Below are 117,117 nucleotides of genomic sequence, written 5' to 3' on the forward strand. Positions count from 1 at the left end.
GAAGGAGTATGTATTTCATTCCATTTTCATAAATATGTAAATAGTATGTGTTTAATCCCACTTTTATAAATATATATTCTTCGGCAGATAAATATATATTCATGTGTATATTTTAATAAAACAAAATCTAAAAGGATATACACCAAGGTGTTAGCAGTGATGATCTCTGAGTAGTGGAATCAATTTTCTTTTCTTTTAGCTTCTCTGTGCATTTTTTCTAAAGGAAACACATATTATATGTTAAATCAAAAACGGAAAATGTTGTAAAGGAAACAGTGGCATTGAGAGAAGATGGTAGTTAAGTTTGGTAGCCATTTAAAGAGGTTTATGGCTGGGTGGAGTGGCTCATGCCTGTAATCCTAGCACTTTTGGGAGGCTGAGGCAGGAGGATCACTTGAGTTCAAGACCACCCTGGTCAACACATCAAGACCCCATCTCGACAAAAAAAAAAAAGAAATTATCTGCACATGGTGGTGCATGCCTGTAGTCACAGCTACTCGGGAGGCTGGGGTGGGAAGATCACTTGAGCTTGGGAGGTCGAGGCTGATGTGAGCCGTGATCACGCCACTGCACTCCAGCCTCAGTGACAGAGCGAAATATTGACTAAAATAATATAAATAAATAAAAATAAAGAGGTTTATGTGTTTCCAGCTGGGGAACTCAAAGTTTTTTCTGAGACTAAAGGCTCCTGTACAGGAACGCTTTAGGCCTAAACGAAGAGAAAAGGTAAAGTTTATATTTTTCCTATGTGACTGGGACTAAAAAACATACATACGTAACTATAACTTTATATTTTTAAAATGATGTCTTTGCAACCTCCTTCTTAAAATGAGGAAGGAATCTTCTCTAGTCTGGTCCAGCTGATTCCTGGCCCTGCCTTTGTTGTTCTTACTGAAACAAAGGCTGCAGAAGAGACTAGAAAAATCAAAGAGAAGCTAAATTGATCTACATATGGAAGAGCATAACGCTAGCAAAAACAGGGGAAATACACAAAATGGGGAAGGAAGTTGACAGAGCTGGAACAGAGAAGGGAAGGGAAAGTAGGGCAGAAGTGGTGCAGCTGGGATTTTAGGGGGGAAAAAGAAGTAGAGAGGAGAGAGAGAGAAAGAGAGAGAGAGAGGGAAGGCATTGAGCAGCTGCTCTGCCTTGTGGCCTTTGGAGCAGGAGAAGAGAAGGGAAGTGGAAGAAGCGGAGACCTCATTCATCAAAAGAAACTGTAGCAGAGTACGCACTTTGTCTCCTCCTCCAGAAAACCTTCAGTGAAGACAGACTGCTCTTGAGGGTTGGGGCTCCGGTTTGTATCTCTGGGGATGGATTAGCTAAGATGAGACTTACAGCTGAAGCAAGAAGGCCCAAATTTAGCTGGATCTGAAATTTTGTTTTTGTGACACTGGAAATCCAGTCAGCTGAAAACTCCCTAGGACTCCACCTCATCTGGGAAGATCAGGAGACAGCCCCACCCTGTCTTTGCTGAGCAGTGGAGGGCAGTCAGATGAGCCATTGGGATGGGCCCTAATCCAGTGTGATTCTACTAAATCTGGGCCTTCTTGCTTCAGCTGAAAATCTCATCTCAACTAATCCATCCCCAGAGACAAAAACCAGCGCCCCAGCCCTCAACAGCAACGTCATTCTTCACTGAAGGTTTTCTGCAGCCCCTTTCCAGGGACTCCCCTATCTCATCGTGAGCCCCGGCCACAGTACTTCCACTTCACTGGCATCCTGGGTGCCGGTCCAGGGTACCCATCTGGATTAGTTTCCTAAGGCTGCTGTAAAAGTGACGCAAGCTGGCTGGCTTTAACAACAGGAATTGGCTGTATCACAATTCTGGAGGCTGGAAGTCTAAGATCAAGATGCTGGAGGGCAGGTCCTTTCTAAGGACCGTGGGAAGGAGCTGTTCCAGGCCCCTGTTCGGGCGTATGGATCCATCTTCATCTCCACATGGCCTTCTCCCTGTATGTCTGTCTCTGTGTCCAAATTTCCCCTTTGTTTGAAACCAGTCACACTGGATTAAGGTCCACCCCAATGACCTCACTTTAACTTGATCACATTTATAGAGACCCTATCTCCAAATGAAGTCACCTCCTGAGGTACTGGGGGTTCGGACTTCCACGTGCCAATCTGGGGTGGAGGAGACACAATTCCACCACCATGCCCACTGACAGCCCCATGGCTGGCGCACACCCTCGGTGCCAGCCCCAGAGTGACTGGCGGTCACTCTGGGGGCCCCTCCCTTTTCTTTCACACGTGCTCACTTTGCAGCTGTCCGGGCCATTCTGCCCTCATCTGAGGAATTTGCAGAAATTCCCCAGAACTCAGGCTTGGTGATTTCACCCTTCCCTGTTTTCAGCCAGCGCAGAGTTTTGTCCTAGGCTTCTGTTTCTCTGATGAATTCAGTAGGGATTGAGGAGGGAGGAGAGACTCATGGGTGGGTTCAAACCCCTTCCTTGAAGCTGATGTTGCTTTAAATATGCTTCCCTGGAGGGCCACACTTGGGCCAGGACGCTGTATATGGTCCTGCAGACAGCTTCCTGCTCCTGCCCCGTCCTGCCCTTGGACAGAATTGGGCCGTGGACTCATTTTCTTAGGGGACTCCTCCAACCCTCATGGGGACACATCTGCTCCTTAAAGCATGGGTTCTCCGCTACAGATTCCAGGGGAAGGGTCTGTAGCTAGAGAGACTGAGGAACGAAAGGTACATTCAGGCCATGCAGAGTCACTTAGCTAAAGGGTGGGGTGGAGATGGACAGCTGGACAAAGGGGCACAGAGAGGTTCGGCCTGAGGAAAGTTGAGAGGAGGGATTGCATTATCACGGAAGGACATGCTGCTTTGATCCAGATGAAGGAGCTCCCACATCTTCTAGTCATCTAGGTGCAGCAAAAGGTTTGCATTAAAACCCGAGTTACTGGAGTGAAATACTGAGGGGAATGTGGTTCATGAGAATAGCAATTTACATTTGAAAAACATTTTAAATCATGTCTTAAAGGATTCATAATTGTAGGGCTTCTTAAAACTAGTGGTTTTCATTCGGAGGCCCCAGGGCGTGCTTGGATTTCCCACACAGGCTCCTGTGGCCTCCTCCAGGGAAAAAGGAGAAAGGGGTGGAGCAGATGCCAGAAGCACCCTGCTGTTTCCTCTCCAGCTCACCCTGGCTTGGAGCAGAGACCTCATCCATCCCTTGTTTGGTACAACAAGCTCCCACATAGGATTTTATTTGGTAAAAGATCTCCATGATTACAAAAAATAAATGCATGCATGCATACAAGCATATATACATTAATTCCACTGGTTTAGCTAATTAGTTTTCCATGAATATATTTTTATAAGATTGTATGCATGGAAAACTCATTTACACAGGTACTCAACTATACAGTACAGATACTCAACATACCCATGATTTCAAGGTCGTAACTGCTGCTTGAAGTTGGACATGTGTATCTATAGTTCATTCCTAATGAGAAAGATCATCTTCAACACAATAAGGAACACACTTTACCCTAAGAGGGGTGTCATCTCCAGAGAGGATGTTCCAGCCATTGAAAACAAGGAGTGTTCTGAAGCAGATCGACCTCTGGCTTGGATGCTCTGGCAGAGTCCCGTGTGTACCAAATTAGCATTTCAAAAGAAAGCCAAGTAAGAGAACCAGCTCCTTCCTGAAAGAGGCCATGAGGGTCTAAATGTTCCACGGATCTGGCTGTCTCTGTGGGAAACCACCTCTTGGAGAAGGAAGATCTGAGCTTGCAGGGCCGTGCGTCTTCCCGAAAGCTCCGTGTTCCTGCTTCAAGGCTATGCTTCCCAAGAAAGCAGATCGCGGGGTTATTTTCCTGACGTTCCACTCCTGGGGGATTTAAATTCTTTTTTTTATTATTATTTTTATTTATTTATTTATTTTTTTTTTTTTTTGAGACGGAGTCTCGCTCTGTCGCCCAGGCTGGAGTGCAGTGGCGCAATCTCAGCTCACTGCAAGCTCCGCCTCCCGGGTTCACGCCATTCTCCTGCCTCAGCCTCTCCGAGTAGCTGGGACTACAGGTGCCCACCACCACGCCCAGCTAATTTTTTTGTATTTTTAGTAGAGATGGGGTTTCACCGTGGTCTCGATCTCCTGACCTCACGATCCGCCTGCCTCGGCCTCCCAAAGTGCTGGGATTACAAGCGTGAGCCACCGCGCCCGGCCGATTTAAATTCTTATATTTTGACATGAGGGCAGTAAGCAGAGTGGCCAGAAGGAGAGTTTTTGGTGGCTGCCTGGCCTCTGGCCTGGTTTGATTCTGTTCCGAATCATTAGTGGAGAACTCCTATATTCAAAGCACGGTGTAAGAGCTGAGAGTACAAAAGTGAGAGGAAAAAAAAGAAAAAAAAAAACATCTTTGCCCTTAAGGGGCTTCGGTGTATTTGCAGGAGAGAGTCTCATGAACAGATGACTGAACGTCATGTGGAAAGCGCTAGCCTGAAAGTGCACTCTAGCACCAAGGGGCACCAAGGTGAGGTAGAGTCCAGTGCAGAAGGTAGGGGCAACCTCTGGAGCAAATTCACCTCCACTTCCTCACAGGACTCTATGGATTATTGGTCTATAAATACCTCTAGCCATCACAAATGCCCTTTTGGAGAAGGATTGAATTTCAGCATTAGAAGCAACCTTCCTAGCCATTAAACCCTTCACAGATCTGATGCTGGAAGCCCCTCTAGGACACACCCACCAAATGGCTTTTTTGAGTTGCTTTTAGGACAGGATACTCACTACCATGTGGGGAGGTGCTTGGACTACCTGGGCACCCATTGAGAGGTGTCTGGCTTTGAGAGCTTGCTGCCAGCTTTGGGGAGTGTGAAGGCTGAGGAATGACGCTCTCTGTGTGTCTGGCTCAGCCAGCAGGCACAGGGCTCCAAGCACGGGGATTCCAGGGCCTCAGGTTGCATCTCAAGTGGTGTAACTGAGCAGTCAGCTGCTGGCAGTCACTCTGAACACACGCTGCTCCTCAGGGCACAGCATGTGCCTCCCAAGGCAGCCAGCCCATTCCAAAGGGTCAGAGTAAAGCACACAGTGCCCTCAATAGTCTGCTCCCTTATTCAGCCTCAGGGCCTATGGTAACCTAAGCCTAGGCAGGGGCTCTGGGCACCGCATCCCTCAGCTCAGCTCAGCCTCTAAGTGCATTGTGCTCTGTTTCCACGTGCTGCTCACCTTGTTTTGGAGAGTTCTAATCTCACTCACATCCTTCTATTTCTCTCATGGCCTACAGGTCCCCTTTTACTATTCCAGGTGCATCAGAAGTTACAGTTCCCGTGAGCACAGGGGCTGTGTCTCTAGTGAGCTTTTCCCAGTAAAGTCATATTATCCATGTCAGTTCCACCTTCAACCCCAACATTCCCTGACTTTGTCTTTCAACTCCCTTGTCCCCTACGGATCCCTCTTTTTCTCAATTTTTAAGACACTTGCAGTCTACACCTTGTTAGCAAGTTCTCCATTATATACTGCTTTGTGCTATTTTCCACTGGTTTCCTCTCTGCCATCCTCCCCCCACCAAGCCCCTAATAAAGAAGAATTTTGTTTCATCCACCTCTGATATTCTTTGAAGCACATGTAGGTTTCAATAAATGTTTGTTGAATGAAGAAATGAATACACAATTTGAGCCCTGCTCCCCCAAATCTTATCATATGCAGGGGGAACAGAGAAACAATAATGAACAATTACAAAGAAGCAGGAGGAGTATGTGCAGGATATGGAGGCAGCCCAGAAGTCAGATGCAGTAGTAAGTACAGGTCCTCAGGAGGCGTTAGATTGCCGGACAAGCAAGACATACACAAGATCCGTTTCTTCCACCTCTGCTTATTATCCATTCCAGACAAACACCAAGCCACCATTCTTTACTTACAACACGCATCTTGGCTTGATACAAAAATAAGAAAAAAATCTTATCATGAAAATCATGGTGACTGCTTCTGTTCAATGCTTTATAGTCTTCAGGGCATTCTGTGAACAAATCACTTGTGTATGCCAATGATGGATGAGGTGCCTTCTGCAGCTCTTTCTAGATCAAATCCCTTGATATGTGGAGAAAAGCAGAGATCTCAAGTGACTTTCCTGAGTCCCCACAGGCAGGTCAACATGGGACTGGAACCAGGATCCAAGGAGCTCCACGTTATCCCACGCTAAATCTCCTCTGTCCAGCTGCCTCTCCCTCCCCAGCCTCTCCTGGAGTTGGAATGAACTTCTCTTTCCACAGTCTGCCTCAAATGATCAGATTATTGGACAGCATCTTTGCTTTCAGGAAAATGCTGTGGTGGCCACAGTGACACCCAACTTACCTAGTGATGACAAATTATATGTGGCATTCCAAGCTGTACCTGGGGGTTTTCAGGGCTATTTGCCCCTAATTATAGGCCCCCTCTAAGACTCCCACAGTTGAAGTCCATTGCAGTAAAACTCTTCCCTGACTGGATTTTTTTTTTTTTGAGACAGAGTCTTGCTCTGCTGCCCAGGCTGGAGTGCAGTGGCACAACTTTGGCTCACTGTAACCTCCACCTCCTGGGTTCAAGTGATTCTCGTGCCTCAGCCTCCCAAGCATCTGGGATTAGAGGTGCACGTCACCATGCCTGGCTAATTTTTGTATTTTTAGTAGAGACGGAGTTTCACCATGCAGGCCAGGCTGGTCTCAAACTCCCGACCTCAAGTGATCCACCCACCTCGGCCTCCCAAACTGCTGGGATTACAGGCGTGAGCCACTGTGCCCAGCCTCTCATTGGATTTTATTAGTAACATAGTGACAGAAGGGTGCAAAGAACCATGTTTCCACCATTAAAGAAATTTGGGAAGGATCTCCTCTTTTAGTGTATTGATTTTAATAGGAACCAATGCCAAGATTATTCCTATGTCAGTAGATGTATAATATTAGTAGTCATGGTGGTGAAGTGGTCTCTTCAGAAAAAAAGAAGCTTGTAGCATTTGCCAGTTCCTGTAGTGTAAATTCTCCCACCATGGCCAATTTTAAGCTACTAATGCAATGTCACCGTACACAGAGTTGGAAAGAGATTTACCTAGTTGGCTCCATGAGCCAAGACAAGTGGCTGCCACAGCCACCACCTTTACTGAGATTTTACTATGAGATAAGCACCCTTTCAGGCTCATTGAATCCTAGCACTTCACTATGATTTATCTATAACAATAGGGAAAATAAAAATAGGTGCTTACAGGTTTTGTGATGATTGATCGAAGTCATACACACTAACTGGTTGAGAGCAGTGCCTGGCAGATAGTGAGCATTCAATAAACAGAAACAACCAGAATTGCCATTATTACTGTATGCATTGAATCTTCTCATCAGCCATGGGAAGCAGATGCCCATCCCACAGCCGACAAGAGCCCCTCCTTGGTAAGCATGTGTGTGGCTACAGCTTGGAACATTGTGCGTGGTCTTCTGGCCTCCTAGGGAGGGCCACATCACAATTCATCTTTTGACCCTGCCCCCCAGTTTCCCAGTCCTCTCTGAGGATGACAAAGTGGAGTGCTCTGGGAAGACAGAAACAACAAAGGGGACCTTTTGCAACAGAGGAGAGCATTTAAAAAGAGAGACACAGAGGACAAGGCAGGAGTGACCTCAAATGGCCAGAGCTAGAGCCCTGGGGCAGCAACACAGGAGGCAGGTGTGGTTTAGCAGCAGTGCCCATTAGGACATCCCACAGGCGAGGCCTCCTACAGTAGTGTCTGCCCCACCTGTCCCACCTCTACAGCAGGTCCTGCGAAACCACCTGTGAGCTGTGGTTGACACTGAACTGCAGGGAGGATGCTAAGGGTGCACTGAGCTGAAAGCAGGTGACTTCCACCTGGACAGTACATGTAGCTCATTCACTCAAAACAGAACCTTCTGGTTCCCCTCACCTGCCCTTCTCCATTGCAGGCACACATTAGCGTGGTCTCTGAGAAAGGAAGGAGAAGACGCCCAGGTGTGTTTGCTGGTATGTGTGTGAGGATGGGGGTGCTCATCTTGGCTTATAAGTACAAAGCTGTGGGCACCTTTCTACCCCGAAGTTTGAGTGATTCTGCAGCGATAGACGCTCAGGGGAGGACAGCAGAGGCATCCAACAGACAACTCCTGTGGCTCACCCAGGTCAGGGGTGGGTACACTTGAGGCTGTCTTGTAGCTGCTTCTCTGAGGAGCTGGGTTCTGGTCCCCAAGCTCTTCACACACTCAAAGATGGTCTCTCCTGAGGCCACAGATGGCATCCTTGCCAAAGTGCCCAGGGCAGGGGTACACAATGGGGGCCTGTTCCCGTGGAAGCCAGGAATATTCCATGAGAAAGAAGCAGAGAAGAAAAAAATGTCTAAATATCTGTTTTTGCTTCCTACACTTCACCCACTCAAAACATTAACTTCATACCAAGCTCCCACTGCATCAGTGTCCAGGGACTTCAGGAGGCCCAGGAAGGAGCAGAGGAAGCCGTGTCTACACCAGCTCTGGCATCATGTCAGCCCCACGGCCTCAGCCCCAGGCTTCACGAGCTTTGCGTTTTCTTAAACGTTTGATGGAATGATGTGCACCAGCTGCAGGCCAATGATGCCGAGGGCCAGCTATTGTGTTTTGCATTTTTTTTCTATTTTGCTTTCTTTTTAAGTGGAAAGCTTATATCTTCAGACTGCTACATTCATTGGTAAATTCCAGTTTTGACCCGCGCCATCGCGTCTGGTACTGACAATCCAAGCCATAGCCCAACTTCAACATGTCAGATTGCAGGAAGAGTTCTAACTTCAGGGGAATTGAAGGAACGAAGATGACTAACTTTTATTTTACTATCTCCTTGTTATGTAATAACATGTAATAAACATGTATGAACCCTATTACAATGGTCCTTGTTATGAAGTTTGACTTTTCAGCAGGGAAATGGGGCTTGTTAAATAATGGGATCATTCATTCAGCTAAGCTTTACTGAGCAACTGCTACATGCCAGGCACTGTTCTAAGCACAAGGGATGCAGCAGTGAACAAAACAGACAAACCGGCTGGCTCATGCCTGTAATCCCAGCACTTTGGGAGGCTGAGGTGGGTGGAGCACCTGAGGTCAGGAGTTCGAAACCAGCCTGACCAACACGGTGAAACCCCGTCTCTACTAAAAAAACACAAAAAGAATTAGCCGGCTGTGGTGGCAGGTGCCAGTAACCCTAGCTACTCGGGAGGCCGAGGCAGGAGAATCACTTGAACCCAGGAGGCAGAGGTTGCAGTGAGCCAAGATTGCACCATTGCTCTCCAGCCTGGGCAACAAGAGCAAAACTCTATCAAAAAAAAGAAAAGAAAAGAAAGAAAAAGACAAACTCCTCTGCCTTCGTGGAGCTTATTTTCTTTCCTTTTTTTTTTTCTTTTTTTTTGAGACGGAGTCTCGCTCTGTTGCCCAGGCTGGAGTGCAGTGGCGCAATCTCGGCTCACTGCAAGCTCTGCCTCCCGGGTTCACCCCATTCTCCTGCCTCAGCCTCTGGAGTAGCTGGGACTACAGGCGCCCGCCACCACGCCCGGCTAATTTGTTGGATTTTTAGTAGAGATGGGGTTTCACCGTGTTAGCCAGGATGGTCTCGATCTTCTGACCTGGTGATCCGCCCACCTCGGCCTCCCAAAGTGCTGGGATTACAGGCGTGAGCCACCGCGCCCAGCCTATGGAGATTATTTTCTAATGAAGAAGAGCAACAATAAGCAATAAGTGGACTCTGTGATGTGCCGCGTGGTGCAGAATCATACGAGGAAAAATAAAGATGGGAGTATGTGAAGGAATCCAGCTCCAAAAAAGTTTCTGCGAAAAAAACTTCACCGGAAAGCAGGTATTTGATCCAAGACTTGTAGGAAGTGAGAGAGGGAACTATGCGCTCAGATGGGGAAGAGAGTTCCAGCCAGAAGGAAGGGAACTGCTAGGATTGAAGTGAGGGTGCCGGGGAGCTGGGGCGGGCGAGTGAGAAGGAGAGGATGGGAGAAGAGGTCCACAGAAGAGGAACGCAGAGGTCCTTGTAGGGGCTTGACAGACTCTGACTTCCACCTCGAATGCCATGTGACATGATCTGACTTAAAGGTTTTAAAATATGCAGAGAAGACTTCCAAAGAGATGCATACCAACCCGTGACAGTGGTTGCCTCTGGGCAGATGGATGGCGGCAGGCAGGCGGGAGGTGTGGGGGAATTCCTTCGCATTCTATTTCGTGGGCTGTTTCATTTGGTTCTCCTCTTCCCCTGCCTGAGTGCATAGTTCCCTCCTTGTTTTCTTGTTTTATAATGCTTTCTCGTTTTTTAAAAGAGCATGCTATGTGCAATGCAAAATAAAGAACTTCCCCTGCAAAGGGATCTTTTTTGTTCCCGGATCGCTTGATCATCTAGGGCTGGTTGGGGTGATGACTCAGATTGGGTTCCCCAAAGGCAGAGCCTGAGATGAGGGTTGGAGGACACCCCAGGTGAGGAGTCTATTTACGAAGCGAACCCAGAAGACACTGGTAGAGGAGTGAGGAAGTGAGACAGAGAAGGCAAAAAGGGCAATACGGGGTGCATTCTTGAGCAGATTGCTATTTGCGTAACTGAGGCACGGTCCTGCTGGGAACTCTGGGAGACTGTGTGGAGCACGCCTCAGAGTTATTTGCTCAACTTAAGGATAAGGAAGCTGGGCTGTTTATCCACCAACTCATATTCGCTGTTACGAGAGAAGCTCTGTGGGAACTTAGCTCCATTTGCCATCCAGGGGATCAGGGCAAAGCTCCCAGGTGGAGTATGTCAGGTGCCTGGGCCAGGACGCCATGGGCAGGTGCTGAAATGGAGGGCATGTGGGCTCTCTGCTGCAGGGTGTGCTTTGCCTTTTTAAAAATACGTACGATGGTTTCACCTCAAGTTCTTTTCACCCTACTGTCCAAAATAGACCCTGCTTTGGCTGGGCACGGTGGCTCAAGCCTGTAATCCTAGCACTTTGGGAGGCTGAGGTGGGCGGATCACGAGGTCAGGAGATCGAGACCATCCTGGTAACATGGTGAAATCCTGTCTCTGTTAAAAATACAAAAAATTAGCTAGGCATGGTGGTGGGTGCCTGTAGTCCCAGCTACTCGGGAGGCTGAGGCAGGAGAACAGTGTGAACCCAGAAGGCAGAGCTTGCAGTGAGCCAAGATCGCACCACTGCACTCCAGCCTGGGTGACAGAGTAAGACTCCATCTCAAAAAAAAAAAAAACACACACACACAAAAACTACACCACCTCCACACTTTCTCCAATGCTGTTTTTCCTAAGTGTAATGTCCCCCTACCCCCAACACACACACATGCATGCACACACACACACACACACTTGCTAGGCTAAATCCTACTTGCCCTTCTGGTATGAAATCAAGCACCACTTTCTTCCAGAGCTACCCTGTGTGATGGCACAGGTGGTGTAATCGTACAGCTCCAGGTGGTGCCATTCACCTGGCAGCCATTGCAGATTTGTGTTTATTAAGACCGTTTTCAGCAGGTGATTGACAATATAAACCCTCATGTACATTCAGAACGGTCTACTATTGTAATGGTGGTATGTAAGAGGCCTCACATCCTCAGATCTGTCCCAGCTCCAACTAACAGGGAAACTTCACCCGCCTGAAGACAGTTGAAGCCCCATATCAGGAACCCCACGGCCCATCTTGGTTCTGACAGGGCAGAATTCTATGGCTGTTTGCCAGGTGCATGTGTCCTGGAGTACAGAGGCTTCACCCTGCCCTCATGGAAGAAGCTGGGAACTCCCAGGCTGAGGATGATCAAAAGCAAGTATTGTGGGACAGGCAGGGGTGATGATGATGACACCTGCATGGGGAGGCCATGCTGTCTGGTTAAAAAAAAAGCTGAGGCCTGAGGGACAGATTAGCCTCTCTGGTTGTGTGAACTTGGGGTGTTCTCTTAACATAAGTCTTCCTGATCTGACAGTGGTTGGGGCATCAAGTAAAGAAGGTGAACACACTGAGAATAAATGCATTCCATACAAATAGAGGGCGTTGTTAGGGTCTGCATATTTGCATACCCCCAAAATTCATGTGCTAAAATCCTAATCCCCAAGGTCATGGTACTAGGAGGTGGGGCTTTTGGGAGGTGATTAGGTCATGAGGGTGGTGCCCTTATGAAAGACATTAGTGCCCTTATAAAATAGGCCCCAGAAGCCCTTTTGCCTCTTCTGCCATGTGAGGACACAGCAAGAAGTTTCCATCTATGAACCAGAAAGCAGGCTCGCTCCAGATACCAAATCTGCTGGCATTTTGATCTTGGACTTCCCAGACTCCAGAACTGTGCCAAGTCTGAGGGTGGGGAGGCAGAAAGTAACACCAGAGATCTGGGACTTGAACTTGCCAAAATCAAATAATCAAATCAAATGAGGAAGCATTGATTACTATGGGGCATTACTCGGCTATTGGAAGGAGTGAGTTAGAGCTCTATCTGTTGACTTTGAGGATATCCATGATGTATTGTTACATGAGAGAATCAAAAGAAACGTACTTTGTAAGATCTCATCTTTGTAAAAACAGTATTTTTTTTAAAAAAAGAGAACATTTACTTAACCATTTCAACTATAAAGCCAGGGTTGTCATGTTACACTATTCCAAAGAACTTCATTTTCATGATGGTCCATGTGAAATTGTGTCTGTATTCCCATCATTCTGAAATTGTGCAGTGCTCAGTATGTGCAACTGTACAAGGAATCCTGTAATAAGACATGCAGAGACCTGGAGGATGTGGGAAAAAAAGAGTGAGGCAGTCATTACCCCTGCTTTGCTTCATAATTTGAAACATGATTTATATTTTGAGATCACTCAAGCACCAGGATCTCTGATCGTCCTGTTTGTGCATTCTAGAAGCCAGGACTCTCCCACCACCATGCACATAGGTTTCTAAAGAACCTACAGGAAAAGAAGCTCAAACATGAGGTGCCCATATATCCCACTGCTTCAATTTCCTCAGGAATGAGCCCCAGAAATCCACTGAGACACTCAAGGAAGCAGCATGGGAAGACATTTTGGCAATGGTTGGAGTGGAGAAAAAGTGGAACCAGCCTGAATACCCATCAGGAGGAGGAATGGATATATGAGCTCTGGCATTTCTCTGCAATCCAAAAAATCGAGGCAATTTTGCATTAACAGGGAGAGATGTTAAGCGGAAAAAGCAAGTTGCAGGATATGTATAATGATCTCATTAAAAATAACTGTGTGTATTATGTGTATATATACATTAAATATATATGTGTATTTGTACTGAAAAAGAAGAGTCTGAAAGGATATATGCCAAGCTATAAACAGTGGTTACTCCTTGGGGTAGATGTCAATGGAGAGAAGTTTCCACCATTTACTTTAGATACGCAACAGAAGCAAGATTTGATAGGTGTTGAAGTCAGAGGAACTGACCTTATGTCAGGGATTCTTAATTTTTTTTTAATAAAATACATAAGAATAAAAACAGAAACCAATTTTGTTGAAACTAAATAATCAAAGTATTTTTAAACACAGATGTGTGCTAAGTATACTTTGGGTTTTCTTTATTAATGCATTAAGTAGCAAGACGTAGCAGCAAGTCCAATGACTACCGTCATTTCAAAGAAGCAATGAGCAGACACAATATTTCAAGATATCTGCAACTGTCATGTGGAATGAAAATTTCTGTGATTTCCAGTGCTGACAAAGTCACAGGTATTGGTAATATTGCACTGAAGGAAATGCTCATATCCAGTGAGAGGTTTAATAAAAACAAAGCTATAATTTTTTTCCCATCCAAGTGCGTGGACTCCTGAATTCTATTTGTGGATGTCTTGGAAGTCCTTGGGAGCCAGGTTAGGAACTCTGAGGATTCTGCATTCTAGAAAGTCAGCATTCATTTCTTGGTCAAATCCTGCTTTTCTTCTGAGAGGTCTCACTTCGGAGTTTATTCGTGCAGATTTATGTTTTGGGGGTGTCCAGAGTTAGTGAAGTAACCCAAATGCTGTTGCCTCTGATGCAGATGTAAAACATTCTATTAGGTGATACGAAATAGGTCTTTTATTGAGACTGGGCCTTTGCTAATTTAGAGAAAGATTTTTCAATAAATAAAGAAATAAAAGCTGCACTTTCTTTTTTATTTTTATTTTTTTAATTTTTATTTATTTATTTTGAAATGGAGTCTCACTCTGTCGCCCAGGTTGGAGTGCAATGGCACAATCTCTGCTCACTGCAACCTCTGCCTCCTGCGGTTCAAGTGATTCTCCTGCCTCAGCCTCCCAAGTAGCTGGGATTACAAGTGCCCACCACCAAGCCCAGCTAATTTTTGTATTTTTACATTTAGTAGAAATGTATAATACATTTAGTATTTTACATTTAGTAGAGACGGGGTTTCACCATGTTGGCCAGGCTGGTCTCGAACTCCTGACCTCAAGTGATCCGCCTGCCTCAGCCTCCCAAAGTGCTGGGATTACAGGTGTAAGCCACTGTGCCCAGCCTAAGGCTGCACTTTCATTATTTTGTTCACTGTTTCTGGTGGTGATGGTGGTGGTCATGGTGATGGTGATGTTGAAGGTAGAGGTGGAGGTGATGGTAATGATGGTGATGGCAGTGATGGTGGTGATGGTCATGGTGGTAGTGCTGGGGTTGCAGGTGGAGATGGAGGTGGTGGTGGTGGTCATGGTGATGGTGGTAATGAAGGTGGAGGTGGAGGTGATGGTCACAGTGATGGTGGTGGTGGAGGTGGTGGTGACGGTGGTGGTAGTGGTATGGTGGTGATGGTCATGGCGGTAGTGATGGGGTTGCAGATGAAGATGATGAAGGTGGTCATGTTGATGGTGGTGGAGATGCTGTGTGTTCTATTTGAAAGCTATGGGTGATTATAAGGCTTAACTTCCCCCATGTTCTGGCAGTGGGACTCTAAAGAGGACCAGACAAAAGCCCCCTGCTCTGCTAAATCATTCTGAAGCTCCAAATGCACTGTATTTCCTGACTGAACAAGTCATGCAGCAGAAAATGTACCGTTGGATGTTGCAGTTTTCTTTTCCACACCAGGAAAACTAAACTACATCTCATGGATGAGGCTGTTGTTCTCAGGGGTAATTTTGTCTATGATCAAGAAAAGAGGGAGCCTGTGGACAGGGCAAAGTAAGGTTCAGGAGGCCCCAATACCTCCAGGATTAAGGAAGAACTAGACCTGGATTCTGAGTTATGCGGATACACTGAGATCCATGTTGAAGGGTGAGCCGGCCCTCACCAGGGAACAGAAATCACATTTAGGTTGTGATTTAGGCCACCACATCCCGCCCGCCATCCACCACCCCATCCAGAGTAGCCACTTATGGTAGCAATTGTAATTTACTCTGTTTAGCTTCTGATATCCCCAGTCCGTCACAGCAGACATGGTTGGCTGTAGCGAACCTAGCAGAGCTGTGCTTTGGGAAGCTGCAGGGGGACGGAATAGCTATGGTGGGGAAGGGCAGAACAGCAGTGGCCTGGGATCCTGCAGCAGCTGCTTCAGAGAGGAGATGGGTGGCCGGAGGGGACCAGTGGCCATTAGGGTGGTTTTGTGGAATACACAAGCATTTCTTAGAGCTTCCCAGAAAGTAGGCATAAACTCCCCTTTGTCCTCAGGCTGGAGCTCCTACTCCTAATATCTGAGTATTAAAGAACATATGCTCCCCCTAAAGTTTGACACAGTCAGGGTCACTTGTCAATTACACTTCAAGAAAACCTAAGTCACTTGAAACAAACATCATTTAATTTTGCAATTTAAAAAAATAATCAATGAAGCTCAAAAGGTAGAGAAGAAGGGAAAGGAAGGAGGGAGGCAACAGAAAGAAAGAAAGTTGAAGAAAGGAAAGGAAGGAAAGAAGAGTAAAAGACAGAGTGAGGAGTACTATGGCTATAACCAAAGAGGTTGGAAGGAGATAGAACGAGGGCAAGGTCACGGTTGAAATGCACCCCACACCTCAGTCTACAGAGAGGCCCCCGGAAAGCTGGCCACGCCAGTAGGGAGCAGGGGCTGTCTGCCACAGTCAAGAAATGCGAGGCAGAGCTAGCCCTTTTGCTCTGGAGAACTAGAAATGTGAGGTGGGGTCTAGCAGGCCAGGAGCCAGATGTTGAAGGCTTAGATCTGGCATCTGCCCCAGGTCTGGAGAGGACATTGATGGAGCCTTGAGGTCTCTTTTGTGGCTGCCCAGCTCAGCCCTCTAGGATAGAGAGGCAGTCAGGGAATAAGAGTCCTGGAACAAACAGTGTACACATGTTTGACACTTCCTCTGTGCTGTCACTATATAGGGCTACAGAGAGAGATGCCCTAACCTAAAGCCTGTCTGAACCAGGGGTCGCTCCATGGCGCTACAGAAACAGACATGGATGTAGAGGCTGAATATAACCCGAAAGCAGCTTTGCAAACTTTTAAAAACTTACCCAGCCACTCACATTCAACTTGGCCAAAAATTCGCCATGACCTCACTCCTTTTTATGAGCAGCTGTCCTGATACTAATCCTGCCTCTTTCCATAATCCCTCTTTCATGAAACTGAGAGAACACGTCATGAGCCTAAAGCAAATACACTCACAGAGCCCTGCACTTCGTAACTCACATCACTACTGCAATGCGATCATGCGCTTGTCTAACGCTCCACTGCCAGAACGTAAGCCTGATTGCGTCTCCTGTGTCCACGGCTGGGGCCCTGGCACCAAGCCTGGCACGGGCAGCACTGGGTGCATATTTGTTGGACGCCTGTTGGCATGCTGCAAACGTGGGAACAAGGAACAAGCTGGGTCTGGGAAATTACATCCCTTCTGATGAAGGCTAAAGAAAAGGAAATCTACTTGGAATTCCATCAGATAGGTATGGATTGGTCATTTAAAAGAATAGAATCACTGTATGTTCAGTTTTTTGAACTTGTGCCTCCTGTTTCTTCTCTCTCTCTAATATCCCATAAGAACTTACTGAAGAGTTCACTCAAATCATACTCTTGGGTCTAGACGGAACCTTCATAACCTTCATAGCAGAGCTGCCTACTCAGTGCTTCAAACTTTACAAAAGCCAAGTGGTTTTTCCAGCCTCTGGACATGATGAAAGAAACCACCTCTTCCCAGTGCATTTTAGATTGGGTGCTAAGACTTGTTCTCACAAATCACTTGCTCAATAAATACTTGAGCACCAACTCTGTGCCAGGCCGTTGCAGGGCTCTGGAAATATAACGGCAAACACAGCTGACCTCGCCCAGGTCTCATGGGACCTTCAGCCTCACCATCCTACCTCTGCTGGTCCAGGGACACACGGTAAATTGGCCACATGAAGAGGGGTCTCCAATGGGGCTGCTTCACTAGAGGAGCCATGGCTGAACCTGGGGTCAGCAGCCACTGGACAAACACATCTGCTCTACTTGAGGACACCAGCAGGGTTGTCACGGGTAACACTAATGAAGAGGAGATCTGAATTTAGGTGAAGCAGCCTGCACTTGGAGTTGAAAGGCCCAAGTTGCAATCTCGAAGGGGCTCTCCTCCTTCCATAATTCTAATCAACTAGGGAGCATGGGCCTAAGCCTATGGGAGCTTAGACAAGCTCCAAAATGCAAAAATGTGAGCAGAGAGCTTGGCATACTGAGGGCCACCTTTCTTCCTTCCAGAAGTTAGAACTTCTGGGACTAACTTTGCTCTCCATAAAAACCCTCCCCATTGGCAGACGCACAGAAACAACCCCAAGGGTCAGGTTTTTAACTTGCCTGATATCCTGTGGCTTCTCACATCCCTTTGTCTACCAAAAATAATGGAATGCTCTGGGTGGCTGACCAATTGAATCTAGAAAGGAAGTGAATTGATACCATGAGCTTTGCTGGGACCCCAGCAATAGAAGCTTCCTAGAAACGCCATAGATGTGGTTGGAATTTCCATTGGCCCTGGAATATAGGGCCTGGGAGAAAAGACAAGGTCTCGGCACCAAGTGCAAGGTCCTTTCCATGCCATCTGCTGCCCTGAGCAGTGTGCTAGCAAGAGTGGGTACCTGTATATTCTGGCCTGCCCCATAAAGAAATCAGATCATTGTCAGGCTCAAGGCAGAGAATATGGGGTGGCTTCAAGCCCCACCTAACGTGAGGCATTCCTTCATCTTCATCTGGCCCTGCCCAGCATGCCCCCATGTTCCCATACACATGCTCAGAGCTGGGGACAGGCCCAGCCTAGCCATGCCTTACAGATCTAGGACACTGTTGTGGGGTTTGCAAGCACCACAGTAGCTGGCTGAAGCCTTGGGTTCATGGTGAGAGACAGAGGGAAGGGGATGTGGGGATGTGTAGTGAAAGAAGAAGACGGAGGTTTTCCTGATTGCTCGACAAATATAAGCCCAGCCCTTCAGCCCAGGCTCTGACATCAGATCACAGTAAACCTCAGGTCCCTGTTTACTCCCCTTCCCTGGCTCTGCCTCCCCTGGTTTCTCAATCTGTCTACTCTTATCTGGCACTGATAATGTGTGGACTCTGAAAATGTGCCCTTTGGTCTAAAAGTGTGGGGATTCCAAAAAGCCTCCAAGAATTAATAACTCAATCAAGGCTGAAAAGAGCCACATCGTCCAGATGTATACATTTGCTTGGACCGAGCTCGCAAAGCACTGTAACAATCTTTACACAACCGCTGTCCACATGGAGTGAGGCTGCAGGGCCAGCATTCCTACTCCTAGATTCTCGTCTTCCTGGCTGCATCATCAGTCCCTGGTTGGGATTCCAGCACCGAGAGCTGCGCTGCTCCATGTGACTCCTCCACTGCCTCTGAAGACCCCCTTTAGGACCCAAGGATCAAAATCCCTACCCCAGGGTGCCCGTCTTATTCTCTCTGTCCTATTTAAAAAAAAAAAAAAAAAAGACTAAGGGGCTGGTCATACTGCTCTGGTCTCATTCCAAAGTGGCTCTTAGACTTGCTGTTGATAAAGTCGACAACTGCTCTTTGTTTAGGTCTCACCCGACCTCCTATTCCAGTTAGAGGGTTCCTGGGCCACCCCCAAATATCTGGCTTGCCCACATCTGCACTATGCCTTTGTTTATGCAGTTACCTCCTTGAAGACTTTCCTGCAGCCTCTTTTTTTTTTTTTTTTTTTTTGACACAGTTTCGGTCTTGTTGCCCAGGCTCTAGAGTGCAATGGTGCTATCTTGGCTCACTGCAACCTCCACCTCCCGGGTTCAAGTGATTCTCCTGCCTCAGCCTGCTGAGTAGCTGGGATTACAGGCACCCAACACCATGCCTGGCTAATTTTTTCTGCATTTTAGTAGTGTTTCACATGGTGTTTCACCATGTCGGCCAGGCTGATCTCGAATTCCTCACCTCAGTTGATTCACCCACCTCGGCCTCCCAAAATGCTGGGATTACAGGTGTGAGCCACCGTGCCCAGCCTCCTGCAGCCTCTTATCTGTCACACAGACTAATCTCCTTTAAGACATGCTCCCAGCCCACGACTAAAAAGGCTGCAGAATGTGGAACTATTTGATGTCCTAATAGCCCCTGCCAACATGGAAATGACCAGCAGCCTCAGTCATGTTGCTGAGGTTAAACTTCAACTGTTTAAACGCCAACCGTGGAATTTGCAAATGGGTAAATACAATACTCTGTACAGGGAGCCAAAGAATCTGCTCGAAGCAGCTGCTCAATATGTGTCAGACGGGGCCTTAGTTACAGAGCAACACAGACAGACTAACAAAATATATATTCTGATGTTTCATGAACCTACTATGTCAGAGAGACTAATCGAAACAGCTCTCCTGCCAAGCAGACAATTCCATATGGAGAGGAGATAAATAGAAAGAGGCTGCGGGCTGTGGAACATTAGAGAAAGCCAGGTCCCTCTGAGAGATGTAAGTTAAATATGTTTAGCGTAACCTGAGATACCCTGGGCCTCTCCAGCTTGGACAGACCGATGAGGTTACATTAGGAATAACCTGCATTCCACTCCATGCCCTGGCTGCTCGTGATGAACTTCAGGCCTTAGCAAGGGCTCCATGTCTATTTCTGGGAGTGCCAAGGATGTATCTTGGTTTCTCATGAACAAAGCTGGGCCTGCCAAGCACCCATTGGGTCTACCAGACCTGGCTGTTTCTTGTCCATACCCAGAGCGGTGCGACCTGCTTGTTGATGCATTGTGAAGTCAAGATCTTGCCCCACATTTTATGTGTACCCCAGGGCCTTCCAGGATTTTTAGTGAAAGAGCTGTTTGAGAGTTTGAATCATTGATCACCACCCACATGGCACTCAGGAAGAGCTGAACCAAGGGACAAATCTGAGCATCAGACATGGCAGGTCATCCTCCTCCCCCAGGATCAGCCTCCTCCCCCAGTGACCAAGGCTTCATTACTGGATCCAGCTGCTTCTTCTCTGGCGGAATTCATATAGTCATGGCTGGTTAAGTCTCAGTGTCAGCCAGACCTGCGAGTCCCAGCTCAGGCTTAAGCAGAGTTCCCCATTCAAAGGAATTAGACTCTTTTTCTTTGTTAAATTGCCTTAAGAGGTAATGCTTCTGGACCACAGTCATGGAACACAGACAATTTCTACCACAACATCAGATGTTAATGATATCCTAGGCTCATGCTTGTGTTGTTATAATAGGCTGAGAATTAAATTAATTTAAACAATGATATCTATAGAAAAATTATTTTGCCAGGTGTGGTGGCTCATGCCTGTAAATCCCAACACTTTGAGAGACCAAGGCAGGCAGATCACCTGAGGTCAGGAGTTCAAGACCAGCCTGACCAACATGGGGAAACCCCATCTCTACTAAAAATACGAAAACTAGCCGGGTGTGGTGGTGGGTGCCTGTAATCCCAGCTACTCAGGAGGCTGAAGCAGAAGAATTCTTGAACCTGGGCAGTGGAGGTTGCAATGAGCAGAGGCTGTGTCATTGCCCTCCTGCCTGGGCGACAGAGCAAGACTGTGTCTCAAAAAAAAAAAAAAAAAAAAAAAAAAAACACACATACACAGAAAAATCATTTTAATTTATAGAGTGCATACTTTTGTAAAAACTATTAAATGCTTAGAAATTAAAAAAAAACAACTGTGCAACCTTCAGTAATTTACCATACCACTCTGCCCTTGAAGGTATTAAAAGAAATAACCCCAAATTCCAATGATCTCTAGCACTCAGTGAATCTCTGTAATCCATACCCTCCCAAATACAACCTAGAAAAAAATGCCCATAAAAGAACAAAAGAGATAAAAAATTATTGCAGGAATTTATTGCCTGCCTCCATGTCTATAAACCTTCCATGGACACAAAATACAATCCTTCAAATTCCTTGGAAACCACCTATATTTGTGCAAGAATTCATTCTGGCCAACAGTTGGGAACCAAGAGCAGGTCTAGAGCTCTTAATTTAGGCAGCTGTCCCAACACAAAAGCACAGGAGCCAGAGGTGAGTTTTCCAAAGCTGCACCTGTGTCTGCAAACGTTTACACAAGACCCTTAAATGGAGAACACGCCTTGTAAGGCAAATTCAACTTTTCCAAATGACACTTCTATAAGTTACTACATCTCATCCTCTACATCTCTGTGAGGGATGATGGATTAGTATTAACTGTCTTGCAAATACACATACAGAAACTCAGGTAAGGTCAGCCTTACTCAGTAGATAAATCCCAAACATGAAACCAGCTGGGTCAGCCTGTCATAACTGGATCATTCTTGCATGTAAAGACAAAGGTTGTCTGCTTGGAGATGGAGAAGAGTTCAGCATAGCTCGCTTTGGGGCCAGCTCAGAGCATGGGTGAACCAATTCTAGCTGTCCTCTGACAAATAACAGCTGGAGTCCTGCCAGGAGCTCCTCCCCCCAAGCACTTGGCTCCACAAGGCAAACCTCAGAGAAGTACAGGGGAAAAGAGCTCTCCATTTCTCAGCAGGGGACACCCTGGTCCCCATTGCCACTTTGTTTGCCCTCCAAGGGAAAAACCTCTCAATACCAGGTCCAGGAGCAGCTGGATGGGATCACTCAGAACCCAGCCGAGAGCTAATTCCCTCTTGGCTTCAAAATCCATCCTATGCTTGGAGATGCTGGGGCTGGGATTCTACAAACCACATTCTGGCTTTGTGCCCTGATAGGCTCAGCCCGCAGGGGGCGCTAGAAGGAATCTGCAAGGCTAAAGGAGGAAGTAGGAAGTGGCTCCTTGCTCACTTCCTGTTTGCTTCCTGTTCACTTTCTATCAGCTTCCTGTCCACTTTCTATCAGCTTCCTGTCCCTGCCAGACAGGTGGCTAACCCTAGCAGTGCTTTTTCTTCACCTGGGCAGTGGCAACTCCTCCCAGAAACATTTCAATGCAGTTTTTGGTTTTTCCAACACTCACAAAAGCAGCCTTATGGGGGTCCCCTCAGAGACACCAACAAAACAGCTCCCCTATTGAGAGGCGGGGGCACCATCCCCACAGGACTCTCCTCGGAGCTCAGAGATACCAGCTGCATTGAGCGGCATCCCCACTCCCCCACCTCAGAAGTCTGAGATTCAGCCCTATGTCCCTTCTTCAAGCAACTACCTTTCAATGAATCCAGCATCTTCCCCTTGTTCCCAAGCCTCAAGTGTGATGCCTGCTTCCTGTGGTGCTACCTCCATGGATACCTTTGTATTCCCTTCCTGCCCTTTACTGTCACCTGGTTAATCATTCTTTATATTATCTCTAATAAAATAGCTGGTGTGATTTCTATCCCCTGCCTGGACCCAGACAAATCACCCACATTTTGGTCCTGAGCATCTGTGGCAGAGACTAGAGCCGGGGACTGCCCAACCCCACCAGAGAGCAGTGTGGGAGGGGACACACTCACCCACCCACCTACAGCTCGCATTCTGATCTGGTTTCTCTCAGCCAAGCTCTGCATGAGCAAGAGCAAGTTCAGATTTAAAGGACACCATCAAATGAGTGGTAAATGGAGCTTAATTGCTGTATGTTCTTGGGGGATGGCTGCAGGGACCCCTGGCTAAACATTTGCATGTTTCTCCTTGTTGGTCAGTAGCAAACTGTAGGGAGCATCCTCATAATAGGCTTTCGGGCAAAGATGATCTTGTTATAGTTTGCAGTTGGACAGTCTCTGGAATCCGTATGTAAGTGTGTGAGTTCTGGGATCATGGTAGGAGCCATGGCCGATATGGAATAAGTACCCCACATTGATAACGTGGATTCTGACAGCGTGTCCCTGAACACAGCTTTGCCAGAAGACTTGGATGACTTCCTCCTTTTCGGCTGAATGACGCTGGAAGGTTTGTTCTGCCTCGATGCCCAGGGTCTTTCCTCGAGGGCATGCATGCATTCCAGTTCTCTAGTTTTGCTTTTCTCAATGAGTCTTTTCACTGTCTGAGAGGTATAGGTGACATAGGCTGGCCAGGGGTCATGTTTTTCAAGCAGCTTCCGGGGAAGTCCAGTGTTTTCTGTGAGTCCTACCAACAAAGAGAAATGCAGGCCATTTAGAGGCAGTCACACGCAATAGCTTGATTCTTCAAACAATGGGAAGGCATCGGAACCAGATTTTGAAGTCCTCCCTATTTTGCACCCCTTGTATTCAGTAGGAATAAAATCCAATTCAAAGTGGGGGAACAGAATGACATCCTAGAAAGTCTATCAATTAACAACAGAATGGTAAGGAGCAAGAGACAGAGTCAAACAGACCTGATTGATTTTAAATATTTGCATAACCTCAAATTGTTTTACCCCTGAACTTCTATTTTTTCACCAATAAAAATGGTTAGTCTAAGGCCTGAGAACTGAAGAAAGTAATGTATTTCAAGGGCTTGGAACAGTACACTTAGTGCTTGAAAGCATGGGTTCTGTACTTGTCTGCTCCAAATTCCTACTCTACCCTCTTCATAGCTGTGAACCTTGAACAAGTTTCTTAACCTTGCTAAACTTCAAGTGCCTAATCTGTAAAATGGTGATTAGAATAAGACAAAGTTCATGGAACTTTCTTGTGGATTAAAGATAACTTATGTAAAGCTTTTAGCACAGTGACTAAAACTTTTGGCTATGTCTCCCAGCCTAAACTCTTTCATTTAATTCTAGTTACACCTTATAAGGTAGGTATTCTCCCATTTAATAGAGGACGAAACTAAGGCTGACTAGCTTGCACGACTAACAAGTGGTGGGTTTGAACTCAAGCTTAACAAGGCTCAAAAAAACCAAAGCTTTTCACTATGGTTGCTGGCCAGAAGTTTGGGTTGTTTGCCGAGGGGGTCAGGTGTTGCTAGAAATTCAACGCATTAGCTTATCAAGCAGCCTGTTCCTTTACAGATCCAAAATCATGGGCATGTCAGTCCTTCCCACCTTTCATTAGCAACGTCACTCTATTTAGCAGAAATGATTCCATTTCTCTCCTGCAGCTGCTACCTTCTTCTGTGTTCTTATGTGATGCATTCTTTCCCTAATTCTGTATTTCTTTGGTCATTTCAACTGGAGTTTTGCAGGGAGGGGAGTTAAAAGAGTCATCTTGCCATATCCAAATTGAATGCAGTTTAAAAAAACAATGCCGTAAATGGGGATAATCAAGTGAAGTGTAGGTCGTATAGTTATTCCCACGCTGCCTCGTGGCTGTCCAGGAGCTGGAGCTTGTCTGGGGACAGATCTGTCAGTAAAGAATGTGCTATAGAAGGATTCCATCTCCCTGTAAAAGTCATGTGTGACATTACCTCTCACTAGAAACTTCCCAGCATGGCCTCCAAGCACAGACTGTTCACCCTTGCCTCCTCCAAGCAAATGTAAAGATCTTGTGGCATAGGGCATTTGCATGAATCTGGCAGAGTCCAAACTCAAATGCCTGGAGTGAAATGAGCAGCAACCCCATTCCGTCTCCTGAACATGCTGTGTTCTCTGCCAGCATAACAAGAGTGGCCGCCTGCACTATTCACAATAGCAAAGACTTGGAACCAACCCAAATGTCCAACAACGATAGACTGGATTAAGAAAATGTGGCACATATACACCATGGAATACTATGCAGCCATAAAAAAGGATGAGTTCATGTCCTTTGTAGGGACATGGATGAAGCTGGAAACCATCATCCTCAGCAAACTATCGCAAGGACAAAAAACCAAACACCGTATGTTCTCACTCATAGGTGGGAATTGAACAATGAGAACACTTGGATACAGGAAGGGGAACGTCACACACTGGGGCCTGTTGTGGGGTGGGGAGAGGGGGGAGGGATAGCATTAGGAGATATACCTAATATAAATGACGAGTTAATGGGTGCAGCACATCAACATGGCACATGTATATGTATGTAACAAACCTGCACGTTGTGCACATGTACCCTAGAACTTAAAGTATAACAAAAATATATATTAAAAAAAAAAAGAGTGGCCGCCCAGTGGCCTCTTCCCACTGCAAATCCTCCAACCCTAGGCGGCCCCAGTGCAGGAGCTTCCACTGGTAACGCTCCCAACCCTACCTTCTTCTTTCTTCATCCTTCTTGCTTCCATCTTATTTTTGATATTTACTGATTTCTTAATATCACAGATCCAGATTCCTATGGGAAAATATACTTGTTAGCCAGAGCCTCCTCAAACTGACCTGACTTTAGGAAAGCGATTAGTAGCCACCCTGGGGGGTCCTAAGTCCTATATGGTCTCTGCATGAGGCTAAGATGACTTCACCCCCTGAGAAGAGGACATGTTTTTTGTGGAGCTGGAGACAGGCCAAGTGAGCCCCGCAAAGTCCTGCAGGCATGGCCTTGCTCAAGAGCTGTAGACTGTCATGACAGTCTCTGGGTGTTCTGCTTTCCAGTCTCCTAGCTTTAAAGGAGAGAGCTGGGTAGGCTTTGGGGGCTGTGTGGAGGCTGGTCCACAGAGGGGAAGTGAAAAAAAAAAAAAGTCCCCATTTCAAAACCTTTCTATCTCATCTACCAGAGTCCGAGAGTGGTCACATTACTACAAGCGTGACATCCAACCTGCACTTCTCAGCCTGGAATCAGGGAGAGAAGGTAGCAGAGATGGGCAGCGGCCAGGAGTCAGCTACCGGGGCCCCAAGCCCAGGCTGAAATGTGGAAGATTTAATGCTCTATGCCACCATGCAGGGGGGAAATCTGATAGAAACCATGGTGTAGCGGTTCTCAAACTTGAGGCTGCATCCACCTGGAGAGCTTGTTAAAGCCCAGATTCCTGGGCCCACCTCCAGAGTTGCTGATTTAGCAACCACTGTTTTAAACCAAAAGGGGGAAAGAAAAAAAACTACTGGAGATTTGTAAGGTTATATTGTTAACTACCTAGAGACAAGAAATGGGTCCAGGAGATCTTTTTGGTTCCTTTCCAGCTCTAAGACACATGTACATGCCTAAGAGTTCATTACATTTCTATATTCGATTTTGCCATCTCTGTGGCCTTTAAGCACTTAAAAGTGCCATGAAGCATTTCCACTCTCACCTGCAAATGCCCATTGAAAGAGAGTCTCAGATGATTCTGAACAGCTCCCAGATGATGCTGGTGCTTTTGGTCTGGAGGCCACACTTTGAGAACCATGGGTCGAAGGCAGTGCTTCTCAAATTTTACCAAGTACTAGAATCACCTGGAGGACTTATGCAACCACAGACACCCAGGTCCCACTTAGAGATTCTGATTCAGTAGGTCTGTTTTGAGGACCTGAGGATTTGCATCTCTAAGTAACTCCTTAATGATACTGATGTTGCTGGTCTGTGGTTCATACTCTGAGCAACCCTGGTTTAGACTGAGTAGGGGGTGTTAAGCCTTTTTTATCAGCTGCCACGTACGTGAGGGCTGACTCATTTCTGCATGGAACACTCCTCCGAGGTAAGCAGTTCCCAGGTTTTTCATTCCCCTTTTTCCCTAATCAAGGAACTATTGTGGAATGCTAGTGAGTGTGTCATTGACAGGGTCAACTTTAAATTCCACTATTTTTATAGAGTAAATTATTCACACATTCTAGCATTTTATCATAACACATCTAAAAAAGGATGGCATCCCGGAGATTCATTCATACTCCCAAAAACAAGGCTCTTTTTGTCAAACCTATTTAGAGACAGATCTTACGGAGTCCCTGCTGTGGGTATCAGTGCCAATCTTCCACAACAGTGCAGTTCTAGAAGAATTCACAATGTCATTATTCTGAGGCTAGCGAAGAAATAATGCTCAAATAGTCATCTAACCCAGAGAAAGTTGCATGTCATCATTTTTTTTAATTGTAAGGTAAAGCATCTTAGTTCTCCTTCTAAGACCTACCATAAGGCCTCAGAATTTAAAGTCACCCATTCCAAGTCCCCCATAACATAGAGCATGACATGCAAGTGGCCACCCAACTTGGGCCTGTCCACCTCTAGTGAAAATAGAACTCTTTACTTTTCTTTCATATTTTAGCATTGTTAGAAATTTCTTGGCTGGGCGCGGTGGCTCATGCCTGTAATCCCAGCACTTTGGGAGACCAAGACAGGCGGATCACCTGAGGTCAGGAGTTCGAGGTCAGCCTGGCTAACATGGTGAAACCCTGTCTCTACTAAATATACAAAATTAGCTGGGCGTGGTGGGGCATGCCTGTAATCCCAGCTACTCAGGAGGCTGAGGCAGAAGAGTCACTTGAACCCAGGAGGCAGAGGTTGCAGTGAGCCAGGATCGTGTCACTGCACTCCAGCCTGGGCAACGGAGTGAGACTCCGTCTCCAAAAAAAAAAAAGAAAGAAATTTCTTCATCTTCTCATCTGTAAAATAGGATGCCAGATGGTGGAAATATGTTTCAGCTGGCAATATTTGGAGGGTTTGGGAGTCATTCCTTTCATCATTGCTTCTAAGTTTCTAGTTGATGAACCCTGAAGCCTCAGGAAAGCCCGGTCTTAGTCAAACATCTGTTTCCAGACTTGTGTGCATCTGTGTGACCCACCATCCTGCTCAGAGCCTCTGGCCAGGACTCACCTGACCCCTACAGCTGTGCCGTGTGGCTGATAGGACAAGTCTACGAATGGTGGGTTTTTCTCATACCTGCTAAAGCAGGGACTAGGAAATGATAAAAAGAACCAAGGGAGGGAGTGTTTGAGACTGCCTCAAAACTCATGGGGAGGACTTGTTTGTTTGAAAATAACAGGAGACAAATAGTTGACATTAAGTCTGAAGAGAAGCTGTGGGCTTTTATAATTTCCTTCAATTCCAGCACAAAGGTTCCATTTTGTGTCCCTGTAAATGAAATGCAAACCAGCAGTCTACAGACAGAAACAGCATTGATGGGAGGGGCAGGAGGCAGAGTGTTGAAGCGGCTTTCTTGTTTTTCCTACAGACACAAAGCCCATGTTCAGACCACTGGGCTTTCAGGGCCAGCTCCCCAGTCCCCCCACTCAATCTCTCATCCCACCATTTTCAGAATCTAGTCTGATAGACTGGGTTTGGCCTAGATCATTCAATTACCTGGAACGTGAAACAATAAACCTTGATCACCTTCCTTAACTTCTTAGGACCTCAGTTGTCACAAAATGAGGATGAGGATGAACTCCTGCCCCAGAGAGACACAGTTCTGTAATTTTTTTCTTTCTTTTTTTTTTTTTTTTAAGAGACAGGGCCTCACTCTTTCCCTCAGGGTGGAGTGTAGTGGCACAATCATAGCTCACTGCAGCTTTGAACTCCTGGGCTCAAGCAGTCCTCCTGTCTTCACCTCCTGGGTAGCTGGGACTACAGACACACACCACCGTACCTGGAAATTTTTTTTTTTTTTTTTTTTTTTTTAGTAGAGACAGGGGTCTCGCTATTTTGCCCAGCCTGATCTCAAGCTCCTGGGCCCAAGCGATCCTCCCACCTCTGCCTCCCAAAGTGCTGGGATTATAGGTGTGAGTCATAACACCTAGCCCACAGTTGTTTTAAAAATGTGTGGAAATCGCTTTCTTTGCCACGTCTGCTGCGAGAATGAAGACCGTTCTCAGCAATCAGACTACTAACATTCTAGAAAATGTCGATATTACTCTGAAAGGATGCACAGTTATCGTGAAGGGCCCCAGAGGGACTTCAATCACATCAGTGTAGAACTCAGTCGTGTTGGAAAGAAAACAAAAAAGGCTCCGGGTTGACAAATGGTGGGGTAACAGAAAGGAACTGCTACCGTTTGGACTATTTTACTCATGTACAGAACATGATCAAGGGTGTCACACTGGGCTTCCATTACAAGTTGGGGTCTGTGTATGCTCACTTCCCCACCAAAGTTGTTATCCAGGAGAATGGGTCTCCTGTTGAAATCCGAAATTTCTTTTGTGAAAAATACATCCGCAGTTCAGATGAGACCAGGTGTCGCTTGTTCAGTATCTCAAACCCAGAAAGATGAAGGAAATGACATTGAGCTTGTTTCAAATTCAGCGGCTTTGATTCAGCAAGCCGTTTAACAGTTAAAAACAAGGCTATCAGGACAGTTTTGGATGGTATCTATGTCTCTGAAAAAGGAACTGTTCAGCAGGCTGATGAATAAGATCTAAGAGATGTCCAGCTCGAGAAACAAGATGCCGGATGATTCCTGAGACCTACTTGTGATATTTAAAAGATGCAATAAAAGACCTATTGATTTGGGAAAAAAAAAAAGTCTGGAAATTAAAATGCTTCTAAACCCAGTGGTCCCCAAACTTGGCAGCACATTAGAATTACTAGGGATCTTGGAAAAATATAAATGTAGGCGCCCACTCCCAACATCATGATTTGACTGGAATGGGATGCAGTACAGGCACTGGAATTAAACGTTTCCCAGACAATTTCTCTGTGCAGCAAAATTTGGGAACTGCTGTTCCAGAACCTAAAACAAAAAAAATTGAAGATTTATAAAATATTATTATTAACTACTTAGAAACAGAAAACGAACCGGGCGCGGTGGCTCACACCTATAATCCCAGCAATTTAGGAGGCCAAGGTGAGGGATCACTTGAGCCCAGAGTTCGAGACCAGCCTGGCCAGCATGATGAAACCCCATCTCTACTAAAAATACAAAAATTAGCCAAGCACGGTGGCAGGTGCCTGTAATCCTAGCTGCTTGGGAGGCTGAGGCAGGAGAATTGCTTGAGCCCAGGAGAAGGAGGTTGCAGTGAGCCGAGATCACCCCATTGCACTTTAGCCTGGCCGGGGGGGGGAGAGAGAGAGAGAGAGAGAGAGAGAGAATGGGTCCAGAAGATCTTTCTTTTCAGTCCTTTTGCTGTCCTAAGACACATGCTTTCACTCAAGAATCCCTGACTATAGTCAGCACTGCATCTCAAGGGCCTTTAAACATTTAAAAGGGCCATGGAGCATTTCCACAACCACCACCTGCCAATACCAAAATTGACTTAGATCAAAGAAGAAGCAGTGGCTTTAAAGTACAGAGCTAAGGAAACCCTGGTCACCATGGGATTTTCATGCAAATCTAATGATCTCACCCTCTCTGGCCACAAGCTGCATCCTTATCTCAGGAAACCACCTTGCAAAAGGATTTTACGGGTTCCAGGCAGGATTGATGGATCAGTGCTCTGGCACAAATCGACCCCACTCAGACTTTTTGCCCCACTAATGCTGTGAAAGTAGTGCCATTTACATGGTCACGATGAGTGGATTATTATCTCAATCTAGTGTTTCCTAAACTGTGTTCCACAGAATGCAAGAGTCTCTCCTCAAAATGTTAATAGGCATTACTTAAAGAAAAAGAAGGGGCTCATGGCAAAAGATGCCCTATAAAGCCATACAAATTATTCAACCCAGGAGTCGCCACATCTTCTAAATCTGCAAGATTTCAGGCCTGTCCTCAGTCAACTAAGAAAAAAAAAAAAGCCATGTTAAAAAAATTCCTTTGGAGCAGGATTTTCAGAGTCTGTTATATGTTAACTTGTTCTGTAATATGAATACTGAATATGCAGCATCCCCTAATCTCATTTGACCAGGGAATCACTCATTCATTCATTCATTTATTGTGTGGGGCATCTCGTGGAACTAGAAACCAGTGACACATTTGTGGTAACTGTGAACCAACGCTCTTCTCTTGCCCTTGTTTTGGAATTGCAAGCCTCAGAGAATGTTATGGAGTAAGAGGATAGAATGACGAACTTGCTCAGGGTATAACAGGGTCTTTGATGAATCACCTTCTCTGAAATCAGCTGCAGAGTCCCCAAAACTGTCCCTATGCAGAAGAACAAGCTCCACTGGAAACAAGACCTGTGTTCCCTCTGTTCAGCCTCTTTCTTCTCTTCTCTGCTCCAATCTGCAAGGCTTCTTTTGTTTGTCTCACCTCCCACTTTTCTCCCTGAGCCATGCATAAGTGTCTTGCCTGGCCCCAGAAGGAGAATCACATTTTCTTAAACAGGAACCTGATGCAAACCCTCATTTCACCTCTGCATTTTATCCTCTTTAACCTTCCATCTCCTCCCTGCCCTCTGCTTTTTTCTTTTTTTTTTCCTTCCCTCCGGCCGCTCCTCATTTATTTTTGGCTAAAGAGGAAGCTGCCACTAAAGCCAGAAGTGTCTTGAAAAGCTTGTCTCTGAGATCTGGAAAGATGCTCCTGAGCAAGGATCCACTTAGCAGAACGTGCGGTTTCCGTGCTGATCTCCACCCGAATGGGCCGACAAGAGACCCACAGAACTGCCCATCTCACAGGACCAGCACATGTGCTGACTCCCTGAACTTCAAACAGAGAAACGCTGGGAAAGACGGAATGCACACCTACGGGTTCTCAGTGGCGCCCCCTTCTGACTCTCTCCACTTCTTTACCCCGCCCCTATCCCATGGAAACTGTCACCATTGCCCCACCTCTACCAAATGGGTTCTGTGGGGTGCACACAAGAAGATGACCGTTTCTTGTGCCTTTAGTGACACAGACGCTGGGGAGCCTTGGGAGTCCTAGAAATGTTAAGGCAAAGGGGAATGGGAGTGGGGAGGGGCGAGTTGGTCTTTCGGGAAAGAAGGCATCTCTCTCCCTCTCCCTATGCAATAATTTGCCGGACACCTTCTCTTCCTCTCTAGCGCCCCGCCCCAGAAATGAACACACGCACACAAAGAAGAGAAACAAGTCCATTAATGCACTATCTTTAAAACGTCACGTTGCACACAGTGGGCCATTTGGTAGTGTTAGCATGTTCTTATACAGACCGTGCCTCTTTCTGCTGGATCAGCTGTCTCTAACCACATCAGGGTGGGGAGGTGGGAGTCTAATCAGAATTGCTCATCTTCTAACACAGACTTGGCATTACTGATTCATCACTTATGATGGGAAGGAGGGGATATGTTGCTTCTTGATAATTCTTCTATACTTTATTTTCTGTAACGATTATATGTGTACGTTGAGGGCATTTTATTTTCCAATGGTGAAAACGCAGTTCAAGTACCTATGGCCATTCAACATATTCATTCATGCACACACGCACACATTCAAAAAACCTATCCTGAGCTCCAAACCTTACTCTTCTAAGAGGGACAGGTCCTGCACTTACCCAGGACCCATTGTGGATTTTCCACATTTGCCTCTTACTTTGGGATTTACCCTTCTCAATGTCAAGGGTCTGCAATCCAGGTTTCCCATGCTGATAAATCCAGACTAATCATTGCTACCTGTGTTACGAGAAACAAAAGCAGAGGCCTCCCAGTACATAGGACAGTACATGTTCCATCAACCACTCTGTAGTCAGGTACTGACTAAGCATCTCATACATCAGGCAGGCACTGAGCTTTGGTTCAAGGAGCTCACAGCCCCATGAGAAAGACAGACCACCAGTTTCCTAATTCAACTTGGGTGGGGAGGAGTGCCAAGAAGGAGGTTCAAGAAGAGAAAATAGTTGTGCTAAATCTCAAAGGGCAAAGGAAATGATGGGCAGTGGGCATGGTTTGAATGCCAGCCTCAGTGTTTCCAAATCCTGAGCAAAGTATTTCCTCGCTCAGGATCCATGTTCTCCTTCCAGCATGCAGATAATATAGGCAGTTTCCAAACAGTGTGTTTTCTGCATGTGAATTAGAATGCTGAATTGGCTGAAGAAACACTTTACAAATTCACTGCGGGAAGAAGCATTAGGCACTGTATACCTATCAGGTACAACCATGAATCTGAATTTTATATTTATCCAAGGAATATTCAATTATAAATATTAAATTCCCACTTTAAGATGACATTGGAAGGCCCATTAAGCATAAAACACATGTGGTCATTATCTATTGATCTATTATCTACAGATCAAGTTCCAAATTTAAAAATAGAATTTCCAGAACTAGCCAAGCAGGCGTAATCAGAAGAGAGCTTTTCAACCTTTTTCTTCCGTGGACATTTTTGGGGTAGGCTTGTACACTGGCAGGCTGGACAAGTAGGAAAGATATGGAGAAACAGGCAGCAAGAAATAGCCCTACAAACTCATATTCGGGAAAGCAAACATGAAAGGCTTTAAGCAATTTGTGCTCAGAGACCCTCTCTCTGCCTGACAGCGCCTAAGCAATGTAACTATTAAAATGTGTGGCCTCACAACGTCTAATCAATCAGAAAAAGGAAGTCCTGCTCCGTTGAAACAATAGGGACATTGTGAACCTGGAGAACACTTCAGGAAAACAGCCAGGCATTTCCCAGGACTGTGCTCAATCAATGGGCCAAGCCACCCATTTTGAAACGCTCAAAGCACTAGGAATCCAGGACAGTGTTTGTTTTGAAGAAGATAACTTGCATTTGAGATTTTACCTAGAAGAAAAGAAAGAAGCTGCCTTCTACATGATTCAGTTATTCCATCGGCCTATTGACAGCTTGTCCTCAGTAGCAGACAGTCCTCCAGTGCATGTCAGAATGTGACAAAATACATGCATCACCCATTGCACCCAACTCTTGAGTAATAAGCAACCCCCAAAATCTTGTCCCAGAAAAGCTCCCCAATCTCAGCTCCCATCACCAAGACTCTCCCCCCACCACACACACACATTCATATGCACGCAAGACTCTCCCCCCACCACACACACACTTATGCATATGCACGCAGACATGTACATACACACGTTTACATGCATGCATAGTCACACACATACACACACACACTCAGCTGTCAACGCCCCATCGCTCCCCACGCTAGCCAAGCTCTCATACTTTTACCCCTTGGCACATTCTGTGCCTTTGCCCTGAATTCTCTTCCCAGTCTCCTCTTTTTTTTTTTTTTTTTTTTTTTTTTTTGAGATGGAGTCTCACTCTGTCGCCCAGACGAGAGTGCAGTGACACCATCTCGGCTCACTGCAAGCTCCGCCTCCCGGGTTCACACCATTCTCCTGCTTCAGCCTCCCGAGTAGCTGGGACTACAGGCGCCTGCCACCATGCCCGGCTAATTTGTTTGTATTTTTAGTAGAGATGGGGTTTCACCGTGTTAGCCAGGGTGGTCTCGATCTCCTGACCTCGTGATCTGCCCGCCTCGGCCTCCCAAAGTGCTGGGATTACAGGCATGAGCCACCGCGCCCAGCCCCAGTCTCCACTTCTAAGGAACTGCACATCCTCCAAATATCCCAGCCCATAGCTTGACCATGCAGAAAACACTTTCCTAACCCTTCCAGGAAGGGAATCACTCATGTGCTCTTGGAGGAAGGTGAAAGTGACTGTATTATAAATAGTGTGTGTCACAATTACATTGAGAAATTGCCAGAAAGCAAAAGGTGTAGGGCTTTACTTCACGCCTTGGGTAAATTGATGACATTGCATTCAAGATCTGAAAAGCTGAGGATAAGAAGCTGAAATGTGAAGACACACACCCTCTCTCCCTTCTGCTGCAGACGCCCCTGGGACTTTCTGCCAAGAGCACTTTGTCAGGTCATCATCAGGGGACGCGCTCTCTCTCCCAGGCCTTTGCAGGCCTCTCAAGGAAAGGTAGTTCCGGAGCCTGGAGGCAGTCACTTTCCTTCCCCACTACTGCCATCCTCAAACCATTTTCCTTCCTTCCTCCTCCTCTGAAGCTTGTGCCCCCAGGCTACACCACCACCTCACCTGCCTGGTTGCTGCCAGCTCCTGAGTGCTGTCCTCTGCCCCTCAGTCCCTGACAACTTGAGCCCCAGGCACACTGTCCTCCTTTGCGCTGCTACCCTGTCATCACCGTGGCTTCTTCATTGTCTCCTGAACAATCCGTGCAAACCTCCAGCCCAGCAGTCCTGGACCTGCTCACTTCCAATCACCAGGTCTTCCTCTCAGTCTCCACCACCCGTGCCTCTGTGATCAGCCCACTGTTCTTATCATCCCCAATAACCACGCTACATCCAAAATCTAAGCTGCAAGCATCTCACTCTTACTCTTCCCTCCTCTATCCCTCCAGCTCACTCCCCAAGCAGTTCCCAGTCCAGCAATTCCTGGATTTCAATCCACTCACCTCACCTTCCCCTCAGTCTCCCCTTCGTGTCCCAGCTTCCTACTTTATCTTGTTGATACCCCACAGCTCCTCGTTTTGGTGCCTTGCAAACAACCTTAACCCCGTATCCCTCTCCCATGTGCCGTGCAAACACATACTTGCATGGCAAAGCCTTAATACCAGTTCAGTCCACCTGTGGGGCTCTTTTGGGTGCTGTCATCTCAGCAACTAAACATGGTGGGAGGGAAACACTGCTGTGTCGATTGGTCCCACGTGGAGTAACAGCTAACATTTCTATGCCATGTGGTGCGACCAGGGCACACGCTAAGCGTATTACCTAGAGTGACTAATTAAATCCTAACAAAACCCATATGCATTAGGTACTATTGTATTAACCCCATTTCACAGGCAAGGAAACTGGAGCCTGTAGGGACATTAAGCAGCCTGTCCAAGGTCACACAACAATTAAGTGACAAAAAACAGGATTTGCCCTCAGGCAGTCTAGCTGCAGAATCCTTTTCTTTATAATTCCACACACTTGCTCCTCTATCTCCAAGTCAATCAACAGAGCTAGTCCAACCAACACTTCCCCCTTCCTACTCTTTTCACTTTTCCACTCCCCAAGCAACTTTTTCTTTTTTTAATATTATATTTGTTTTAGATTCAGAGGTCCGTGTGCCTGTTTGTTACATGGGTATATCGTGTCATGGTGGGCTTGGGCTCCTAGTGAACCCATCACCCAAAATATTGAACATCGTACCCAACAGGTTATTGTTCAACCCTCACCCTCCTCTCATCCTCCTCCCTTTTGGAGTCCACAGTGTCTATTATCTTCACCTTTATGTCCATGTGTACACATTGTTTACCTCCCATTCATAAGTGAGAACATGTGATATTTTATTTTCTGCTTCTGGGTTAGTTTACTTAGAATAATGGCCTCCAGCTCCATCTATATTGTTGCAAAGGACAGTCTTTCATTCTTTTTCATGGCTGCATAGTATTCCGTGGCATATATATGCCACATTTTTCTTATCCAGTCAACCATTGGTGGACATTTAGGTTGATTCCATGACTGCTATTATGAATAGTGCTGGCATAAACATATGAGTGCAGGTGTCTTTTTGACAAAATGATTTACATTCTTTCAGGTAGATTCCCAGTAGTGGAATTGCTGTGTCCAACGGTAGTTCTATGTTTAGTTCTTTAAGAAATTTTCATACTTTTTTCAATAGAAGTTAAATATTTTATATTCCCACCAAGCAATTATTTCAAACCTCCTCTTCACCTCCTTCTCCTTCCATTGTAGGTTGTCTTTGTCTTGCCCTGCTTTGAGAAAAATCCAAGAATCCATCAAGAACTCCCTCATCTCCCACCATCACTTGTACTATGTCTCCACCATATGCTCCCCTGCACTCTGCCTTCCTTCCCGCTACTATGAATGAGGCATCCCTATTCCTGTCAAAGAACACCTCTCCACTTGCAACTCAGGCCTCTCACCCTCCACCTTCCAAAATGCAATGGTCATGGATAGAGTTGAGCACTCACTCTCACATTCTTGAAATGTTCTCCTACCTGGTTTCCATGATGCCACGGGAGTGGAATCCCACCATCACTCAGCAAGCTCCTTCTTAGTCTCCACTGAGGATTTCTGGTCCCCTTCTTTTTTTTTTTAATCTCCACACATCCCCAAAGTGACAGCAATCAGTTTTGTGGCTCTACATCTCATCAATTTGCCAAATCTAACTAGACTGACTTCTTTTCCAAAGTCCAAATATACATATCCAACTGCCAATATACTACATCTTTATTTGTATATCTAATAACCTCTCAAACTTTTCATGGTTCAAACAAACACTTGAACTTACTCCATAAAATATTCGTCTCTGGTCTTTTCCATCTCAGAAAGAGGCATCATCATTCATCGAATTGCCCAGTTCAAACATCTAACATCTCTTGCTTCTTCATTCAATATCTCCAGCCCATTATCCTCCCCAAACCCACCATGATTTAGCTTCTCTACACCACCAGCCTCCTCTAAGACATCAACATCTATTAACTCAACTACTGAACACCTGCTACTGGTCTCCCTGCTTCCACTCTTGTTCCCCTATGATATGATTTGGCTGTGTCCCCACCCAAATCTCATCTTGAATTGTAGCTCCCATAATCCCCACATGTTGTGGGAGGGACCTGGTGGGAGGTAACTGAATCATGGGGGTGGGTTTTTCCCATGCTGTTCTTGTGATAGTGAATAAGTCTTATAAGATCTAATGGTTTTATAAAGGGCAGTTCCGCTGCACATGCTGTCTTGCCTGCTGCCATGTAAGATGTGCTTTGCTTCTCCTTCACCTTCTGCCATGATTGTGGAGACCTCCCCAGCCATGTGGAACTGTGAATCCATTAAACCTCTTTCCTTTATAAATTACCCAGTCTCGGGTATTTCTTCATAGCAGTATGAAAATGGACTAATACACCCTACAACTCCTTTTCCAAAGAGGACCCAGAGTGATTATTTTTAAACATGATCAGATTAAATCATCCCCCTGCCTAACATTCCCATGGCTCCCCCTCCATTTAGAAGCCAATGTCAGTTCCTTATGTTGGCCTGCAAATCCTCTTTGATCTGGCCCCTGCCTCCCTCCAAGCCTTGGCCAGAGTGGCTCCCCACATCACCCACTGTGCCCGGCCACACTGGCCTTGCCTCTCTTCTTTAAAAACATCAAGCTTGTTCCCACCTCCGGGTCCTTCCTCAGCTACTGCCTTTGCCTGGGATGCATGTGTCCCTGATCTTCACATGGGTTGTTCCTGCTTAGAAGTCAGGATTCAGCCTAAATGTCAACTCCTCAGCCTTCCCTGACTACATAACATCACCACCAGTCACTATCACATCTCCTATTTTAATACTCTGCCTAACACTATCCCTGCCTGACATTTCTTATGATTTACTCATTTATTTTCTCTTAACCAACTAGACTATAAGCCACATGACAGCGGTGATCTCATCCATCATATTCATTGCTCTGTCCCCAGGCCCTTGGGTCAAAATCATCAGATAAATGGACGTTACTGCAATTGCTATAAGCAACTTCTCCTGGAATCTCCAGGGATCACTGGAAATGCAAATATCCAGCAGCTGCACACTTGTATGGGACACAAATGAAAAACACAGACTGGCTCACTTGGAGGTAGCCACTACTAGAGAAGGTAAAATGGCAAAAGGTGGGACATTATCCTGAAAAATATGACAAACAAATACGATTAATGGAAAGGCCTGGGTTCAAATCCTAGCACTGCTCTTTACTACTTTTAAGTGGGCAAATCCCTTGCCCTGTCTCTCTCTGAGCCTTAAAGTTTTCCCCCATCCATAAAATGGGAATGACACATGTCCCAGTAGGTTTATTGTGAAGATTGAATGAGACATTGCAGGTGCCTATTAAGGAGTAAGAATTCAAGCACATGGACCCGTGACAGTCCAGGATTCACGCTTTGTTGAAAGAAGAAATGAAACCTTGTCTAACATGAAAAAGTCCATGGGACCTAAATGTACCAAATTCTAACTCAAGCTCTACTCCGCGTTCCCTTCGAAACTCCATTTCTAGTCTCACCTGGTCCAATATGTGCTCTTACCAGGGCCAGGTGTCATCACCACCAGATGCAGCTCCAGGGGTATCTTCTGTATGTTGTTAATGGATGTTAGCTGCTTTTTCAAATGCATGCAGTTGCCTCCCTCATAATGATTATAAATTCACACACATGGTCCCTCCTTTACACGCCCTTCATATATCCTTCCAGGACTGCTCCAGTGACACTTCTTTTGAGAGGCTGGCCCAGGCCTCTCGGTGGAATAGACAGGCCCTCCTCTCTGCTCCCAAGTATCTTATCTGAACCTTATCTATCAGGGCCGTCTATCCCATTGTGTGTTATTTAGTTGGGATGTGTCTCTCTCTCTTTCTCTTTGTCTCTCTCTCTCTCTCTCTTTAAACTTTGTTTTTAAGGCTCAGAAGTGAAATCCTTACATTCCAGGCAACTCTTGGCCCAATGGAAGGATAGATTCTGGTCGAAACCCAAGGCCAGATTTGCTTACCTTGTTCTGATATCTTGCCTTCCTCTCTTCTCCCAGCTGAAAACTCTTTCTTCAAGTCCCTGGTGCAGCTCATTTCACTGGGTTCCTGAGAAACGCAGAATGAGGAAGGCTAACTGGCAACATTTTACTGTAATGTAACTAAGATGAATGATTTGGGGGTGGAGGGAGAATTGACACTTAAATACATAAAAAATTGTTGCCTATAATTAAAAATTAAAATAGCAATTGTCCATTCCCCAGAAGTCACAAAAGAGTCCTCTTGAAATTGGGCAGAAACCTTTAATTATTCATTTCAAATGAGTCTTTCTAGGCACAAAGATACCCCAATAGTATACAATGAAACATAACTATCCACATAGAAAATATGTGTGGGTAACATGCCAGGAAATCCTGAAGTTCTGACAAAAGGAGTTTTTGTTGAGTCAGAAATCCAATTAAACAAAAAGGGTTTTAATGTGTCTTCTTGGCATGGTGGAGGGATGCGTCAAATACTTTTAAAATCCGGGAACAGGCCCTTCATGGAGCGTGTTCTGTGGCATCCTCTCCCCAACAAAGGCCTGGCCTTTAAAAACCACCCTCGTGCAGCATTGCAGGAAAACCCCCCTCTCTTTACTGTTCTAGTGAGGTTCTGCAATATTATTGTGTATGGATTTCAATATCTGAAGATGGCAACTGATAGGAGAATTCACCAAAGTTCCCAAAACAGTAAAACTGTGTATTAAACAATTGTTCTTGGGAAAGTGTAGCATAGAATTCAGAGCACGAGTTCAAGACAGGTCAGTGACTTAGCTGCATGACCAGGAACAAGGAACAGGACAGTTAAAATTCAGAAGCCTCGGTGTTCTCATCTGTAAAACAGAGGCAGTAAGAGAAACCATCCTTGGAGTGCCATGAGGATTTCATGAGATAATTCATATACAGCACTGGGCAGAAGGCACAGGGCACAGGCACATGGTCAGAGCCTATTGGCCGGACTGTTACCATCATTAATATGCAGGATGGCAATATCTGCTGCAATGCCAAAACAATGCAGTCCAATGTTCAGGCTGGAGAAATTAGTACCAAGACACATCTTGCCAAAACTGAGTCACTACGTTGAGGATCAGGGAAGGGACTGAAGTCATAGCAGGTCAGAAGACATGCTCAGGGGACCCCTCAACACAACTGCTGCCACAGTGCTGTCCCTACATCTCACCCATCCCTCCCCAGCCACACTACTTTTCACGTCCCAAGAGTCCTGTTTATACCATCTGCTCACCAAAAGGCACTCTCTAGAGCTCATCACCCAGCCCAGGTGGGTCCCAGGCATCTAGGCCCACTTGCAGCCACATAAGTACACATGTTAACTGAGGGAGGTTTCCAGCCAACAGGCAGCAATACACACAAGTGCACATATATACACAGCCCTGAGCACAACATCCCTATAGTCACTGGCATGAGAAAGTCTACGAGCCACACACACACGCTTGCATGAATGTGTACACACACAGGCACATGCATACGCACACACGCACACCCTGTGTAACTCCCTAAGTCACCAGCCATGTCCGCTCTCCCTCACCCCAGCTTTGACATCCATTGTCCTAGCTGAGTTCTATTTCTCTTCTCAGATGATTGCAGCCCTGGTCTAGAATGACTTAAGGAGCAAAACTGAGCCAAGAAGTCTTGCCAGATTCCTACTGGAAGTAATCTGGAGACTTAGATCTGCAAACAGCATCAAGGTGCTGTAGGGTAGAGCACAGAATTTGGAGGTAGAAGAACTCATATTGAAACCCAGCTTCACCTCGTTATATCTCATCTTGAGCAAGTTCCTTAGTCTTTCTGAACCTCAGTTTCCTCATCCCCAAGGTGGGAAACATCCTGCCCCATGGGATATTATGATGATCCAATTGATGTAAGTAAAAGTATTCCACGATCCATAAGGAGCTTTGCAACTGTTAGCTTTTCTAGTAAACACCAAGAACCCTGAACTATTGATATACATTCTATTCTATGATTTATGACTAGGGGTTCATTCTGGACACAAGAAAATCAGATAACACTGGCATCCAACATGAGGACTAGAGGAACTCTAGAGAGAACAAAAGTGTCACGTTGTTCAGAGAGTGACAGGGACCATAGAGAAAGGGAAAACCAGTGTGGATGCTGTCTTGGGCTCATTTGTTTTCCTTGGAGTGGAGCTGGGATGGGATGGGAGAGTGGGGGGTAAATGTAACTATTAATAGTTTAGAAACTCAGAATTTTTTGCCCCTGAGAAGTCTCTAGATGCTATGCCAACAAAGCTATCTACCTCCCAGGAGGAGTAAGGGTGAACATGGAAATCGTTTTCCTCTGCCCCTCACAACTCATGTCTTAACAGAACTGCAAGGGTGACAGAGCCCATAGGATGAATGGCAATTGGGCCCATAAGGCCTATCCTAGGCAGGCTGTAAGATGGCTCCCAATAATCTCACCTCTTGGTATTCACATCCTTGTGAAGTCCCCTCCCCTGAGTATGAACTGCATCTAATGACTCACTTCTAATAAACAGAATATGGTCTAAGTGATGGAATGTCACTTCTGAGATTGGTCACAAAAAAAGTTGGCTTCCATCTTGAGCACTCCCTTACACTCTCTTTCTCATTCATCTTAAGGGAAGCCAGCTGCCATGTTACAAACTGCCCTATGGAGAGTCCCATGTGGCAAGGAACTAAGGGAGTTTTCCAGCCAAGAGGCAGCAAGAAACTGGTGTTTTTAGTTCAACAGCCTGTGAGGAGCTGAATCTTGCCAATATCCATGTGAGTGAATTTGGAAGTGGATTCTCCTCCTGTTGAGCCTTCAGATGAGACCACATCCTCAGCCAAAATCATGACTGTAGCCTCATGGAGAGACTCTGAGACAGAGGCAGACAGCTAAGGCATACCCTGGTTCCTGGCCCACAGAAACTGTGAGATAACAAATATTTGTTTAAAGCAACTAACTGTTGGAGTGTTTTGTTACCCACCAAGAGATAACCAATACAAAGCCCCTACCAGACCTATCAAGGAAAAATCCCACCCACAAAACTGAGACAGAGAAGGACTTCTACTCTGGCAGCAGTGGGAGAAATTTCACTGCATAATTCCTTCTTCCCCATTCCATCTCCAGGGGACTCCATTTCTACTAAAGTAAGGGAACCTATGTAAAGAATTTAGGCCTATAACATACTACAAAAATGCAGCTGCCCTTCCAACAAAGCAGATTTTGATAAGGTCATTTTAACACAGTGGATATACTAATATGGCCAGAGGGGTACGGGTGGGGTATGGATGGAGGGCAAGATATGGGGGGAAGGCTCAGAGATGGAGTTAGGGTGCTTGCCTTGGACATTACTGGAGAGGTATAGAGAGCTGACATTTTCATGGTTTCTTTTGAAAACTAAGTAAAAATGTTCTTGGCACCAAAATGGCTTTGTGAAAGTAGCCAGATCAAAATGTCAGGTTCTGTCATGGGACTATTTTATTCAACCCTACTACATAAACAGTGTTTGGACTCCACCTAGGCACTGAAGCCAGGAAGATTGCCACTAATCTTCCTTTCCACACATACACACACACACGCACACACACACACGCACAGGGCTCAGGAGTAGGTTTCCAGAATCCGACAGCACGGGGTCCAGAATGGAGTAAGTTTTAAGGCCATCATCCGTCCCATGTCTGACTTGGATTTGGGCTGTTCTGATTCAGAGACTGACAGCTGCCTGCCTAGAGACTGGCGCCCCACCAAAGACTCTGTGGAGCCCTGGTCATCATGGGGTCCTGTGGGAGTTTTCCCTGAATTGCTCACCAACCCAGAAAACAAGAACACAGAACCTATTGTGCATGGTGGACCCAAAGAGTGCCTTTAATTTGGAATCGATCTTGTTTGTTTTCTGAAGCTCTCTGCATTGTTAAAGCCATTGATTTACCAACACTTAATAAAGAGGAGAATGTTTCCTAGACCCCTGCAAGGTTGTGTGGTCAGAGATGGGATTACCCACTGCACAGCACCAAGAGCTCAAACCAGCTGCACTGGGGACGAGCCCTTCCGGTCCAACATCTCAGCCCTCACACTACTTTGCCTCTGTACCTCGGTTTCCTCCTGGGTAAAAATGAGGATTGAGGTCTGCTGCACCCTGTCTCCCTTCCAGCTTGAACCTCCTGCATGTCTCTGAAACGTCTTGGCACAGCAGTCCCCAGGAAATGGAATGCACTGAAGTTTCCTAATGTCCCACCAAATGAATTCCTTATGAGCCCGACTTCTGGGTTTGTACTCACCGAGAAAACACTGCAAGCCCTGACCTTCCAAAAACTCGGCTTGTTCTCATTCCCGGATGCGTTTGCAAAAGAGAAAAGCTAACTTTTGCCCTCTAGGGTGGGAGATGTGAACGGCACGAGTGCAGAGCTCTGTGAATTGAGACCACAACAAACCCCGCCTGGGCATGGAGCCCACAGAGCGGGCGCTAAACAGCCTTTCCAGCCACAGAATGGAAATTCTAGACGCAGAAGGTGCCCAGATGGGTCCTGCTTTCATTCTCTTGCCAACTGCCGTAAACCTGTTTCTGTCCCATTGGAGCTGCAACATGGAGCCAGAAATCTGGAAGAATTTAACACCCAGTCGATTCAGACACAGGAAAACATTGTTCAAAGTAAACACTGGAATCCCTCCCTCATCATCCAGGAATGTGGAGCCAGCAGGGTCTGAGCTCAGCAGCTTCTCAAAAAAGCCCCCGCTGAGCTGCTTTGCTTTTGGGGCCACAGACAGGGAGGGCCAGGAGGGGCTCCACACGCTCCACACGCTGCCAAGACAGGGACGAGGCTAGGAGGTCAGTGCACGGGGCTTCTCGTCTCCCAGGGAAACATGGGCAGTGCTGTCCACAGCCTCCAGCTAAAGAACCCTCTGTTCCCCTACAGGACCCAGCTTGTGTGCAAAGGCCACTGAACTTGTGAAAGCCCGAAGGAAACAGAGAGGGGGTCAGGACGCTGTGAAACTTTTCCATTTCCTTTGCCTCCCAGCAGGCCATGAAAGAGTCACTTTTCCTAGAGGAAGAAAGAAGGCTCTGTGTGCAGGGCGAAGGTACAGTCTTTCTAACCAAAAGATGTGTGTGCTGCATGGGATGCGGCCACCGACATTCATTTTGCTTTTACTGGTACTTAACGAATTCCATCTCTCAATAGCCGTATGCCAGGGTCCCACCCTGTTTCCTCTGGCTCTGGAGGGTGGAGTGGAAGGACTTGCTTTACCCAGGGGTCTATAAGGAATCTTGGAAAGACACTGCCCCTTAAATCACCTCTGTGTCACTGTGTCACCTTTGTGTCACTGTGTCCCTCTGCCTAAAATTCCACCTAAATTCCATTCATGAAGATGCAGGCCTGAACCGAATTCTTGGAAGATTTCTCACAGTCAGAGTGGAGGGGGAACCTTCACATTAGGAACGTTCAAGGAGAAGAATGCAGAGTCCAAAGACGACCACTTGGCCACCAGAAGCTCTGAGTAGAATCCTACTCAGTAGTGGGGCTGCTGGGCGGCAGCAGAAGTAAGTCGGGTTATCGTGAAGAGGCCAAAGAAACAAACCACTAAATGCCCAGCATGACAGTTTGTCTCAACCTGGCCTTCACTCCTGTCTCCCCCTGACAGCCACGGCATTCACCCATTCCTGAGCCACGAGGGACACACCACCGAAGGCTTATTACTCCACTCATTTAATCTGAATTATTGAGGGCCTCCTACTGAGTGAGGTGAGCAGGAGGGATACTGTCCCTGCTGTCGGGGAACCTGTATAATCCAGACCAGAGGCTGTCAAGGGGTGGTCCTGGGACCTCCATCACCAGCAGCAGCAACACCAGGGAGTTTGTTGGAAATGCAATTTATTGGATCCCACCTTAGCCTACTGAACTAGAAGTTCTGCAGGCTGGGCCCAGCAATCTATTTTCACAAGCCTTCCTGGGGATTCTGTTGCTCATGAAAATTTAAGGACCATTGAGCAGGTCTGTCACTGCCTCACTTGATAATAAAGAAAATCTGCAAGTTTCATGATTTGCCTTGGGGAGGTCACAGAAATGGCGTGAGGGCTCCTGTGTTCCTAGACTCAGAACAGCTATGCCAAACTGTGCTGTCATTCGGAAATTTTTGGTTCCAGTTTCAGGAACACTTTTTCTACCTCAGTTTGGCCACTGTTTCATGGTGATTTCTGAAACTTTTTTTTGCAGAAGAAGCAGGAACCTCCCCTCCACTCATGAACAACAAGACAAATGGGGCTTCTTTTGACTTGTAACACCCACCCCAACAGGGCTCTGCCATCCTTCCTGAAGGTGGTTCTGAGAAGGCCATTTCCACTGTTGTCTTCAGGCCCCTCCCCACACTGTTCTCTCACTCTTGGTAGGTGTCAAGGAACGTATACAGCCAGGCTTCTCTATTGAGTTGATTTCTTTCTTTTTCTTCTTTTTCTCTTTTTTTTGAGACGGAGTCTTGCTCTGTCGCCCAGGCTGGAGTGCAGTGGCACCATCTCAGCTGCCTGCAAGCTCCGCTTCCCAGATTCACGCCATTCTCCTGCCTCAGCCTCCCAAGTAGCTGGGACTACAGGCACCTGCCACCATGCCCGGCTAATTTTTTTTGTATTTTTAGTAGAGATGGGGTTTCACCGTGTTAGCCAGGACGGTCTCAATCTCCTGACCTCGTGATCCGCCAGCCTCAGCCTCCCAAAGTGCTAGGATTACAGGCATGAGCCACTGTGCCCGGCCTCTATTGAGTTGATTTCTAAAGAGATGCACCAACCAATGAGGTAGAATTCCATTCATTCACTCAGCAGATGACTTCCATGCTGCCAAACGGAATGATCTCCTTTGCCTCTTCTGCTTATCTCATCTGACCTGTTGGCAAGGGAGCCAGCAAGCCCCTTTCTCCTGAGTCCCAGCACCTCACAGGCCTCTATTCGCAGGCCCCATGCTGGCCCCTGCTCCTCTGCTCCACTTAGGGTGAGGGAGCCCCTGTCCCAGGCACCCTTCACGTCTTCATCTGCAAACTCATCACCGTGTCCCAACTCCCAAATGTGTCTCTAGCCATGGGCTCTTCCCTGAACTGCAGGCTCTTATATCCAATCCCTGCCAGACATCTCCTCACAGCTATTTTATAGGTACCTCAACCTACCTCATTCAAACAGCTCCTGACACCTCTCTCTCCCACCACATTCAAAACCTGCTTCCCCACTGGCCTTCCTCCAGTTTGTTAACCAGCACCCTTAATGAACCTGTTGCCAAAAAACTAGGAATCTTCTTTTCCTCTTCCCCTCATCTTCAAAATCCAATTTGTTATCAAGTCATGTCAACTCAACCTGTAATTGTCTTAAATCCTTCGTTCTCTTTATTCTACAATTATGACAACTACTACTGCTGCTAATAATAATAATATAAAAATAACTCACACTATCGGTGTTTATGTTTTATACTTATTAACTCATTGAGCCTTCCCAGCAAACCTGTGCATTAAGTGCTGGATTATTCCCTCTTACAGAGGGTAAAATTGAGGCATATAAGTGTTCGGTGACTTCCTGAAAGCCATACATCTAATACAGCGGAAGCAGAATTCCACGTGATCAAACATGTTGCCCCAGTGCTGCCCCCATATCTGCCTGGTTGCCCCCACAGCCTCCAAACTGCCCTTCCTGCTCCCACACTTGCCTCCTGTGTAATTTGTTTTATCCACACAGCAGCCAAAGTGATCTTTCTAAAACCTGCACCAGTACACGCCACTCCCAACACAAACATCACTTTCCAAGGGTTCCCCCAGAGCCCTTGGGATGAAATCCAAACTCCTTCCATGGCTGCCTCTGTCCACCTCTGAGGTCTCTCTGTTTCTATCGCTCTCTCTCCCTCCCCCGCCTTCTCCACCCCCAACCACCCTGCAGCCACATTGTCCTCCTGTCGGTCCTCAAACTCACCAAACTCCAACCATTCCCTCCCTCCAGATTGACTTTCACAGATTTTTACACGGCTGGTGTTTGATCATTTAAATCTTAGCTCAATGTTGCCTTCTCAGAAAGGCTTTTTCTAACTTCCTACTCTAAACTAGCCACTCAATCCAACTCTATCACATCACCTTGTTCTGTTTCCCTGACAGCAATTATTGCTATCTGAAATTATTTTACATTTGTTTGTTTACAATTTATTTTCTGCCTGCCCTCTTAGAATTTGAATTCCATGAAAGGAAGGAATTGTTCTGTCTTTTCTCTCGTGTATATCCCAGGACCTAAAACTATAATATGGAGCTCTGTGCCAGGCATAGGGATAGCAAGGCAAAGGCAGCAGAATCCCTGCCCTTAGGGAAGTTGGCCTCTGCAGTTCCGCTACAGCATGCGGGCTGCCACAAGGACAAGAGTGATTCCTCACCCAGCCTAGGAATGCTGGGAAGACTTCCTGGGGTAGATGACTTGAGTTTATTTTATTTCAACATTTATTCTGGACCAGACCTGCCAGTTACAGTGATGGAGGAGACCAGTGGTCCACTTCCTTAGTACCAATATCGCCTAGAGAGACTTTTAAAGCACAGACTCCTGGGTCTCATGCCCAGAGTTTCTAATTCTGGAGTAAGACCTGGAGTAAGCACCAGGAATCTGCATCTCTAACAGGTCTCCAGGTGAAGACCAGTATCATCTAGGGACCACATTTTGAGAACCACCAGACTGGACCATTTTCTTGCCACAGATCACCATCAGTGTGGTTCAGTGCAATGCTGTTGCCATTTGCTGTGATATGAATATAGGCTATATATAAATATAGGCCACAGATAAAGGGAATCAGTAGGTACTTCTTGGAGGAGCTGGAACCTAGGTTTCATTTTGAATAGTAAGTAGGCATTACTGAAACAAATAAGGGATGAAAAATAGAAAAAACTTGAGGAAAAGGACAAAGTAGTATGTAGTCTTAAAAATTAAAATATATTTCAACATTGCTGAAGCATAAAGCATAAAACAAAGACTGGCCGAAGGTGAGACTGAAGTAAACAGCAGATTCGATTCCCTTAGAAAATTAGTAGCAGGATGCCAGGCTGCATAAAAGCCAGGTGAGCACAGCACACTTAAGGAACTGCAGAAATGGCCAATACAGAGGGTGCTCAAGGGTCAGGGGAGAGGTCTCTAGCAGGAAAAGATTCTAGGCCAGGCGTGGTGGCTCACGCCTGTAATCCCAGCACTTTGGGAGGCCGAGGTGGGCGGATCACAAGGTCAGGAGATTGAGACCATCCTGGCTAACACGGTGAAACTCCATCTCTACTAAAAATACAAAAAATTAGCCGGCTGTGGTGGTGGGCACCTGTAGTCCCAGCTACTCGGGAGGCTGAGTCAGGAGAATGGCATTAACCCAGGAGGTGGAGCTTGCAGTGAGCCGAGATCATGCCACTGCACTCCAGCCTGGGCAACAGAGTGAGACTCCATCTCAAAAAAAAAGAAAAGAAAAGAAAAGAAAAGAAAAGATTCTAAAGAAAAGTAGAAGTCAAACCATGAAGGGACCCTACCTTGGGGCTGGGTCCTATGGGGAAACAGAGGGTTCCTTAGCTGGAGTCTGCAGACAGAATTGCCCATATATATGGGCATTCATTCAGTAGAATACTATACAGCAATGAAAAGGAACAGGCTATACCTATTGCAGCCACATGAATGAATCACACAAACATAATGCTGAGTGAAAGAAGCCAGGCACAAAAGAGTAAACATGAGTCAATTTACATAAAGTTCAAAAAACAGGCAAAATATAGGGTTTAGAAATACATTTAGTATAAAGCAAGTGTGTGACTTCCATAAATTCAGGAGAGTAGTGACCTCTGAGGATTAGAGAAAGGGGTTATTGATGGGAGAAGGAAGGAGGGAGGTTTCTAAAAGCTAGCAGTGTTGCATTTCTTGTCATGGGTGATTGTTACTGAGTGTTCACTTTAGACACATCACCAGGATGTAAGCTGTATGCCTTGCTTTGAGCACTTCGTATTTCAATTTTTTTTTTTTTTTTTTTTTGAGACGGAATCTCGCTGTCACCCAGGTTGGAGTGCAGTGGCACGATCTCGGCTCACTGCAGGCTCCGCCTCCCAGGTTCACGCCATTCTCCTGCCTCAGCCTCCCGAGTAGCTGGGACTACAGGTGCCCGCCACCTCGCCCGGCTAATTTTTTGTATTTTTAGTAGAGACGAGGTTTCACTGTGTTAGCCAGGATGGTCTCGATCTCCTGACCTCGTGATCCGCCCACCTCGGCCTCCCAAAGTGCTGGGATTACAGGAGTGAGCCACCGTGCCCGGCCTCAAATTTTTTTTTTTTTTTTAATAAAGATATTAAGATAGTTGAGCAGGAGATGGGGGTGGGAGGAGGTGGACAGGAATGGAACAAAAACTGCTAGAAGGAGGGAAATGAAGATTGTCGAGATGACTGAAGGGCTATGCATGCGTGTGTGGGTGTGAGTGTGCCATTCTCTTCAGCATCAGTCAGGAGCCCTGGATTGAGGGTGAGGAGAGAAGATCAGGCATGTTGGGAAACAATGGGGAAGTGGGTAGGGGAGGGCTAGGGTCTTTATGAGTGGGGCTGAAATCTTGGATCACTGGGCCAGGGTGGAGAACGCAAAGCCTGGAGATGTGCCACCAGGCAGCAGCACCTATCAAAGAAAGACTCCACCATCAGACACTGACTTTTAGGCTGTAATTAGCAAGTTGGCTCGTGTCTCTCTAAGGCCAAAAGTAAGTGTCTAAAACCAGAACAAAATCATTCTTTCCCATGTTCCTAAAAACCTTAAATACAAAGGTAAAATAAACATTTATTTTAGAAATAAACGATGAAAACTGAAAAGCAAAGTAGGCCAACTATTTCCCAGGCAGCAGGCCTGACCTGCTACAAATTCTTGGTGTCTGGTTTCAGCTAGGCACTCACTGTAACTTGGCCAAATTTTCCTCGTTGACTTTCCCGGCACATTCCATGCAGCTCCACCCTCTGTGAGCCATGAAGCTGCTCCCAGCTGCCCTCTCTGCAGTGGGCTCTCCACTGTGCCATGTGCCAGATGCTATGCTGGCTGATTCCAACCTAAAGTATCTCCTCCTTAACACCGTCTTCTGAGCATCTTCCCGCCTGCCTATCTGTCATCAGAGATGTGGGTGGCCTGAGGAAATGGGGTCTGAGGGAGCCCAAGAGGGTCCTAGGGAAGATACAAGGCTGGAGTCTGGCCTGGGGTCAGTAGCTAGTGGGGAAGTCTGAGCTGAGACTCACGAGCTGGGTGAAATCAGCAAGGGTCCAAGTCAGGCGGGCAGAGGAGCCGGCAAAGTGATATTCAAAGGCCAAGCAAGTAACAGAGTCAGAAGTCAGACAGAGGACGGGGACCAGGAACTCAATGCCCTCTAGGAGTATGGCATGGAGATGCAGACCTCGAATGTTGGCATCAGGCAGTGCTAGGTTCGAGTCTTGCTTCTGACCAACTGTGTGACCTTGGGTAACTTATTAACCTCTCTGGCCTCGTTTTTCTCTGGTGATGTGTCACTGAGCTTGGGGATAGGGCCAGGGATGGGGATGGAGATGCCAATGGGTAGAGGTGGAGACCCCTAGGCCAGGCAAGCCTTCAAGTTTGAGAGCTGATACATCCATACTCCAAATAAACCTTGAGCCCATCAAAGGCAGAGACCAGCACCTGCCCTAGGCTTGGCCCCTGGCACAAGTCAAAGGAGGAAATGATTAGCACGGGTCCGTGAGCATCACATATCACCCTCATTGCAGCAGCGGCTGCCTTTTCCGAGCTCGCTTCTTCCCTTCCCACCCCTTGCTAGTTGGAGCTGATTCCTGAGTGGCAGCACTAGGAGCTGGGCATTAGCAATCTGAGAGCTGGGTAACAAGTCCTGGGGTGGGGTTTCTGTGTCCTTTCCTGTGCCCTCACCCCAATCCCTGCTGGTGCACCTCCCTGGCTGCCTCCCTCTACTCCCCTCTCCAGCACTTTTCCAAATGTCCCTCATCATGCACCCTTCCCTTCTGCTTTCAAACCTTGCCAAGTCTCCCCTCCTCTAAAAAATTCTTCCATTGACCCCCAAGCTTCCGTTACTTCTATTTTGCTCCTTTTCTCTGCCAAAATCGCCCAGCGAATGGCCCATACCAGCGGTTGCTCTTTCACTCACTCCAGCCTGGCATCCACCTTCACAGCTCTGCTGACAGCCAGCACAGGAAGGAACCAGCAGGGATACGGGAACAGAGGCACAGACATCAAGCAGGGTTCAAGAAAGTGCAAGTGGGTGCAACACACACACCAATACACAGACACACACACAACACACACACTGACAGACACACCAACACACAGACACACACACCAACAGACACACCAACACACAGACACACGCAATACAGACACACACAACACAGACACACATAACACAGACACACACCAACACAAACACACACCAATACAGACACACACAACACAGACACACACCAACACACAGACACACCAACACAGATACACACAACACAGACACACCAACACACACACACCAACACACACACAACACAGACACACACCAACACACAGACACACACTAACAGACACACCAACACACAGACACACACAACACACACACCAATACACACACACAACAGACACACACCAACACACAGACACACCAACACAGATACACACAACACAGACACACCAACACACACACACCAACACGCAGACACACACAACACACACACCAATACACACACACAACAGACACACACCAACACACAGACACATGCAACACAGACATGCACAACACAGACACATACCAACGCAGACACACATAACACACATACCAACACACAACAGACACACACCAACACAGACATACCCAGCACCAGACACACCAACACACAGACACTCATAACACAGATACACATCAACACCAGACATACCAACACAGACACACACAACACAGACCCACACCAACACCAGACACACCAACACAAACACACACAACAAAGACACATAGGTACATACACACACACCAACACACAGACACACATACACCAGCACAGAGATACACACCAAGACATTCATACAACACACAGACACACACGCACAAAGATACACACAACACACAAAACACACAAACACACAGACATATCACAAACACGGAGACGCATACACCTACACATGCACAGACACGCACACTAACGCCTTCCAATATGGCAGCCAAGGGGCTTTTGCTGTGGTCAGGGAAGAGAGGGAGGGAGCCTGGCCATCCACCGTGGGGAGGACATGCAGTGCTCAGCATGAGGACTCCAGACCCCTGAGGGTGGCAGCAGCAGGAGGGCAAGAGAGGATCCTAGAGTTGCTGCACCTGGGGGCAGATCCAGGTGTTACAGGGCCTGAGTGTTCTACAGCTGGTGGGGAAACCCTCTTTGTGCCCTGCACAAGCAGTAAGCACTTAGAAGACATCCCTGAAAGAGGGAGGGAAAGGGAGGAGGAGGGAGGGAAAGGGAGGGGGAGGGAGGGCAGAGCCTACCAGGAAGCCTGGAGGAAGCCTGCGACCTGGGACCCTGGTCAGCTCCCTGGCCCTGGCCAGTGGGTGAACTGACAAGTGACAGAGTCTGGATTTGAACCCAGGGACTCGGCTGCCCATGTTCTTAACCTGTGTCACCTATCCGCTTCTCTCATACTGACTCAATGTAGCTCGAACAAGTGTAAAGCAAGAGCTTCCAGCACAAACAGCAGGCTTTGAGCTCAGGCCTCCAGAAACACTGCCTGGGGTGGGAGCCTGGGCACTGGGCCAGCTTCCACCCAGATGGGGAGAAGGGAAGGGCTGTCTCATCTGCAGAAACGAGTCTCTTCTGTTCTCTTCTCCCCACCCCTATCTACACCAAGGTGCATTCATGGATCGTAAGGTTTCTTACTAGTTTTTTGTTTCATTCATTGGTGTCTTTTATTCCTTGTTCTAAATTACTTTTTTTGATTTTTATTTTTATAGAGACAGTCTCACTGACACCCAGGCTGGAGTGCAGTGGCACGATCATGGCTCACTGCAGCCTCAAACTCCTGGGCTCACACAGACACACACTCAGTACAGACACACACCTGGACTCAAGGGGCCCTCCTGCCTCAGCCTCCAGAGTAGCTGGGACTACAGGTGCACACCAATGCCCAGCTAATTTATTTTTATTTTTATTTTTGTAGAAATGGGGTCTTGCTATGTTGCCTAGGCTGGTCTTGAGTTCCTGGCCTCAAACAATCCTCCTGCCTCAGCCTTCCTAAGTGGTGGGATTACAAGCATGATTAATTATTTTTAAATAAGTGACTTGATTATTATTGCTTTGTAAAAATCCTCTTAGTTACCTTTGTCCCTATAGGTTTCTGTGGGTGCTTAATAATTTTTTTTTTTAAAAAAGGCATTTACCAGTTCTGGCTAAACATTCCTTTGGTCCTGAGCTCTGTGGAGAGGTAATGTATCTGTGGGAATATCATCACCCTTGTCCCCAACGTCCATCACCCCCAGGGGACGGGGGGGGAACAGGGGTATATTGTGTGTGTGTGTGTGTTTTGTTTAAGTAGAGTGGTCAGCCCTGAGTGCACAATAGAATCACCTGGCTGTCATTATAGACATACCTGAGCTCGAGCCCTCTGCAGACAAAGTAAATCAGAATCCCAGAAATGGGACGAGCTTGTTGGCAGGGGTTGGGCATCAGTACATTTTACAAAGCCCTGAGGGGATTGGGTGACCAGGATTGGGATCCACTGAAGGGAAGTAATGCTGGGGACTCTGGGGACCCTTTAATGGCAGGATTATTCTTTGGTGAAGGACCTGACCTTCTCCTGGAAGTTGGGTGTGAGCCTTTTCACTTTCACCCTCGACTTCCCTCTCTGGGGACACCCAGTGTTCTGGCCCAGATTGTTACCTGAGAAGTTTCTGTGATTCCCCATTCTTCCTTCACTATCTTGGCTCTTCCCCTGCCCGGCGTTTATATTTTGTTTCCAGCTGTCCCCTGTGCTCTCGATCCCACCTCTCCTTGGTCTTCTCTTTGCTGCAGCTAACCATCCTCTTGCCCCTGCCCCAAAGTGACACACGGGCCAGAAGTCAGGAGTGAAGGGGGCACTGTGACATCAGAAGTTGCCATGCATCCCCTCCTGAATCTTCTGCCCTGTTCTCTTCCTCCTCTGCGGGCTCAGCGGGCACCAGCAATGCAGTCCTCAAACACGGACGTTGGAGTGATTATTCCCACCCCAAGAGTGAACACCTACTATGTGCTGGACCCTAGACCAAACACACGACACACATAAAGATACACAACACACACACACGCACACACACACACACCCCAACATGCATGACCTCATTAGAGATCTCTGATCATTTCAACAAGCAGTTACTCTGGGCCAGACGCGGCCCACTACAGAGATAGACAAGACCTGTGGTCTCCTTCCTTAGCGCCAGAATCTCCTAGAAGGTCTATTAAGACAGATTGCTGGGTCCCACTCCCAGGGTCTCTGATTCAGTAGATGTGGGGTGGGGCCCAAGAACTTGCCTTTCTAACAAGCTCTCAGCCTTCTTCTGAAATAAAATGCTCTTCAGATAAGCTGGAGAGAGAATGGCTGTCACTAACAGGCTGTTGAGAATTAGCCTCCTTCTCCCCAACTCCATTGACCGGCCCGTGCTTGGCAATGGAGAGAGTGAGCAGCTTCTAACCTCCCTTGTGGCCCCAACTGTGAAAAAGTCCCCAAGATGCCAGGAAGACGCAGTGCAGAGCAGGCTGTAAAGCCTGGCAGTTTAATTGCAGTCATCAACTCGGGGCAGCACCCAGGAGACAGGCTGGACTTGCTCTCCCTGTGTTATCATCACGCCCTGTTGACAATCCTTTGCAGTGTCTCTCCCTGTGTCTGTTCCTCCCCACTCCCCAGCCACCGCTTTAATCCCAGAGCCCAATCTGTCCAGCCAGGAATGTAAAGTTCCCTCACCTGTCTGCAACCACAGCAAGCACTTGAGCTTCCTCCAAATCGCACTGACTCAATCATATATTTCCCATGATCTCCCTTTCTTCATAGTTCTCTATAGTCATCAGAGAGAGGTGCATTCTAGAAAAAGGCCAGGCAGAAAATACCTGTGTTTCAGCCTCAGTTTTATCATTTAGTTGTAAGAAAACATACATCAAGCGGATCCCCAACAAAAATCTTCCTCTCCTCACTGCCCACGAGTCAGTACCTAGAGCCTCAGGCAGAGCCCTCATTGCTGCGGTTCTCAAAAATCCTTTCTCTATCCTCCCCTCTCTCCAGGCTCTAGTTCCTCTTCAGCTCCAGCCCTAAACTCTCTGAATTCATTCTCGCTCTGGAGCTCCCGTGTCAGCAAAGCCATGCCTTCAACCTTTCCATGGGCCCCTATTTTGTGGCTCAGTGTCCCTGAGCCCTGAGTATCTCCATTCACAAGCTCTAGACAAGGGAAGGCTCTGAGCAAAGTCACGGAGGTGCCGGGCAGCCTGAGCATCTGGAAATGCTACGGGAAATGCACAGGTGAAGGGGATGGTGGGGATGGGCCAGTCTGACAAGGTTCTGCTCTCTCTCCCAGCAAGTCTGGGGAAGACAGTGGACATCTTTGAGTGCACAGGCCAGGTTTGAAGTGTAGCAGATAAGCAGGGGACCTCCCCTGTGGTTCCACAAGAACCTCCAAAGACTCACCCCAGAAGTCTTCTGCAGCTTGAAGTGACTCTCTGAGCTGCTTATACCTAGCGCTGATGTGCAATGGGCCAGGGCCTGGCAGGGAGCCAGACCCTCAGACTCGAGAAAGCCATTTGAGAGTGACATCAGCCCACCACCTGCTAGTGCACACACACAGTGTTTCCGGAAGCCATGATGTTAATCATGTCTGTTTCTGTGTTGTCCATGGCAAGACTCCAAGCCCAGAAAAGAAAATCTGTAGCCCAAGTTATTTTCCTCCCACAGGGCTTGCCTGGCCTTTGATTGTTGGTTTTGGGGAGGTGCATTTTTCCCTCCTCTGTGGGCAGCAAATTCCCGGTTAGTCAGCAGCCCCTGTATCTGGGCTCACCATGGGCTTCTACTGGCACTGAGAAGGGGCAAGCTGAGCAAACGTGCAATGTGACCCCAGTGTTGACCAACCCAGAGATGCCCCATGGGACTCGGGGACTTGACCTCAGTGCTTCTGGGGTCCCTCAGTGTACCTTGCTGGCCTCAGCACTGGGCTGCCTGGTAACTTCCCCACAGGCAGGTACTAAGCGCAGCCAGCCCCTTCATTCAAGGCAGAATGAATTAAAAAGCTGGGGTTCCAGAGTTGGCTCCAGGTCACCCGTGCACACACCCCGTGCCAGGTACTGCTCTCAACTCTTCACACACTAGCTTATTCTGGGCTCAAAACTCCCAGGAATACCTTCGAGGCAGTTTCCACTACTCTAATCCCCATTTTACAAAGTGATGAAACTGAGGCACACAGTTCAGTAAGTTGCCCATGGATACACAATTCCTAAGTAGAAAAATCAAAGTGCAAATTCCAGAACGTACACCACTAAGAAGGGGCCACCAGGCAGCTCTCCCCGCCTGAGAATCCCCCCGAAATCCATGGTGAGCCTGCCCAGAGCCCCCCACCCCTACCCAACTCACATGGGCTGCTCTTCCTCTTGCCCCAGAACCCCAAATCACTGGCCAAATGGGCTCAGGTGTATCCCTTTGGCCTCCACGCTCAAGTTTCATATGAAAAAACAAATCACAGAAAAAACTTGATGTGTTAGGTCAGTTTATTAACTCTCCCTCTTGGTCCCCAAATTGCCTTTCAGGGTGTTGAGCAGCTGCACACATCACTCCTTCCTCGTGAGGTCCCCTTGGCCCTTTACCTCCAGCTGAGTAAGTCAAAGGAGGACATATGATCAAACCAGGCAGTCCACCGGCTGACCTCTGACCTACAGCCTAGAACAAAAAGAGGACCTGGGCCAATCCAATTATCTCTCAGGAATGCAAAAGGAGGTAGGAAACAAACAGGCAATTGGCCGCAGAAGCCAAAGCACAGAGGATGCTCTGAGAAACACAAAGGCCACGAGAGGTCTTGACAAACCAAACTTCGATGCAAATTGGTCTATAAACTTCTTAAGTCTCTTTGCCTGTACAGTTTGCCCCTCCCTCTCTGATACTGTGTCCTTATCTGCAGAAGGAACTGAGTTTCCCATGGTCTGGACTGCACTGATTACATCTTCATAGTGTCCTTTAGCAAGTGCCTCTGTCCCCATATAAAGCAGCTGTCATATCTACAGCCTTGACCAGATCTAGGTCTGCTTTTCATAAATGATGGTGTAAATATTTGGAGGTACAGAATCCAGGGCTCTCTCTCCTTTTGCAGTGTTAGCAGCTATTAGTGATTTATTGACTAGAAACACTATTTCATTAACAGTTGCAGATTGGTAATATTCTCAAGCTATTATTTCTTCTTCATTTTTTATTTGGAACACCTCTAAAGGAGACACTTCTCATCAACTGTTTGATTTCCTTGCAGTTTATGAGAAAGGCAACACAAATGTTGCATATTTTCTCCTTTATCGGCCAGTTTTCAAAAGAATATATTGGATATTTGCAAACTCCAAAAGTAGCTAAAGTTATTGAGGATTTTTGTAGTGAACTTTTGTAGTGAACTGGTTTAAGGCAGTTATTGGATTTTCTGCCACTCACAACTAAATTTAATCCTAGCTGATACAACACATGTAAAGCAGGAAAAGAGGCAAAATGCAATGCAATCTTTTCTCCACTGAACTATGTGTACCTTGAACACAGTTTATATCCCAGTCACTCTCACATCTCCAGAGCCTACAGGGATATCCAGCTTATATTATATGCTTGATAAACATTTTCTGAATTAAAGACAAGAACACAACCATTTAGACCTATCAAAATGAATGAAAATGGATTATATGAGCCTTTACTAGAACTTGTAAGTATTGGCGAGAAATGCTAATTCTACCAGATGGCTGAAAGCCCAGGCAGGAGAATGGACACCTCAAATAGTAATATAATGGTATAGGCCAGGCGCAGTGGCTCACACCTGTAATCCCAGCACTTTAGGAGGCCCAGGTGAGCGGATCATCAGGTCAGGAGATTGAGACCATCCTGGCTAACACAGTGAAACCCCATCTCTACTAAAAATACAAAAATTAGCCAGGCATGGTGGCAGGTGCCTGTAGTCCCAGCTACTTAGGGGGCTGAAGCAGGAGAATCGTGTGAACCCGGGAGGCAGAGGTTGCAGTGAGCCGAGACTGCACCACTGCACTCCAGCCTGGGTGACAAAGCGAGACTCCGTCTCAAAAAAAAAAAAAAAAGGTAATATAATGGTATAAAACTGAATGTTCCTAGTGACATGGCTTATAATGTCAAGAATCTGGAAACAATCTAAATGCTGATCGAAGGGAGACTGATCAAAATATGGAATATCCATATAATGGAAATTCGACTTCTCTAAACTAATGAGGAAAATCTGTACGCGTAATGATCACAATATATATTTAAGTAAAAATGGCAAGATCTTCAAAATACTACAGGACCCCTCAAAACAAGCAAAGCCAAAGAAAGTAAATGGCAAATTAAATAAGATGGGCAAAAGAGGACGACTGTTAGGGTGCTGAGTGATGGGTATGTAGATGTTCATTGTACCAGTCTCTCTATTCTTGTGTATGTTTAAGAAAATTCTGTAATAAAAATGAAAATAAAAACAAAACCACTTGTCTGAGCCCTGTTTTTTAGTGTGTTTTTCATTTTGTTTTCATTCTTTATTTAAAATATTTCAAAATTCATCCCTTGTGAATAATGGAAGGGAGATTAAATCTACATTTCAATGTTTGGATATTCATAGAAGACAGGTCTCTGGAATGCTATGAAATTCCAACTGTAACTGTGATACTGTGAAATACATATTTGGTCTTCAACCTGTTTCCTGACATACAACTCCTAAAACCCTTACCATTTCAAAAGTGTTGTCCTTTTGTATGCTAATGAGCTGGCTGAGGGTTAGCGTCCTCTAGGTAGCTTCAGGATGAGACTGGTCACCAGACCAAGGCAGGATTAAATAGTTGGGACTTTCAGCCCCCAGTCTCTGGGGAGGGGAGAGGGGCTGAAGGTTGAGTTGATCACCATTAGCCAATGGTTTCATCAATTATGCCTAAGTAATGAAGTTTCCATAAAAACCCAAAAGGACAGGGTTCAGAGAGCTTCCAGACAAATGAATGCATGGAGGTTCCTGGAGGATGCCCCAGGGAGGGCATGGAAGGTCCCCTCCCGTTTCCCTAGCCCTATGCGTCTCTGTCCTTTGTACTATCCTTTACAATAAACTGGTAAACTTACATGTTTCCCTGAGTCCTGTGAGCTGCTCTAGTAAATTAATCAAACCCGAAGAGGAGTTCTTGGGAACCCCAGCTTGAAGCCAGTCAGCCAGAAGTTCCAGAGGCCCAGACTTGTGACTGGTGTCTGAAAGGGAGACAGTTTTGTGGGATCCAGCCCCTCACTCTGTGGGATCTGACGCCGTTTCCAAGTAGACAGTGCTGAAACTGAATTGGAGGGCTCCCAGCTGTGGCCACTGCAGAACTGACTGCTTGCTTGGTGTGTGGAGAGAAACCCCCACACGTTTGGTCACAGGTGTTTTCGGTATTGATTGTTGTTATTGACTCAGGGAATAGAAAAAAGCACTTTGGGTGATGTGCTTTTCCACTCACAGTAACTGATGAGGAAGAAATGGGACGCTTGCTCTTTGTAGGAATGTTTTACCACATGCTTGTGTGACATAGTGATTATAGAAGAACTAATATTAAAAAGAAAGTATGAGAAAGAGTGACACTGGCCGGGCGCAGTGGCTGACACCTGTAATCCCAGCACTTTGGGAGGCCGAGGTGGGCGGATCACAAGGTCAGAACATCCAGACCATCCTGGCTAACATGGTGAAACCCCGTCTCTACTAAAAATACAAACAATTAGCTGGGCGCAGTGGTGGGTGCCTGTAGTCCCAGCTAATCAGGAGGCTGAGGCAGGAGAATGGCATGAACCTAGGAGGCGGAGCTTGCAGTGAGCCGAGATCGCGTCACTGCACTCTAGCCTGGGCGACAGAGAGAAACTCTGTCTCAAAAAAAAAAAAAAAAAAAGAGAAAGAGTGACACCAATCACCTTTTGCTCTCTGTCTGGCTAATTCAAAGCCAACCTTTAAGTTTCAGGTCAAAGGTCACCTTCCACCGTGGGGCACAGAGCTCAAGCAACATTAATGTCCCTAACAAACCAGTTTGGTCCATTAAGGAGTGGTAGGGGTGACTGCCTGTCTAAAGGTGTTGAATTTCAAAATCTTTAAAACACAACAGTGGCCCCCAAATATATTTTGCAGACCACATCTGGATCTAGGCTCTAGATTGCAATCCCACATGAAAAGGATTCTGCTCCCTGACTACCCACCCAGTGTAGAATTGATGTTCCCTCTGCTGTGCCCCATGGCCCTTTGATCATACTTCTTTTGACACACTTATATTGTATCGGACTGTAGTTCTTTGAATAAGAACTTTGGTAATCATTGCCAGCCTTTATTGAGGGCTTATCAGTGGGCAGGCAACATGCCAAGAGCTTTACATCCATGATCTCACTTGGCCCTCACAGCCACCCTTGAAACTAGGTACAATTTTTAATCCCCATTTGTCAAATGAGGAAACTGAGCCCCAGAGAGTTTGAATAATTTGCTCAAGGTCATACAACTAGCAACAGGATGGGTGGACAGAGCTAGGATTGGAGCCCAGGCAGTTTGGCCCCGCAGTCTACCTGCTTGACTAGCATTTTATTTTGAAAGACAGGACTAGTGTCCCAATCCTGTTGGGAGATTCATTGTCTAGCACCTTAGTTTAAATAAAGCAAAATTAATTTAACAATACTTCCTTGGGCAACTACAGAATGCAAAATTTCCTTCTCTACTTCCATTAAGGCAATACAGAGAGTTGTGTTCATTTGTGTCTTACCTGATCCAAGAGTTCTTTTCGAGAAAAATAGCTACTGTGCAGATAAACCTTGAAAACATTAGGCTAAGTGAAAGTAACTGGTCACAAAAGGCCACATATTGTAGGATTCCATTTATATGAAATATCCAGAATAGACAAGTCCATTGAGACAGAAAGTAGAGTTCTTAGTGCTGGGAGAGGATAGGATATTTGGAAAGTGACTGCTAAAGGCTAAGAGGTTTCTTTTTGGGGGGAAAAATGTCCTAAAAATTGGTTGTGGCAATGGTTGTACAACTTAAGTAAAGACACTAAAAACCATTAAGTTGTATGATTTAAATTGTAAAATTATATGGAATGTGAATTATATCTCATAAAGGTGTTTGCAAAGAGAAATATCTAATGAACTTTCTTTTTCCAAATAAATGCTGAAAGCAAGATGAGAAAGAAAATAGATGAAAAATACAAATAGAAAATAACACAGAGTGGGCCGGGCGTGGTGGCTCACGCCTGTAATCCCAGCACTTTGGGAGGCCGAGACAGGCGGATCATGAGGTCAGGAGATCGAGACCATCTTGACTAACACGGTGAAACCCCGTCTCTACTAAAAATACAAAAATGAAAAATTAGCCAGGCATGGTGGCGGGCGCCTGTAGTCCCAGTACTCGGGAGGCTGAGGCAGGAGAATGGCGTGAATCCAGGAGGCGGAGGTTGCAGTGAGCTGAGATTGCGCCACTGCATTCCAGCCTACGGGACACAGCGAGACTCCCTCTCAGAAAAGAAAAAAAGAAAAGAAAAGAAAAGAACACACAGTGATAGATTATATTGCTTAGCTAAATGGATATCTAGATAGATGATGGATAGTTTTAGACATCAGTTTCCTGTTGATTTTCTCATGTTCTCCCTTCCAAACCAGCAACCTGAGAGGATGGGAGATTGATCAACAAATTATGTAAGTTATTAAGTTGTTAAGAACATGGCAAACAACCAACAGAATTAAACACCAAGCCACATATACACAATGCTCCCTCCATTGGCTCCTTCTGCACTTTCTTACCAGTTCTAGTGGCCCAAATCTTTTGAGTTATCCGTTACTTCCCTTAGATGTACATCAAAAACCAGCCCTGAGTTGTGTTTTCATGATGGAGCACAAGACAGATTTTACCCAGTCAACCCTTAACTCTCAACTCAAGAAAGAAAGAATGTGGCAATACAGTTATCCAGAAGGGCTGGCAATCCCCTAGGAATTTCTTTCATCTTTGGAACACATTACGTAATTTATTTTGCAAGACAGTCTCATAGTTAATTCCATTTTTCATTGGCAACTAATAATATGAGTTCACACTCCCCAAAGTAACTCTGGAGATACACAGCCTGCTGAGACGGGAGGAGTCGAGCAGGCTGTGAAATGTTTTCCAAGCTTTGAGTGCATACGGTGGGTAATGCAAATGGAAATGTGTGTGGAGATTCACAATCACATCCACACAGCTTTCTAGATAGACCCATAAGACTTTCCATTCCCTCCGCAAAATCCATAAGCCAGCATTCCTTCCAACCACATGTCACCCAGTCCCAAAATGTGCAAATTTTTAAAGGTTCCCCTGGGTCTTATATCTTGGACTCTTGTCCAGTGTTTCTCAATCCTTGTTCTCTTTTTCATTATGATAGCCCAGTGTTCCCAAATGTCATTCCATGAAAGGTACTTCTAAATTACTTGGGAGCTGTTTACAAACACCTATTTCCATAACCCAAACCCTGGAACGTAGGTTTAATAGGTCTGGAGTGAAGTCTAAGAGGCTGTATTTTGTTTGTTTGGTTGGTTAGTTTTTGTTTTTTAGTGTTTTCTTAAATGTTTTAAGTGCATTGATTTATTTATTAATTTTAGTTGATAATAATTGTGTACATTTATGGGGCACAATGTGATGTTTTTATCTATGTAAAATTATAGAAAGATTCAGTCAAGCTAATTAACATATCCTCAGCTCACCAACTTACTTTTTGTGGTAAAAACATTAAAAAATGGGCAAAGGATTTGAACCGACATTTCTCAAAAGAAGAGATACAAGCAGCCAGCAGGCGTATGAAATAATGCTTAACATCTCTAATCATCAGAGAAATGCAAATTAAAGCCACAGTGAGATTATCACCTCACACTTGCTGTGTTGGTGAGGATATGGAGAAAAGGGAACCCTTTGACACTGTTGGTGGGAATGTAAGTTAGCCCAGCTATTATGAAAAACGGCACAAAAGTTCCTGAAAAAACGAAAAATAGAACCACCATATCATCCAGCAATTCCACTTCTGGGTATTTATCCAAAGAAATTAAAATTCATATATCAAAGAAATAACCACATTCTGATGTTCATTACAGCACTATTCACAAATTCACAACAGCCGAGATATGGAATCTGCTTAAGTGTCCATCAACAGATGAATGGATAAAGAAAACGTGGTACATATACACAACAGAATACTAGCCAGCCTTTAACAAGAAGGAAATCACATCATTTTCAACAACATGAATGAACCTGGAAGGCATTATGCTAAGTGAAATAAGCCAGACTCAGAAAGACAAACGCTGTGTGGTCTCGTTTATAAGTGGAATCTAAAAACCTTGATCTCACTGAAACAGAGTGGAAAACTGATATCAGAGGCTGCGGTGGGGGCAGCAGTGGTGGATAGAGGAAAGAGGCAGCGAAAGGAGAGATATTGATGGGGACGTAATTTCAGTTAGACTGAATTCATTAGTTTTAGTGATCTGTTGCCCTGCGTGGTGACCACAGTTAATAATAACGTATTGTACATTTCAAATTTGCTAAAATAATAGGAAGCTGTATCTTTAACAAAAGTCTGGGAACCATTGGCCTAGATTACCACAACAGCACCCAATTGGCCTTCCTCCTTCTGCTGTAATAGTCTAAATCTATTTTTTTTGACTGCTGACTTTTTTTTTTTTTTTCTGAGACAAGGGTCTCACTTTATCACCCAGGCTGGAGAGCAGTGGTGCGATCACAGCTTACTGCAGCCTCAGACTCCAGGTCTCAAGCGATCCTTCCATTTCAGCTTCCCAAACAGCTGGGACTACAGGTGCACACCATCATGTCTAGCCATTTATTTATTTATTTATTTATTTATTTATTTATATTTTTTATTGTTTTGGAGAGACAGGAGTCTCAATATTTTGCTCAGGCTGGTTGCAAACCTCTGGGCTCAAGTGATCCACCCATCTAGGCCTCCCAAAATGCTGAGATTACAGTATTTTGAGTCACCACACCCAGCCTGCTAACAACTTTTAAGCCTTCCCTTTCCCTCACCCCGCTTGTGCCTTACATCTGGGCAAGTTCATGTGAAAGTCTGGATGCTCTTTGTTTGTGCAAGCAGGAAATCCAAACCACACAAGCCCCTGCCCATATTGTAACCACTGTCAAAAATTCCAAGCCTTGGCCGGGCGTGGTGGCTCATGTCTATAATCCCAGCACTTTGGGAGACCAAGGTGGGAGGATAGCTTGAGCCCAGGAGTTCAAGACCAGCCTGGGCAACATAGTGAGACCTCATCTCTAAAAATAAAAAGAAATGAAAATCAAATCCCAAGCCAGTCTTTGTTCTTGCTCTCCCAAGCTGTTCTGAACTAGCTTGGGATGTCTTCCCTGTTCTTCCCCAGGAAGCTTCATCATGTAAGTCAGCGGCGTCCAATCTTTTGGCTTCCCTGAGCAACACTGGAAGAAGAATTGTCTTGGGCCACACATAAAATACACTAACAATAACAACAGCTGATGAGCTTAAAAAAAAAAAAAAAAACTAGCAAAAAAAAATCTCGAAATGTTCTAAGAAAGTTTATAAATTTGTGTTGGCCTGTACTCAAAGCCATCCTGGGCCACATTGCAACCCACAGGCTGTGGGCTGGACAAGCCTGATGTAAGTAATAAACATGTGCATGCTCTCTTGGTATGTGTGATGGCATCAATCTTGACATCCAAACTAAATTTGGGGTGGGGATCCACCTTGCTTCTGCAAGGTAACCACAGCATCTGGTCTCTTGCCATTAAAAGGAATTCTCCACACCACTGCTGGAGTTATCTTTCAGAAAACTTGCTTTGCTCAGGTTCCAGATTTGTTTGATGATGTCCCTCGGTTCCCCTCCCTACACTCCCAGTAGAGCCAGAGCACTCTGCCCCACTTAACCTTGTCAGCCTCATCTTCCTCCACCGGTGCTCTCACACGCCTCAAGCGGCAATCACACCACAGTGGTGGTGCTGTACTTCAAAGCACTGATAAGTTTATTTCCAATGTATTCCCGCTGCCTTCTTCTTTCTCACTGAAAAGCTCAAAGAAACCACAAAGAAACCAAAGCACTTCTATAGTCAAAAAAAAAAAAAAAAATCTGAAAGCAGACCAGCAGACCTCGTTTTCCTGCCCTCTAAGACTACACAATAGCGGGGCTAGGGAAGTGGAAAGGATCTGGTGGAAGGAAAGTGAGGAGACACAGGAAGAAGGGAAGAGGAGAAAGAGCAGAGCCTCAATCAAGAGGCACTTCCCTTCCTCCCAGCCCAGCTTCACCTCTGTCAGGCCTTTTCTGATCCTCCCTCTTTGGGGCTCCCCGACATAGCACTCACACTTATCTCATTGTGATATTGTTGGTTGTTCACATGTTTGTTTACTCCAGTGGGTCAATGGCTTCTTAAAAGTGGGGAGTGTGCTGGCCGGGCATGGTGGCTCACGCTTGTAATCTCAGCACTTTGGGAGGCCGAGGTGGGTGGATCACGAGGTCAGGAGATCGAGACCACGGTGAAACCCCGTCTCTACTAAAAATACAAAAAAAAAAATTAGCCGGGCGTGGTGGCGGGTGCCTGTAGTCCCAGCTAGTCGGAGAGGCTGAGGCAGGAGAATGGCGTGAACCCGGGAGGCGGAGCTTGCAGTGAGCCGAGATTGCGCCACTGCACTCCAGCCTGGGCGACAGAGCGAGACTCCGTCTCAAAAAAAAAAAAGCGAGGGGGGAGTGTGCTTTAGTTGCCCCACATCCAAGGCACACAGGGCTGGCAGGCCTCCTGCCATACGCTATTAAATTATTAATTTTTAGAAATCCTGTAATTAACTTAAGATCGTATGATAATATGACACTTCATTTTTAGTAGACTGACAAGCATTATTTTTCAGTGTAAGCATTGTGAATATCTCAGTGAGTTTGGAACCTTGTTTTCTTGTTTCTGCTTTTCACAGTTCCAGGAACTCTGAAGTGGCCTGTGGCTCCCTTGATATCCAACAACCCCTGTACATACATCAAAGTCCTAGACAGAAAATGTTCAGGAAATAACCACTGATCAGTTGCTACCTCATTGCAAAATTCCTTGAAGATGGACCAATGCTAGAAGCTAGTGGTTTTCCTACAGGAAGAAAAACTTGATACTTCTCCCTGTCTTTTCCAGCCCAGATGAAAGGGCACCATATGCCCATACTTATCCCATAAGGCAGGTCCCAGCCTCCTGAGCCACGCTGCGGTGATTTCTTCCTAGTGTGTTTCTCCCATGGCTACTAACCACCTGTGAGCCCCAGGCAGTAAGTATTTCAGTTCCAAGCAGTTTACGGCACAGTAGGAAGTAGCTTCTGCCTTTTACAATGTGTGACCCTTAGGAAGCTCCCTTTCCTTCTCTAAGAGCTCAATGTCTTCATTATAGAAAGGAAATTATAATAATGTCTGCCCTAGTCACCTTGCAAGAATGCCTTTAGTATTAAACTAGAGAAATAACAGTTGTGGAGAGGTTCATAAACTGTCTAAGGGCCATGCAAAAGCTTTACTCTTAGCTTCTCCTTTACAAGTGGATGAGCCTGGCTTGCCAAGGAGAATAGTCCCGTTTGCATGCCAAAAACACTCGACACAGCATATACTCCCTACGATATGAAGCTAGAATTAATAATGCACAGAGGTGTAGGCAGGCCCAAGTGTATTGTCTAGGAGGACAGGCTTTTCCAACCTTTTTTATAACACAATCCATTTTTTGAAAAAAAGAAAATCTTGTTCCTTCCTTCAATCTTATTTGAAATTCCAAATAAGTAAAATAATCATAATCATTAAATATCATGATTCCAAGATGACCCCCTACTACTCTCCCTCCCCAGCTGGAAACCACTTTTGGGGTTATTAGCTATCTTGTTTCCAGATGAGGCATTTATAACACAAGCTAACACTTATTACAAATGTATATGTGTCAGGCCCATTTCTAAACATTTACAAATCCTAACTCAGGAACTAGCAGCACCACTATGAGATCCAGATTCTTATTCTCCCATTTTATAGATGAAGGACCTGATGCCCCCTCAAAAGAGGAAAAGTTGGCCGGGCAGGGTGGCTCACGCCTGTAATCCTAGCACTTTCAGAGGCCGAGGTGGGAGGATCACCTGAGGTCAGGAGTTCGAGACCAGCCTGGCCAATATGGTGAACGCTCATCTCTACTAAATACAAAAATTAGCCGGGCATGGTGGCGCACACCTGTAGTCCCAGCTACTCAGGAGGCTGAGGCAGGAGAATTGCTTGAACCCAGGAGGCAGAGGTTGCGGTTAGCAGAGATCGCGCCAATGCACTCCAGCCTGGGCGACAGAGTGAGACACCGTCTCAAAAAAAAAAAGAGGGAAAGTTATTTGCTTAGACGCATGGCTAGAGCGTGGCAGAGCCAGGCTTTGAATCCCTAAACTCTGACAGTTTAACCAACTCACTAACATAACACTCATCATTTCAATTTGATTTTCATCCAGCAATGGATAAGCCATTTTGGAGCATCTCCAGATTGAGCTTCTACCATATGAAGCCAACCTGGGAACCGGATGCAGCAGCACTCAGCAGAATAGCTGCCCTGGGAGGCACTGATTCTAGAAGCCCCCTGCCTGAACCCACTCAAACACCATGCGCTCTCGTGGAGCCCCTCCTATGTCACCCCTAACAACCCCACAAAGTAGGTATTTTTTTAAATCAACTTTTCCACATGAGGAAGCTGAGCCCGGTGAGACTGCCCCCCAGGTCTTCCCCAGAACCACAGTCTTTTCCCACCTTACTGCACCCTCCAGACAGAGCCTTTGAGACCCCTGGGGCCATCCACTCCCACCACGAATAAACTTGCTCAATGCCGGATGAGAAGCCGCTCTCAACTCGCATTTCCTGGAACAGGCACACATCATTTCTATTTTCCTAATAGCCCAACTCCCTTCTGAGGAATCAACCTCCACCCAGCCTGAAAGCTAGAGATTTTTCTAGAAAACTTCCAAAACATCCCATGTTTGAAGCATGTATTACTTTTCCAAATATGTCTGTACTACATTTAATGACTGAATTTTTTTCTTCAGCCATGTTGCTAGAAGCTGCTGACCATAAATGAACAGAGACATTCATGGTCTATGCTGGTTCCAGGCATAGAAAGCCCTAGAAATAGGTTAAACCATGAAGAGTATAGGAACCACAGCAACCAAAGAAGAAAACTAAAAATCAGCCTTGTCACTGGGGTCTGTGTCCTTTTGGTGAAATGAAATCCAAAGAAAGCCTGGTAAGAGAGAGGCACACCAGGGGCGACCCCACCCCCTGTTTATGACAAGTGGAAATGACAATGGTGACAGGAAATACTGCCTCAGCATGAGAAGGATGACATTTACACCCACAGCTGGGTAGAGGGCACGCAGGACTGGACCCCACAACTTCCCCTAATTTGGAGGTACAGAGGCTGGAGGCTTCCTGATGGAGAAAATCAGAATTACCCCATACAAGGCTGGGAGCGCAGCCCCATCACCCCATGAACAGCATGAAAGCAAGGCTCTCTCCACCCTTCTCCACCCTTTAGTGACTTCTCACTAAAAATAACAGGGTCAGGCATCTTTACAGTATTGGACTGGCTTCCCCAACCGAAATAGGAACTCTGCTAACCCTATTGGAATGTAAGCTCTGTAACATCCAAGTCTGTGTATTCCTTGCACACTGTTGTGTCCTCACACCTAGAAAAGTGCCTGACACAAAAGAGATACTTGCCATTCTTTTGTTTACTCGCTAAGAAACCAGAGAAGTGAAGACATAAATTTATCCACCCGGCACCTGGGGCATCTGTCACAGAGAAGATGCCAGTGGGGACATGAGCTCCTCATGCTGGGGCAGCCTCCAGCTCCAGCCTTTGCCCCTCCCTGTGTAAATCTGAAGCTGCTGGGCTGGGAAACCAGCAACCTCTGGGAAGGTTTTAACAGCATCCAGGTAAACAAGGAGAATCGCTTCTGGGGGGACCAGCCATAGTCAGGTTAGATATGGTTTTTATTTCAGGATAAACACGTGAGGAAGAAAGCATAAAAACTGTGAGACATTCTATATTATAAATGTAGAGATGATTGAAAGATGACGGTAGATAGATAGAATTACATAGATAGAATTCATACATATACACATATGTATTCATATGTATATGTATACATATATGAAGATATATATGGTACAGAATGCAAGAAATATACAATGTTGCCTTCTTCCCCTCAGATCATTTGTTTTGTTTCTGGCCAATGAAAAAATTATATGAAAAAAATGGAAATTCCTCTTTATTTGAATGGCTTCCCATAAAATACGGGATTTGCTACATGGAACTGAAACATTAAGCATGTAAGGCTTTCAGCTGCAAGAGAGAGTGTTACGAGTTGAATTGCGTCCCCAGAAAAGATGTTGAAGCCCTAACCCCAGGACTTGTGTATGTGTGACCTTATTTGCAAACAGGATCTTTACAGAGATAATTCAGTTAAAATGAGGTCATCAGGATGGGTCCTCATCTGGTATGGAGTCAGAAAATGGAGAAATTTGGACAAAGAGACGTACACACGGGGAAAATACCAGGTGAAGATGAAGGCAAAGATTGGCGTGAAGCATCTACAAGCTAAGGAATGTCAAAAATTACCAGCAAACCACCAGAAGCGACGAGAGGGCCACGGAACAGGTTCTCCTTCACAGCCTTCAGAAGGAACCAGCACTGCCAACACTTTGATCTCAAATTTCCAGAACTATGAAGCAATAAAGTGCTGTTGTTGAAGACACCCAGCTTGTGGCACTTTGTGATAGCAGCCCAAGGAGAGTAATACAGATAAGCACTGGCTTAAGCACAGAAAGCAGCAGCATCAGGACTCAGTTCATCTAGGTTTCTCTAAGTTCTGCTTTCCTCAATTTGGGCTCCACTCCCCAGCAAGCGGTCACTACGTGGTGGAAGTGGTCACTACGTGGTGGAAGTGGTCACTACGTGGTAGCCCCCAGAAGCCCCTGACTTACAACTTTCCAGTTTCAACTCCTCTCTTGGAGGAGGGCTTCTCTTCCCAGGAGTCCCAACAAAAGACCTGGAATCAAGTTTTAGTGACTTGAATCTTGGGGAAGGGGCCAGCCTCCACCACGCCACAGGGTCTGAAAGGGGGATGAAGATTTTTCCCTGTGGAAAATCATTACCAAAGAAATAGCGAAGGCTGAATGCCAAGCATGCAAACACACGAAGGTATCTGGAATACATTTTAACACAAGGGATCTGTGCATCCATCCAATCAACAGGTATTTATTGAGTGCAAGACATTGTTCTAGATATATCAGTGAGAAAAATGGACAAAGACCCTTGCCCTCGTGAAGCTTATACTCCAGTGGAAAAAAAAGACTCAGTGAATGAAGGTCAAGAAAATTACTGGGGCCAACATGCTATCTTGTGGGCTCGGAAGGTCTGTTGAATGAATACGTGAATAGAAATGGGATCTAGTGGATCGGCCAACTGAATTCCAGCTACCCTCAGAAGCCCACAGCAGTGGGTAGTGGGGGATTATAGAATTCTCAAATGCTAATAGCATGGAACTTCAGTGAATAAAGAGGCAAGTGGATCCACAAGCCCCAGGAAGGCGATAATAACTTCTCTCATACTGGAGAACCTGATACCTAGTGATGTGACATTCTTTGACAAACACATGGAAAATCAATTTAAAAATTGGCCGGGCACAGTGACTCACACACACACCTGTAATCCCAACATTTTGGGAGGTCGAGATGGGCGGATCACTTGAGCTCAGGTGTTCGAGACCAGCCTGAGCAACATGGCGAAACCCCGTATCCACAAAATATACAAAAATTAGCCAGGCACAGTGGTGTGTGTCTGTGGTCCCAGCTATTCCAGAGGCTAAGGTGGGAAGATCGGCTTGAGCCCGGAAGGTGGAGGTTGCAGTGAGTCAAGAGCCGCCACTACACTCCAGCATGTGTGACAGAGTGAGACCCTATCTCTAAAAATATATAAATAAACATGTATGAACCCTATTACAATGGTCCTTTTATAGAATTAAAACTACGTGCTCCTGGCCGGCGTGGTGGCTCACACCTGTAATCCCAGCATTCTGGGAGGCCGAGGTGGGTGGATCACGAGGTCAGGAGATTGAGAACATCCTGGCTAACATGGTGAAACCCCGTCTCTACTAAAAATACAAAAATTAGCCGGGCATGGTGGCAAGCGCCTGTAGTCCCAGCTGCTCGGGAGGCTGAGGTAGGAGAATGGCATGAACCCAGGAGGCAGAGGTTGCAGTGAGCCGCGATCACGCCACTGCACTCCAGCCTGGGTGACAGAGTGAGACTCAGTCTCAAAACAAAACAAAACAAAACAAAACTGCGTGCTCCTTAAGTACTGTTTTTCTATTCCTTCAGGGAACTCCTCACCAGGCTACCCCAGCATCAAGAGAACTGTGCATATTCTAAGGACAAAAGAGAAGGACATGAAGTCACCATGTTTTGCTGTCAGGTTTCTTCAACAGCCAAGTGTGTTTAAATCCAAAATGCTCCCTCCTTGGATGAGATCACGGATGGAGTGAGCACTTGCAGCTGAGTTGGTGAGCTTTCAGAAAAAAAGAGAGTCCTAAAATAACAGCCTCCTGAATTCTGCAGCTTCCTCTGAAAGTCTGAATCACTTTGCTTCCTGGGCAAAGAATGCAGTCTCTTTGCTTTAATCCAAGGGTAAAGATCTTTGGTGAAGGGCCTTAGTGCATATCTACCATCTTCAAAATCATCAGTGAGTTTCTATTCATTTATTTATTCACTTATCAACAAATAGCTTTTTTCATCATGGCGTTGAGGCTTGAAAGGCAAAACCATACCCAGTCCTACCCTCATGGTCGCTATGGCCTTACCTAGCCTGCAGTTTGCACAGGTGTCAATCAGTCTCACAGATAAACATGTGATTTCGAGTCACATGGGAGCCTAAATGTGGAGATTTGGTCCAATCGGGGAAGTCACAGAAGACTTCTCTAACAAAGTGACAACTGAACTGAAATTTAAAGGATTGAGTGGAAAGTATCACGTGAAGAGAAGAAATAAGAACATTTCCAGGAGAAGAAACAGAATGTACAAAGGTCTGGAGTGAAAGAGAAAGACCTCAGCAAGCCTGAAATGCACAAGAGGAGTGTGGTGGGAAATGAGCCTGGGAAAAAGCATAAGGAGAAGTCCCATGAGGAAGGCTTGTCCTCATCCTAAGGGCATTAGGAAGGCATTAAGCATTTTGCGTAGTCAGTGATATGCTCAGATTTGTGCTTTGAACCCACAGTGGATGCAACACAGTGGATACAACATGGTCAAGTGTGGGAGCAGGTGGAACATTCAAGAGTTTCTTGCAGCAACTGGTGTGATGGCTGACGAACTAGAAGGGTGGGGGAAAAGATGAAGAGAAAGGGATGAATTCCAGAATTGTCTAGGAGGTCAAAGTGGCAGATCTTGCCTAATTAGATGCAGAGCTGAATGTGAGGAAGGTATCAAAGTTAACTCTTGGGTTTCTGGCTTCCATATTTGTATACTTGGTGGAACCATTGACTGAGGTAAGACAGACTGAAAGAAGAGCAGTTTGGAGAATTTGGTGGGTGAGTTTGATTTTTTTAATTAATAGACTAATTTGTATAGAAGTCTTAGTTTTACAGAAAATTTGAGAAGTACAGAGTGTTCCCATATACTTTATCTCCCAGAGTTTTTTGTTATTAATATCTGCCATTACTGTGGCACATTTGTTATAATTGATGAATCAACACTGCTATGGTATTATCAACTAAAATTCCTGGTATGCTATTGTTAACTAAGGTTCATAGTTTACACTGGAGTTCATTCTATGTTGTTCAGTTCTACGGGTTCTGACAAATGCATAATGTCAGGTATCCACTGTTGTACAGAATATCACACAGAGTAGTTTCACTACCCTAAAAACATTCTGTTCTCCATCTATTCATCCCTCCCTCCATCACCCCTTGACAACCACTGATCTCTTTTGTCTCTTTGGTTTTTCTTTTCCAGAATGTCATATGGTTGTAATCATATCAATAAGTAGCATTTTTAGACTGGCTTCCATCACTTAGTGATATGCACTTAAGGTCCCACCATGCCTTCTTGTGGCTTAATAGCTCGTTTCTTTATATCCATGAATAGTATTCCATTGTGTGTGTATACAAGTTTTTGCTTGTCCATTCACCTACTGAAGGATATGTTGACTGCTTCCAATTCTTGGCAATTATGAGTCAAGTGCTATGAACATTCATATATTGAATTTTATGTGGACATAAGTTTTCAACTCATTTGGATAAATACCAAGAAATAATAATAATAAATATTGTTGGATCATGTGGTAAGAACCTGATTAGTTGTGTAAAACTACCTTCCAAAGTGGCCATACCATCTTGCATTCCCACCAGCAATGGAGAGTTCTTATTGTTTCTCATCATCCTCACCAGCATTTGGTGCTGTCAGTGTTTTGGGCTGTTGCCATCTTAATAGGTATGTGACAGAAGCTCCTGGTTGCTTTAATTTGCAAATCCCCTGACAGCGTATGTTGCGGAGCATCTCTCCAAATGTGGATCTGCCATCTGTATATTTCCACTGGTGAGGTGTCTTTTTGCTGACTTTTCATTGGCCTGTTTGTTTTCTTGTTGTTCAGTGTTCTTTTTATATGTTGGATATAAATTCTTTATCAAATATGGTTTTTGCAAATATTTTCTCCCACTCTGTGGCTTGTCTTTTCACTCTCTTAGCATGTCTTTTGCAAAACAAAAACTGACGAGTTTTATTTTGACATTGTTAACCTTGAAGGGCCTTTGTGGCATCAAAGGGGAATGTCAGCTAGGTGGCACAGGACAGAAGGGAGCATGGTGAGCTCCAAGAACTCAAAGAGAGTGACTGTGGCTGGAGCAAAGAGACAGTGGGACATAGGCCAGTCTATGCAGGGGCCTGCAGACTGTGGTGAGGAGTTTGGTCTTCGCCCCACTGGAGAATTAATTCCTGAAATTCTGGTGGAATTTCAGGAATTAATTTGAAATCAAGCCTTTCAAGTTATTCTGACAGAGAGTAAATATAGCCAAATCCCTTTCCTGAAAGCACAGAGGAGCAATTTGCGTCTCGAGGTTTAATCCAGTGCTTCAGGTTGAGTATATGTTTACTCAATATTTATTGAATAAATGATTTAAATGTCTAATATGTTATGTGGTGACATTTATATAAATACCCGTGTGATAAAAAGATAGGTTTACACAATGAATTGATTCATTCATCTCTCATGAGTGGCTATTATGTGCCAGGCACCATACTAGTAGCTAGAAATAGAACATATAATGATCCCGGCTCTTATGGAGTTTATACCCCAGCAAGAGGAAATAGTTGATAAAATACAAACCTAAAATGTAAATTATATAGGATATTAAAGGTACTGTCAAGCTCTAAGAGAAAAGAAAATGTAAAGCAAGTTCAGGAAAGTGTCCAGTTTGTGATGTTTGGTAGGCAAAACATAGCATGCTTCATTAAAAAGTAACAGTGAAATAAATATCTTTTAAAAAATGAGCTGGAATAGCCATATGGGTATAAGAGAGAAGAGTGTTCCAGGTAGAGAGAACAGCTTGTGCAAAGGCCTTGAGACGGAGAAGTGCCTGGAAAGTTCAAGGAACAGCAACAAGGCCAAGCAGCTGAAACAGAGAAAGCAAGTGGGGAAAAGAGTGAGAGATGAGGTCCAAGGTCACAGGAAGCCGACTCACACAGAGCTTTATAGGCCAATGTGTGGACTTGCACTCATGTTGAACGATGTGGGGAATTGTTGCAGAGTTTTGAGCAGAGGAGCGGCATGACCTGATTTGCATTTGTAAAGGGGCTCTTTGGTCCCTTGAGAAGGACGAAGGAAGAAGATCAGTTAAGAATATTTGCACTGATTCAAGCAAGGGATGATAATGGCTCTGTTCCAGATATGTTGAAGATGAGATTGACAAATTTCTCAATGAATTGGATATGGAATGTGAGAGAGAGAGGAATCAAAGATGACGCAATGTTTTTGGCCTGAGCAACTGAAAGGGTTGACTTGCAATCAATTGAAACAAGAAAGGATGCAGGGAGAGCAGATTCGGGGTGGGATTGGATTAGGAGTTCCGTTTGGAATGCATCCAATGTGAGGTAAAGAAGTTCAGGAAATGCCACCTGAAAGCTGATGCTTTGGTGTGCTGATTACTTTCAACTGAGGGCATTTGGGGAGCAACAAATGCAGGCAGAGGCTTTCTCTGAGCTCCCCTTATCTGCCTAAGGACAGATCCTCCAAAAGGAATTCAATTGTCATCAATTCCTTCCCCAGGAATCTCATCAACCAGGGAAGAACACAGGAAAGGAGATAAGATTGACACCAGCACTGACAGACCATCACTTACTCTTCTGAGAGCTCCTCCCAGGCAACGTTTATTACCTGAGAGACGTTTAACAAGACAACCTTTATTTGCCACACATTTCCTCCCCTCACCCTCCCATAACTTGTTCCGCCACCAACCCCCAGAAGTCCCAAGTCCCTATTCCTTTCTGTAGCTGAGGATGCTATACAAGCTTCAATCACTTAACCTCTCAAGTCTCATATTTTGTGGGACTCCCATGTGTACATACATAATTAAATGTGGTTTTTCTCCTGCTATTCTGTCTTATGTCAATTTAATTTATAGCCCAGCCAAGGAGGCTAGAAAAGTAGTGTCTGCCAGAGAATTGGAGAGTAGAGAGGTCAAGCAAGAAGTAAAGAGCTAGAGGGCATTTCTGCAGAGATGAAGTTGCGAGTCATTCATATATAGAAGTGTCTTCGTCTCCTATAACAAAATGCCATAGCCTAGGAGATTTATAAATAACAGACATACATTTCCCACGGTTCTAGAAGCTGGAAGTCTGAGATCACGGTGCTGGCATGATTCTGGCGAGAGCTCTCTTCCAGGCTACAGACTACTGACTTCTTGTTGCAGAAAGTGGGCAAGGGAGCTCTCTGGGGTCCCTTTCATAAGGGCACTAATCCCATTCATGAGGGTGCTATCCTTATGAGCTAATCACCTCTCAAAGGCCCCAGCTCCTGATGAGGAATTCAACATATAGATTTAGGAGGGACACTAGTGATACAGCTCCGATGAGTGGAGGAACACCAGGGCTCTTGTCTCACGTTGAATTAGATAAAACAGCACGGACACACGTGGAGTGGTTTTCAGGAGTGCAGAGTTTGATAGGCAAGAAAGAAGGGAGAAGGCAGAGGAAGAGGCTCCCCTGTACAGAGACAGAGGGAGAGGGGCTCCTAAACCAAAAGAGGAGACCCCAAGTGCCATGGACACTAGCCAGTTTTATGAGTAGGCTGGAGGAGGCGGTGTCTGATTTGCATAGGGCTCAGAGGATTGGTTTGACCAGGCATGTCATTCACGTAGCCCGTGAAAAAGCTGGCCCTCCCACCCTAGCCTTTTAATATGCAAATATAGGGAGCCATGAAGTTCTACACACAAGGGGATATGTGGGGACCGCCATGCTGCTAGGCACACATTGGGGCAAGGGCAAGTGGACAAGGGCGGGAATGGCCATGTTTGGGTGGACCCAGCTTCTAAGGACTGGCATTTGCCTATCAAAGGTTGCTGGCCCAGGTCTAAGAACCAGGCTTTTCTGCTAGACGAGAAATGTTTCTGGAGCTGCTTTAAAAACAAAAACTTTACAAGGACTCCTTTTCCTCTCTATCTGCCTAAAATAATTTTTTTTTTTTTTTGAAACTTAAAGACTGGGTGAGGTCACCTAGGAAGTATATATAGATAAACAGAAACCATATCTGAGTCCTGGCTCTCTACTCTCAGCCCCTCATTCCCCTGTGTTTCTACAGAACACCACATCTATGATAAAAGCTCTTATCATGGTCATTGCTCCAGCTGTCATCAACTGCTGAGATGTCTTCAACACCAGACTGCAAGCCCCTCGGGTACAGCAATGGGGCCTCCTCCACGTGGGTTTCCCGAAGGCATGGTGTGATGCTGGGCTCTGGGAATGTTTATGCCCCGGAACTGCCACTTTGGAGGCAGGTGGGCCTCCCTTCTTGGGGTGAGCAGCCCAGCAAGCAGGCCAGCAAGGAGCTTCCTGCAGCATTCTTTCCGCTTCCCCTTCTCAGTATCTCTGCCTAGGCACAGAAAGTCCCTGGAAACTTAGGGGTGAGGATCTTGGGTGTCTTTTTCTTAGCTGTTCTCTTTCTTTATCTTTGGAATTTCTTTAAAAGGCTGTTTTTTAATTTAATTTTTATTTTTATTTTTATTTTTTTTTTGAGACAGAGTCTCGCTCTGTCATCCAGGCTGGAGTGCAGTGGCACGATGTCAGCTCACTGCAAGCTCTGCCTCCTGGGTTCACGCCATTCTCCTGCCTCAGCCTCCCAAGTAGCTGGGACTACGGGCACCCGCCACCACGCCCAGCTAATTTTTTTGTATTTTTTTAAAGACAGGGTCTCGTTCTGTTGCCCAGGCTGGAGTACAGTGGCACAATCATAGCTCACTCTAGCTAATTAGAAAAAAAAAAAAAAAATTGTAGAGGAGGGAGTCTCACTGTGCTGCCCAGGCTGGTCTCAATATCCTGGCCTCAAGCCATCCTCCTGCCTCAGTCTCCCAAAGCACTGATATTACAGGAGTGAACCACTGCACCCAGCCAAAAGGCTGTGTTTAAATCAGAGGACCCAGTATCTGGAATTAACCTGGCCTGGCTATGATGGTGTCATATTGAACCTGGCATCTTCTATTACTTACTGGTTGGCAAAGGAGCCGTTCGGAAAATAAAAACTGCCTTCTCTGTGGGAAAAGGGTCGATCTGCTGTGGGGGTTGGGGGAGTGGAAAGCACCCTAGATTGAGAGTCAGGAAGCTTACATTTGAGTTTTAACAATGTCTTTAACATTATAAAGGTTTAGGTCAATCACCTAACTCTTCCAAAACTCTAGTTCCACAATTCTAAAGTGGAAGAATTAATTTTAGGGATCCTTCACAGCTCTAAGACTAAAGATCAACTTAAAAAGAATAACCCTTGGGGTATGTATTTGCAGAGAACTGTCTTTCTTTTTTCTTTTCTTTCTTTTTTTTTTTTTTTTTTTTTTGAGACGGAGTCTCGCTCTATCGCCAGGCTGAAGTGCAGTGGCGCAATCTCGGCTCACTGCAAGCTCCGCCTCCTGGGTTCACGCCATTCTCCTGCCTCAGCCCCTGAGTAGCTGCGACTACAGGTGCCCGCCACCACGCCAGGCTAATTTTTGTATTTTTAGTAGAGACAGGGTTTCACCATGTTGGCCAGGATGATCTCGATCTCTTGACCTCACGATCCACCTGCCTCAGCCTCCCAAAGTGCTGGCATTACAGACGTGAGCCACTGTGCCAGGCCTGCAGAGAACTGTCTTTCAAAACGTTCTAGTGACCACATAGTACAGTCTCACACAGGATGGCTCCGTGGTCTCCACTACCAGCCAGCAATGTCAGAGGGGATTGTTCATGCCCTTGCTAGCGTCTTCCAAGATGGTCCTTTGAGAGGTTTGTAGTAAGTTTGTAGAATACTGGTGAATCAGGTCAGGGACAGCTTGCTTGAGTGTGATTCGCACCCCCCAAAACCACCTCCCTATGAGCAAACCATATCCACAGAGCACATTCATAAGCCTGATTTAGAATACTTGGTCCTTGTGCCTCATCCATTACTCTCTTTCTGTCCAGGTCTCTTATTCTGACTTAGTGGAAAATAAGGTTGTTACAGCAATGGCTCCGTTCGTCCTGTGGGCAAGAAACTCATGGGGAGAATTCGTCAATTCTTCCTGGACATTCTGGAGCTTCTGGGTGGAGGGAAGACAGCGAAGCAGAAACAAACAGAAATCCTAGAGAGGCAGTCATCTGAGCGTTCGTCACAGGGGCACTCCTAGGATCCACCCTCAGGAGCCGTGAAAGGCCCATTGATCTGGCTGGGGCAGGGAGTGGCCCTGAGCTGGTGACATCTCAGGCGAGGAAAGGCACAGATGTCTGTGCTGGCTGTGATAAGAGGCTTCTCAGGAAATCTGAGTCACCTCGGGCCGGCTCTTCGAAGCATAGAGGCCCCGCAAGCACCACGGCCTGGAGGCAAAGCTTCCTGCTAGCCCTGGGACCCTGGGACTTTGCATTTCCTGTTGGTGTCCTTTGACTTGGGCAGCCACCACCCCTGGGAAGTTTTCCAACACCCTCACTCATGCATTTTGAACCTGGTGTTCACAGTTCTTTGTCTCTGCTCATCTCGCTTTTGTTTCCTCTGGAATGTTCCAAGCCCCCTGCATCACCCCATGCCAGGAATCTGACATCCCAGGGTGGAAGCCGGCTTCATGTTACTCACCCCACCCTGTGATTTCCTGATGGAGGATCTGGAGACCTGAACTCTGGTCCAGGTTTACAGACAACTCATAATCATGGCTGAGGTCCCTTTCTAGGCCTTACTGTTCTCATCCTCCTAACTGGGGATAGGGGCAGGATGGGACACTTTTGGAAAAACAGACTTTTTAAAACTGGAATGATGCTAGACATTTATTTGCTACTACCTGCTGGCTGCTGCCTGTCATTTCATCATTACATAGAAAAGAAATGCTCCAACATTTTATCATGCATTTACTCTTTGCTATAAGGGAAGGATTCAAGAAACGTCTTATGGAAACAAAAATAAAAGTAAATTATGCAAAGGCACTGGTTCCCTTCAGGGGCTGGAGTAAGACTGGTGAGAGTTGTGGGAAGGGAAGAAGCACAGAGAGAAGATTCCATTTCACGCATATTTTTTAGGGTTTGGCCTAAATAAAAGGACTTTCAGAGATTATAAGAGAATATTTGTGTTTTAAAAAAAAACACTTCAGATAAATTTAACAGAATTAATTGAGCAAAAAATTATTCAAGAATTACACAAACTCAGCACCCCCGCAGTGACTCTGGAGCATGGCTGGAGAGGATTTATAGGCAGAAAAAGAAAGTGACCTACAGAAAACAGAAGTGAGGTACAGAAAGAGCTGGGTTGCTTACGGCTCCGTGTTTGCCTGATTTGAACACAGTTTGAGCAGTTGATCGCCTGTGATTAGCTGACACTCAGCTGCTCTGATGGGCTGACACTGGGCTACTTGCTACAAGCCTCGGTTACAGTCTCTGTACACATCCAGTTAGGTTTCCATCTGCACAGGGGAACGTTTAGGTGGAACTTAAAATATGTAAGGAGGCAGCTTGGGCTAAACTTGTTAACATTCGCTAGAGCAAAAAAAAAAAAAGCATCTGGGAGTCAACCAATCCATCTTTGATTTCTCGACTATGGAGACCACCACCTTAAGCACCTTCTCTAAGGTCCTATAGCCAGGAGTAATGCCTGGTATCTTGACTTCATAGCCCATGACGCTGGACAAGCCACTCAACCTTTCAGGTCTCAATTTCCTCAATTGTCAAACAAGGATGACAGTAGGATTGTGGGGAATTAATGAGTATATTTACTCGACTTTGAAATAGTAGGTGTGCAATAGATGTTACATTGCCATCATCATCATCATCATCATCATCATCATCATCATCATCCTACTATCGCTACAGCTGCCGTTCCTGCCACCCAGGTCTCCCAGCAGCAGGTCATCCCCTAGAACCACACCCAAACCATCCTCCTAACCAATGCTGTACACCCTTCGGTAAGACTTTTCGAAAATGGACATAAAATAAAATAGTTCTTAAATGAGCCTACTTCTATTTTTCACATCCCCATTTCCCCAAGACGTACCTGTGCTCCAGACAGAAAACTATCAATTACAATCCTGCTCCTTCTGGGGCAGGGCAATGGGGAGTCATCCAAAGGAGCAGTGATGCTCAAGCCCCCCACAGAAGGACCCTCAAACTCCCAAAGAGAAATGGACGTGAACATGGGTGGAGTCCTGGGCTGATCAGAGAGCAAGCAGGGCCAAGGGACATGAAGACAGGTGTGTTCTTGGAGACTTGTCACAGGAAGGAGCAGACTACCTGCCCCCTGCCCCCTAGTCCAAGCCTGGTTCTAGGTTAGAAGCGAATCAGCTGGAAGAGGAACAGCTGCTGAACAGAAAGCACAGCCTTGTGCCCTCCCAGAGAGCAAGGCATGGCGTGCACAGCCTGCCCCAGGCTGCTGCCAGGGCCACCGCGGGGGGTCAGCTTCCATTGCTGAGCTGTGCTACGCCCTGGGAGCACCAGTCTTTGTCAAAAGAATGGATTGTGCAGCTAAACCCCACAGGGCCTGGCCATTGTGGACCTGTCTGTCTGCATTTCAACTCTGGGCTTCACTCTTTGGTGAAAGTGAATCTCCAGCGGCACAGGCAGCCCGAACAGAAACGCCACACAGTCTCACTCTGTCATGCCAAGAGCTTCGTCTGCTTTGGGACAGAGCCCTGTGCTGGGAGTGCATTGGGGAGACTCACAGGGATCCGGAAACCTACTCCTGCCCTCAGGGAGCCTGCTGTGTAGCCTGGAGAAGGAACTCATAGGCACTTGCAGTACTGTCTATCTTGGGGTCTGTCATTCTCATCTAAATGAACGTTAACAGCACTAACTGAGCCTTTCTTACATGGGTGTGAAAACCACCAACATTCCTGGTATTAGGAGGTGGGCCTTCGGGAGGTCATTAGGTCACGAGGCTGGAGCCTTACGAAGGGGATTAGTGCCCTTATAAGGGGATAAAGAGACCAGAGCAAGTGTGCTTGCTCACTCCCCTTCTCTCCCTCCTTCCCTCTCTCTCCCATCCTCCTGCTGTCTCTCCCCCACTCCTCCCTTTCTCCCTCACCCATCCCCTCTCTTCCTCTTTTCCTTCCTCTCTCCCTCCCTCACTCTCTCCCTCCCCCTCGCCCTCTCTCTCTCCCTCTCTTCCTCTTTCCCTCCCTCCCTTCCTCTGTCCCTCCCTCATTTCTCCCTTCCTCTCTCTCTCCCTCGCCCTCTCCATCTTCCTCCTGTCCTTTCTGCCTCTCCTTCCCTCACTCTCTCTCTCCCTCCCTCACTCTCTCTCTCCCTCCCTCCCTTCCTGTCTCCCTCCCTCCTCTCTCCCTTCCTCTCTCTCTCCCTCTCTCTCCCCTTCTCTTTCCCTCCCTCTCTCTCTCCCTCCCTCCCTTCCTTTCTCACTCCCTCCTCTCTCCCTCCCCCCTCTCTCTCTCCCTCCCTTCCTCTCTCTCTCTCCCTCTGCAGATGCCTGGCCATCTGCAAGCCAGGCAGAGGGCCTTCACCAGACACAGATCTCTGCCTTCCCATCTTTCAGAACTGCAAGAAATGAATGTCTGTTGTTTAAGCCACATCCTGTTACAGCAGCTCACACTGGGCAAGATAGTGCTATCCAAAGAAAAGGTAACAAGTCCAATTATTCACTACATTTTCAGATATTTGAAAGGTGTATGCAAACAGTGTGTTCCCAGTAGTTCTTTTTTTTTTTTCTGGAGACAGAGTCTCGATCACACCTGTAATCCCCCCAGCACTTTGGGAGGCCGAGGAGGGCAGATCATGAGGTCAGGAGATCGAGACCATCCTGGCTAACATGGTGAAAACCTGTCTCTACTAAAAATACAAAAAATTAGCTGGGCGTGGTGGTGGGCGCCTGTAGTCCCAGCTACTCGGGAGGCTGAGGCAGGAGAATGGCATGAACCCAGGAGGCAGAGCTTGCAGTGAGCCGAGATCGTGCCACTGCACTCCAGCCTGGGCAACAGAGCAAGACTCTGTTTCAAAAAAAAAAAAAAAAGAAAAGAAAAGAAAGAAGTTATATTAAATCACCCCCTAGGAAGTCAATAATTTTCTGTAGAACAAGTGCAAAATAATACTTACCAAGAAAAAAGCTCATTAATTTGGTCACTAAAAGAAGAAACCAAAATATAGACACATCTTCTAAATTATACCTAAGTAGCAAAAACAGTACACACTGTTTGTAAGATGCTAGAAAAAGAGACTCCATGATAAATGTTGAGCTTAGCATAAAGCAGGTGGCTTTAATTCTAATTTATTAATAGGCAAATTCCTTTATCAGATGATATTGTTGGATACTATAATATCAGTAATACCACGTATAAGAGCACTTACTACTGACAGTGACCGCAGATGTTTTCATTTGTAATTTGTCTAAGCCAGTGCTTCTCAACAGGGGTCAATTTTGCCCCCCAGGGGACATTTAGCTAAATCTAGAAATATTTTTCATTGTTATAGCTGAGGAGGAAGAGGGACAAGAGAGTGCTACTAGTGTCTGTGTGTCAAAGCCAGGAAATCTGCTAAAATCTTACAGTGAAAAAGCCAACCCCCACAAAGAATTTTCTGACTCAAAATGTCAGTGGTGCTGAAGTTGAGAAACTCTGATCTCAACCGCTAATACACAGAATATGAATCAGCTGTATGAGAAGAGCTAGAGGAGGGGATGTGGGGGTGGAGGAGAGCAGGAGGGAAAATGATAAATGAAGGGCTTGAAGACTTTGTTCTTTTAAAATTGATGCTGTAGAAGAAGAGATGTTGTTGTAGCTAAGATAATGATTACTTTCTGATTCATGAAGCTCAGAAGGCATCTTGCCCTCCATATGATGAAAAGCCAGATATTGGTAGAGCCTGCTTGATTAGCAGAGGTTAGGCCAACAACTGACTGTCGAAATAAATCATGAAAACTGGGAATATGGTCGCATTGTGGTCACTGAAAGTTCATCTTTTAAACTTCTCTTGCGAAGAAATGAGCCCAAGTTCATGATTCTCCTTTCTCACTCGGAAGAATGCAGTCACTCAAAGGGAAAAGTACTTACTTGGGGTTTTGAAAGGAGAACTCAAGTTAATTTTTTTTCTTGATGAAAGTTACGTCAGGAAAGGCCGTTTTTACCATTTCAAGTTAGCTTAACGTGGGTGATATATCACACTGATATTTTGAAGATGGATTTTTCAAGGCAAAAGCAGCATTCCCACTGGGAGGGAATGGAGTTCAGAGGTAGGCTTGCTGCCATTTGGGGACTCTCTTATCCACCTCCTAACCTCGTGCTTTGGAGTTAACCTTGTGAGAGAGAGCAGGGGGCAGGGGGCCTTCTAACAAAGCTTAACTGAGTTAAAATAATTAATTGGGAGGCTATCAGGCTGAGGCAGCTGCAGCATCTTGGGTTCCTACTTAAGCAAATCAGAACCCAACTCAATGCAAGCAGTAAAACAAAATGTAAGCCTAACCAATCAGAAACAGCCAACTAACCTCTATCTAGGGACTCTCCACTTTAACCAATCAAATATTTTCTTTGTCTTGCTTTCTTAAACACTTTATGAAAGGTTCTCCTGAAGCTGCTGCTGTGTAGCACCCAACCACCTGTCATCCAGTGCTGCCCAGTTCATGAACTGCTGAATGCTCAAATAACTGTGTTAACATTTTAATGTGCCTGAGTTTATCTTTTAACAACTCTTTTGCTTCCCCTTCATCTTTCTCTCCTCCATAAGAAGCTTCTAATCTCAAGTGATAATATTTCAACCCCACAATGGGAAAGAGACCAGCCACCAGGAGAGTGGAGTAGACAATCCTGCATGGGGCACCCAGGCTTCTGAGCCTGAAGTAAATTCAGAGTCCCACACACCCTTCACGGTTAGGGAGCAGCCACATGTTTGTTCTCCCATGTAGCACAGAGGGGAGCAGGGATGGAGCTGAGAGCCAGCAGACCTGATGTGCGAGGGCCAGGATGCCAAAGCAGATACAGTGGGGACCACATGACTCAAGACCAGATAGGGATAAGGACACATCACTGGGTACCAGTGCAGACCTATTACATCCCTATGACTGACGTCTCTCACCACTACCCCACTCCACCCCTGCCCCACTGTTAGATAATGGGTGTCCGAACTCAGATACCTTTCCTGAAGGACACTGGGAGGTGGAAGAATTCTAGACTTAAATTTAAGAAAGAAACACAGAAAATTCTTGAAGTGACTGAGTTCTCAATTGGTAAGACTGTGCTTTCTGGTATCAGGTGAAACTGAACCTCAGGATTGAGACTCTAGTCTCTAGCAATGATAGTAACACTATAATGATTATAATAAACAAAGCTTCCTTTCTTGCAAAGCCAAGTTACAAGGCTTGAAAATGGGAGCCAACCCCCACCCACCCTACACACCAAATCTGTGCAGAAATGTAGAGGCTGAAAATAAAATGTGGATTTTTATTCTATAGATGGGGCAAAGCTCAAGTGAGTAAATACTTACCCTGGAGTCATCAACATCAGACAATTAAAAACCAAAACGTGAGGACAGCTATTTTTGCCTTGGCTTTCATTCTAACTACCATACAAGCACGTGCTCAATGATTACGCAAGAAGTGCTTTGGCCTCAGAGACATTTGGAGAGCACTGAGAACAAACATCTGTAATTTAGAACGTTTCCTTGGAACAGATCATTTGTGCGTTGGGGTCTTCAGAAGCACTAGAATTTCTTTTACAGAAACCAGGGTGAAGGCAGGAACTGGAAAGAGGAGGTGGTTAAAAGAAGCTGGAGTTCTGAGAAGCCTGTGGATCCTTTTCAATAGAAGAAAATAAGCAGTTTCAGACAAGTTCTATCTTGAAATTTCTGTACAGATGCAAGTTCCCAGAAAGCAGCAAGTTAATCCCAACAAGTGATAGCTATAGTCAAAGCAAGTCTTTTTCTCCTGGCAAGGGGGAGAGGGCGTAACTACACAATTCCCATCATTTTTAAAGCCATCCTTTAAAGCTTACCCCAAAATTAAGCACACACCCAACTCACATAAATCAACTACAGAGCTCATCAAATGTTAGAACTGAGAAGTGCTTCCAAAATTATCCAGTCTAGGGACCTCATTCTGCAGATAAGGACTCAGACACCCAAAGACAGTGTGCCCCACCCATTGTTACCAAGTCGTTAGAATTGAAAATAAAACTCTGGTCTTCTAATTCCTAGTGCAGACCACTTTTATCCATTGCTATCATTCCAAAAAAAAAAAAAAAACTGGTGGCGCTGTTTGTTTGTCCAGTACTGACTTTCTCCAATATGACAGCAGGACACAGCAAGGAAATAAAACATAACAGTGTAGTTGGAAAGAGGTAAGCGGACAAGAGGCTTCAGTCAGGTGGGCACTGGCCCCTGAGTGAGGAATTAAGTTGGTTCCAAGAGTCTGGAGCAGTGGTTTCCAAATGTTTTGATCACAAGTCATTAAAAAGTTTGGGCATTAAACTTTTTAATGACATGTGATCAAAACATTTGGAAACCACTATATATAAAAACATATATGTGTGTGTGTATGTGTGTATATATATATAGAGAGAGAGAGAGAAACATAGCAAAAGAGGGAATTTTAAAAGATGATATTTTTTAAATAAATTTTAATAGAAGTTGACATGGTACAGGTGAATCACTATAACAAATATATTTCCCAAATTTCAGTGGCTTGACAGAATAAAGTTTCTTTCTTTCTCACGTTGGGTTTGGTAGAGAGGGTGTTGGCCCCTTGCATTCATTTGAAGATGCAGGATCTTTCCATCTTATGGCTCGTTCATCCTCTAAGGCCTTGGAATCCTCTTCTTTTAACCAAAGAATGCAGAAAGAGAGGAAGACTTGAGGCCTGCATGGTGCAAGGGGACTTAAGACCTAGACCTGGAAGCGGCAACATTATGGCATCATGGCTGCCCTGACTCCATTTGTCCAAAGGCAGTCATGTGGTCCCAGCAAGGGAGGCTGGGAAATATAGTCTAGCTCATGCTTGGGAGGAAAAGGCAATGAGGTTTAGTGAATACACAGCAAACTCTGACACAGAAATTCAAGTCTCCCCATATCCCAGAAAAGTTTTTAAGCACCCTGCAAGATTTCCCATTTGGAAACTATTAGCCTGGAAGACTAGGCATAGACTGACCCTGTCAGCCCCTATTCCTCTCCCACAGAGCAGGACTCCCTGAGGAGAGCCAGATTTAGGGCTAGATTGGAAGATGTTAATAATAGCTAGCATTACTGACAATTTACCCTGTGTCCAGCACCAGCTAAGCAGTTTACACGCATTGACTCATTTAATCCAACAAAAACTCAGTGATGTAGATGCTATTAGTATCCCCATTTTCCAGATGAGGAAATGAACTGATGCCCAGGGAGACTGAGTAACCTGCCCCAAATCACACAGCGTCAGAGATGGAATTTGATGTCCATCACTGGCTCCAGAGTCTGTGCTGTCCATCACTGCCTTGTGCTGAGTCCAGAGGGAAAATGAGAGATAACTCCCAGCTCTGCAGGCTTTCCACACCAGGTAAAGACAGGACAGAAGAGCAGCAGGCTGGGGCTGAGGTGGGTGGGTGCCATGAGTGGGGCTGTATAGGGAAAGCAGAGTCAGACAGGGATAGGAGGGTGGGCACAAGGTAAGAGGGAGTGAAGAAAAGTGAGCTTGCAGAGTCAGGCTATTGGAGCTCAGCCGTGCCATTCAGGAAGCAAGTGCAGCATGGAGAACTCAGAGAGCCTAGGTAGTGCCCAATGCCCAGAGAAGCCCCTTGCACTCTGGTCCCTGTCCTTGATTAAACTTGGAATGACAACTGGGAAGAAGTCAGCCCCACAGAGGTGGCCAAGGCCTGCCCACATCCCAACTGCTCCCAGAGCTCATGCCTGTTTCATCCCAGGACAAGCTCAGCTACTCGCCTGCCCTGGCAACAGGTTCCGAGTGTCACCATCACTGCAACAGCCCCTGTGGTGTGCTGGGGCCTCCAGGCTCACTCTGGCCCTTCTGATGCCCTAGCCCCTTGGGCCGCCTTCTAAGGAGTCCACCTGTACTGCTCTCCACACCAAACGGGCCTAATTTACCCAGGTAGAAGAACCCTCAGTGGGTGGCTCCAGGGTACTGTCTCCACTGTCACCGCATCATATTCTAAGCCAGTGGGTGAACAACCTCGGTTCTGGCTCCCCTTTTAATGTGATCAGAGTCTGTCCATGGGCAAGAAAACAGACTCTGTCAGATCATGCATTCTTGTGTTGCTCCTGCCATAACTTTGACCTCCAGCAAATCACTCAGTGCCTCCGTTTCCCCACAGTAAAAGTAGCTCAGAAATGTGATGACTCAAGCCCCCAAGGAAATTCTGGGTAGTTCTGTGTGTCTTCAACACTGCTGAGTCTTTTTTCCAGGTGGCTGGATGACAAATCTTCCTCTAGGATATGTGGGGTTGTAATTTGCCCTCAGAGATGCAGATGCCCCAGGGGTCTCCTTTAACAAATGAAAAGCCGGTCTCTGCCACATGCCAGGACACTTGTGAACATCACACAGGCCACCCTAACCCTGTCACAGACCTTCCCTGCTCTGGTGGCTATTAACTCTCCTTCTGAGAGAAACCTCTGCTGGTCGGAGCCCACATTTTTTTCGGGGATCTAGCCTGGGCTATCGCCCCAGTTCTAGGAAAGAAGGAGCTGCATGCCTTCTCTGCTTCTATTCTGATTTTTTTTTATTATTTATTATTATTTTTTTTTGAGATGGAATCTTGCTCTGTCGCCCAGGCTGGAGTGCAGTGGCATGATCTTGGCTCACTGCAACCTCCACCTCTTGGGTTCAAGCGATTCTCCTGCCTCAGCCTCCCGAGTAGCTGGGACTACAGGTGTACGCTACCACGGTCGGCTAATTTTTGTATTTTTAGTAGAGATGGGGTTTCACCATGTTGGTTAGGAGGCTGGTCTCAAACTCCTGGCCTCATGATCTGCCTGCCTAGGCCTCCCAAAGTGCTGGGATTACAGACGTGAGCCACCACACCCGGCCCATTCTGATTTTTTAAAAACTGTCCCACATATCAACCCAGCATGTTACCACCTGTTTTAACCAATTTGTATTGGAAGTAATGGGCAGAAAGAGTTAAGCTGTGCAGTATATTATGAAATATGACCAGCCCACCCTGGAACACTTTGCAAGGCTCTATCACCTCCACATCCTACTTAACCCTTATAGCTGTCCCAGGAGATCCCACTCCCTCCACCATTGTATAGACACAGAACTGCTGCACAAAGAACAGAACATAAGCAATTTGGTCAAGATCACTGAAGCAACTGGGATTCCAACCTAGGACTTGCCTGACTCCAAATCCCAGCTATTAACACCTCACTCTGCCTCATCAGGAGGAGAGAAAAATTACATAAGCCAAGGAGAGGTGGTTACATGGAAAGCAAATAAAGAGGGGAAGTGAGTTATCTCAGCCATGCAAGGTTTGACAATTCAGGCCATGCAATATATGCTTATTATTATGGTAGACTTGCTATTTGACCTCTTTGAACTTGTGAGATCACTTTTATTCTATAATTTACTTATTCATTCTTTCACTAAGAATTTGCTGAAAAATTACCATGTGTGAAAATGTCTTGTGAACTCTTTTTTTTGACCCCGAGACAGAGTCTTGCTCTGTCGCCCAGAGCTGGAGTGCAGTGGCGCAATCTCGGCTCACTGCAAACTCTGCCTCCCAAGTTCAAGCAATTCTCCTGCCTCAGACTCCTGAGTAGCTGGGATTACAGGCATGCGCCACCACACCAGGCTAATTTTTGTATTTTTAGTAGAGACGGGGTTTCGCCATGTTAGCCAGGCTGGTCTCAGAATCCTGACCTCATGATCCGCCCACCTTGGCCTCCCAAAGTGCTGGGATTACAGGTGTGAGCCACTGTGCCTGGCCACAATTATTAATTTTTAAACCTTGTGAGAGATGCAAAAGATGTCTGCCCTTAAGGAATTTATAACTTGTTGAACCTAGAATATGTATTTCCCTTCTTAGAACAAAAATCAAGCATCCTTTAATAAAAGTGGGAAGGTACAGGATGTAGCTAAAGCATTTCTGTCAGGGTTTTTCCACTGTCCCTTCCTATTCATCACTGTCCCTTCCCGTTGACTCATTTCAACTTGGGATTCACTATGACCACTAGATCCTTTTCCTCTCTATTTCTCTTGAAGTCCATTCTAACCATCTGGACATTATTTAATCCCATATTCACAGTGCCCACCTTCCCAATCTTTAATTGACTTGGTGAGCTATTAACAAGAGTTCTATTTCACCCAACGACTCACGGAGGAAAGAAGAGAACCTCACATTTGTGGGACTGGCCACAGTATGCACTCAGGAGCTGTAGGACTAATGGCCACTCCTCAGAGAGTCCTTGGGGAAAGTGAGGCATAACAGAAAGGCTAACTGCAGTAAGTAAGTGGGCTGAGCCTGGCCTCGTTGCTCTCAGCCTTTTCCGCCACTCATTTCCATCAAAAGACTGCCTTTAGGAGCAACAGAGTTTAATGAAGCTGTCCACAATGGGGCAGCCAGCGGTAATGGGATTGAAGTGGAAATCATGTGAGTTAGGTGAAAAAAGTATAAACTGGCCAGATTCAGGGAGCTGCCACCCAGCTGGAGAACAGGTGTACCTCTCAGTGGGCAGAGCTGCACAAGGCCAGATCCTCTCCCTCCTTAGTCACGAAGGCGCCGTCTGGCTCCAGGAGGAGGAGAGGGAACCAGACCTCACTCCCCAGGCCTGAGAAAGGTCACCACTGAGGCACAGCCCGGGAGGGAGCTCAGAGGCCTCATCGCACCCCCATCTCTCTCCATGTCCTTCCCGCTGTGACCTCCTTCAACGGTGTAATCACTCAGCCTGTTAGGCACTAAGTAGTAAAACTGGTCAACCTTTAAAACCACTTTTCATTACGAAGGCTCAGAAAAAGATAAAAGATGAAATTAAATGGGGGGCGGGGGAGCACAAGAGGGTGATTGAAAAAAACACAGATAATTTCTGGAATTGGATCTGTTAAGCCTTACACATTAGTCCCCGCCCTCGGAAGTAAGGGCCTGTCATTCTGTAAAGGGACGCAGCCACACGCAGAGGAGAAGGTGGAGGCCTCCACCCCTTCCCTCTTCGTCCCCGCCTAGGAGGGACCGTGGTGCCAGTAAAAGAGGGACTGGCTGGCCCAGAGCCTTGGGGATCCCCTCCTTTGTCTGGAACCCTCTGGCTCACTGCATCCTTCCTCGGGGCCGCATGGCTCTGCCCTACAGAGCAGGCGTGCTGGGGGCTGCTTGGCCAATGCAGGAAAGCGAACGCTTGCAGGGAACGCGCTGCTGCCTCTCTTCCGCCCTTTTCCCCTTAGTTTTTCAAGTTCCCTCCTCTCCCTCCCCCCTCCCCCCCCCTCGAGGAGCTTCAGATTTGTGGGTTGTTTTTAATGCATTCCAGATACCAGATGAAATTTTGGCCCGGGCTCACCAATTCCTCTGCTATTGGGACTCTCCCCACCTCCCCTCCAGGCCCCAAAGCCGCAAGGAGAGAAATAGGCGGCCGGGCGCCATCTGTTGGCAGTTGCCTGGAGCCGCACGAAGACGTGGAGAACTAAGGCGGGGCGCAGGTTTCCAGTAAAGAGCTCGATCCGTGATCCTCGTGAAAGAATTAATGTCTACCTAATGAAACACCCTCGAGGGATGGCCCGGGCAGCGGCTCACGCCTGTTATCCCAGCGCTTTGAAAGGCGGAAGCGGGAGGATCTCTTGAACTCAAGAGTTTGAGACCAGTCTGAGCAATGTGGTGAGACCCCCTCTCTACAAAAAGATAAAATAAAAATAAATTAGCCAGGTGTAGTGGCGCGCCTGTGGTCCCAGCTACTTGACAGGCCGAGATGGGAGGATCGCTTCAGCCCAGGAGGTCGAAGCTGCAGTGAGCTGTGACCACGCCACTGCACGCCAGCCTGGGCGACAAAGCAAGACCATGACATGGTGTCATGCTTTAGAACTCCTCAGTCCTTAAAAGGTGACGTGCTTTAGAACTCCTCAGTGCTTAGACATGAACAGTGAAGGGGACTGAAGATTGTTGGAACACGGTGCAGAACCCTCTTGGTCTCGTTTTGCTGCCTCATTATGTTCTATTTCAACTTTCAAAAAAAATTGCTGGCATTAGAATGTCGAAAAATTGGTGACATTAGAATGCCAAGTTCTTTGAAGGATGGAGATTTTTGCATTCAGTTTTGTGTTCACCAAAACAAGCTAGCAGGAGATTCTGTGCAAGTTAACTTGTAAGTATATGGTTTGCTGAAATCTAATAAGTAGAGGAGAGGGAAATGTAAAGTAAATGAAGCAAGTGGAAATAAGTGGTTGTTATGGTTAGGAAAAGGCCATCGTAAGGCTTTTCATGGCTAGCATGCAGGCCACCGAAGTTCTATCCCAAACAGAAGGAAGCTCTTGTAGGATGGTGAGTTATGGTAGGGTTCTAGGAGGAGTGGGTGTCAGCCTGTTGGAAGGGGGAATGGGAGGGCTGGGAAGGGTGGGAGGAAGTGAATGAAGTTCTAAAGCCAGGAAGCTAGGCACAACCCTGTGAGTAGTACCAAAACCTAAGGATGGTTTCTCAGGGATACTCAGAAAAAAGAGCCCAGTCTCCTGAGAGCAAGCATGCAGCCCTGTCTCCACATTATCTCCAGAACATGGTCCTGTCCACCAAATCAGGCCTGAGGATCCTGAAACACCTCCAGGCCCTGGGCCCTCACCCACTGGACAGCCCGGGAACCAGGGGCCTAGGCCTGAATAATGGGAAGCTCTGGTACTGGCCTTTATATTCCTTCATTTTCAACAGGAACAAGACTATGATGAGTGGGGTTTCACACCCTTTCTCCCTCCCTTTTCCTCTTACAGCCACCTTTGTCTTTGCCAATTTGTCCCTGGGGTTTGGTGACACAGAGGCAGTGGCCAGAAAAGAGGCAGAATTGGAGTTGCAGTCATGGGGGTTTTGCTTCTGGACAAGGCTAAGATTTACTTGGATACGAACATAGAAAGAAGGAGTTGCTGGAAGAGAAGAGCTGCGCTTTGGATGGATTTATTAAGAGTTGAGAGCGCGGAAGATGAGGGAGCTTTGGAAATCAGCTGCAGTAGCGTGAAGGATACTGAGAATAATTTCAATAAAGACAATTTTTTTTAAGAGACAAGGTCTCGTGCTGTGGCCCAGGCTAGAGTGCAGTGGGGCGATCACAGCTCACTGAAGCCACAACCTCCTGGGCTCAAGCTGGGCACGCACCACCATGCCCAGCACATTTTTAAAAATTTTTTGTAGAGACAAGGTCTCACTATTTTGCCCAGCTTGGTCTCAAACCCCTAGCCTCAAATGATCCTCTCTCCTCAGCCTCCCAAAGTGCTGAGATTACAGGTGTGAGCCACTGTGCTCCATGGAGGATGAGGTTTATAAGGTGATTTCTGGTGCATCAAGAAGGTATTTTCCTCCCCTCCCACTGACCTTCAGGGGCTTCTTGAGGGACCAAAACTTGGAAGGTACTTTCCATTGATCTTCTGGAAGAAGAGGGTCCAATAAAACCGCTATTTATTTGAGTCAGCATCATGCATAGCCCAGGCCACACGGACCTGCAGTTATATACTGATTACACATTCAATGCATGTGTGTTCTCAACACTGAAGAGGTAGTGGTAATGAAGGCTGCCATGGAGCTATAGTCCTAGACGTTTTATTCCTTTAATATTTAAAGCAAACCTATCCAGCAAAACAAAGGAGGCAAAACAAAAACAAAACAAACAAACAAACAAAAACCCCTGCGTATCAGTGTTTAGAAAAAATCTGGACTCTATGTCTTTCCAATATTCATGGAAACCTTTGATCCAAGGTGATGTTGATGAGCCTGTGGGTGGGCTGGGAGTTTGTCGGTGGACCTACAAGGCTGTGGAGCACATGTCAATTCTCCCACCAGTCTCAGGCAGTGACGCCTAGTGGTTTAGAGCACAGATTCTACATCGAGACATTCCTGGGTTCAAATCCCAGCACTGTTGCTTCCTTCCTGTATAACTCAAGAAAGTCTTGGCTTTTGCAGATACCGCCGCTGCCGGGAGCCCCATACTATCAGCTGTGGTCAACCCCACCATGTTCTTCAACATCGCCATCAACGGCGAGCCCTTGGGCTGCATCTCCTTTGAGTTGTTTGCAAACAAGATTCCAAAGACAGCAGAAAACTTTCGTGCTCTGAGCACTGGAGAGAAAGAATTTGGTTATAAGGGTTCCTGCTTTCACAGAATTATTCCAGAGTTTATGTGTCAGGGCGGTGACTTCACATGCCATAATGGCACTGGTGCCTCTACGGGGAGAAATCTGATGACGAGGACTTCATCTTAAAGCATACAGGTCCTGGCATCTTGTCCGTGGCAAATGCAAGACCCAATACAAACGGTTCGCAGTTTTTCATCTGCACTGCCAAGACAGAGTGGTTGAATGGGAAGCAGGTGGTCTCTGGCAAGGTGAGAAAAGGCATGAATATTGTGGAGGCCATGGAGTGCTTTCGGTCCAGGAATGGCAAGACCAGCAAGAAGATCACCATTGCTGACTGTGGACAACTCTAATAAGTTTCACCTGTGTTTTATCTTAACCACCAGACCATTCCTTCTGTAGCTCAGGAGAGCACCCTCCACCCCATTTGCTCGCACTATCCTGTCATCTTTGTGTTCTCGCTGCGGTTCCCTTTGGGTGCATGTTTTCCTTGTTCCCTTCCATGCCTAGCTAGATTGCAGAGTTAAGTTTATGATTATGAAATAAAAACTAAATAGGCCGGGCGCGGTGGCTCACTCCTGTAATCCCAGCACTTTGGGAGGCCGAGGCGGGCGGATCACGAGGTCAGGAGATTGAGACCATCCTGGCTAACATGGTGAAACCCCATCTCTATTAAAAATACAAAAAAATTAGCCAGGCATGGTGGCGGGTGCCTGTAGTCCCAGCTACTCGGCAGGCTGATGCAGAAGAATGGCGTGAACCCGGGAGGCAGAGCTTGCGGTGAGTGGAGATTGTGCCACTGCACTCCACCCTGGGCGACAGAGCGAGAGGAGTCTCAAAAAAAAAAAAAAAAAAACTAAAAAACTAAATAACAAAAAAAAGAAAGTCTTTATCCTCTTATACCTCCATCTTCTTATCTGTAAAGTGGGGATAAAAATAGTACCACTCCTTTCGAGTTCATGTAAGGAGTAAATGAATGAGTAGGTGAAAGTGTTAGCACAGTGACTGCCATATTGTAATGTTTATTAAGTGTTAGTTACTAGCCAGGCAAGGAGAACCATCTCTTGACATAGGCAGGCTCAGGACCTTTGTAAATACTTGTGGTCTGACCATTCAGTCAGATCAACCCAGAGGCCAAGCTGCACATATGTCCCATAGATGGACTGCATCCCTAGGAGGTACTCCTCTGCTGAGTTGAAGGCATCTCTCAGTTGGTGAGGACTGGCTCCATGACCTCTGCCTGACCCTGGGGTACTCTGATTCTCTTGCCCACCTCCCTGTAATAGCCACCCCACTTGCCCCTCACTGGAGATGGGAAAGGAAGGAAAAACAGAGCTGAGCTTCTGTGGTCTTTGTCCTGTCGCCAGAGTCCTCTGGAAGGAATAGAGAGAAATCATAGGCTGAGGCTCTCCACCCAGACCCCATGTAACTGCCCAGCCAAAATGGGCCAAGGTAGGCAGCATCCTGCTCAGGTCCTGCAGGTGCTCACACACCCTGCTCCCACCTGGCCAGGAGCACCCCTCCTGTTCCTCAAGGGATTGGGGAGTCCCAACTTCCAGTCGCTCTTCCTTGGGACTCACATGCCTTCTCTCCCCTCCCTGTGGCTTCGCTGGTGCTTCTCACCATACCTAAAGCTCCACCACCTTATTGAGTCACGCATTTATATTGTGCAGTGCTGCTCTGGGACCAGGAAAATGACCCTCCAATAGCTTACAAACGAGCACGGGCCAAGGTATGGTTGTAATGTTTAAAAATACTTCTGGGTATTTCTGGATCTACTTCTTGGTCTTGTTTCTTATCGCTATTTCCTTCCCTGTGTTCCTCATGCCTCTAACATGAAGAGTAACTTCACTGCAGCCCCAGCCTCTCCAGTGTCTAGACAGCGCCCTGGTAAACTAGGGGCACTTGCCAGGGGAAGAAACCCCGATGAGTCACTGCACTGGGGACAGAAAATGTTCTGACTTCAATTTTTATTTATCTCATTTTTTAACTTCTATTTTGGGGTATATTTTAGATTTACATGATGGCACAGTAATAGCTCTTCATATTAATAAATAAATATGCAGTTACTGAGGATGCATGAACAAATGTGGAAGGGCAAAATTTTAAAGATTTGGCGGCCAGGGTCCTGGCTCACAGCGCCTGTCTGTCATTCTCTGATCTGGCTTCAGGGAGGTTTTCTTGCTATATCAGCTCCCAGGGTTGTTCTCCAACCAGAGTAATAAGCACAACCTCTAACAGAGGGAAGCGCCTGGCACCAACCAAGCAATCAGAGGGACCTGGAGGCTCTGGGCTCAGCCCACATAAACCCCTTAGTTGCTGGACCAAGAGGAGGTGGTAGGCGGACAGCCCAGGTGACAGAATGCACTTGGGAGGCCTGGAGCAGCTGCTGGTTACAACTAGTTAGGAAACACTTTGGAAAGCTGACAGCCAGGAGTGCTGAATATCAGCGCTGACCACACCTTCTTTCCAAGTGGTGGTTCCTACCAGCTGCAGCTTTGTGAGTTTCTTGGTCTTTGCTTATACAGATCCCTGAGAGTAAAATGCCCTTCCACCCTTCCTCTGCCTATTAAAATTCCACTCATCTGGCTGGGCACAGTGGTTCACACCTGTAGTCCCAGCAATTTGGGAGGCCAAGGTGAGAGAATCACTTGAGCCTAAGAGATGGAGACTGCAGTGAGCCATGATTATGCCACTGCACTCCAGCCTGAGTGACAGAGCAAGGGAAAAAAACAGAAAAATTCACTCATCCTTCAATCTGTAGTTCAGATCCTCCCCTATCAGGGAGACCCCTCTGATGCTCCAGGTTAGAAGGAAGTGCTCCTTCCCTGGCTCACACTGCGTGCTCTCACTTAGCTCTTACTGTGCTCTTGCTTCACCCTGAAGGCAGACTGTAAGTTCCTTGAAGGGAGAAACTATTATATTTCAACAAACCTAAGATGCCATGGTTGTAAAATGCATCATTGTTTCATGTACCTCTAAAAAAGAAAAGAACCTGCCAATGAGCTATGAGTGGTAAGACATACCCTGATTTCGGAGATGTTGACTTTTTTTAAAAAAAACAGCAAAAGTGCTACTCAGAATGAATGACATGTGGTGGCCAGCTGGCCTGTGTCTCTGCATCGCCCACGTCTAGAATTGTGTTTGATTTGCAGCAAGCATTCAGGAAATGTTTCTGTTTGCTTTTTTCGGGGTTCTAGTGAGGAGTTCCAGAGGAGGAAGTAGAGAGGAGAGCTGGGCTGGAGGAAAGTGATGGTGAGACCCGAGGGACTAAGATTTGTGCTAACAAACAATCAACAAGAAATAAGCAAACAACCACATAAAAAGTGGGCAAAGGACACGAACAGACACTTATCAAGACAAGACAAACAAGCGGCCAGTAAACATGAGAAAATGTTCAACATCACTAATTATCAGAGAGATGCAAGTCAAAACCTATGAGATACCATCTCACACCAGTCAGAATGGCTACTATTAAGTCAAAAACTACCAGATGTTGGCCAGTCTGGGGAGAAAAGGGAATGCTTATACATGGCTGGTGAAAACAGCTAGCTAAGAGCCCAGTCACCTTAGTCATAGTTCCAACTCTGCAATGGCCTGTATGTCACCAAAAAGCCACTAATTCCTCTATGATTCCCCATATTAAATGAGACAATAGGATAATAATAACTACCATTTACCAAGTTCTAGCAACATGTCCGTGCTTTTATACATATTCACGTATTTTCTTAAAAAAACAGAAAAGCAGTATCACTGGCCCTTTTTAAGAAGATAATGGGGCCGCGTGCAGTGGCTCATGCCTGTAATCCCAGCACTTTGCAAGGCCAAGGAGGGCAGATCACGAGGTCAAGAGTTCAAGACCGGCCTGGCCAATATGGTGAAACTCCATCTCTACTAAAAATACAAAAATTAGCTGGGCGTGGTGGCAGGCGCCTGTAATCCCAGCTACTTAGGAGGCTGAGGCAGGAGAATCATTTGAACCCGGGAGGCAGAGGTTGCAGTGAGCTAAGATCGCGCCATTGCACTCCAGCCGGGTAACAGGGCGAGACTCCGTCTCAAAAAAAAAAAAAAAGATAATGGAAGAGGCAGCCACCCACAGGTCATGGGACCTTAGACAAGCCCCTTCCTGCATTTCATAGCTAAGGAAACAGGATCATAAATGTTAATCACAGTTACCCAGTCTACAGTAGAGAGGTTTTATGGAAATAAATTACAAGACCAAATTCAAAGAGCTTTAAAAACCACAGAGCCAGACAAATGTGAGAGGTTATTATGAGCAAACAATGACATTACAGAAGTGAAAGTGCTCAGTGCCATCAAGAACGAGGGCTCTATTTCACTCTCATGTGTCACCATAATAAAGACAGAGTCCCTGATCTTAAAGGCATCAATTTTGCCCCACTGGAAGCCTTCGGAAAATGTTAAAATTGTAATTCATTAATATAGCAGCATCCTAAAAGTTACTGCCGTTTCCAGATATCCAAACAACTGGTTTTAGGTCCTAAAGAATTTAAATCATTAAGAAATTTAAAGTACTAATAGAGTTTCTGGGAGCCCTACAATTTTAGGTTTCTGCATAGTTAAGAAACTGAAAGACAGATGATTTTTTAATTGGTTGCATTTTCCCAGTTCTTTTTGTTCTAATCCAGGAATTGTTCCAGTCCTTATCCTTCCTTCAATCAGAATGTCCCCAAGTTTATGGAATGGGCTCCCCTTGTCCCCACTTAATGGCTCAAGAATACCACTGTTATATTCTTTTTTTTCCTTTCAATTGTGTTTTGTGACTTTGGAAAAATACTGGATACTTTCAATATCTAATATGATATGGTCTCATGATAGTTTCATATTATTTTTGATATCTAATATATAAAATTAAATAATCTGATATTTTTAATGTTTACTAGCAGAGAAATTAATTATAGAAGTGCCAGGAAGATTCAAGGAATTGGAAATTATGGTTTAATTAGTGGTTATTTAGAACAGCTCTTCTCAAAAATCACCTGGACAACTTGTTGAAACACAGGCTGCTGGGTCTCATCTCCACAGTTGCTGATTCAGTAGATCCAGGTGGGACAGCATGATTTGCACTTTTAATAACTCCCAGGGAATGGTGAAGGCTGCCTGTCCTGGGACCACACTTGAGAACCACTGATTTACATGGTTATTGGAAGGACCAAGAAAGACAAACCGCAGAGGCCTCCTCTTCTGTCTTTCTTGGGATGTGGGTTGCTCTGATGTTGAAGTGGATGGGGTTAGGAAGAGACTGGGAAAGACACTGTAAGCCAAGATGACAGGTTTCGTTTGTAAAATCTTTGCCAGAGTTTCCTTCTTTAATCCAGGCTTCATCTCATGAGCAAGAAATCATGAGATCTCAAGTCCTTCTGGCAAGACCAGGCTCTAACTCTCTCCATATCACCCTGGGATCCCAAAAGGACCTTCCATAAGAAGACACAAAGGGGACAAGGCTACAGGGGGAATTCACCAATACCAGTAACTATGACAACACTCAAATAATCCCTGCAATGTTCAAAGGTTCATAAGAAAGGAGAGTCTGTTGTCCCATCTGGTGGAATCCAGTCCCCAAGTAGAAAGCAATCTCTGTTGCCACAATCCCCAAACTACTAGAAGCCATGCTCTCTGCTTTGCATATTGCTGGCTGCACGAACATGATATATATGTATTTTTAATATATATATATATATATATGTATAATATATATACGTAAATTTTAAATAGCCCATAGAAGATCATTGATATATCTTTATTACAGACATATAGTTCAGATCAGGAAATATTAAGTTACCAACTCCTAAAGCAGCCATTGTATTTCAAGCAAGTCAATCCTACTACCATGACCAAACCTAATTGGACCAAAGAAAGATGGCTGATTAAGGACTATGTCAAATCAAAAGGGAGATGACCCATCCATCCCCATGGAGTCCCCCCTGCTTGGGAAGGCTGAGGACATGGCAGAAATGGGCTATGTAGGACCTTAGGCAAATCCCCTCTCCTCCCAGGGCTTTAATTTCTTCTTCTAGAAAGCTAGGATGCTAGATTTCATTCTCTCAGAAGCACTTTTGGTTCTGACAGCCATAAACACAGTAACTTTCTGTTCTTTTGCATGCCACTCCTGGGCCCCTTCTCTTGGTACTATGCAAGGAACTTGCCCCATCATCAGATTTGAGTGGGGGAGTATTGGGGGCTCCAGAAGGCCAGGAACAGTCCTTAGGAAGCCAAGGCAGACTTCAGAATATACAGTCAGACTCAAATGGCAAGGAGCTTAGACAATGTCACATTGTGGAGTTTAAAAACATGCATTTTTAAGAGCCTGGGCTTACTGAGTCAGCGATCTGGAACATTCTCAAGAGACTAAAAATATCCTGAAAGTGGACTGAATTTTAAACTAGGCTTTAAAAAACTTTCTATGTGAAAACAATTGAGTATTTCTTCTTTAAAACAGTTATCCATTTTCTTTATTTAGATTTTCACAACTGGAATTGATAAGTATAGAGGAAGCTCCAGCCTGAGATGGGGGATTGAACGTCATGGTTGAAGGGCTGTCCAGTCCTAGCGTCGATAGCAAGGGACCAAGATTTATAACTTTAAATCTCTCAAGCAATCTACATTTTCAAAGCAAAAGGTAAAATGCTTTCTCTTTTCTTTCTGACAGTTTGAGGATTCTCTTTCACAGCATCAAATAGCAGGACAAAGGGTTCTTTTCAACTAGGAGGTTAGTATCCGCCAAATGCTTAGCTCTTGGCATTGCCTGGCTTTCCCCAGCAAGACATGAGCAGCAGATCTGTAAACGGTCTGAAACGTCCAGTAAAATGGATAACTGAGTCCCTAACTATCACCACCCCACCGGCTCTATGCAACCTTTCTCTAATTCACATTAAAATAACACAGAAACATAGAAAAGGCAGTGAAGGAAAGCTACTGTCTGAATCTCAGCATAGAGCAGAAGCAGCTGGATGTAGAAAGTGCTTTCCGTGATTTTCTCAAGCATGCTCTGAATGCAGGGGCGGACGGTGAGGGAGGCCCAGAGACCCAGGGCCTGTCACTAACCAGAAAACCACAGCATTGAGAAGTATCCTCCGCACACTTCCAAGAGAACGTTCTTATCACGGTTTGTGGGATGCAGCTATTTACTCTGGGCTACTTGCTTAGGAGCAGAGGCTGGACTTTCAAGGTGAATATGGCCCATCAATCTGGCAGCAAGCACACTTTTTAAAGCTAAGAATCTTCTTTCAGGTTGGAGCAGCCTTTTCAACTGTCCTGCCTCAGCTGGGACATAACAAAATACCATAGCCTGTGTGGCTTAAACAAATCAAACGACAAGTAAGTAGGGACACTTCAAAAGAACAGGAAATGTTTCTAAACAGACACTCAATCTTTAAAAATGAATCTTAGGATTTCTGTTGTAACATTAAATACATTACCTCTTCAACTTAGTACTGCATGTTAAAATGTTTGTAAGACCTAGATAGCTTTCTGATTTATTTGCTTGGTTAAAGAAGCGTGTGCATGCTCTGGCATTTATTTATTACTTTTAAGAATGACAAAAAGGCTAAACTGTATGTGATAGAAAACAAACAGCATGAAAGAAAAGAAAAAATGGAAATAAGGAGCATAAAATTCCAAAGGTCAGGGAAATAGGCAAGCTGACATCAGTGTGGCGGAGTATAATGTAGGCAATTTATGGCAAAACTGGTAAAACAGAGAGAGTTCTACAATGTAAACGATTGGGGTCAAAGATTAAACACATAAAATAATACAAAATCTTGCCATGTCAAAAAGGGTTCACTCTACTCAGCACTTGAGACCTCTCCTGTTACAAGGGCTACTTACAGGAAATACACATGAAACAAAAAGCCACAGAGGGCAACACAAGTGTGAAACTGAGCAATGGGATCCAACCTGAGCCCCTTCTCTGGAGGATGAGACAACAGGGACGTCCACGTGGCTGTGGCGAACACCATGAGCGTGCCACCCAGATCCCCGCAGATCCCTTTTATAGGTTAGGGGCATCTTTCCCCAGCTTCAGTGTGCTTTAGGTTTCCAACAGCCCAGAAGTGCAACTCCTTTTTTGAGGATTGTCTTTGGGGTACCGGAAATACAGCGGCCAGAATACACAAGCCGGAGGTGGCTAGGAGTGCCCATACCCACAGTGGGCGTGGCCCTGAGTCGATGACTGACAGATGTGAGAGCAAGAAAGCCCTGCTCCCTGAGTCCCAGAGACAAAGGAAAAATGTGCAAAGGTATAACGTACACTCCAGAGTCCCCTTGTGCAATCCGGAACTTAGCCTGGAACCCCATGGAACTTACCCTAAATTACACCCCTCCTACCTGATGCTTCCCCAACTCTCGTGGAACCAGAAATAAATCATTTGTGTAGGAATCCTCATGTAAGCCTCTGCTCCTGAGGACCTGACCTAAGACAAGCACCCATGTGAACCAGGCACCGGGCCAGGCACTGTTGGGGAATTAACCCCTCAGAGGGGAATCCTGCCTCCACTCAGGAAACATACAGGCCCAGTTGGGAGCCTGAGACGTGGGCAACGAAAAATGAACTACACGAGATACAATTTTCATGCTGAAAAAGTACTTTGGATTCAGAGGAGAGTGCGAATACGGGTATCGTTATAAATTGTTTTTATTAGTGGAGAATCAGAACCTAGGAAGGCCAGGTGATAGAGGACAAGTCTCTGAACACCACACCCAAGGAATGGAGACCCTAATGATCCTAAATCCCAGCTTTCACCACACCCTTCCCTTGCCCTAGGGTCTCCAAATGTCTTCTGGGTGGATTGCAGACCTGAGCAAGATGAATGAATGACAGGCACAGTGATAGAGTTTGGATCTGTGTCCCTGCCTGTCTCATGCTGAAATGTAATCCCTAATGCTGGAGGTGGGGCCTGGTGTCAGGTGATTGGATCATGGGGGTGGCTTCTCATGAATAGTTTAGCACCACCCCCTAGTGCTGTTTTCCTGATAGAGTTATCAGGAGATCTGGTTGTTTTAAAAGTGTGTGGCACCTCCACCCCATCTCTCAGTCCTTCTCCTGCCAGGTAAGACGCCTGCTCCCTCTTTGCCTTCCGCCATGAGTAAAAGTTCCCTGAGGCCTCCCCAGAAGCAGATGTTCTCGTGCTTCCTGTACAGCCTGCAGAACCATGAGCCAATTAAACCTTTTTCTTTGTAAATTACCCAGTCTCAGGTATTTCTTTAGAGCAATGACAGAACAGACTAATACACACAGCGAGGCCAAAGGCCACCTGCCGCAGTGCACAGCCAGGAGGCAACAGCAAGAATGGAGAAGAAATACAGGTGTTGGTTGTGAAGGAAATCTAGGGGACTTGGTAACGGATGTAACGGGGAGCAGGAAGAGATGGTTAGTACATTAGTCAGCTCAGGCTGTCATAACAAAGTTCCCTAGACTGGGTGGATTAAACAACAGAAATGTGTTACTTACAGTTCTGGTGACTGGAAGCCCAAGATCAAGTTGTCAGCAGAGCTGGTTTCCTCTAAGGCCTTTCTCCTTGGCTTGTGAACGGCATCTTCCCCTTTGTCTTCACATGGTCCTTCCTCTGTGTGTGTCTGTGTCCTAATATCCTCTTCTTACGGAACACCAGTCAGACTGAATTAAGGCCTACCCATATGACCTCATTTTATCTTAATCATGTCTTTAAAGATCCTGTCTCGAAATACAGTCACCTTGAAAAGTAATGTAGGGTTAGGACTTCAACATATGAATTTGGGGGTGGGAGTGGACAATTCATCCCTTAAGGATTAGCAATACTAGTTTATGATGGAGTTGGTATTGGAGATCAATGTGAAAAGGACAGATATTTCAGTAATTGGTTAGTCACATGGGAAATAAAAAGAAATATGATTATGTGTTAGTCATGTTGCTGCAATTATGCTGTGTAACCAACAACTTCCCAAATCTCAGTAGCATATAACAACAAACATATATTTGTCACACAAAGGTCTATAAGTCAGTTGTGGCATACTGCAGGTCAGATCAGGTCTACTCCACATGTCTCTCATTCTCTGACCCAAGCCAAAGGAGTATGGCCACCTGGGGCATGCACTTCTCATGTTGCAGGTAAGGAAAACACGAGAGTAAATCAAACCACACATTTAAAGTTTCTTATTGGGTGGGACATACATTATATCTGCTCACATTCTAATCACCAAAACGAGTCACATGGTTAAGCTCAACGACAGTGGGGAAGTGGAATATATTCTGCCCAAAATGAATCATGGCACAGGCAGAAAGGAAAGAAAGAATTGTGAGCAAATAATACAAATTACTACAGATTCTACCTCACACAATACCAAAAAAAATCAATTTGAGGAGGCTTAAAGACGTAACTTATGAAACATTTAAGAGAATATAGGAGCCCCAGAGAAAGTAATGTGTGAGTTAAACACACTGAAAATCTGTACCTAGCACAGGCCGGACGTGGTGGCTCACGCCTGTAATCCCAGCACTTTGGGAGGCCGAGGCGGGCAGATCATGAGGTCAGGAGATCGAGACCATCCTGGCTAACACGGTGAAACCCCGTCTCTACTAAAAATACAAAAAATTAGCTGGGCGTGGTGATGCATGCCTGTAGTCCCAGCTACTCGGGAGGCTGAGGCAGGAGAATTGCTTGAACCTGTGAGGCGGAGGTTGCAGTGAGCCGAGATTGTGCCACTGCACTCCAGCCTGGGTGACAGAGCGAGACTCCGTCTCAAAAAAAAAAAAGAAAATCTGTACCTAGCACAGGTCAGTAGTTGAAAACAGCATGTATACAATGGCTTTCACCTACACTGTTAAAAGGCGGGTACATGCCCAATAAATGTTTATTGAGTGCCATTAGGTACCCAGCACTGGGCCATGCACTGACAATGGAAGGCGAATGAGAAAGATAGGCTTCCTGCTGTCATAGCATTTACAGACAGCTGGAGGTGTGTGATGGTTAATTTTTTGTGTCAACTTGGCTAGTACTGAGTTATTTAATCAAACACTAATGTAGGTGTTTTTTGCTTTGAAGCTATTTTATAGATGTGGCTAACATCTACAATCTGTTAACATTAAGTAAAATAGATTGCCCTTTTACTGTGTGGGAATGTCTCATCCAGTCAGTTAAAAGCCTTAAGAACAAAACTAAGATTTCCCTGAGGAAGTGGAAAGTTGACCTCAAGATTGCAACATCAGCTCCTGCTTGAGCGTTCCAGCCTGCTGGCCTGCCCTACAGAATTTGGATTTGTCAGTTCCCACAACTGTGTAAGCCAACTCCTTGAAATAAATCTCTCTCTCTCTCTCTGTCTCTCTGTGTGTGTGTGTGTGTGTGTGTGCGTGCACGCACCCACGTTCATCTCTGGCACAAGGAGACCCACATACAAAGGTGGCGTCCTAAGGTGTATGATTGGGGAAACTGCATGTGGTGCTTAGCATTGTAAGCCTAAGGCAGACTGTCCAGATAGGAACCTTGGATCCATCATGTGCTAGATGCACCAGGACCTTGGGTCAACTCCTACATTCTCTAACCCTGTTTCCTCATCTGTAAAATGGAGATAGTATCTCCCTCATAGGATTATTGCAAAGAGTCAAAGAGATTAAGTATATCATGATATTTAAGAGGTTAAATGCCCATGAACAACACAGCAACCAAGTATGAAGCCAGGATTTAAACTCAGGTTTGTCTGCACTGTGTATGCCCTTTACCCTCTGCCATATCACCTTGGTCTTTGGGAATTACACTTCAGCTTAACAGACACAGTTGCCGTAGACCACTCCTACATTGTTACAGCTTTGACTCTGCTCTACAGAGATGCCTCTTAAATATATACCTTTAGCCTAATCCTAAGGTTGAGTTCCAGGTTTCCACTGCACTTTGCACTTTGATATGATCCATTGGCTTCAAATCTGACATATCTTAAATTCAAGCTCATCATTGAAGCCTCACCATTGACAAGTCCTGGCTTCACCTCTCTCTAGTTATATGACCCCAGGAAAGCTACTGATTCTCCAATCCTCAGTTTCCGCACTTGTTAAATGGCAGGGTTTGCCGAGATCAGGAAGGTAGACAAATATCACACATAGTTCTTCTTATGTCTGTCTGTGTCTACAGTACCTATCTTGCTTGATCTCTGGTACACTGTGGGTATTATATTGTACTTATTTATTCAGCATCTATTCATTCCCTGGCACTGATTTTGACTAATTTCACAATAAGATGCATGGATTTAGTCCTAACTCACCACTTGTAGGAAAACCATCATTTCTTACTAAACCAAGTAAATTGGGTGCTCCAGTACGCGTTTGTTTCATTTACATCATATGTTAGCATATTGCCATCTAGAGGACTAAGTGCATGCTACAAGCAAGAGGGAACTAGGGCTTGTGGAGAAAGGCAACATCGTAGAAGAAATGTTTAAAAAACATTAAGACTCATCCATAGCAGTGTTGGATTTCAACAATTATGTGAAAAAAATAAATAACAGGATGTGTTTTAACTATAAATTAGAAATGAATGCCAAAGTAAATACCAGCTCATAAACTTATGATCTCTGTTAAATAAAATTTATAGGAGGTCGTTGGTTTGATGTAAGTTCCTGCACTAGGCCCCAGAAGACCAAACCAAAATGGAGTTACTCCCGGTAAAGTTCCAGGCCACCAAGCCAAAACTACGTTGTTTATCTGACCTTCCAAGAAATCAGGAGAGAGAGGGAGATAATAGTCACATCTCCAAACAGCCAATTTTAGCCTGCCTGATAAGGAAGTTCCCTCTCCTTTAACCTTCACAAGGAAAGTAACTTTGAAACAACCAATCCACTTTGTGTTGTTTCTGCATTCAGCCTTTTTCTGCCTGTGAATACTCACTGCGCATGTTTCAGAGCAAAGCCCAATTCCCACGAATCATTCTTTGCTCCGTTACATTTATTGTTTAAAGTTCTTCTTCTATCATCTCTAACTTGTTCTAAACAAAATAAAAAATAAAAATGAAATCAGCATTCTTTCCTATAATTGACTGTTTTGCTGCATTTGGATTATCCATGCCATATACTACATGAGAATCTAAATTAAAGAGAGGCCACTTTAACTAGTGGTTAGGTCTCCTGACTGCTCCACCTTTAGCTTAGCAATTCGGTTTTCCATCTGAGCAAGTTACCATTATCGAGTGCTTACTTTGGGCTTGGGACTATACTGAACATTTTACATGAGTTATCTCATTTAATCCTCACAAGCTCCTCCCACCTCAAGAGGGTAAGTATTTATTTGTGCTTATGACTCTCAGCCTGCTGCTTCATCTGTAAAAATGGGATAAGTGACTTTCTCAAAGTCTAAAAAAGGATATTGAACTGGATCCACAACTCAGATCTGCCTGAATCAAATACAAGTTCTTAATGATTACAGTTTACTAAATACAACAGCTTCTGCATTCTAAGAATGTCACGAGGATGAAACAATTAGTGGAAAGCAGTTTTTGGAGAAAGAACAATGTTTGAATGCTTACATAACAGAATGTTCACACACAAAATAGCTGTAAAGTGATGTATATTCTATTGGGATAACCAATCGCTTTACAAAAGCATTCAGTAAGGATTGCTTTTTCAGTAAACAGTAGTGGTATCTTTTCTTTCAATCTGATTCCAGGTTTGTCAATTTTGTTAATCCTTTCAAAGAACCAACTTCTAGTTTTGTTGATTTTCTCTGCTGTTTTTCAAGTCTTTGTGTTTTTTCTTTCCTTTCTAATCTATTATTTCCTTCCTTCTGCTTACTTTATTATAGTCATCTTCTAGTTTCTTAAGATGAAAGGTGAGACTGTTGATTTGAGATCTCTTCTTTAAAAAAAATAAGTGTTTACAGTTATGGATTTCTCTATAAACAATTATAGCTGCATCCCGTAAGTGTTGGTATGTTGTGTTTTCATTATCATTAATATCAAAGTATTTTCTAATTTCCCTTGTGATTTCTTCTTTGACCCATTGGTTACTTAGCAGGTGTTGTTTAATTTTCACATCTTTGTGAATTTCCCAAATTCCCTTGTGTTGTTCACTTCTAACTTAATTCCATTTTGACCAAAGATTATACTTTGTATGACTTCAATTATTTTAAATTTATTGAAGCCTGTTTTATGGCCTAACATATAGTCTATCGTGGAGAATGTTCCATGTGCATTTGAGTAGAATGTGTATTCTGCCGTTGTTGGACAGAGTCTCTACAGGTGTCTGGTGGTTTTTTTTGTTTGTTTGAGATGGAGTCTCACTTTGTCACCCAGGCTGGAGTGCCGCAGTTGGCTCACTGAAGCTTCCGCCTCCCGAGTTCAAGCGATTCTCCTGCCTCAGCCTCCCAAGTAGGTGGGATTACAGGCATGCGCCACCACACCCAGCTAATTTTTGTATTTTTAGCAAAGATGGGGTTTCACCATGTTGGCCAGGCTGGTCTGGAACTCCTGACCTCAAGTGACCTGCCCGCCCCAGCCTCCCAAAGTGCTGGGATTACAGACATGAGCTACCGTGCCCGGCTGATTTACTTTGTTTATACTGCTGTTGAATCCTCTTTTTCCTAGTTGATCATCTGCCTACTTCTATGCATTATTACAAATGAAGTGTTGATGTCTCCAGCCACTACTGTTAGATTTTCTGACTTCTTTACCTTTAACTAGCAAAGCAACTCAGTTTTTTTTTCTGAATAAGAGTTATCAAGTGCTTACCATGTACCTGTGACTATGGTGATTCTTTTATGTGGATTATCTCATTTAGTTATTAATAATTATTAAGAGTAAATTGTTATGCCAGGCTCAGAGGCTCACACCTGTAATCCCAGCACTTCGGGAAGCCAAGGGAGGCAGATCACTTGAGTTCAGGAGTTTGAGACCAGCCTGGCCAAATTAGCCTGGTGTGGTGGTGCGGGCCTGTAATCCCAGCTACTCGGGAGGCTGAGGTAGAATTGCTTGAACCTGGGAGCAGGGGGTCGCAGTGAGCCGAGTCAGTGCCACTGCACTCCAGCCTGGGTGACAGAGAGAGACTCTGTCTCAAAAAAAAATAGTAAATTAATTGTTAATAATTATTCAATTGTTTAGTTTTGTCAGCTTTTGTTTCATGTGTGGGATTTTTTAAGTGCATATTTAAGTGTTATGTCTTTCTGATGAATTTGTCCTTTTATCAATGTGTGATGTCCCTCTTCTTTGTCCCTTCAAACAGTTTTTGCCTTAAAATCTACTGTTTGACATTAGCATAGTCACTCCAGCTATCTTTTGATTACTGTTTGCATGGTATATCTGTTTCTATACTTTTGCTTTCTACCTGTGTCTTTGAATTTAAAGTGTGCCTCTTGCAGACAACATATAGTTGGATCATGTTTTTTGCCAATCTGTTTTTTGTTTTTTCGCTTTTTTTTTTTTTTTTTTTTTGAGATGGAGTCTCGCTGTCACCCACGCTGGAGTGCAGTGGTGCAATCTCGGCTCACTGCAACTTCTGCCTCCCGGGTTCAAGTGATTCTCATCCCTCAGCCTCCAGAGTAGTTGGGATTACAGGCGCCCACCACCACACCCAGCTAATTTTTGTATTTTTAGCAGAGATGGGCTTTCACCGTGTTGGCCAGGCTGGTCTTGAACTCCTGACCTCAAGTGATCTGCCCACCTAGACCTCCCAAAGTGCTGGGATTACAGGCGTGAGCCACTGTGCCCAGCCGCCAATCTGTCTTTTGACTGAAATATTTAACTGGTTTTCTTCTAATATAATTACTGATAAGGTGGGAGTTACTTGTGGGATATCTGCTCTTTTCCTTTTATGCATCTTATGTCTTTTGATTTAATTTCTCCACTACTGCCTTTTGTATTAAATAGGTATTTTCTAGTATATCATTTTGATTTCCTTCTTGTACCTCTTATTGTATTTTTTGAGTTTTTATCTTAGAGGTTGCCCTAGTGACTACGATTAATAAAATATGCAAAAAGTAGGTTCAGATTAATGCCAACCTAATTTCAATAATACTCAAAAACTCTGGTATAGCTCTATTCCCTCCCTCCTCCTTTGTGCTATTATCATCATACAAATTGCATCTTTATAAGTTATAACCCTATCAACATTATTTCATAAGTATTGCTTTATGTAGTTGTCTTTTGGGTCAGACAGGAAAAGAATTACAAACAAAAATACATTTATACTATATTTCGTATTTACCTATGTAGTTACCTTTAATGATGCTTTTTATTTCCTCATGTGGATTGGAGTTATTGTCTAGTGTCCTTTCATTTCAGCCTGAAGAACGTCTTTTAGCATTTCTTGTAAGGCAGGTCTGCTAGCAGTGAATTCGCTTAGTTTTTATCTGGGTATGTTTTCTTTTTTTTTTTTTTTTTTTTGAGAGGGGGTCTCACTCTGTCACCCAAGTAGGAGTGCAGTGACACAATCAAGGCCTCAACCTGCCAGACTCAAGTGATCCTCCTGCCTCAGCCTCCTGAGTAGCTGGGACCACAGGCACATGTCACCACGCCCATCTGTTTGTTGTATTTTTTGTAGAGATGGCTTTTTGCCATGTTGCCCAGGCTGATCTCAAATACCTGGACTCAAGCAATCCTCCTACCTCGGCCTCCTAAAGTACTGGGATTACAGGTGTGAGCCACCATGCTCATCCTTTCTTATAGTTTTGAAGGATAGTTTTGCTGGATCTAAAATTCTGTTAATTTTCTTTTAGCACTTTGAATATGTCATTCTACAGCCTTCTGACCTCTGTAGTTTCTGATGAGTGGTAGGCACTTAATCTTATAGAGGATCCCTTATATGTGATAAGTTGTTTTCCTCCTGCTACTTTAACGATTCTCTTTGTCTCTGGCTTTTGACAGCTTGACTGTAATGTGTTTAGTAATAGATCTCTGAGTTTATCCTAGTTATAATTTGTTGATCTTCTTGAATGTGTAGCTCATGTATTTCATTGAATTTGGGGAGTCTCAGCCATTATTTCTTCAAATATTATTTCTGCCTTTTTCTCTGTTTTCTGGTAACTCCTATAATGCATATGTTGGCCACAGATCCCTCAAGCTCTGTTCACTCGTCATTCTTTTTTCTTTCTGTTCCTCGGACTGGATAATTACATTTGTCCTATTTTCAAGTTTGCTGATTCTTCTGCCTGTTTAAATCTGTAAACCCCTCTAAGAAATTTTTCAATTATAATTTTTTAGCTCCAGAATTTTTCATGCTTTTTGTTTACTGATGCTTTCACTTTGTTTATACATTCTTTTCCTTTCTCGTGTTCTTTGTCCATGGTTTCCTTTAGTTTTTTTTTTTTTTCTGGGGGGGAATTTACTCCATTGGCAGGAGAAGTTGCTGGGGTTATAAAGATTGTTAATTCAAATGATAGAAGTTGGTTTTGTTTTTTTTTTGCACTCCCCTCTGCAGGAGGATTTAATTTTATTAACTTTTAGGGTACATGTGCACAACGTGCAGGTTACATATGTATACATGTGCCATGTTGGTGTGCTGCACCCATTAACTCGTCATTTAGCATTAGGTATATCTCCTACTGCTATCCCTCTCCCCCACCCCCACCCCACAACAGTCCCTGGTGTGTGATGTTCCCCTTCCTGTGTCCATGTGTTCTCATTGTTCAATTCCCACCTATGAGTGAGAACATGCAGTGTTTGGTTTTTTGTCCTTGTGACAGTTTGCTGAGAATGATGGTTTCGTTTCATCCATGTCCCTACAAAGGACATGAACTCATCATTTTTTATGGCTGCATAGTATTCCATGGTGTATATGTGCCACATTTTCTTAATCCAGACTATCATTGGACATTTGGGTTGGTTCCAAGTCTTTGCTATTGTGAATAGTGCTGCTATAAAGACACATGTGCATGTGTCTTTATAGCAGCATGATTTAGTTTTTAAAGCATATTTAAAGGTTGACAAACTTCTTGTTTAGTAGATCTAATGTCTGGGTTTTCTCAGGGATGGTTTCTGTTTTCTAGGTTTTTTCCCCCATATATAGGCAGCTGTAATTGCTGTTTCTTCACATCTTTTATTGTTGTTGAAAACTGGAAAATTTAAATGTAAGGTGGCAACTCTGCAAATCAGATTTGTCCCACACCCCCCCACCCTTGTGGGGTTACTGTTTGTTGTTATTTTTATTGCAATGGTGGTATGTCTAGTACCTTTCCTGGACTAATTCTGTTTAGTCTGTATTCTTTGTCATGTTGCAGTCACCAAAATCTCTGCTTGGTTACTTTAGTCTTGAGCATATAATTAGACAGGGATTTCCTTAAGTGGTTGAAGCAGTAAGTCTCTCACCTTTACCTGACTTTCTAGCTCCCAACAATATTTTGGCACTTTTCAAAGCCTCTATAGACATCGCACTCCCTTTATTTTTAAGTTTTCTGGCCAGTCTCGTTTGTCCCAACTAGTATAGCCATGTCAGGCAACTGTGCTGTTTAAATAATTGCCACCAATTGTTTATGACAAACAACCTGAGGATGGTTTCCTCATTGAGTGACCTGAGTTGGGTTAAATGAAGACAAGCCCTGTGTTTGGGACTATTCCAGGGAGCTGCCAGACAGGTCAAAGAGTGATGGGATGGGGATGGGGCTTCTTGGATAACTCCAAATCTATCTTGGGGGGACTCTAAATTCCTCCAGCGGTTTCTAAGCTACTGGTTTTCACAGCTACTGTGGTCTCAAGGTTGCTGATTTTCAAGGCTACTGTGGAGCCGACGAGAAGAAGATGGGGACAGGACAAGTTAAAACACCACAAAGCTTATTGATCATACAGAGTCAGCCTTTTTCTCAAATACATTTTCTTTGGGTTGTTGCAATCCTTTGGTTAATTTCCAGAGTTTTGAAAAGTTTATTTTGATCATTTCTGCCAGTGTCCTCGTTGATTTCATGCAGAATCAGATATTCAAAGATCCATACTCCACCATTCTGGAAATGTTTCTCTATGATTTTTTTTTTTGATGGGATACATAGGATCTCTTAAATTAATATAAGCAGCATCTACTACATTCACTTAGAACACTAGACATTACCACCCATGATAGACCATCTAAATGAGAAAATTGCTTCTCTTCTCAAATTTCATAGAATGTCCATGCTGGTTTCCAAAGCACATGGCATCTACCTTCAGTAAGCAACACAGAATATTAGAACACCAGAGTTCAAGTTCGTATCTATCCACTCTCCAGCTCCAACTAAGAGGGCCTAAGGGACAGACTGTTCATCAGTGACTATAGACTAATGGTTTTCACCCCTTCAGGCCCACAGCCACTTTTTATCAGAAATATTTTTAAACATGTTTTATTATTCTAAAACACAAACAATATAACTATGTGAAGCATATTTTTAAATCATCTATCATCATTAAAGGTAACTTTAATATCTAACTGTAATGTAACAGAGAAATAAAAGGGAACAACTTATGGTAATGTATAATTCAATCTGGAGATGGCTAAAACTCCTGATGACACAATAATTAGATGCTTGCATATGTACATATAATTACCATTAATGTGCCCACTACAAATGCAGACTACTGCAGTAGTTTTGACTTGGAACTCAAATGCCATGAGCAATGTTGCCACTAGTGACAGTTTTTAAAATGATAGAAAACTCTTGGTTACGTACTGAAAAAAGACTACAAACTTCCCTCACTTAACTGATAAATTGCATTTTTGGGCAAATCAAGTATTGCAGATCTGCAACAACAGAAATATAAAATGGAGTTATAATCTAAGCTCAAAAAATGTCAATGTCCACCAGTCAGAGATCATGAGGAACAGATCTGCGGTTGAATCGAGTTGGGTTTATCAGCACACTTTTGCACAAGAGAGATCACACACCATGGGGAACCATGGTGTGCCTCAGTATGAGGGTGCCGGGAAGGGCTTTTTATAGGATTTGGGGTTGTGTTGGGTGATTTCAAGAAGGGCTCCATGAATTGCGGTTTTACTCTGGATTGAGTGCTTTTAGAAAGCAAGGGAAATTCTAAATGAGTGTAAATATTGAAATTTTTAATCTAAGAGGAAGAAAGAACAGAGTGATCTAATGCGTAATGCAGCAACTATCACACATGTAAGCCAAGAGACAGGTATGTTTGGTCGCTCTATGATTTACACAGAATCTTGCTAAGTTCCAGCATGCCTATGGAGTGTCTTAATTTTTGTCTTCCTCCACCACACTCAGAGTGGCCTTGTCAGATGTTGGTGTTATATAAAATTGTTTATATTCAACAGAATATAATAGCCTAGCCATTAGGGCCAGGTCAGCTTCCAGCTGACAGCTGTAGGGGTTGCTTTTCCTTTCTCATTATAAACAGGATTTCTATGTACATAATTATTCAGCGAAGTACAAAAAAGTCATGAGATACAGGACAATTCTTTGTTGTCTAAAACTGTCCTATGCTCTTCAGGCACCTAGCATCGCTATTCACTTTCACTCACATCCCTTTCATTGGCCATTGTTAACCACATGGCCTCAAATTAATTAAGGAAGCTGGGAAATGTAGAACAAATGGAATGTTTAGTGAGCATTACTATCTCTACTACATGCAACCTTCAATAAATTATTTTACTTCTCTCAGTATTCGTTTCCTACCTGTAACATGAGGTTACATGGTACATAATGGTCATTCTTCCCTCTTGGGGAGAATCACATGAGATAATACATAAATGAACTTTAATAAGCTCTAAGAGTTACAGAGATTTAAAAGGCCCATAGTACCTATATGTTGGAGTTAATGTGCCATCACTTCTATACACACACACACACACACACACACACACGCATCCTTACCTATTTAGAGGTCTGGGTCAAAGAATACATACTCTGAGGGATGTAGAATTAGAATGTGATTTTACTAGGGCCGGGCGCGGTGGCTCACACCTGTAATCCCAGCACTTTGGGAGGCCAAGGTAGGCAGATCACCTGAGGTCGTGAGTTCAAGACTAGCCTGATCAACATAGGGAAACCCCATCTCTACTAAAAATACAAAATTAGCCACGTGTGGTGGCGGGCACCTGTAGTCCCAGCTACTTGGGAGGCTGAGGCAAGGGAATCACTTGAACCCTAGAGGTGGAGGTTGCAGTGAGCCAAGATCACGCCACCGCACTCTCTTGGGCAACAAGAGAGAAACTCCATGTCAAAATAAAAAAACAAAAATGTGATTTTTACTTCCATTTTACTAGCACCATTCAGTCAATTCACCTGTATCCAAGGCTCACCCAGGGACAGAAAAACGGAAAACCACTTATCTTCAGTCTCTCCTAATTTCTTCAGTCTTAATGAAATTATTAAAGTGTCACAGATTTTATTTTCTAAAGACTATCTCCCATCCCACATACTTCTTATTATAATGTAATCTTAACACTCCTCTCACCAAGTACTGGACTCTATGTACCCTTCTATTGAAGCTGGATGGACCTTGGTTACTGCTTCATCCAATGAAGTATGACAGAAGAGACATCATGTGAATTCCAAGACTAATCATTAAAATGCCACGCACTTCTCTTGCTCTCTTGGAAGGCTCATTGTTAGAACTCAGTGCCAGGTTGTGAAGAAGTCAAATGTGCCCACAGGGAGAAACTACACAGTGTAGGTGTTCCAACCAACAGCCTAGCTGAGGCCACAGCTGACGGCCAATGTCAACCTCCAGGCCAGTAGCTGAAAAGCTCCCTGCCACTCCCTGGCTCCTTCCCCAGCCATCACTGTGCTCCATCCAAATTCCTGTCCCACAGAATCTGTGAGCATAATAAAATGACTTGTTTTTCACCAGTAATTCTAGGGGTGGAGTTTTACGTAGCAACAGCATCTGAACAGTGCAACTCAGCAGCAACTATAATATTCACTTAATTACTACATAAAGGTCAACTATGTATTTACTAAATTATTACATCTCTAATACTATACTAACAACTGGAGTTGTTAGTACAATATGGAAAGTTAGTACAAATGGAAATAATCATGGATAATGCTCAAAGTGCACTGTATTGACAAGAATCCAGTTAGGCTATGAGCAACAGAGAAGCCAGAACAATAATACTTGAAGAAGATAGTTCCCTTCACCTTTATTAAAAGTTCAGACAGGTCGCCAGGCACGATGGCTCACGCCTGTAATCTCAGTACTTTGGGAAGCTGAGGCGGGCGGATCACCTAAGGTCAGGAATTCGAGACTAGCCTAGCCAACGTGGTGAAACCCCGTCTCTACTAAAAATACAAAAATTAGCCAGGTGTGGTGGCAGGGTGGTAATCCCAGCTACTAGGGAGGCTGAGGCAGGAGAATCACTTGAACCCAGACGGCAAAGGTTGCAATGAGCTGAGATCACACCACTGCACTCCAGCCTGGGCGACAAGAGCAAAAACTCTGTCTCAAAAAAAAAAAATCAGATTGGTAGTTCAGGGCTGCTATACCCACAAGATGGAATTCAGACAATATCTACCTCATTTCTCCGCCATTCACAAAACGAAGCCTTTACCACATAGTCCAAGATGGCTGCTCTAGTTCCTGCTATTGTGTCTACCCTTTAGGAAAAAGGGGGAAGGGATGGGCATGCCTCCTCCTTTTAAGGATACTTCCTGGAAGTGTATCTATTGGCCCGAAGTTGGTCATGTGGCCACACCAAGATACAGTGATAAAACCTAGCAAAAGTTATCTTTATTCCAGGATGCCATTCCCTAGCTAATTAGGTGGGAAATCTGTAGCAGGAGAAAAACGAATATTAGGGAATACACAGTAGCTCCTCCCACATGCATATTCTAAAATTCAAT

At 45.3% G+C, this 117,117-nt stretch overlaps 1 protein-coding gene and 2 pseudogenes across 1 annotated transcript; 2 read left to right on the top strand and 1 right to left on the bottom strand.

The window, feature by feature from the left end:
• Window positions 1-21,142: 21,142 nt before the first annotated feature.
• On the bottom strand, window positions 21,143-25,394 carry CDRT4 (CMT1A duplicated region transcript 4). Its single transcript, XM_030800730.1, has 2 exons — window positions 25,345-25,394; window positions 21,143-23,341 (listed from the first exon to the last, which is right to left on the bottom strand). Exons 1-2 carry the CDS (start codon window positions 25,373-25,375, stop codon window positions 22,914-22,916), a joined length of 459 nt encoding a protein of 152 aa, XP_030656590.1. The 5' UTR covers window positions 25,376-25,394; the 3' UTR covers window positions 21,143-22,913.
• A 3,394-nt stretch (window positions 25,395-28,788) lies between these two features.
• On the top strand, window positions 28,789-29,341 carry LOC100592868 (annotated as a pseudogene).
• A 25,484-nt stretch (window positions 29,342-54,825) lies between these two features.
• On the top strand, window positions 54,826-94,904 carry LOC101176751 (annotated as a pseudogene).
• Window positions 94,905-117,117: the final 22,213 nt, after the last annotated feature.

Source organism: Nomascus leucogenys, chromosome 19, assembly GCF_006542625.1.
Source record: "Nomascus leucogenys isolate Asia chromosome 19, Asia_NLE_v1, whole genome shotgun sequence".
In the NCBI taxonomy this organism is placed as follows: domain Eukaryota; kingdom Metazoa; phylum Chordata; class Mammalia; order Primates; family Hylobatidae; genus Nomascus; species Nomascus leucogenys.

Excerpts from the sequence above, each read along its gene's own strand:
- CDRT4 (XM_030800730.1), bottom strand. The coding sequence starts at position 25,375 with ATGGAAGCAAGAAGGATGAAGAAAGAAGAAG. Across the intron at positions 23,342-25,344 it reads AAGGATGAAGAAAGAAGAAG|GACTCACAGAAAACACTGGA; the intron begins GTAGGGTTGGGA and ends CTTTGTTGGTAG.